Raw genomic sequence first — 143,617 nt, forward strand, 5'->3', positions numbered from 1 at the left:
AATATAGCTCCAAGTAAAGTTACCGATAGAAGTAGACGAAAGAGGGGATGCCTTCCGGGGCATCCCCAATCTTTGGCTTTTAGGTGTCCTTAGATTATCTTGGGGGTACCATGGTTATCCCCAAGCTTAGGCTCTTGCCACTCATTGTTCCATAATCCATCAAATCTCTACCCAAAACTTGAAAACTTCACAACACAAAACTTAAAGTAGAAAATCTCGTGAGCTCCGTTAGCGAAAACAAAAGACCACTTCAAGATACTGTAATGAACTCATTGTTTATTTATATGGGTGTTATACCTACTTTATTCCAACTTCTCTCTGGTTTATAAACTATTTTACTAGCCATAGATTCATCAAAATAAGCAAACAACACACGAAAAACAGAATCTGTCAAAAACAGAACAGTCTGTAGTAATCTGTAGCTAACGCAAGATATGAAACCCCAAAAATTCTAAAATAAATTGCTGGACGTGAGGAATTTATCTATTAATCATCTGCAAAAAGAATTAACTAAATAGCACTTTCAAAATAAAAATTACAGCAGTTCTCGTGAGCGCTAAAGTTTCTGTTTTTTACAGCAAGTTCAACAAGACTTTCCCCAAGTCTTCCCAACGGTTCTACTTGGCACAAACACTAATTAAACACAAAAAACACAACCAAAACAGAGGATAAATAATTTATTTATTACTAAGCAGGAGAAAAAAGCAAGGAATAAAAATAAAATTGGGTTGCCTCCCAACAAGCGCTATCGTTTAACGCCCCTAGCTAGGCATAACAAGCAAGAATAGATCTAGGTATTGCCATCTTTGGTAGGCAATTCTTCAATGAGGCATCTACCATCTTTAGGAGTTTCTTTATTTTTATTAATTATCAAACTTTTAGGCACAAGATCGAAAAATTCATTTGTAACAAATGGTTCTTTAATGATAGCAAAAAGATTGGGATGAACACTTATAGATTTAAGATCCGCATTTTCCTTACTAGATGATTCACCCTTATTTTTAGGAACATACATAAGCTTAGCAACTTTAGTGGAGGAACTTGGAGTATTCTTTATGGAAGAAAAATCGGTTCCCAAATTGGTAATAATATTCTCAAGTTTATCGATCCTAACGGAATCGTGATTTATTTTCTCATTAACTATGGGTTCCTTTTCTTTAATATATTTCAAAGTAACTCCTACTTTAGATCCATATTGAGAGATTCGGCTATGGATCTTTTTATCCAAATTTTCAATTAACTCTATGGTAGCAACCTTATTTTCAATAATTTCAAGCCTTTGCATTAAATGCTCCAAAGTTAGTATAGTTCCATTAACCAAAAGAGGGGAGAGCCAAATAAATCTAACATAGCATTATAAGAATCAAAAGTATGGCTACCCAAAAAATTCCCTCCGGTAATAGTATCAAGAACATAACGGTGCCAAGGAGTAATGCCTACATAAAAATTGCGAAGGAGAATGGTGGTAGATTGCTTCCTAGCAGATTTATTTTGTGCATTGCAAATTCTATACCAAGCATCTTTTAGATTTTCGCCCTCCCTTTGCTTAAAATTTAGAATTTCATTCTCGGGAGACAACGGAGAAGATAAGGGACTAGCCATAACGACAAGCAAGCAAACTAACACACAAGTAAACAAAAAGCAAGCGGACAAAAAAGGGCAAATAGAGAAAGAGAGAGAGCATAGAGAGAGGGAGGGCGAATAAAACTGCAAGGGTGAATTGGGGGGAGAGGAAAACGAGAGGCAAATGGCAAATAATGTAATGCAGGAGATAAGGGTATGTGATTGGTACTTGGTATGTTGACTTTTGCGTAGACCTCCCCGGCAACGGTGCCAGAAATCCTTCTTGCTACCTCTTTTAGCACTGCGTTGGTTTTAACCGAAGAGGAAGGGATGATGCAGCAAAGTAGCGTAAGTATTTCCCTCAGTTTTTGAGAACCAAGGTATCGATCCAGTAGGAGGCTACACGCAAGTCCCTTGTACCTGCACAAAACAAATAAATCCTCGCAACCAACGCAAATAGGGGTTGTCAATCCCTATAGGGCCACTTACGAGAGTGAGATCTAATAGATATGATAAGATAATATTTTTTAGTATTTTTATGATAAAGATGCAAGGTAAAATAAAGGAAAAATAAATAGCAAAGTAAATAACTAAGTAGTAGGAGATTGGTATGATAAAGATATACCCGGGGGGCATAGGTTTCACTAGTGGCTTCTCTCGAGAGCATAAGTATTCTACGGTGGGTGAACAAATTACTGTTGAGCAATTGACAGAATTGAGCATAGTTATGAGAATATCTAGGTATGATCATGTATATAGGCATCACGTCCGAGACAAGTAGACCGACTCCTGCCTGCATCTACTACTATTACTCCACTCATCGACCGCTATCCAGCATGCATCTAGAGTATTAAGTTAAAACAGAGTAATGCCTTAAGCAAGATGACATGATGTAGAGGGATAGACTCATGCAATATGAAGAAAACCCCATCTTGTTATCCTCGATGGCAACAATACAATACGTGCCTTGCTGCCCTTACTGTCACCGGGAAAGGACACCACAAGACTGAACCCAAAGCTAAGCACTTCTCCCATTGCAAGAAAGATCAATCTAGTAGGCCAAACCAAACTGATAATTCGAAGAGACTTGCAAAGATAACCAATCATACATAAAAGAATTCAGAGAAGATTCAAATATTATTCATAGATAGACTTGATCATAAACCCACAATTCATCGGTCTCAACAAACACACCACAAAAAGAAGATTACATCGAATAGATCTCCACAAGAGAGGGGGAGAACATTGTATTGAGATCCAAAAAGAGAGAAGAAGCCATCTAGCTACTAACTATGGACCCATAGGTCTGAAGTAAACTACTCACACTTCATCGGAGAGGCTATGGTGTTGATGTAGAAGCCCTCCGTGATCGATGCCCCCTCCCGCGGAGCTCCGGAACAGGCCCTGAGATGGGATCTCGTGGATACAGAAAGTTACGGTGGTGGAATTAGGGTTTTGGCTCCATATCTGATCGTTTGGGGGTACGTGGGTATATATAGGAGGAAGAAGTACGTCGGTGGAGCAACAGGGGGCCCACGAGGGTGGAGAGCGCGCCTGGGGGGGCAGGCGCGCCCCCCTACCTCATGGCCTCCTATTGATTGGCTTGACGTAGGGTCCAAGTCTCCTGAGTTGTATTCGGTGAGAAAATCACGTTCCCGAAGGTTTCATTCCGTTTGGACTCCGTTTGATATTCCTTTTCCTCGAAACCCTAAAACAGGCAAAAAACAGCAATTCTGGGCTGGGCCTCCGGTTAATAGGTTAGTCCCAAAAATAATATAAAAGTGGATAATAAAGCCCGATAATGTCCAAAACAGTGGATAATATAGCATGGAGCAATCAAAAATTATAGATACGTTGGAGACGTATCAGGAGGCTCAAGTCAGAATGTCGTGAAATAGTCGAATAAACATGTGCAAGTATCTCAAGCAACTTGCTGAGCCATCACCCAAAACCACCATCACAGTTAAGGACGTGTTTGGTTGCCCGCATGAGGCCCAGCCTGGCCCGGGCGGGAAGAATTTGGACCGTTTGGTTTCCTGCATTCACTGTGCGGCCCACATCGCACGAAGCTTAAAGCACGTCCAGGCCTGGCCCAGGGGCAACACACGAATCGGCAGTAGCTGGCGAGCCTGGCCAGGGCGAGGCAGGGGAGGGCGGCGCGTTTCTCCCCTCGTGCGAGCAAGGGAGATGGCGCGAGCTCGCCCGCGTCGCCGAAAAATCAGCGGGAGGATTTCGGCTCACCTCCCGTCGCTCCACCCCCTATTTAGCCCCTCCCTCACTGCCCCAACTCCCGCCACCATTCTTCCTCCATTCGCGCCTTCCTGCCGACGCGCATCAGCACCGACGAGCAGGTAAGCGATGCATCTTCATCGGCCGGTTGTCCACGGTGTCGGAGCTCCTTCACCGGCCGGCGTTCATCTTCCACCACCATCCCCCCTCATCCTCAAGCTGCAGCCATGTCCTCTGTGAGTTCAATCCCCCTTTCTCTCTGTTCCTTCTAGCTAGATATGAGCTGCATCTAGGGTTTGATCTAGATGCATGATTGATTAGTGGTCTGATCTGTGAGCTGATATGGTTGGTTGCTATGCTACGGTTACAATTTGTGGTAGGGCTAGATGTTCAAGCATGTGGTAGGCTAGATTAGTAGTAGAGTTTGAAGTTGAACCTTGTGCTTGTGTTGAATCATGCTCAGATCTGTGATTTGTAGCTATTGGTGGTCATGTGCTTGCTATGATAGTGATGAACCATGTACATGTATGCTTAGTATGATAGTGATGAAGCATGTGCTTGCTATGATAGTGATGAACCATGTACATGTATGCTCCTGCTTTCATGGATTGTCCGGTATGCTGTGTGCTATGCTCAGTGTCAATGTGTGCTACGATTTTAGGACATGACCACGCAGACGCAAGATCTTAGTCAGGCCCTAATCGTGTCCGACAGCCAGTTTGCTCCATCGTTTGTCGAGGACTCGCAGCCTATGTCTGAGATGGCACCTGATTCAGAGGTGTTCGAGTCTGATTCCCTCTATGTGCCAGTAGTGCTCGTTGAGCCAAGTACTGCTGTTGTTGTTGCTGCCGCTGCACTCAAGCTAGCAGCAGCAAAGGCAAAGAAGGATAGTAGGTCAAACAACATGAAGTGGCAGCCGTTCATGTCCACGTTCATGCTGAACAAGATGTGTGAGCTCATCTCTAGTGGAGTTAGGACTGACAAGGGCTTCAAGGAGGTGCACTTGAACACCGTTGCAAAGCAGGTGTTCGAGTTCTGTGGGCAAGAGATATCTGCCACCCAGGTGTACAACCACCTGAGGAAGTGGAGAAGTCGATGGATCCAAGTGTCCAAGCTGAGAGACCTTAGCGGCGCCTCATGGGATGAGAACACTTGCTCCATAGTTCTGGAGGAAGAGCACTACGCCGGCCATGTCGCGGTTAGCTCACAGCCCTCTTCCTTTTCATAGTGTCCACCATTGCCTACTCCTAATCGCAACTAACAACACTTGTGTTTCATTCTTAGGACCACCCAAGGGATGCTGAGTTCCTCAACATACCCATTCAAAACTACAACCAGATGCAGCACATCTTCTCCTTCGGGCTGGCAACTGGGAAGCATGCCATGGGCTCGGGGGAGCCTCTTGGTTCTCCCATGCCTGACTTCCCTCAGACCCCGGACGTCGAGATCCTTGATGGCCCTGACAAGCCCGCTGCGAAGCCCTTCGACAAGCCATTTGACCCCGTTGATAGGAAGAGGAAGAGAGGAGGCCTGATGGAGGAGGAGATCAATGTCTTCTGCAGCATGACTGAGGCGGTGAAGGAGGTGGCAACGGCCATCAAGGAGTGCAAGCCCCTCGACGTCCACCCTGACCTGTATGGCGCTGTCATGACCAAGGGTGGCTTCAGCGACGAGGCTCTCATGGCAGCTCTCAGCCACCTGCTTGACAACAAGGCCCAGGGTGTTGGGCGTTGCCATGGACGACGCTCACAGGGTGCCGGAAATCCTTCTTGCTACCTCTTGAGCACTTGCATTGGTTTTCCCTTGAAGAGGAAAGGGTGATGCAACAAAGTAGCGTAAGTATTTCCCTCAGTTTTTGAGAACCAAGGTATCAATCCAGTAGGAGGCCACGCACGAGTCCCTCGTACCTACACAAACAAATAAATCCTCGCAACCAACGCGATAAGGGGTTGTCAATCCCTACACGGTCACTTACGAGAGTGAGATCTGATAGATATGATAAGATAAGACTTTTGGTATTTTTATGATAAATATGCAAAGTAAAATAAAAGGCAAAGGAAATAACTAAGTATTAGAAGATTAATATGATGGAAGATAGACCCCGGGGCCATAGGTTTCACTAGTGGCTTCTCTCGAGAGCATAAGTATTCACGGCGGGTAAACAAATTACTGTTGAGCAATTGATAGAATTGAGCATAGTTATGATAATATCTAGGTATGATCATGTATATAGGCATCACGTCCGAGACAAGTAGACCGACTCATGCCTGCATCTACTACTATTACTCCACACATCGACCGCTATCCAGCATGCATCTAGAGTATTAAGTTCAAGAGAACAGAGTAATGCTTTAAGCAAGATGACATGATGTAGAGGGATGAACTCATGCAATATGAAATAAACCCCATCTTGTTATCCTCGATGGCAAAAATACAATACGTGCCTTGCTGCCCCTACTGTCACTGGGAAAGGACACCGCAAGATTGAACCCAAAGCTAAGCACTTCTCCCATTGCAAGAAAGATCAGTCTAGTAGGCCAAACCAAACTGGTAATTCGAAGAGACTTGCAAAGATAACCAATCATACATAAAAGAATTCAGAGAAGATTCAAATATTGTTCATAGATAAACTTGATCATAAACCCACAATTCATCGGTCTCAACAAACACACCGCAAAAGAAGATAACATCGAATAGATCTCCACAAGAGAGGGGGAGAACTTTGTATTGAGATCCAAAAAGAGAGAAGAAGCCATCTAGCTAATAACTATGGACCCGTAGGTCTGAGCTAAACTACTCACACTTCATCGGAAGGGTTGTGGTGTTGATGTAGAAGCCCTCCGTGATCGATGCCCCCTCCGGCGGAGCTTCGGAACAGGCCCCAAGATGGGATCTCGTGGATACAGAAAGTTACGGCGGTGGAATTAGGGTTTTGGCTCCGTATCTGGTAGTTTGGGGGTACGTAGGTATATATAGGAGGAAGGAGTACGTCGGTGGAGCAACAGGGGGCCCACGAGGGTGGAGGGCGCGCCTAGGGGGGTAGGCGCGCCCAGGGGGGTAGGCGCGCCCCCCTACCTCGTGGCCTCCTGGTTGATGTCTTGACGTAGGGTCCAAGTCCTCTGGATCATGTTCATTCCGAAAATCACGTTCCCGAAGGTTTCATTCTGTTTGGACTCCGTTTGATATTCTTTTTCTGCGAAACCCTAAAATAGGCAAAAAACAGCAATTCTGGGCTGGGCCTCCGGTTAATAGGTTAGTCCCAAAAATAATATAAAAGTGTATAATAAAGCCCAATAATGTCCAAAACAGAATATAATATAGCATGGAACAATCAAAAATTATAGATACGTTGGAGACGTATGAAGCATCCCCAAGCTTAATTCCTGCTCGTCCTCGAGTAGGTAAATGATAAAAACGGAATTTTTGATGTGGAATGCTACTTGGCATAATTTCAATGTAATTCTCTTTATGGTGGCATGAATCTTCAGATCCGAATGATTCAAGACAAATGTTTAATATTGACATAGAAATAATAATACTTCAAGCATACTAACTAAGCAATTATGTCTCTTCAAAATAACATGGCCAAAGAAAGTTATCCCTACAAAATCATATAGTCTGGCTATGCTCCATCTTCACCACACAAAGTATTCAAATCATGCACAACCCCGATGACAAGCCAAGCAATTGTTTCATACTTTTAATGTTCTCAAACTTTTTCAATTTTCACGCAATACATGAGCGCGAGCCATGGACATAGCACTATAGGTGGAATAGAATGGTGGTTGTGGAGGAGACAAAAAGGCAGAAGATAGTCTCACATCAACTAGGCATATCAACGGGCTATGGAGATGCCCATCAATAGATATCAATATGAGTGAGTAAGGATTGCCATGCAACGGATGCACTAGAGCTATAAATATATGAAAGCTCAACAAAAAGAAACTAAGTGGGTGTGCATCCAACTTGCTTGCTCACGAAGACCTAGGGAATTTTGAGGAAGCCCATCGTTGGAATATACGAGCCAAGTTCTATAATGAAAAATTCCCACTAGTATATGAAAGTGATAACATAGGAGACTCTCTATCATGAAGATCATGGTGCTACTTTGAAGCACAAGTGTGGAAAAAGGATAGTAGTATTGCCCCTTTATATATATTTTTTATTTTTTTTTGGGCCTTCTTTTTTTTCTTTGGCCTTTTTTGGGACAATACTCTATGAATGATGATCATCACACTTTTATTTATTTACAACTCAATGATTACAACTCGATACAAGAACAAAGTATGACACTATATGAATGCCTCCGGCGGTGTACCGGGATAGCAATGATGCATGCGTGACTTATATGAAAGAATTATGAACGGTGGCTTTGCCACTACTAAAATGTCAACTACATGATCATGCAAAGCAATATGACAATGATGGAGCGTGTCATGATAATCGGAACGGTGGAAAGTTGCATGGCAATATATCTCAGAATGGCTATGGAAATGCCATGATAGGTAGGTATGGTGGCTGTTTTGAGGAAGGTGTATGGTGGGTGTATGATACCGGCGAAAGGTACGCGGTATTAGAGAGGCTAGCAATGGTGGAAGGGTGAGAGTGCGTATAATCCATGGACTCAACATTAGTCATAAAGAACTCACATACTTATTGCAAAAATCTATTAGTTATCGAAGAAAAGTACTACGTGCATGCTCCTAGGAGGATAGATTGGTAGGAAAAGACCATCACTCGTCCCCGACCGCCACTCATAAGGAGGACAATCAATAAATACATCATGCTCCGACTTCTTAACATAACGGTTCACCATACATGCATGCTACGGGAATCACAAACTTCAACACAAGCATTTCTCAAATTCACAATTACTCAACTAGCACGACTCTAATATCACCATCTCCATATCTCAAAACAATTATCAAGTTTCAAACTTCTCATAGTATTCAACACACTCATAAGAAATTTTTATTTATTTAATCTTGAATGCCTCAAATAATTAAAGCAAATTACCATGCTGTTTTGTAGGACTCTCAAAATAATCTAAGTGAAGCATGAGAGAACAATGGTTTCTATAAAACAAATTCACCGACGTGCTCTAAAAGATATAAGTGAAGCATTAGAGCAAAAACTATATAACTCAAAAGATATAAGTGAAGCACATAGAATATTCTAATAATTTTCGAATCATGTGTGTCTCTCTTAAAAAGGTGTGTGCAGAAAGTATGATTGTGGAAAACTAACAAATAAAGACTCAAATAATACAAGACGCTCCAAACAAAACACATGTCATGTGGTAAATAAAAATATAGCTCCAAGTAAAGTTACCGATAGAAGTAGACGAAAGAGGAGATGCCTTCCGGGGCATCCCCAAGCTTTGGCTTCTAGGTGTCCTTAGATTATCTTGGGGGTGCCATGGGTATCCCCAAGCTTAGGCTCTTGCCACTCCTTGTTCCATAATCCATCAAATCTTTACCCAAAACTTGAAAACTTCACAACACAAAACTTAAAGTAGAAAGTCTCGTGAGCTCCGTTAGCGAAAGAAAACAAAACACCACTTCAAGGTACTATAATGAACTCATTCTTTATTTATATTGGTGTTAAACCTACTTTATTCCAACTTCTCTATGGTTTATAAACTATTTTACTAGCCATAGATTCATCAAAATAAGCAAACAACACACGAAAAACAGAATCTGTCAAAAACAAAACGGTCTGTAGTAATCTGTAGCTAACGCAAGATCTGTAACCCCAAAAATTCTAAAATAAATTTCTGGACATGAGGAATTTATATATTAATCATCTTCAAAAAGAATTAACTAAATAGCACTTTCCAAATAAAAATGGCAGCAATTCTCGTGAGCGCTAAAGTTTCTGTTTTTTTACAGCAAGATTAACAAGACTTTCCCCAAGTCTTCCCAACGGTTCTACTTGGCACAAACACTAATTAAACACAAAAAACAAAACCAAAAAAGAGGCTAGATAAATTATTTATTACTAAACAGGAGTAAAAAAGCAAGGAATAAAGATAAAATTGGGTTGCCTCCCAACAAGCGCTATCGTTTAACGCCCCTAACTAGGCATAAAAAGCAAGGATAGATCTAGGTGTTGCCATATTTGATAGGCAATCCATAAGTGGCTCTCATAATAGATTCGTAAGTTAATTTAATTTTCTTTCTAGAAAAGTGTTCCATGCCTTTCCTTAACGGAAATTACAATCTAATATTCCCTTCCTTCATATTAATAATTGCACAAATCGTTCTAAGGAAAGGTCTACCAAGAATAATAGGACATGAAGGATTGCAATCTATGTCAAGAACAATAAAATCTATGGGCACATAATTCCTATTTGCAACAATAAGAACATCATTAATTCTTCCCATAGGTTTCTTAATAGTGGAATCCGCAAGGTGCAAGTTTAAAGAGTAATCATCAAAATCACGGAAACCTAACAAATCACACAAAGTCTTTGGAATCGTGGAAACACTAGCACCCAAATCACACAAAGCATAGCATTCATGATCTTTAATTTTAATTTTAATAGTAGGTTCCCACTCATCATAAAGTTTTCTAGGGATAGAAACTTCCAACTCAAGTTTTTCTTCATAAGATTGCATCAAAGCATCAACGATATGTTTAGTAAAAGCTTTATTTTTTTGAATATGGTAAAAGCTTTATTTTGACTATAAGCATGAGGATAATTTAGCACGGATTGCAACAAGGAAATACAATCTATCAAAGAGCAATTGTCATAATTAAATTCCTTGAAATCCAAAATAGTGGGTTCATCAATATTTAAAGTTTTGACTTCTTCAATCCCACTTTTAACAATTTTAGCATCAAGATCCAAAGACTCCGAATTTTTGGAACACCGTCTAGGTAAAGGTGGATCATATTAAATCCCATCATTATCAAGATTCATATTGCAAAATAAAGATTTAATAGGGGACACATCAATAACTTTTAGATCTTCATCTTTATCTTTCAGAAAAAAATTCGGCTTAGCGACCATCTTATTAACTAAGGTGGCTTGCTTATCCGAAACTTCATCTATTAACTTCTCAAGATAAGCAATCTGAGATTTCAAACCATCAGATTCTTTAGACATATCATCGAACTCTTTATACATATAACTCGTAAAACTTTTTTGTTCTTTAAGCTCATTTCTAAACAAACTATTATGCTCAAATTGTAAAACCATAAAACTCCTGACGTTGCTTTCGATCTCTTCAAACCTTTTAAGGTGAGGATCACCAAATCTAGGTAAAACCATCGTGACAAGCAAGCAATCAAACACACAAGCAAACGAGGAACGGGCAAAAAGAGGCCAATAGAGAAAGAGAGGGAGGATAGAGAGAGAGGGCGAATAAAACGGCAAGGGTGAAGTGGGGGAGAGGAAAACGAGAGGCAAATGGCAAATAATGTAATGCTAGAGATAAGGGTTGTGATGGGTACTTGGTATGTTGACTTTTGAGTAGACCTCCCCGGCAACGGCGCCAGAAATCCTTCTTGCTACCTCTTGAGCACTTGCGTTGGTTTTCCCTTGAAGAGGAAAGGGTGATGCAGCAGAGTAGCATAAGTATTTCCCTCAGTTTTTGAGAACCAAGGTATCAATCCAGTAGGAGGCCACGCACGAGTCCCTCGTACCTACACAAACAAATAAATCCTCGCAACCAACGCGATAAGGGGTTGTCAATCCCTACACGGTCACTTATGAGAGTGAGATCTGATAGATATGATAAGATAATATTTTTGGGTATTTTTATGATAAAGATGCAAAGTAAAATAAAAGGCAAAGGAAATAACTAAGTATTGGAAGATTAATATGATGGAAGATAGACCCGGGGGCCATAGGTTTCACTAGTGGCTTCTCTCGAGAGCATAAGTATTCACGACGGGTAAACAAATTATTGTTGTGCAATTGATAGAATTGAGCATAGTTATGATAATATCTAGGTATGATCATGTATATAGGCATCACGTTCGAGACAAGTAGACCGACTCCTGCCTGCATCTACTACTATTACTCCACACATCGACCGCTATCCAGCATGCATCTAGAGTATTAAGTTCAAGAGAACAGAGTAACGCTTTAAGCAAGATGACATGATGTAGAGGGATAAACTCATGCAATATGAAATAAACCCCATCTTGTTATCCTCGATGACAAAAATACAATACGTGCCTTGCTGCCCCTACTGTCATTGGGAAAGGACACCGCAAGATTGAACCCAAAGATAAGCACTTCTCCCATTGCAAGAAAGATCAATCTAGTAGGCCAAACCAAACTGGTAATTCGAAGAGACTTGCAAAGATAACCAATCATACATAAAAGAATTCAGAGAAGATTCAAATATTGTTCATAGATAAACTTGATCATAAACCCACAATTCATCGGTCTCAACAAACACACCGCAAAAGAAGACTACATCGAATAGATCTCCATAAGAGAGGGGGAGAACTTTGTATTGAGATCCAAAAAGAGAGAAGAAGCCATCTAGCTAATAACTATGGACCCGTATGTCTGAGGTAAACTACTCACACTTCATCGGAAGGGCTATGGTGTTGATGTAGAAGCCCTCCGTGATCGATGCCCCCTTCGGCGGAGCTTCGGAACAGGCCCCAAGATGGGATCTCGTGGATACAGAAAGTTACGGCGGTGGAATTAGGGTTTTGGCTCCGTATCTGGTAGTTTGGGGGTACGTAGGTATATATAGGAGGAAGGAGTACGTCGGTGGAGCAACAGGGGGCCCACGAGGGTGGAGGGCGCGCCCAGGGGGGTAGGCGCGCCCCCCTACCTCGTGGCCTCCTGGTTGATGTCTTGACGTAGGGTCCGAAGTCCTCTGGATCATGTTCGTTCCGAAAATTACGTTCCCGAAGGTTTCGTTCTGTTTGGACTCCGTTTGATATTCTTTTTCTGCGAAACCCTAAAATAGGCAAAAAAAACAGCAATTCTGGGTTGGGCCTCCGGTTAATAGGTTAGTCCCAAAAATAATATAAAAGTATATAATAAAGCCCAATAATATCCAAAACAGAATATAATATAGCATGGAACAATCAAAAATTATAGATACGTTGGAGACATATCAGCGTGCATGATCCCGACGGCGATGGTGGTGGTGGCGACGACGACGACGATGACGACGTACATTTTGTGTAGCTAGGGCTCAAAAACTATTTGATGGTCTGTATATTTTGGTGAGGTGGTATATACTAACCCCTCACGGTGACGGTGAACTTGCGGTGGTAGGACGACACCCTCTTTTGGATGTGGTGGTAGGTCAACACCAAGGTAGTGCTAGGAAGAACTTGCTATGTCGTATGATCATGCATGCTTTACTTCTTCTCTTCTGCTCCATTGTTGTTTGTGTGCTACTTTGCTTGCTACTTGTGTGCTCCATTGATTTGTTGCTTCAACTCTTGCTCTTGTGCATTGCTAGGGCAAGTGGTATGCCGTGTTCATTGGTGAGGTTCCAGAGGTTTATAGTTCATGGGAAGAAGCCAATGCACAAGTGGCATCGTATAGCAACAGGAACTATAGAGTGTTCAAGACTAAGCAGGCAGCAGAACAAGCTTACTCTGCCTGGGTGCGAAAGCACGGAGGCAGCAGTATCGACAGTGCCAAGGTTGGAGCTGTCAAAGTGGAAGCTCCTAAGGTGGATCGTCAGTTCGGCCTAAAGCTGAAGAACTTCATCATCTTCGCCCAGTTCGTCACCATTGCTGTGTTGTGGCGTTGGTGTGCTAGGTGTGATCATTGTGGGTAAGCTCACCAACTAGGGTATAAGGTAAGCACAACATGTATGCCGTATGCAACCAAACGCCGTGTTCATGTGCCGCTAGGGCCAATGCAGCCAACCAAACAAAGTGCACTTGCGTATTACCTAATGCAGGGACTAGGGATGCAGGCAACCAATCAAGTTGCATATGGCGTATTAGGCCTGTTTTTACTCAACCAGACTGGGTTGAGAAGTGCATGCGATGCAGGAACTGTTGACAACGGCAACCAAACACGCCCTAACAGTTTGATATGAGAAACTGAAAAGAGAGCACTACAGAGCATGGTGGTATCCAATAATAGAGAAATAAAAAGGGCCTCAATGGATACATATTTCCGAGACCAGGCAGCGCCGTACCAATCCTTCACCGACCGCCTGCCCTTGGCTCAAAAGAACACTCGAGTGCAAATTATGCAAGGAAGCAACTTAGCCTGTACTCCTATCTCCTACTCTCTTTGACCAGCAAACAGAAGATGCTTTGATCCTAGTCTACTACAGCATGATGGAGCATGCACGACGTAGTCTGACTAAGGACAGATTACCTGCAATTATTGAAGGTTCTCCCTCCTGATTGGTCTGTATGGCCACACACTCCTGCAGTTGCACATGGGACATACCCGAAATGCTAGTGGATAATACACTTCGTCAACATCCAATAAATGTCAACACATTATTCTGATTATTGTGAATCAAGGCACACACAGTTAAATGTATGATTGTGAGTAACAACGGTTTCCTAGGAAAATACCTCAAAGAAATAACATGCTATGTATTGATTGAGAATAATCATGATTGCAGAGGACGTGTCGTCCTATGATTAATTTTTAAATCAGAACAAGAATCATAGGATTAAATTGCTCTCCTCATGATACCAAGCTAATGACGCAGTCCACACATATAAGTAGCACCAGTATGAGGCCTATTTTTATCACAGATGTATGCATTTGTTTCTCACACTCATATCATATCATGGGTCGGGTGAAAAGTTTTTTTTTTAGAACGAAGATGCTAGAAGCGTCCGGCTTTAAATTAATAAAGCCACCAGGCAGCATCCACATAAGGTTGAAAAGATTTTACCAGGACTTCATCCATATCAGGCTGCATAGCTTCGGTCGCATCAGTAGATATGTCGTCGATATCGATAGTTTTTATCTATCGGTTCGTCGGTTCATCCCTTCTGGATCCAACTGTCCTACTTCCTTGCCATTGCTATACTTGGTTCAGTCCTCTTGATGCCGCTGAAATCAAGCAGTCCTGAGTTCAGCCCTGCTTTTTAAATGTAATCGTTCGTTGAAATGTAACGTAACAAAAAAGCTACGCTGCTCATACAGTACCATGTAACCTAACCTTCCTGAGTGTTGCTATGAACAACAGCAACTTGATTGAGGACTGGTATACCAAGTACTGTGGGATGCAAGTGCAACCTTCCACAGCTGCACTTATCAGCGCCATCATAGAATAAACTGAAGAATGAGATTTTTCACTCAGCATGATCACCAATCCAACTTCAGAACAATTTCCTGAGAACATGTGCAGTACCTGCAGGATCTGCGTCCAAGAAGAAAAAATTAACAGAAAACTTGGCAGAGGGAGGCTCAAGTCGTAATGTCGTGAAATAGTCGAATAAACATGTGCAACCATCTCAAGCAACTTACTAAACCAACACCCAAAACCACCATCACAGTTTGATACAAGAAACTGAAAGCAGAGCACTACAGAGCGTGGTGATATCCAAAATAGAGAAATAAAAAGGGCCTCAATGGATACATTTTCTGAGACCTGGCAGCGGCGAATTGAAGGCGGACACGCATGTGCACCGTACGAATCACTCACCGGCCGGCTGCCCTGAGCTCAACTGAAAGAACACCCTAGTGCAAATTATGCAAAGCAGCAACTTGGCATGTATCCTTCTACTATATCCTACACTCTTTGACCAAGCAAATGGAAGATGCTTTGATCCTAGTCTGCTACACCATGAAGTTGCTAACATGGGGCATGCACGACGTAGTCTGACTACGGACAGACTACCTGCAATTATTGAAGGTTCTTCCTCCTGATTGGTCTGTATGGCCACACACTCCTGCAGTTGCACATGGGACATACTCGAAATGCTAGTGGATATTACGCTTCGTCAACCTCCAATAAACAAGAATGCATTATTGTGAATGAAGGCACACATAATTAAGTGTATGATTGTGAGTGACAATGTTTATCTTGGAAAAGACCTCAAAGAAATAATATAGTATTGATTGATTGAGAATAAAATGATTGTAGTGGGCTTGCCGACCTATGATTATTATTTAAACCAGAACTAGAATCTTAGGACTAGATTGAGCTGCTCATGGTACCAAGCCAATGATGCAGTGCACACATATAAGTAGCACCAGTATGAGACCTATCTTGTCACAGACATATGCATTTGTTTCTCACACTCGTACATAGCACCATGGGTCGGGTGAAAAGATTTTACCAGGATTTCATCCATATCAAGCTGCATAGCTTCAGCCGTATCAGTAGATATGTCATTGATTCGATAGTTTTCATCTATCGATTCGTCGCATTGCATGTTCATCCATTCTGGATCCAACTGTCCTACTTCCTTGCCATTGCTATACTTGGTTCAGTCCTCTTGATATCGCTGAAACCAAGCAATCCTGAGTTCAGCCCTCCTTATATTGACATGTTGTACTTGTCAACCTCTGCTCTAACAGTTTCTGGCCTCAGCACCGTCAAGATGGAGGACCTCTCGAGCTCTCAGATTGTGGTCCTAACACTGCTCATGCTTGTAGGAGGGGAGATCTTTGTTTCACTCTTAGGCCTCATGCTTAGAGTGAACCATCAAGACATGCAAGATCTTCCGAGCGTGAAGATCAGCTCAGTTCCGGTCGAGCTTGAAGTGCTAGACTTGGCCAACAGCATGGCACTATGTGATGAGTCGCAGCTTGAAGACGCTTCTCATGCAATTCCACCAAAGAAATGTACAGAGTTGAAGAGGAGTAGGTCTGTCAAGTGCTTAGGATATGTGGTCTTTGGGTACTTCGCCGTGATCCATGTCTTGGGTTTTGTGCTGGTTTTTCTGTATATAACTCATGTGCCAACTGCAAGTGCCCCACTGAACAAGAAAGGGATCAACATCGTGCTCTTCTCACTATCAGTCACCGTCGCCTCCTGTGCGAATGCAGGACTCGTGCCCACAAATGAGAACATGGTCATCTTCTCAAAGAATTCAGGCCTCTTGTTGCTGCTCAGTGGCCAGATGCTCGCAGGCAACACATTATTCCCTCTCTTCCTGAGGCTACTGGTATGGTTCCTGGGGAAGCTCACAAAGGTGAAGGAGCTGAGGCTCATGACCAAGAACCCTGAGGAAGTGCATTTTGCTAATTTGCTTCCTAGGTTGCCGACTGTGTTTCTCTCCTCGACGGTCATCGGCATTGTAGCAGCTGGGGTCACGCTGTTTTGCTCTGTTGACTGGAACTCTTCAGTGTTTGATGGGCTCGGCTCTTATCAGAAGACAGTCAATGCATTCTTCATGGTGGTGAATGCGAGGCACTCTGGGGAGAATTCCATTGACTGCTCGCTCATGTCCCCTGCCATTGTAGTATTATTCATCGGCATGTTGTAAGTTCATTACTGCATGGCACTTCATTTAATTTGATGTTTCATTTCGAATCATTTGATAAGTAGGTACAACTTACTGGCTTTGGAATCTCAAATTCATGTGCGGTAATTTACTTCTTGGTCTCAGGTATTTGCCATCATCAGCAACATTTGCACCACCCAGTGGAGACACTAAAACCACCAATGAGAACACGAAAGGGAAAGGCAAGAGAGGGTTGTTGGTGCAGAATTTGGCATTCTCACCGCTCGGGTGTAACATCATCTTTGTGATAGTTGCCTGCATCATTGAAAGGAGAAGGCTCAGAAGCGATCCACTCAACTTCTCCACCTTGAACATGATATTTGAGGTCATCAGGTGTGTTATTCTTTCATGTGATAAAAAAAAACTTACATCACTCTCCCTAACTAAAGATGGAGAAAAGTTAGCAAGGCAATGGTACCGTAGACTAGACATAAATGGCAATTGCAGCATAACATAAGAATGAAGTTAATTCATAAACAGAGCACTTTGTGTCTGCAAGAGCTAAACACGGCACTAAACTAACTTAGATGGCAAAATCTAACTCGTGAATGCATTTCAGTAATAAGGAAATTAATTTTGTATGCTTTGTTTTGCAGTGCATACGGCAACGTTGGGCTATCCACTGGTTACAGTTGTTCTAGGCTGCATCAGCTGCACCCAGAGATCATCTGCCAGGACATGCCATACAGCTTTTCTGGATGGTGGAGTGACGGAGGAAAGTTTCTGCTAGTCTTGGTCATGCTCTATGGAAGGCTTAAGGTGTTCGCAGTGTCCACGGGTAAATCCTGGAAAGTATGATACAGTTGGCCAAGACTAATTGCAAAGGCAAGTGTGCCAAACTGGTATAACTGTCGCGTACTTGCAAGATGAATCAGGTTTCTAGCTGGATCAATGGATGAAAAAAAATATGTTGGTGGATGTTGGGCATGCAATGGAAATTATCTATCAATGTGTGGCATCTTGACGTGTGTTCCGTAGAGTTGCAGCGGAAAGACAATTGAATTCTTATTCTTATTGTTAGGGCAGGGTTAGTATTACACTATTACTTCACACAATTTACAATATAGAAAAAACTTGTGGGCCTTGACACCCTATTTATAAGCACAGCTAATGTTGCTCTATCATTGTAGTACATACTACACAGAAGTTCCGGGAGAAACTAGAAAAAAGTTACTTAATTATCGAAACTCAAAGCCTGAAGTTTGAATTAAAATAATGAGCAATACCTTGGTATATTTTGTTGAGATCTTCAAAAGGTGTTCCACAATTCTAGTCAACAGGCAGAGCAAGCATGAAGATCCAGCTAACACGTCTGAGTTTTGCACTAACGCATAATTTCTTCGGGACGTGAACATGTGATGATCAATTCATGCGAAGAAATAATTGTACACGCAGATCACGGAAGGCCACCAGGGAAGGCAAAGTCATAGCGAACACACAAATCATGCAAAGCGATAGAGCCATTCAGTTGCGGGTTATTGAGTTCACTGAACCTTGTCTGGTGTCTTCTTCCAAAGTAACTACTCGTTAGCATCTTCATATCAATAACAATAACAGGTTTACCTCGATTTTCAGTGAGCAATGACTTTCCATCCGAAAAAATATCATTTGAGTATGTCGGCCCTATTAGAAGTCCCAGTCGTATCCGCAAGAATAGCCTTTGGACTCATCTTACCTCTTCAGCTCAGGATCAATCAAGACGTAACAACGGCATGCCTCATTTATGATGTACCATGGCTAGCAAGCAACAGACTAGAAAGTGACTAACTGAGGGAAGTTTCCTGTCCACTGGTGGCCTATGCATGCCCCTTGAAGCATGGCATTAGAACACTTCCTGGCCATGAGTTCGGTCACAGCTAAACATGCAGCGTGTCATCATCTTATTTTATAGCACCACAATCGCTTTTCTGACCATCACTGCTGGGCATCTTCAAGGGAAGAACCAACTGCAGAGTTCCATAATCATCTTCTGCACATTCTTGTTTGCATTGTGAAATTCTTTTTTTTTCTGCATTGTGAAATTCAGAGATGCTCTTATATCGATTTAAATATTAAATAAAAGTTTGGCATAACTTTTTGGAAACTCCACTACCAGTAGCACTTATTAGATGTTGTGCCATTATTTCTCTACATATATGTAAGTAACACTTTCACTTGTCTACTCTGGTGACCTGGTCGAGGTTGCTCTTGGCGGGATGGCAATTGGCAATTTGTCTTCGTCTGGAAGCAAAGCCTTCACTTGGCTAATCTGGTGACGTGGTCATGGTTACCCGAAAAATGACAATTGGCAAATGGTGAGAGAAAATTTTAGTACACATGCAAACTGTTCTTTCTATGCTGCTTTACCGTGCATTTGAGCATGTTGGTGCATGCTCCTAAGACATAACATTAAATTCTGAAATGTATCTTTTTCTGAAGATTAAAATTTAAGAACTGATGATATACTCCAATACTCCATTGGTAAAATTTCACTTGTAAATGCCAGGCACATACACTATAAAGAGCTCGAACCACTCCATTTAACTCCAATGCCTAGCCAGCTGCATATCATCAGCTCATCTGTGTTTATTTTTCAGTCCATTGCTTTCGATCTTAGCTTGCTTTTGATTTACTTGTCCTAATTTTTTTTCATCGACGTACTTGGTTTTGTTTCCTTGATGGCTTTGAACAAAGGTTAGTTGATTATGGAATCGAACCCTAAAGTCTGCATGGAAATAATGAACAATACCTCGGTATATTTTGTTGAGGCGCTATCCAGTCTGAGTACCGCACAAATGATTCACTTGAAGAAATAATTGTACAAACAGAACACGAAAGGCCATCATATAAGCCAAAGTCACAACAAACGCCAAATCATGCAAAGGGGTAAGCTATTGAGTTCAGTGAACCTTCTCTGGGGTCCTCTTCCAAAGTGAGGTGAATCCATTAGCATCTTCAGTCAGTAACATTTACAGGTTTTACCTCAAGATGCCAATCAAGCAACACTCTCCATTTGAGCACCAATTTGAGTAGAGAAATCCTAGCCGCATGCACTAAAATAACCTCGGGACTCATCTTACCTCCTCAGCTTAGGACCAATCAAGATGTAACTGTATCCTGGATTTGTGATGTACCATGGTCAGCAGGGAACTGACTACAAAGGGACTAACTGAGAAAGGTTCTTGTCCACTTGTGTCTGTACATTTCCCTTGAAGCATGGCATAGAATACTTCCTAGCCATGAGTTCCATTACAGCTAAACATGCTCTATGTCCTTGTAGCATAGCAGCTGCAATCACTTTCTGACTCATTATTGCTGGACATCTTCAAGGAAAGAGCCAAAGGTAAAGTACCAAAATCGCTCTATGCACATTCTTGTTTGCACTTTACAACGCGAAATTCAGAGGTGCTCTTACATCCATCCAAAAAAAGTTTAGCATAGCTTCCAGGAAATTCCACAACCAGAACATACGAGCTGTTACACCACCCGATCAAGGTTGCCTTAGTGGCATGGCAATTGGCAAATTGCCTTCTATGTAAACAACACTTTCACTTGCCTACTCTGGTGAGCTGGTCATGGTTGACGTTAGAAAGATGACAATTGGCAAATGGTGGGACAAAAATTTACCACGCATTCAAACTGTTCTTTTTCTAAGCTCGATCTGCACGCCCGCATGCATAGCATTAAGTTCTGAAAGGTATCTTTTTTTCCAAAGGAAAATATGGAAGGCATCTCAAACCGCATTGTCCATGTCTGCTTGTCCACTAACTTTGACCGGGCTGTATATATACTTCCATTGCTCACTTGTACTTGTAGTTGCCTGCTGAATCAAGGCACATACATCAAAGATATAGAGGCACACTGCCATCTATCTAACTCCAATGCCTGTCCGGCTGCATACTTTTCTTAGTTCGGCAAGGCATATCAGCAATTCATCTGTGTTCATTTTTCAGTTCATTGCTTTCCATCTTAGCCCACTTTTGATTCACTTGTCCTATTTTGTTGTCATTGATGTACTTGGCTTTGCTGCCTTGATGGCCCTGAAGCCAAGCAACCCTAACTACAGTCCTCGCTATGTCGATATATTTTTCCTTTCGACATCTGCAGTCACAGTTACAGGATTAGCTACCATCAAAATGGAGGATCTTTCTACCTCTCAAGTAGTTATCCTAACTCTCTTGATGTTGTTAGGAAGTGAGATGTTTGTTTCCCTGCTTGGCCATATTCATGAGTTGAGCAAGCAAAACAAGCATGACCCTGAAGATAGTAGAGTTACATCGGTTACCGTGCAAGATGAGTCGCAGATAGAAGAGGCAATCCCGGCAACACCATCAATTAATACCACTAGCCTCAAGAAGAGTTGCCGCAAATACATAGGATTTGTGCTGTTGGCATACATGGTCTTGATTCTTCTTGTAGGTTCTCTATTGGTGTTCTTGTACGTAGCACATGTTTCAACTGCAAGAGATGTGCTAACAAGGAAAAGTATCAATACCATGCTCTTCTCGATATCAGTCACCGTCTCTTCTTTCACCAACGGAGGGCTAATTCCGACGAACGAGAGCATGGCGGTTTTTTCCTCAAACCAGGGCCTCCTCCTGCTACTCACTGGCCAGATTCTTGCAGGCAACACCCTGCTTCCTGTGTTTCTGAGGCTGATGATATGGGCACTGAGAGGACTAAGAATAACCAGAGCTAAACCTGAAGAGTTGGAGTTCATGATGAACAACACAAAGGCCTTGGGTTCTAACCACTTGCTGCCTAACAAGCAGACAGTATTCCTTGCAGCATCGGTCGCTGCTCTCATAGCCGTGCCCGTCACGTTTTTCTGCTGCTTGAACTGGGAATCCGCAGTGTTTGCGGGGCTGACCCCCAATCAGAAGATCACCAACGCATTGTTCATGGCGGTGAACACAAGGCAGGCAGGGGAGAATTCCATTGACTGCTCCCTCGTCGCTCCTGCGGTTTTAATACTATTCATCGCCATGATGTAAGTTCCGCGCACTCAAAGTTCTTGTTGGCAGGCAAACAACCACAAGAACAATCAACAAGTATCTGTGCATTTTCAGGTGCATCCCGGCCTCGACATCATTTCTCTCACTGCATGAAGGTGCCGAGAGGGGCATCACAGAACACAAGGATGGGGCAAACAAGAGAAGAATGTCGCTGAATAAAATGCTGTTTTCACCACTAGCCTGCACCGCAGTGCTGATAATGCTGGCCTGCATCACCGAGAGGAGATCGCTCTCCGCCGACCCCCTCAATTTCTCCACATTCAACATGATCTTCGAGGTCATAAGGTAACTAGCCGAACATATGAAAATCTTCTGAAACTTTAGTGCTCTCATAATTCTTCAGGAACTGCTTGTGTTGTGACTGAATCGATTTCCACGCGTGCGTGCAGCGCGTACAGGAACGTAGGACTGTCCACCGGTTACAGCTGCGCGAGGCTGCCGCACGCGGAGAAGCAGAGCGTCTGCCAGGACATGCCCTACAGCTTCTCCGGGTGGTGGAGCGACCAGGGGAAGGTGGTTCTTGTCCTGGTGATGCTCTGCGGGAGGCTCAAATGCTTCCACAGGCAGAGGAGCTAGTCCGTTGCGCCAACGCCATCGGATTGCCCGGCCATTTTTCCTCGTTGTGCTCTTCAATCCTGGTGTAAATTCGCAAGAAATTGGTCCTGAATAATGCTTCTGTATGTGCAATTATGTATGCTTCTGTAGTCTGTACACAAAATACAAAAGCCACAAATACAGGCGCTTACAGTTACAGGGTGGTGGAGGTTACCGAGCGGCGGGCTACCTCCGAGCTCGAGGCCGTGTAACATCGCTGCCGGTGCCCCGCAACACGCCGGAGCTCTCCCTTCGCCTCCCGCAGCGGGCATGCTCCCAGCGAACGGCTCGAGGTGGCTCCCGTCGCCGGCCACGGCTGAGAATGCCACCGGGGCTTGTCGCCGCAGCCCACGTGGTCCTCGGAGTCGGCGCCGTCTTCAGCGGCTGGGGGCGGAGGCTGTTGTGCCGGCCGGATCAGGACCATCGGCGTTGACTCCGGCGGCCATCTCTGCTGCGGCGGCCGTGTGTCCGGTTTGGGCCGCGACGGGCTTTCGAGATTTTAATTTGGGCTTTGAGTTTGGAGAAGCTTAGCCCTTTCGAATTGTTGTTGGACGAAATCGCAGAAAATCGAAGCGCGTTCCCAACAGCGCGTCTCAGGGCCCAACTCGGATTCAATCCCCATCGAGAATCCGGTTTACTACTCCTTTGCCGCCACACCACCGGTTCCAACCCTTTCTTGCCCCTCCCGCTTCCCGACCTCCGATCCGGCGAGCTCGCCTTCTTGCCCCAGGATCACGATCCGCGTCCTCTTGCTCCCTCCCGCTGCGTCTGATCTGTTGCTCTCGCGATTCCACGGCCGTGACCATGGGCGGCACCACGGTGCTCCCGCCGTCTCTGCCCCCGCGCCGTAGCGCCGCCGCCGCCGACCTTCACTCGTGCTCTTCCCGTGTGCGCGTGAACCCTGCCCTGATGGCGAACCCCGCCGCTGCCAAGAGGCCGAAGCGTCCCATGTCCGTGCGCGACAGATCGCAGCCGCAGCCGCCGGCGAAGCGCGTACGCGGAGTCTGCCCCGGCGGCGAGCTCCGCGTCGCGGTCGCCGCCGAGATCAACCTTCCGTGTCCCACCAGCGGCAAGGGTCCGAAAAGTCCCAAGAACCAGGTCGCCGAATCTCCGGCAAGCGCGACGCAACCGAAGCCGCCGATCAGCATGCGCGAACTGATCGAGAATGCTCGCCTCGCCAAGGCTTGGGCTCGCCCTGCCGCCGCCGAAGAAGAGGCCAGCCGCCGGCGTGACATCGAGCGCAGCAGAGCAGAGGCCCGGCGGAAGGTGGAGCGGATGGTGGACACCGTGCAGTTCAACGACCCTTACATCGACCCCTCCGACGTGACCAAGTCCCCGCATGAGCTGCTGGAAGCAAGACAAGAAGCATGGCGTGCTCAAGCTCAGCTCATTGCGATGGCTCGTCGACGGGACATGGAGACGTACAAGTGATGCATGTGTAGCATATCCACGGACGTGTGCTCAAGTGAAGTGGTCCGAGGAGGAAGAGAAGAAGAAAGTTCTTCCGGCGTGCAGTCTTTTTTTTTTTGCAACATAAAAGAGTTTTATTGCTTACTTAAGCAGGCATACAGTCATGATACAACGTGTTCATTAGGAAAACAGGAGTGTAATTAAGCCATAAACATCTTCTCCTAACACTTGTCGCCTGCTTCGCATATAAATGAACCGCTTCATTAGCTTCTCTACGTACGAATTTCAGCCTAAAACTCTCAAATTGATCAGAAAGCTCCCTGATCTCTTGAAGAATGGCAGTTATCTCCGAACGATCGAAGGTATCTGACTCCCACAACTTAACAATAGCTTGAGCATCAGTTTCCACCTCAACTCTGCTGAAACCTCTCTCAATAGCCATTCGAACCCCATCTCAAATTGCTTCTGCTTCCATGGACTGTGAGCTAGCTGCAAAATTATACCAAAGGCTTGTGCACGAAGTAATGCACCCTCCCTATCCCGAATAACCAGCCCAGTCGAACCTTGACAGGAAACATCATCAAAGGATGCATCTACATTAATCTTCATCACGCCTTCATCAGGTGGATTCCATTTTATTTGTTTTGATTGCTTCGGCTTGCTTACTTTTCCAGCACTTGTTGAGTCCATTACCGAGTCTATCACCCATCTTACTGATTGCATGATACAGCGCCCAGACTCTCCATGCTTTCTTGCATTTCGTTCAGTCCAGATCGCCCATGCTCCACTTAAAATTATACAAGCTTCAGATTGGGGTATCTTTGTACCATCCACCACATCGAACATCCAAGAGTGTGGATGTAGGTCAGGAATTTTTATGCCAGTTAGGGACTTCACCTGCTCCCAGAAGATCCTTGCCCAAGTGCAATCAAAGATAGCATGCATTGTAGTTTTCTGTTGACCACAAGTGTCACAGAAATCAATACGTTTCATATGTCGTCGCTTCAAAACGGCACGACAGGGTATAAAGTCATGGATAATACGCCACCAGAAATTCTTCACCTTGGGAGGGACCTCAAGTTTCCACATTTTCTTCCATACCTTCTCCTGATTGATGCTAGACCCGGGCTGGTAAGTTTGACGACTTTTAGAGACAAGAACTCTATATGCCGATTTCACAGTGAAATGACCATTTTTTTCTGGTTGCCAAGCCCAAATATCCTCAGCTGAATTACTAATCGGAATCCTGCATATTACACTAACATCCGGTTCCACAAAATTTGCATTAATCAAATTCATATTCCATTCACCATTGTCTGCGTCAATCAATTCTTCCACCCTACTGATAGCTGCATCAAGAAGCTGAATTAGGGGTTTGAAATCATGGTTAAAAGGAATCCATGGATCCTCCCATGGGTGAATAGAAGAACCATCACCAACCCTCTTTATCAGGCCTAATTTTAGACCCTCTCTGCCATGAAGAATGGCTCTCCAAATATGCGAGGATCCTCTTTTGTTCTTAGCTGACATAAATTCATGATCGTGATAGTACTTACCCTTTAAGACTCTAGCGCATAGATAATCTGGTGATGTAAGCAACCTCCAGCCTTGTTTCGCCAGCATAGCCTGGTTGAATAATTCGAAATCCCTAAAACCCATCCCTCCTTCTCCTTTAGGTATTGCAATATCCTTCCACTTCTTCCAATGCAATTTCCTCTTATTATCATCTCCCCCCCAAAAGAAGCGGACCACAATATTGGTTAATTTCTTGCACAATTTCTTGGAAAGTCTAAAGCAGCTCATAGAATAAGTTGGGATAGCTTGGCATACCGCTTTAATCAAAACTTCCCTTGCCGCACTGCTTAAGAGTTTAGGAACATACCCATTCACCAATTTTCGAATATTTGTTGCTATGTGCTCAAACTGTACATCAGAAGATTTACCAATGGCGGTTGGTAGTCCAAGGTACTTCTCAACTAATGCTTCCGTCTCAATCTCCATATTCACATGGACCATTGCCTTTGTCTCATCAGTACAGTTTGCGCTAAAGAAAATGGCTGATTTACTACGGTTGACTATCTGACCAGAAGCTGTTTTATAGATGTCCAAAATGTTATGCAGCCTAGTGGCAGCCTCAACCGTAGCCTGTGTAAAGACCAAGCAATCATCGGCGAATAGTAGGTGTGAGACCCATGGAGCATGAACGCCAACTCTTACACCTCGAGGAAGATGTACCGGACCTTTAAATTTCAGCAAACAACTCAATCCTTCCGCACAAATAAGAAATAAGTAGGGAGATATTGGATCGCCCTGCCTAATTCCTCGAGTGGGTCTGAAAGTGGAAGAAAATTGCCCATTCACGCGCACAGAAAAAGATACTGACTGCACACATACCATAACTCTATCGATCCATGCTTCTGCAAATCCCAACTTGTTCATCATCGCACGTAGATAAGACCATTCCACCCTATCATATGCCTTGGCCATGTCCAACTTAACTGTCACATCACCAGATTTGCCCTTTTTCTTCTTGAGGTAGTGAATACACTCATAAGCCGTAAGAACATTGTCTGAAATCAATCGTCCTTGGACAAACGCTGTTTGTTCTTCCGCGATGATATGATGCAGTACTGGTCTTAGCCTCAAAGCAAGAACTTTTGAAGCTAGTTTATAGAGCACGTTACACAATGAGATTGGCCTGTACTGTGTAAGGTCTTGCGGATTTTTTATTTTTGGAATAAGGACCAAAACAGTAGAATTAACCACCTCCGGCATATCACCGCCTTCAAGAAAAGTACGCACAGCATTGCAAACAACATCTTTCAAAAGATGCCAATGGTGAATGTAAAAACCTGCTGTAAAACCATCTGGACCTGGGGACTTGTTTGGATGCATCATGAAAAGAGCTCTTTCAATCTCCTCGTTTGTGATAACAGAACACAGCTTTTCATTCATTTCTTGTGAAACTTTACACTGAACCAACTCTGTTGCTAGCTCCGGATGAGTCTCTTGCTGTGCCGTAAACAGATCTATGTAAAAATTCATAGCAATTGCTTCCAACTCGTGTTGCTCGGTCGCAACCGTACCATCTGGCTTCCGCAATGACTTAATTTTATTTGTACGTGATCTTTCTTTCATCTTAGCATGGAAGAACTCAGTGTTCCTATCACCTTCCTGCAGCCACAAAACCCTGGACCGTTGCTTCTTGAGAGCCTCCTCTCTGGCCAGCAACTCCGATATACGTTTGAGAAGGTCTCGTTCAGCTAGAGTTGGCCCAGTTCCTAAAGAGACTGCTCTTAGCCTTTCCAATTTTTCTCTCATCATTTTAAGTTGTTTCTCCACCGAACCAAACTCCTCCCGGCTCCATTTCTGCAGACTACGTCGCACACCATTCAGCGCATCATAAACGCCGGCCAGATCATTAGCTTGCGGATGCCATCCTTCTTCCACCACTTGTTCATACCTCTCGTGGCGAGTCCAGGCATTTTCGAAGCGAAACGGTTTGTTTCGTCCTTTATTTCGTAACCAAGCTGATCTATTAGTCGTTAATACAAGTGCGCAATGATCAGACACAGAGGTCTGAATGTGCCGCCCCGAAGTGTCATCAAATAGATCTAAAAACTTGTCATCAGCTAGTCCTCTATCTAGGCGAACTTTTACATTGTTTTGTCCTTGCTGTCGGTTATCCCATGTATATGGGAGACCAGAGAAGCCCAAATCAGTGAAGCGACAGTAATCAACAGTATCTCTAAATCCTTCCATCTTCCATTCTTCCCTGTCATTGCCTCCAAACTGTTCAGATGCATCAAGAATTTCATTAAAATCCCCCGCACACAGCCATGGGTGATCATATTCTCTTCGCATAAACTGTATTAATTCCCAACTATTCTTCCTCTTGGTTCTTGTTGGCTCCCCATAAAACCCAGTGAAACGCCATTCCTTTTCCCCTGTCTCTTCATTGCACACAAATACATCAATGTGCGAGTCACTGAAAGATTTCAACGAAACACTAGAATCATTATTCTAGTAAAGAACAAGACCAGCACTCAGCCCCCTTGCTTTAACACCGAAAGCATTGCTGAATCCCAAGCGATGCCTCAACTCCTGAGCTCTCTTATCTGAGACCTTAGTCTCCAAGAGAAAAACTAAGGCCGGGCGATGTAACCTAATCAGGTCACAGATTTCACGAACTATCTCCGGTTGCCCAATTCCGCGACAGTTCAGGCAGAGAATATTCATTGGTTCCGGCGGTCATCCTCAAGGGATGCCGCCGATCCTGCTGTACCATCGATCACAACAATACTCTGTATCCCCACACCACTACATCCTTGAGACAAAGAAAACTCTGTCACATTGTTCACTCTAGTTACTTCGATCAGAATTCTTGCCATAATTCTATTATCAGTATCCTGCCCACAACGAACAAAGAAGCATGTATTAATATTATTTGAGCTTTTCCAGAAACCCCATTTTGTATTCCGCTGGATCTTCTTCCATGTACTTGTTAACAAACTCCGAAACTGCACTTTAACTGTATGTTTAACAGACAACCAAAATCCTCCTGGATCTGGCTCCTCTTCCACCGGGACTCCATGAACAAAGCGATAACTGGATATGTTTGTATCCGAAAACATGCACGCACATATCCAATCCAGTTCTTTTGTATTGCAAAACATAAATTGTTGAATTCCCAGGTCAGCATTAGCACACAGTTGAAGAAGGCACTGCCCCTCTGAACCAACGCCAACCGCAGCATCATTCATCCCCAAATCCACTTGCACCTCTGCTGCTTTAGAATCAGACCCAGCCAGAGGCTTATTTCCATGACATCGCCCAGTAATATCAATCTCAGGAGCAGCTAGCTGAGCTCCATTTAGCACAAGTGTCGTCGTGCCAACCTGCAGGGGAAGAGGAATTTCCCGCGACGAGCACATCCCTCGTTCCGAAGACCCACCAGAATCCAGTAATGAACCCACCTTAATTCGCATCAACTCGAGACATCTTGACGGATCCCTCGACTTGCGAATGATCTGCATCGCCCTCGCCTTGAAACATTCCATCTCTGCCAAATCCACACCTAGGCGCCCTCCCGTCTTCCCGGGAAAAGCAGTAAGGCTCTCACCGGATAGCTTCATCGACAACATGCTCCAACCAGAAAAAGAAAGGGATGACCGAGGGGATTGAATAGAAAACCACTAGGAAGAAGAAATCATGATTATTGGGACAGAGTAGATGACTTAGAAGTAGGATTCGAAGACGAGACAGATAACAGAGGAAGGGAGACCAATACATGAGAAAGGGAAAGAGATAGAGGGGAAATCTAGAGGAAAACCAGATCAGAAGAGAAGATAGCTGAGGGGAGAAGGGATCAGGGGGAACCGGGAAGGGAAGCACGACATAGACGCCAGTCGCCGGCAAATCGCCCAAATCGCCACTAGGCACTGTAGCACCACCGCTTAGGAGGGATTCCGGCGTGCAGTCTGGTACTCTAACTTAGCCGAGCAAAGCAGAGGAAGTACTCTGCAGTGGTGGTCTTACTTAGCCGAGCAAAGCAGAAAAGGCAGAGAAACAAATGAATAGATAAGTAGTAACAAGTTGTCAGCTATGTAGTCTGGTTGCAAGTGTCTAGGAGTATTGCACTGACATGTTTTCCAGTAGTGCGAGTGAGATTCTGAATTTTATCACTAATTATTTTTAGAATCATACCATTAATGAGTGTAATTTATGATCACAATTGATCCATTAAGGCAAGGGATTTGTTTTATGCAATAGCATTGGATCTGATTTGTGCAAGCATCTGCCACTCGATCTCTTCCTATGATTTCATCTGATGCATGTGTCCCTCCTGTTAAAAATATTTCCATGAATAAAAGCAGGCACACGATCCCTCCAAGAAGATTGCTTTTGTGCTTGAACTATTCCAAGTTACTATTTTTTGTTTTGTCTGGTGAAGAACATACGTATGCTGCCCAGAGGAAAGTTTACAAAAAAAATTGCAGAAAAACTTTCAATCTATTCATCTTCAATCATGACAGTACAACAAATACCACAAATAGTAAAAATTACATCTAGATCCATATACCACCTAACGACAAAAAAATACAACTTAACAATGCATAATTTATTTGTCGCAACAGGAAGGGAGGAAAAAGAACGTGTCATGAACTCCTGATGCACACATCATGCTATATTGTTTGCCAATAGCTCAAAGTGTACTTGTTGTCTGAATTTTTCAACTGCTGCAAATTTTCTTCAATTCAATTGGTGCCAATATCGGATAAATTTCAAGTCACAATGCAGAGAAAATAAATACTTGACATGAATGACGTTTACTTCAATTAATTCACTTATCAATTTGCATACATTCACTGAATTAAAGGGAATTACAATGCTTGTTACATCAATTAATTCACACTGCAGAGGTCTATTCAAAATCAACTCAATTACAACAAAAAACATTGACAACATTCACATGCGTTGTAGGTTGTCCTCTTTCTCCATACCTTCAACATCATCTACAGCTTCTTGGCTTCCTCTCGAAGAGAAACCAAGAGTGTGCATTTTGACATGCTGGGAAATGGAAAGATTAGCTCTGTTTTGTACTCCCTTCGGTCCTTTTTACTTTGCATATTAAAATTCTCTAAAGTCAAACTTCATAAAGTTTGATCATATTTATATGAAAAAATATCAACATGTGCCATGCTAAAGCTATACAATATGAAATTTTAAGTCATGACACATCTATTGATATTGATTTCAGATTGTGAATGTTGGTACTTTTTTCTATAAAGTTGGTCAAATTTTACAAGGCTTGACTTCAGTCAAATCTTATATGCGAACTAAAAAGGACCGGAGGGAGTACATGTTTTTTCGATCCTGGGGTGATCGATTCTTTGTTTGCAACTTGTGTACTAATAAAGGGGTTGTATGTAAGTGCTTACCCTTCTCTTAGTATAGCTTGAAGAGTCAAGATGATGCAGACATCACACATCGAGACCGATCTTCAAGACGCTCCGCATTTAACGTGCGGCGAAAAAAAAAGAGTACACTATTGTTTTTTTTCAGTTTAATATGCTTCACCGAACCAAATGGAGCACGATTGTGCTCCGTCACGAAGCTTGTGCTTCACTGGAAAATATACTTTGCGCTCACGATGAATCATACCCTTGCCTCACCTGCCGGAGCACACATGTGTTTTGCGAAAAACACACATGTGCTCCACCGCGTAGCACATCTATGCTTCACTTTTTTTTTTCTTTACCCAGTTGCTTCCTTGGAATGACCATGTTTCCGACTGCCATGCCTTCACCGAAGCCCCAAAGTAAACTTTTGTTACCACATTTCCAACTCCCACGGCAGTACTTGTCTAAATATTCCCCTTATTACACTAGAAACATGTATACAAGTATTCTCCTGGAAGAAATATGATCTTCTCAATAAATTAAAATATTAAGAAAGAAAGTATAAGCATTCCCCTGACACTAAGAAAGTATTCCCCCTGCTTTCTTTCCTGTCAAGACATGCCCGTCGCGACTTACCATTACCAAGCGCTCAAAGAGGCCCTCGCCGCTTCCATCTCCACCGCCGGCGACGTGCGCCGCCCCCACGCCCTCGCCGTAGTGTCGGGTCTCGCCGGCAACGGCTACGTCGTCTCCCTCCTCGTATCTCGCTACTTCCGCCTCGGCGCCGCCAATGCCGCGCGCAGGGCGTTCGACGCTGTTCCCCGGCCCCGGGCAGCATCGCTCCCCGTCTCGGCGCCGCCGCCTAAGCCCCTCCTCTACAACGCCATGATCCGCGGGTACCTCGCTCTCGGCCTCCCCCGCCTGGCGGTCGGTGTCTTCCGAGAGATGGCGTGCCCGCCCGACCGCCACACGTACCACCTCGCCGTGATGGCGTGCGCTCGCGCGTCGGAGTTTGAGCTCGGCCGGCGTATCGGGAGCGAAGCGTGCTCCAGAGGGCTTTCGACCGACCTCCTGGTCGGGACGGCGCTGGTCGTAATGCATTCTGAAGCAGGTGACATGGAGGCCGCTCTCAACGTGTTTGATGAAATGCCGCACCGCGATGATGTGGTGTGGAATGCCCTCATTGCTGGCTATGCCCGTGCGAATTGCATGGGAGAGGCTCTCAGGTTATTTGTAAGGATGAGGATGGTGGATGGAATGTCTCCGACTGAGGCGACACTGGTGAGCTTGGTTTCCGGGTTTGCAAGCTATGGTTCTTGGAAGGTCTGCTATATGATGCATGCTGCTGTGATTAGGTCTGGTTTCCACCTTAACGTCTGTGTTTGCAACTCTCTCCTGGAGCTTTATCTTTACTCCGGCTGTTTGAGGGAGGCTGTGATGTTGTTTCGTCAGATGGAGGAGAAAGATTCCATCACTTGGAGTACGATGATTGGTGGGCTTGTTCGGAATGGACGACCCAATTCTGCTCTTAACCTCTTCCACTGGATGCTGTCAAATTCGACTGTGTCGGCCACTAGGTCCATCTTGCTTAATGTCATTGCGGCCTGCGCTGAGCTGGGGCAGTGGGAACAAGGAAGATGGATTGAACAAAGCTATGTGCTGGCTGATTCTAGTGAATTCAATAGAGATCCATCTTTGGTAACTGCACTGATATATATGTATGCAAGGTGTGGACAGTTAGATTCTTCAATTGCTCTTCTACATGGAGTTGCAGCAATGAGAGATGACATAGTTGCATGGAATGCCATGATCAAAGGCTGTGGAGTTATTGGGGAAGTGGGAAAGGCAATAGGATTTGCAGTGGAAATGCAAAGGGTAGGCATTGATCCAGATGCTGTCACATTCTTGGAGATCCTACCTATGATTTCTTCGATTCCATCACTGAAGAAGGGGATGGAAGCACATGGTCAGATCGTTAAAAGAGGTTTCCAGAGTGAAAGGGCAATTGCTAATTCACTCATCACCATGTATGGTCGATGCGGGGATCTTAGACATTCATTTGACACCTTTAGTGGGATTGTGGACAAGGATGTAATCTCTTGGACTTCTATGATTCAGGTATATGCCTGGAATGGACATGCTGCTGAAGTTGTCCAGCTTTTTGAGCTGATGAAGAAAGCAGAAGTGAAACCGAATCGCTACACCTTTCTTGCCGTGCTGTCTGCATGTAGGAACACAGGTCTTGTTGAAGAGGGAATGGACTTGCTCAAGTTCATGGAAGAGCAATATGGTCTTGAGCCGGATGTTGAGCATATTTCATGTGTTGTTGATATGCTCTGTCGTACTGGACGCTTGGCTGATGCATATGACCTGATAAAAAGTACTATTTCTGAACGTGTAGACAATCATATATTATGGGGGATATTGCTAAGTGCTTCCCGTTTATCTGGGAATTTGGTGATTGGAGAAGCAGCTGCCAGACATCTCTTGTCCCTAGATCCAGAAAATCGGGCCAACTATAAAATGCTTGCTGATATTTATGTCTCGCTTGGGAGAAGGGATAGTGCTGATAATATCCTTAGACTATCATTGTCAAGAGGGCTAGACTCGAAACCAGGCTGCAGCTGGACTGAAGGTGGCTAAATGTTGCAAATACATGCTGGATGGTATGACTCAAATATGGTTAAATCGTCCTCTTTTCTCACCTCTGTTTATATTTCATCTATCATGTTCTCAGTTCTAAAGCAGGCTCTGATATTATTGTCTAGATGTATAATATTCTTACCATTCAATGGTAACGTTTCATAGTTCTTTTAGCATAACCAATACTCAAGTCATCCAACTTACAGCTCTTTGCCTTGTTGAGTTTTACTTTCGTGTTCAAACCACCGACCATAAGCACAGTTATTTGTACACGTGGAAAATACTACTGACATGACACCAGTTAGGCCATGCACCTTTGCTTCAACACTCTGGAACTGCTATTTGAGCATGAGATTTTCAATTATATTTTAATTACAATTCACAAATGCATCCACTGATAGAACTATAAGTTGTGAACCCAACAAAACCTTGGAGTGTGACCATAAGATTAACCCTTCCTTTTCAATGAAATGCAACGCAAACGTTTTTGCATTTTCTCGAAAAGCATCAAATGCATGACTAAACCATGTGTTGAGTGTTAATAGTTAGTCCAGGTGTGATATTTTGAAGATACTCAGTGTGAAAAGTGGTTTGAAGGACAAAAACTCAAGGGGGGGATTGGTCGTAATGCTAAAATCTCAAGATATAATATTTTCAATACTAGGTAAATACCTATGCGTTGCTATGGATGAATCAAGTTAGACGACCCAACATATTGCTTTTATTCCAACTTTGGTGGCAAGCATGACCACCATCTCAGACGTTTGCAATAGATTAACGGCTCACAGCAGAAAGGAGCCAGAAGGTGATTAACTGCCACCACTGATTGACGTCTTTATAGGAGTAGTGATTTATGTGATTTATGAGGGGATTATTGTTTATTTGCACTTTGGCATTTCCTGTTCTATTTTTATTTCTCAAGTAACTGGAATGCACGAAGGACAGGCCTGGCGCAGTGGTGAAGTACTCCCCACTTGTGCCAAGAGGTCCTGGTTCCGACACGGCCTCTCTGCATTGCATTGTGCAGGGGTAAGGCTTGCCTCGTATAATCCTTCCCCAGACCCCCCTGGTGTGGGAGCTATTAGCACTGGGTCTGTCCTTTAAAGTAACTGGAATGCACACGTCTCTATGTGAGTTGCTAGATGTTCTATCTTAGTCCCTTCGGTAGGAAATTTTGTGCAGCTACCTCTGTGAATGAAAGATTGGTATTAGCATTCTATTTCACAATCCTTCAGTGCTATTGAAAAGGAATTTAGAAATGGAACTATATGGAGTTCTGGAGCTTATGCCTTTTGGGCTCATGGCATTCTTTTAAGTTGCAGACATATTGTATCATGATATCAAATTCAATTTAGAATCTCTTAGCTGGATACCATGAAAAGATGAACTATTGGGTTTCTGTCCTTTCATGTCTCTTAAATTGCAACTGCTTATTACCTCCATTCCAAATTAGTTGTCTTAGATTTGTCTAGATACGGATGTACCTAACACTAAAATGTGTCTTACTCTAGATACATCTGTATCTAGACAAATCTAAGATTACTAATTCGGGACGGAGGGAGTAGTGACCATATGTCCGTATCTGCATGTCGAGAACAGACTTTGAGATATGATTTTATCCCCTCATTAAACTTAAATCTCAATTTTTTTTGGAGATTTATCTTTTGTGGACTATTTAAATTAGGAAACCGGGGACCTTTTTTAATGCTAACATTTTTTATTTGCATCTCTAGTGACATTCAATATTAATAAATAGAAACATGAGTGTACATCTCTTAATGTTAAATTTCTATGTGCACCATTTGCGGTACTAGTACTACTGTAACCATACAAGTTTATATGCTTCTGAAGGAAAATAAGTGTCAGGGAAAGAGATAATGTTTTTCATTTGGTAGTTATTATAAAAAATACATATTATTGTGTGGCACATTCAGTGAGGGATCAGGAACTGTTCTGAGTAGTGTCAGTTTCAACGCCAATAGAATTATCAAAGCAAGCCACAGAAATAACTCAGCAGCCAAAACATGGTAATAGTGCTTGCCATGTCGGTAGTGCTGAATGATGATTATCCTTGTCTTGACTTTGTTGTGTTGTATGAATTTTTTATGTGAATATATTCTGTAAGTGCACTAGGTCCCAGAAAGTGGCATCTTCAGGCTGGTAGATCCTAACTATTCTTTTCTGTAATAATGTTGAAGCTGTGATACTTTTTACTTTTTTGGTCAAGTCAGTCATGATTTATTTACCAATGTTTCCAGAATCAGGATGTGGAAACCCTTTTTCCTTTTTCTCGGACCAAGAACAACTTCTCTGGAGATATGCCCCACAATCTAGCAAGGTGCTGAACTATTTTCCCTCCTTTCTGAGACACTTATTTCCCTTAATAGATATTAGAGTTTGTAAGTGTGATCCAGTTTTTGGCTGATTGTTTTACAAAATACCAGAAGATACTTAGACGTATGAGATTGATGTATTAATTAAATATACAGTTTTGCTAGAACTCATCTAGATGAGATTTAATTTGGTCTCATTCACCTTTTATAGCCATTGGATGTGGTGCTATAAGATGCGTGTGTGCTGACGTGGGTTGTATCCGTTCTTGTTTTCCAGGTGAATGAGACCAAATTACGTCTCCTCTAGATGAGTTCTAGGTACTCCCTTAGATATATGCCACTGCCAACTTCGTATATTCAGAAAATGTTGTGCACTTTCTGCCAAGTAGACGTAATATCCTGTTCTAGTACTACTTCCGTCTGGGTTTATTAGTCACCATTGTATTTTGGGTCATACTTTGACCGTATATTTGACCAGCAAAATATAAGTGATATGTCATTAAAGTTATATTGTTAGTTCATATTTGAAAGTACTTTCCAATGATACTATTTTTGCATAATACTCCCTCCGTTCCTAAATGTAGGTCTTTTTAGAGATTTTAATATGGACTGCATATGGATGTATATAGACGCTGTTTAGAGTGTAGATTCACTCATTTTGCTCCGTATGTAGTTCATATTAGAATCTCTAAAAAGACTTATATTTAGGAATGGAGGGAGTATAACTTATATTTCACCAAGGGGACTAATAAACCCGGACGGAGGTAGTATGTAATTAACTGGTAAAAGATCTTATGTGATTGCATAATGTACTGTCAGAAGCTCTGGGCTAAAATGTATCACAATAAGTGCAAAGTGATGCCCTCATGTTATTTTTTGCCTCTAGCTACACTCTGTGCAGGTGTGATCTGAGCCTGTGTATGAGTGAGTGAACAGTGTAAAAAACGTAATTAACTCCAGACTACTGACAGAAACAAGAAATTTCTGAATAATAACGGAGTTGTATCAAGTAAGATAGATAACCTTCACATCCCCGAAATAAAGCTTGCTTTCCGCGTTGCCCTTCTTTTTGTGTTGGTGCACATTTGCTATACCTTAGAATGGTGTGTGTGTGTGTGTGTGTGTGCACAAGAGGGTAGTTGGAGAGCTCGTCCTCAATCGATCGTGTGACTAGGCTCTTCCATCGCCGTAACGCAGGGCTCTGAGTCCTGCAAGGTTTGGGCGCACTTCTCTATTTATTTCTTGTTCTTGCTGGACCTAAATGTATGAGGTCCTGTCTTCACATAAAGCCTCTAACAAATTCGATTATGTAAGAGATAAGATATGCTGCTCTTCAAAACAGAGATCAAATAATATATGAAACTAAAAGATAAAGCCAATAACCTATTAACCTTAGCTGAGAATTGTAATAGATTCCTATTAAGATGGCTTGAAATTTTACAAGGTTGTGAACAAGAGACTTTGTGCCAGATAGACGAGATAAGCTAGTAAACTACAAGAAACTAAAGAAACAGCAAAATGGAGTAGTATTATGAAGGCCTTCATGTTGAAACTTGCGCTTTCAGTGATGCACACAACTCCCTCAATCATTTTGCTCTTGCCATCTACCAAATTGTAGCCTTGTCCTGGATTGTCTCGTCTTGGATTGCTTTGCCAGAGCTCAGATGATTACACTCGTTTAACCTTCACAGTCCGAGCAGACTTTGTCTTGTTCTTACAAAGATTGAACCAACGATCTGAACTAATTTCTTCTGTTACTGGTCCGTACTTGATGTGGACGCACATCAATGGTAACCAGGTAAGTGTTTACCGAACAGCTATACGCATCCTATAAGTATACAACATGATCCACCAAGTGATGTTAGTATGTTACATATTTCTTGCTCTGAGTGATATGATGATTTCCGCTGCTCTTCATTTCATCTTAGACCACTCTGGGTAACAATTTGACGTAATAGTTGAATGTATTAAAAATGCCTTCTGCAAGTTTCTCAAGAAAAATACAACTATGGAGCTGTGGGCATTTCACTGATATTTCATGAGTGTTTAATCATTAATGATTTCTATCTGATCAAGTATGCTAGCAACTCACACCATAGTCCTGCTTCGCGATACCTGCATAAAAGTCAAAAAGCATAAGAACTTAAAGAAGAATATTTGTTGAGTATGTTGAATGTCTCATTTGGGGACTTCCATACATTTTGTGCTGAAGCAGGGCTGCTTCAGTGCTGGGTCATCTTCAGGAGGTTGCTGTCCAAAGATCATCTCGCAGCTCATGTCTTCAAAATCTGAATAGCAACAATATGATTGACATAAGTACGTAATATTCTATTTCCTCTTAATTAACTAGTAACGTCCTTAAAGGCTTGTTTGAACTTATTCCAAATAAAAGAAAGTAGATAAAGAAAGAATAGATTATTTGGTTTTGTGGGCATCAGACATGGAGTTGGAAGCGCTCCATTGTAATATACAGGAGTGAAGCCCCAAGGGGTAAGACAATTAGCACTTTTGTAGTGGCAGTAAGCAACATTCACTGGCTGCCCCTGGAGCTATGTACTTTAAAGCACAAAAGGAGAATCATGCCTTGCATATCCCAACTCAAGTTGATCCTAGTTGGGTGGACTGCCGTCGTAAAATATCAACATCGTATGACCTAGAAATAATGATTGTTGCAGCTGAAATATACAGCGAATCACCCTGGAAGAACCAACACTCGCAAGTGCTTCTCATAAGTGAGACTGAACCATATTGCTCTGATATTTGAAACATGATGGCCCTGCACTTTAAAGCGAAGGTGCCTATACTGTGTTTGTCTAGTCCTGGGTTGTGGAACAGTTGGAATAGACAGTACAACTTGTCTGCCAGCCCCCCTTCCTCTAGCCCTATTTCTGTCCAACACTTGCAATTAATGTGTGACCTGCAAACACGTTGGTCCCACTCCAACCCTCTTTGTTCCTCAAATGGTGGCCTGTGGTTCCCATAACCAAAAAAAGGTAAAGAACCTAGGTATAGATGGCAAGGTCTTATAAGTATCGAGTTCTGTATTATTCATATGAGAATCTTGATATCACGGATGCTTTGAGTTAACATTTCCCTTCAAGGGCTAGTCTAAACATTTGGGTGGCTAGGGACCTATTATAGCACTACTTAAAGTGGAAAGATGTCATTCTAAGTTCACTGAAGTCAACATTAGTAGTATACTGTTACACTTGCATTATAATTTGGTCACTGACCAGGGTAGTTCAGATACACTTTCAGGTTTCAATATCTTAAGTGATAATCCATTAATCTCTTGCTCAGAGGGCCGGAATATTAATTTTATCATTTCACTTGTATTCGAACCGATTATATTTCAGTTGTTGCGTACCCACTAATATACTCACTATTCAGGATAGCCTATCGTGGATCAGAGCAAAGGAAGCTTACTGGGTGACATGTACACAGAAACTCCGAGCGAATCTTGCATAAACTTCTGGGATGGGATCTTGCAAAGGTTGGTGCACATACCGACACAGTTGGTGCTTTCCAGAAACCTGTCGCCGAGTAAGATAACAAATTAAGACAGATAAGCACCACTTACGTCAAGATTTGTTGGTATGTCTGCACTCTGCACCTTAGTAAATATTTTCCTTATGTCGGTGTTAATTGGGATAGTGTCTCAAGCATGGGTAGTATTGGTATGTTGCATTGGCCTCTTACTTTTCATTTCTTATTTTCAGAAGATATTTTTCATCTATTCGCATAGGCAGTTTGTGGAGTGTGAGTAGGAACATCAGTCTGCCACAATTGCGACATGGACAGTACAAGTGGCATGTCAGCCTTAGTACTTTCTTGCCTTTTCTTTCAAGTGGATTTACTTATAAGATGGACATACTGCAATAAATTCATTCAATCAATGGGTGAAGAATCATGCACTGTTTATATCAAAATAAGTTAATTGTTTTTGCACCTATGAATGCTTAGAGCAACCGTTTGGACCAATATATTTGGGACACCTTATATTCAACCTAGTTTAACTCATTCCACAATTTGTTTTCTTGCATTTATTTTCCTTAGCATTAGCTGTTCAGCGGAACAGTTCCTCGGTTATGATTGAGTTACCTGCATTTGGGGATGTACACCACATTCTTCTCTCTCGTTCCATCGACCTCAGATTCCCTGACCTTGTTCAATGACATAATAATGATCACTCAGAAAACTTATCCAAAGTGGGGAGTGTATTCCATGTGGGACTGCATTAAAGAAATATTAATATATGTACTATAAATGTCTTGTATATTCCTACCACTTTTGCAATATTTATCAACTTGGCATGTGGCTTTATATCGGTTCATTTTGGGCAGGGCTCACCAGAAGCACTAGCATGGAGTCTTTCTTTGAATGATGATGCCCTCATTGAGGGCAGGCTACTTATATTATGAACTGATATTACATATTTACTACTCCCTCCGTCCCAAAATTCTTGTCATAGATTTGTCTAGATACGGATGTATCAAGTCACGTTTTAGTATTAGATACATCTGTATCTAGACAAATCTAAGACAAGAATTTTGGGACGGAGGGAGTACATGGAGCAAGAACATGTCATCGAGAGAAAATCTGTTGATATAGTACCTCACATGGTCCAACCAGCCAAGGGAAGAATATGGTGGTGAAGGCAGCAAAGTACTCCCTGGAAAATTTTGAAGGTGGCATCATCACCTTTATCTGCCCAAACAGAGTTCTGTCAAACTAAATACAGGTAAAAAGTAGAGGCATTTTTTTTGTAATTTTGTTTTTATTTAGAAAAACACTGGTGGGATGACATAGCCTGCTGAATACGGTTATAAAGTTAATTATGCATGGGGCTGGGGCGTGTACTTGCCATTGTGACGATGTAGCTTGGCATTGCTCGTTCGAGAGCGCCGGCCACAATCTCGCACTGCGTGTCGAGCCTGAAGATTCTGGAGATTGCCACAGCGGCCTCTATTAATCCTTGGTAGCCATGTTTTCCGTTCTTTATCCCTGTCATACATGCATGATATGTTCAGGCCAGACAGCAAGTGTTGACCATCCTTAATTTGCACCACATCTAAATAAACTGTATTACTGTAGAAAACTATAGTGCACAACAGCAGACTAACACCAACGCTTTACTCTAGTCTAGAGGGGGAAAAAATATAAAAATCAAACAGGGGTACGTCATAGATACGGGATGTAATTCGGGTCGAAAAATCTGATCAGTGCCAGAAGGAATTTACAGCTGCCACATAGTAGACACACTAACTAAGTGGCTAACTCCCAGAGGCTACATGATGTTTGACTTCTCCATTACCACTAGGTAGTATCGTGTGAAGAAGAAGAAGAACAAAAAGGACAGGCTCACCACTGAAAGATTCCTAGAGTGTGCGCCTCACATTCTTATTGTTATACGATCGGCAAGTTATGGCCACTCGTAGTTGCCTGGCTATATATGCTGATACGCACTTGCGCTTGTTTTGCAAGTATATATGCTACTGGCTCGATCGCGTAGCTAAGCTCTTCAACATATTATGAAATTGGTTTGATCGTCTAATATTTTTCCTTTTATCCTGTCATCACTAATCTCGAGTGAATTTTCTTCTCTCACATTATATATACATGCATGTGGTGATGTGGGGCCTAAGTCCTACCCAGCCGGGCGACATAAACGGAGATGCATAATACTACCACATATGGCTTCTTGGCCAAAAAACGAAGCTATTCCGTTAATATTTATATATATGATCGTACATATACAGATATACATACCGCAATGGTAGAAAATTTGCCGTGCCACGTACGGACGAAAGCACCAAGCCAAGCATGGCATTACGTGATCAACGTTGATTAATCATTAACTATTGGCTAACTAAGTTAAATTAATCGGCCTATGCTGACAAAAATGGACCATAGTAGCACCCGTCAGGAGGCAAGGCCATCAGCTAACGACGAAAAGAAGCATCTGGGAAATGCCCATTTTATTCTTGTGAAGCATCTAACCTCAAATTACTCATTATTAATTCGACATTTTTTTACGATCATTTTTTTTCCCAACTTAACCACGAACTTTTCTTTTGTCGCCCTAGCGACTTTTATATACTCCCTAGATCCGACCACCTCCCATCTGAAAAAGAAAAAGACCTTCCACAAATACGTGTGGCCGCGTGGGACACAAATGTCTGAGCCACACGGGCGGCCATCTTCCTAGTCGAGGCAAAGATCGTGAGGGCGAGCCAAGAAAGAAGAAACCGTGGCGGCTTTGGTTATCATCAGAATAGGGCTCCGTTACCATTAATGAAAGCTAAAAGTAACACTGGTTTATTCGCTATAATGAAACTATGTCTCTTCACATGCAGCAGAAACTCACATGGGTAGGGTAAAACGACATGAAGGATGGATCATTCCATTCCCAAAGCTGGCAAATATGTGTATACGAGCACGAACCAGAAGCTTCTTGAAGTTTCCGGGAGAGGTAGCCGATGGCCAGGTTGTCGAACCAGGTGTCGTGGTACACCGTCTTCGTCGTCGTCGTGGCCGCGGCCGTCTCTCTCACCGGCCTTGTTGGCGCCGGCGCCGGGACCCGAGCTAGCGTCGCCTCTTGTGGCCTCGCCATGACCCCTCGCACCGTGGAGCTCCGCTTGATCCTCCTCACGTAGCTCCTCTTCATCGCGGAGCTTCCACCCACGCAAGGCGGTGCTCTGGCCGTGAGGCCACTGTGGCTGTGAGGGAGGAGCACAAGTGCGGTGGCCTCCATGTTTATGGCCTGTCTAGCTATGAGTGTGTGTGTGAGAGAGAGAGAGAGAGGGAGGGGGAGGGTTATATTTGTAGAGTGGGAGAAGAGGAAGAGTCGAAGGAGTATTTGTAGGATGTTAATCACTAGGTTTATGATTTGACTTGTATGGGGGGAGACGAGGAGGAAAAGCCCAAACGGCAGGGAGGGGGGCATCTTGGTGTGGAGGGACGATGGAATCAAGGCTAACATCATGTTCCACGAGTCGAGATCCTCACCTCGGAATGGACAAGAGCGAGCTGTGTCAATTTCTAATGGGCTTTGCCTATTGATGCTCCCTCCTTTAGTTGGACCAGGCGAAAAGATCCATGGACATGAGGGGTTTTTTTTTTTTGAGATGCCATAGACAAGAGAATTGATAACACTTTCCCGGGCACTTGCTCGTTTCCACGGCGACATGTGGCTGCACTTCCGTGTATGCTGGTGTTTAAATTGGTGCACCAACTTGGACCCCGGACCGACCAATTCTAACATTTCGTATATGCAGGTTTTCTTCTTCTTTTTTCAAAAGGGCCAAAAAAAAGTACCACAGGTGCTTACACACCCATACAGAAAAATGAAATTACATTCAAATCCTTGAGAGTGTCGAAGTCTTCTTCCGCCTGCATCCGCCGGCGGCGCGCTGTGCGCATAGCTCGATGTTGCCACCAGACCTCGCCCTCAGCAGAGAAAATTTGTTTGAACCCGGGAGCTCGTAGAAGCGGCGGCCGGGAAGACGCCATCGACTGCGATCTACAAAGCAAATAGCCGCCACGGAGAAGAATACACCAATAAGGGCGTGTAGAAACTTTGAAGGCCATAAAAGCCAGCCGAATCCAGATGGATCCACTGAAAATCAAATCATCCAAATCTCGAAAGACCCGCTAGAAACACGACTCCACACGCCCTCCGCCGGCGATGAGCACACCAACGGGGCAGATGGAAAGGGCGGGGAGAACATTATTCCTACACTGTAGCAACGCCATCTTCTCGCTTCCCCAAACGAAACACGACACCCATGCCGCTGCACGCCAGGTCTGAGATTGATGTCGAGCTCGCCGTCCAGGACCATGCACCGAACTCCTCTTCTCCGATGCCTAGCCAGGCCAGACCTTCGCTGAAGATCGCTACGCTGGAACACCAATGCCGTCGTCGAACATTGCCTGCTGGAGACTGCAACTCGGTCACACATCCCCGTTGCCAACCCACAGCAGGCCACCGAACCCTCCATATCAGGCTTCCACGATCAGCAGCCTCCCTGCCACCGCAAGCGGTGCACCCTTGCAGCGGTGAAAGGGGAAGGAAATGGAGTGGCGGCTAGGGTTAATCTGCATCGAAGATAGTCTCTAAAAACTTCACCCCAATATTTGCCAAACATTAGTTCATTTTTTCTTAGATATTTGGAGCGACCAGTTGAGAAGAAAAGTAGTGACTGCAGTCAACGTATAAGTGACAATACAGCCTAAGAGCATCTACAAACAGACTTAGCAAATCTGGCCTCTCAAACGCTCGCGGACGCGCTCGGGCGCGTCCCCGGACACTAATTGGTCACGCCTTAATTTTTCCTTCTCACAATTGGACACCTCAATTTAACATACCTCAAATCAATACAAACTCATGCAACTATGTAAATGATGCAGTACACACATCGTTCGGCTACTACATCAGGACATTACCATCGGACTACCAAAAATTGGCATGTTTAACCTACATGTTAGCTATGAAGAAGATCATTCACAACTGCCCTTGCCCTTCCCAGCGCCCTTGTCGTCCTTCTCGCGGAAGTAGCGGCCGAAGACGTAGTACGGATCGAGCCGGATCTACTCATCGCCGGAGCTGTCTGACGTGTCGTTGTCCTTCTTGGTGGGCAGTCCGGCCATGGCACAGACCGTCCGATTTTGCTCTCGGGCGAGGGTGTGCGTGTTTCTCCATTTCCGCTTCTTTACAATGCGGGCGCAAATGGCTTCCTCCTCTGGGGCCGCCCATGTCGCCGCATCAGCCGCCTCCGCTACCGCCATGCCGGCAGTGAGGCGGGCCTTGACTGCCCTCATCCTCTCCTTTTCACGGCAGGCACACCGGTCCTGGTAGGACTCATACTCCGACGAACCGGTGATGGGGAAAGGGAGATTGAAAGAAGGCTCCCGAGACGACCAGGATGATCCAGCGCCGAAGGATCTGAGCGCCTGATGTGCCATCGCAATGGACTCGCGCCGGACAGATCCCGTCGTTGGTCGGGCATTGTCCTCCCGGGAGCGGCGGTAGTGCAATGCGGACGACCATTGCCTCCTTCAAACCGCACGGGACGACACCATAGTCGATGGATCTGTACTGCTCGTCGTCGGATTCGCTGGCCGCCATGCCGGAGAAGGTCGGAGATCGCCGGATGGGAGCTTGGGTGGTTGAGGGGAGTGGAGTAAAGTGACTAGGGTTTGGTCCGAGCAGCGGATGGGGAGAACTATATGTGGGGTCGGGTGAGCCAACGTGGTCCGGATCCGACGTGGCGGACACGCCCAGGCGCCCCATATCCACCCTAGATTTTGGCTGGATATAAGAGGTGCCGGTCAGCCCAAACGTACGTTTGAGGCTCGTTTGAGACGCCCGTCTAGGTCGCTTTTTTATGACCGGTCACTGACCGGGGCGTCCGCTCGGACGTATGAGGGGTGTTTGGGTTGCCCGACTATAGATGCTCTAAGTGCATGTTTATTACTACACACACAAAAGGGTAAAACTGTGAGACAGGTTTTAAATAACAGCAATGGAATTATCGCCTGACTCCTGTTGAATATCACATTTGAACGACAGTCTTGGACACTTCACATCGTTTTATTCTCCTGCAAGGCTGCAAGTAAAGAATTGAAGTGTTTGATCTGTGGATCAATTTCACTGTCAATGCCGTACAAAGTGGACAATCCCACCTTAGGATTGTAAGTTCGATCAGGTCCAGGTAACATCTCTTTAGTGACGTAATAACTTTACTGGAAGTAATAGATTCAACAATATCACTACTGGGCCCTCTACGGATTCCGCCCTCTACTCCTGAAAATGTCACTCAAATTTTCCTTTCAGGGTGCAACAATGGAATTTTCAAGATAACACTTGGATGAACGTCCATAGGGTGGAAACAAAAGGTCAATGAGTGATGAGCAACACATTCTTGATCTTGAGTTCGCTGAAGCGATAAAAAAATTAATATAAGAGCTTAAGTAAACAAAACAAATCCAGAAGAGTAAAAACAGTGCCGATTCCAACTTACATTGTGAAGAATCTCATCTTTACTCCTGACGAAAATGAATAGAATCTATGGAAAATTTATCAATGTTGTGAAAATGCAGCCTCCGCAAATGAAAAATGGGATGCCGCAAGCTTCATTTTAGAAGGATACTGCAAGCTGAAATGCATCACCACAATATTACCCACAGATCCCGTGATTCTGAATGAGAAACTGGTGCCAACCTTATAATCACCATGACAGGATTGTTTGCCTTGTTTACATGTTTTGGTGTAAGTAAACATGCTGCCAGGGGCATCAGATAGAATAATCTAGCTATAGAAGGAAACCTCAAGACATGCTAAACTTCCGTTGTCTAGGCAATGCTAGATGATTATATCAATGTTATGATGCATTAATGGAGAATAAAAAAATAATTTATTGATCCATCGCCAATAACCAGCACATAAGCAATCCGCCTTATGAAAATGATGAAACTTGTGGTTTCTTCCGGAGACGAGGGACAAGTATTTGTATGCAGAATGGCAATCACCACAAACACGTAGGTTCTTTGTGATGTGGAGAGTTTCTCCAGAAGGAGAAACGAGTCCCCAAAAGCAAAGGCCAGTTTTTGACAGGAGGTGTTTGGTTCATTGATTTCCTCGTGTCATCCGATTACGGTGCGGCCCGAAAACGATATGGTTGTTTCGCTTATATTTGCTCATATTACCACGTAATCGAATATGGCTCTCTGCAATATCGATTATATGCCCAAGATCTCTCGTAACAAAAGTGTACCACACTTTCACCTTCCGCCCAGCCGCACCTTCCCCCTCGGCTTCCCTACCTAACGAGTCATGCCTCCTTCCTAGTCTATCACGTCCTTCATGGAGTAGCTTGGCCTCCTGCAAGGTCTTCCAGCATTGACAATGATCGGTTTGGTTTTGGCATGTGAGAAGGCGTTGATCCGTCCAGTGAGAATGCTAATGCCCCTGCTCCTGTCGGCAAGGAGGTTGTGAGGCCTTCAAACGATGGGCAAGCCGGTGGTAGAGCATCCACCTATCTGCTATGGCTCTTGATAGGGTGTCGGCTGCATGAAGCAAAAATCACGGAGGATGTGGTGCGCCGCCGTCGGAGGGAGTGCCAACCATGCGGCGGGGGGTGGGGGGGGGGGGGGGATGAAGCTGAAGCTGTTGGAGATATGCCCTAAGGGCAATCATGTATGATGATATTTCTTATGTTCTTATGTGTTTATGAATAAAGAATAGTCTTTGGACATTATCGATAATGTGTATCAGCATGTACGTGACTTGTTTGTGGGACTATGCATTGTATAATGACTGTCCTAAAAGGTCCCTAGTCGAAGGGCTGTGTGGACGCGCAGCCAACTAGACTAGCATATGACACGGTCGATGGCTTGGTCTCACTAGCTGTCGGTGTCAAAACCGGCGGATCTCGGGTAGGGGGTCCCGAACTGTGCGTCTAGGCGGATGGTAACAGGAGACAAGGGACACGATGTTTTTACCCAGGTTCGGGCCCTCTCGATGGAGGTAAAACCCTACACCTGCTTGATTAATATTGATGATATGGGTAGTACAAGAGTAGATCTACCACGAGATCAAGGAGGCTAAACCCTAGAAGCTAGCCTATGGTATGATTGTTGTTCGTCCTACAGACTAAAACCCTCCGGTTTATATAGACACCGGAGAGGGCTAGGGTTACACAGAGTCGGTTACAATGGTAGGAGATCTACATATACGTATCGCCAAGCTTGCCTTCCACGCCAAGGAAAGTCCTTTCCGGACACGGGACGAAGTCTTCAATCTTGTATCTTCATAGTCCAGGAGTCCGGTCGAAGGTATAGTCCGGCTATCCGGACACCCCCTAATCCAGGACTCCCTCAGTAGCCCCTGAACCAGGCTTCAATGATGACGAGTCCGACGCGCAGATTGTCTTCGGCATTGCAAGGCGGGTTCCTCCTCCCAGTACTTTATAAAAGATTTTGAACACAAAGGTAGTGTCCGGCTCTGCAAAATAAGTTTCCACATATTGCCATAGAGAGACTAATATTTACACAAATCTAATCTGCCGACGTATTTCGTAGCGTGACATCACACCACGGCCAAGTCTTTATTTGAATCGTTTTACTGTCCCACCTCAGCGCGTTTAGCGAGGCGGTTTCCTTGGCACGTCTTGTCAAAGCAGAGATCGTGTCCCCTTATTCCGGGATTCTCATCAATACGGGCGTGGGTAACCCAACCGCGCCATTGATTACGGTGCTTGGGAGATAAGCGAGTTTTACCAGGCTGGTTGGGACGCATAGTCGCGTCCACCCATATAAGGGGATAAGGATTCACCTTTTCATCCACGCCTTCTTCCTCCTTTGCCTATCCATTTCCGCGCACTCGAGCTCCAGCGCCCAAGTCCGCACACCCCACCTCAACCTTCTCCAGCCATGTCCGGAGCGGGAGGCAAGTGGATGGTCTCCTCTGTCACGGAGGGACACATCAAAAAACTGAGGAAGGCCGGATACTTGTCTAACGACATTGTGCACCGGCTTCCCGAAGAGGGGCAGCTCATCCCCACCCCTAGGCCCCATGAGAGGGTGGTGTTCCTCCCCCATTTCCTCCGCGGACTGGGCTTCCCTCTCCACCCATTTGTCCGGGGGCTCATGTTCTACTATGGCCTGGATTTCCATGATCTGGCCCCGAACTTTGTCCTCAACATCTCGGCGTTTATCGCCGTGTGCGAGGCTTTCCTCTGCATCCGCCCCCATTTCGGCCTATGGCTCAAGACTTTCAATGTCAAGCCGAAGGTGGTGCGTGGCACCCAGGTGGAGTGCGGAGGCGCCATGGTGGGCAAGATGCCCAACGTCCTATGGCTCGAGGGCTCCTTCATGGAGACCCTAAAGGGGTGGCAATCGGGGTGGTTTACATTACCGAGCCGCGCGACCCTGAATGGGTCACAGCCCCCGAGTTCCGATCCGGACCCCCTACGCGGCTCACCTCCTGAAAAGAGACAGGCCTGTCGTGGGGTAAAAAGGAGAGCTGACCGGACTCCAAACATGCATCCAAACCCTGTGGACAAGAAGCTCAAACTTGTCAACGTAGTCCAGGTTATGCTCATCCGCCGGATCCTCCCGTGTCAACAACGGGCTTTCAACCTGTGGGAGTTCGACCCGGCGCAGCACCGAACTCTGAGCAGGCTCTTCGACACGACGTACGAAGATGCCTGGAAGGTGCTTTTCAAGGGCGCCGAGGCCCCCGCATCTGCTATCGAGGATCGCGGATTCAACATGCAGCGTCACGCTAGTGTGGTAAGCTGTTTTTACCTTTTACAGGGTATTAGTTTTTCATAGTTTGACTCCATGCGGGATCTAAGCTCCCTTACCTTTGACAGGATTGGCAGGAGATGTCCGGACAGATCAACTGTCCGGCTCCTTTGCCCGAAGGCCTAGCGGACGCTCGCTTGGCGAAGCTGCTGGTTCCGGCACCCTATGTGGTGCCGGAGAAGAAGGCCGAGAAGAAGGCCACGGGGACTCGAAAGAGTGCCCGGCGCCTGGAGGTGTCGGATTCATCATCCAACGACTCCAAGACGCACTCCTCCCGTGAAGACGAGGAGGAGGAAGAAGAGACCTCTCCCCCTCCAGCGGGGGGAGGGAAGAAAAGGAAGGCCGCCCCAACAGGGGAGGCCGAAGGGTCCAAGAAGGGGAAGACCCCTCCTCCGGACTACTCCACCAACGCCGACAACGGCGAAGAGGAGTGGCCGCTCAGGGCCAAGTCCCTGGCGAAATCGTAAGTATCCGGATACCAGAGTGATTCATAGTATTCCTCCATTGCACAGCTTTTCCTTACGTCGAACATGTTTATGCAGTCCACCCAAAGACCGGATCGACTTGTCGTCGAGCGGTTCCCTGGATTCGTCGGATGTGAATTCGCTTTCGACAGCTACCTCCCCCCACCCTACGGACGACGCCGAGGTGGCGTCCCAACAGGTTCCAAGCCAGGAGGAGGCGGTCCTGGAGGCGCCGCAAGGCGACCTCCCGGACTCCAGGCGTAAAGGGGATAGAACCCCCAAGGGCTCCAAGTCCGGCCTTGAGCCGGACACCGCGCCGGAACCTTCAACGGTTCCGGACTCCGGTAGGCAGCCTCCTTCCAAGAGGAGCAAGCCTACCGAGCTGGTGACCTCCGTCCAACCGGAGGCACCGGACAATTTGCTGGAGGTGCTTAACGGCGCCTCCATCGACGAGGAGCACCACACTATTATGAGTGCGATGATCCAGAAGGTTCAGTCCGCCAAGAGCGGACTGACTGAAGCCTGTGCCAGCCTTCTAGCAGGCTTTGAGGTAAGTAAAGAATATGTAAAAATATTACCACATAGACAGTAGCCCCTGATGCTCTGTTCGACGTTTGGAAAGAAAAGCCGAATAGAGGATCTAATAACATTCGCAGGAGTCTAACATATTCAAGTCAATATGCGTATGCAGGCTTTGCTGCTGGCCTCCGCCGCACTGACTGCGGAGGTGGATACGCTGAAGCAAAACCTCGCGCGGTCCGAGAACGAGCTCGGCCATGCCAAGAGGCAACTCGAGGAGAAGGAAGGTAAGTAATACCTTGCGCAAGTATATAGAGAAGATGTGGTTGCAAAAAATGACAGGATCAACGTGCTATTATAGGGGCCATGACCGAGGTGGCAAACCTTAAGAAAGCGCTGTCCGAGGCCGAAAACAGAGCGGCCGCGGAGCGCAAAGAGAGAGGGAAGCAGGAGGCGCGGGTGGAGGAGGTGCAGAAAGAGCTCCAGGCTCTCGTGAAAAAACACGAGAGTTTGGAGCTTGACTCAAAGACGCAAGCGTCCGAGATTGCGGCAGCCCTCGAAAGCGCGAAGTATGCCAAGGCCGAACCCCAGAAAGCCCTCCAAGAAATTGAAGCGATGAAGAAAATATTGGCGGGTAAGGCATTCATTATGCAAAGCAAGCACGTGAAAGCGAATTACTTGTTACTTACCCGAGTCCGGAGCTCTCCAGGAGCGTTCGCAGATTTGCCCTGCAGTGCGTCTGATGCCGCCGCCTACTACCGAGCCGAGGAGGGGAGCTCGACGGAGAAGGTGTCCTGGTCTCAGTATGCTGAGGCCGGACACCTGGTGCCTTTGAGCGACCAGCTGAAGCAAATGGTCGAGCTCCACAAGGTGGCCGAACAGGCCATAAAGGGCCTCATAGTTCGGCTTTGGCCTGGAGAGGCTCTGCCTGGGAGCTACTTCAGGCTAGTGAGGCGGCTGGTGGATGCCTGTCCACGGCTTGAAGTAATCAAGCGCTCCGTCTGCATCGAAGGTGCCCGTAGGGCGCTTGCCCGTGCTAAAGTGCACTGGGGAAAGATGGATGCAGAGAAGCTGGTGAAGGACGGGCCACCGCCGGGCAAGGAGCATCGCGTCCCGGAAGCGTATTATGAGGGCATCCTGAAGGGTGCCCGCCTTATAGCGGATGAATGCTCCAAAGATGTAATTTTTGAGTAAACTCGCATTTTGTGATCCTATACACTGAAAACTTGTTCATATGCGCTAAGCAACGCTTTTGAATTTAAAATATTACCTTCTGTGCGGCCGTTTATCAAATTTGAGAGATGGCGAGTCGTCGGCTTCTGCCCCCATGCCACGAGTGCTGGGGTGTTCGGGATAAACATGAGCGCTCTTTTTCCCATTCTTGGGTCCTTCGAGGGAGGCGCTCAACACAACGAACAAGGAAATCGGACTATAATGCTTGAACACTCTCACTTAGCCATAGAATTCTATAATTTTAAATTTCGGCGAAGCCCCTAGTGTTCGGAAGACCGAGTTCGGGGCGCTATCCATGCCTAGGCCGGACAAAGCCGACTCCTCGCTCTAAGCGGCATAAGTCTTTAGGGACTCGAAAACCTCTCGAACAGCGACCAGCTCTCGCCTCATCATGACGGTCAGTTTTAGCTTTCTCTACTGAGGTGCTTAGCCCAGCTCAACTGGGGCACAATCGCAGTAGTTCTCCTAGTGCTACCTTAGCCGATATAACGAAACGTAAGGTACCAAAACATAGGAGCCGGGCAAACCCAACTATTGACCCAAGACATGATTCAGAGCTGATGCATATAATGATATAAGTTCGGGGTGCCGCACTTGTGAAAGTGTTTGGACTTCTCACACCATATTGTGGGGTACTTAAGCCCCTGGCGTATTGGCCGTACCAAAGTGTACGGGTGCAACATGTCATTAATGAACATATATTCGTAAAAAAGAGTAATGCAATAATAGACGGAAGCTATGCATTGTTTATTTAAAAAAGCTGCGATCAAATCAGAACGATACAAATAGTGCAATAAGCAAAAGATGGGACTATTTAACATGTCCTTTCCAGGGGCGAGCTGCGGAATGGTATGTGAAACAGGTATACTGCTCATTATAGAGACCACCTTAGAGTTCCATAGTGCGGCGTAGCTTTCTGCTCCCCTGGTTGTTGTATCGTTTGTGCGGCAATTGTACTGCCGGACAGGCCTTCCGAAGAATGGAGTCCTGAAAATAAGAGAAAATTAAGAAATCGGCAGCCCCTAGTGCGGTTTAAGCCGCGTTTCGGGCGTGCCGTGATGGTGCCCCTCCCCCTGTGCCCATGGTATTTCCAGAGCGTAGTTATGTACGCACAACACTGGTTTCGCAAGTTCGCGAGGGCTGGGGTTGGGGCCGCATTGCTACGCTTGCTCGGAACGTGCCAGGCGGTCTTGTTGTAGGTTACTCCGGGCGCGCTTGACGGTGTCCAGACGTTTAATGGCCGGACTGGAGAATTGCCTTGAGAAGCTGCTTTGTACTTCCGCTGCGATAGCCGCCGTATGCTCCTCCGTTCGGAGAGAGCGTTCGGTGTTTCCATTGACCGTGATGACTCCTCGAGGGCCTGGCATCTTGAGCTTGAGGTATGCGTAGTGTGGCACCGCATTGAACTTGGCAAATGCAGTTCGCCCGAGCAGTGCGTGATAGCCACTACGGAACGGGACTATGTCGAAGATTAACTCCTCGCTTCGGAAATTATCCGGAGATCCGAAGACCACTTCAAGTGTAACTGAGCCTGTACAGTTGGCCTCTACACCTGGTATGACGCCTTTAAAGGTCGTTTTAGTGGGTTTAATCCTCGAGGGATCGATGCCCATTTTCCGCATTGTATCCTGGTAAAGCAGGTTCAGGCTGCTGCCGCCATCCATAAGGACTCTAGTGAGGTGAAATCCGTCAATAATTGGGTCTAGAACCAATGCGGCGAATCCGCCATGACGGATGCTAGTGGGGTGGTCCCTTCGATCAAAAGTGATCGGGCAGGAAGACCGTGGGTTGAACTTTGGGGCGACTGGCTCCATCGCGTATACGTCCCTTAGCGCACGCTTCCACTCCCTCTTGGGGATGTGGGTTGCGTATATCATGTTCACCGTCCGCACTTGTGGGGGAAAACCTTTCTGTCCACTGTTGTTCGGCGGTCGGGGCTCTTCCTCGTCATCGCTATGCAGCCCCTTGTCTCTGCTTTTGGCATTTAACTTGCCTGCCTGCTTGAACACCCAACAATCCCTGTTGGTGTGATTGGCTGGTTTTTCGGGGGTGCCATGTATCTGGCATGAGCGGTCGAGTATTCGGTCCAAACTGGACGGGCCCGGAGTATTTCTTTTGAATGGCTTTTTCCGCTGATCGGGTTTAGAGCCTCTGAATCCGGCATTAACTGCCGTATCCTCAGCATTGTCGCTGTTAATGCGGCGCTTTTGCTTGTTGCGACGCGACCTGCCACTGCTGTCCTTGGTGTCCAAATTACCAGGGCTCTTGGTCATGTTATTGCTGTGAGCTAGCCAGCTGTCTTCTCCCACGCAAAAGCGGGTCATAAGTGTCGTGAGGGCTGCCATAGATTTCGGCTTTTCCTGTCCTAGGTGCCGTGCAAGCCACTCGTCGCGGATGTTATGCTTGAAGGCTGCTAGGGCCTCTGCGTCCGGACAGTCGACGATTTGATTTTTCTTGGTTAGGAACCGTGTCCAGAATTGTCTGGCCGATTCCTCTGGCTGCTGAGTTATGTGGCTAAGGTCATCGGCGTCTGGTGGTCGCACATAAGTGCCCTGGAAATTGTCGAGGAATGCAGCTTCCAGGTCCTCCCAACAACCAATTGATTCTGCTGGCAAGCTGTTAAGCCAATGCCGAGCTGTTTCTTTAAGCTTGAGTGGGAGGTATTTGATGGCGTGTAGGTCATCACCGCGGGCCATGTGGATATGAAGGAGATAGTCCTCGATCCATACCGCAGGATCTGTTGTGCCATCGTATGATTCGATGTTCACGGGTTTGAAACCCTCGGGGATTTGATGATCCTTTACTTCATCTGTGAAGCATAGTGGGTGTGCGGCGCCTCTGTATTGGGCTATATCACGACGCAACTCAAACGAGCTTTGTCTACTGTGTTCGGCCCGGCCGGATTTACTGTATCCGGCGTGACGAGTACCGTCTCATGTCGTGGGGCGCCCACGCGATCCGTAGATCGATCTTGTTTGCCTTGCTTTGTCTTCCAATATATCTCGCAGGTCTGGCGCGTTTTCCCGTTCCTTGGTATTTTTTGAGCGGCGCCGGGGTGCGGCTTGAGTGGAGGGCCGAGAGGCCTCTCTGTCGCGGCCACGGGGTGGCCGATCGGCCGCATCATGCGCTGGTGATGTAGGTTTAGGTGCTTCCTCCTCTAATCGGGGTAGCAACCTGCGCTTTGGGTAGCTCTTGGAGGGGCGTTCGAGTTCATACTCTTCGGCCGCGAGGACTTCAGTCCATCTGTCGGCTAGCAAATCTTGATCAGCTCTAAGTTGTTGCTGTTTTTTCTTTAGGCTACTCGCCGTGGCCATAAGCCTGTGTTTGAAACACTCTTGTTCGACGGGATCCTCCGGCACGACAAATTCGTCGTGGTCGAGGCTTGCCTCGTCTTCGGAGGGAGGCATATAATTATCATCCTCGACCTCTTTGTCTGCCGCTCTCTCATGAGGGCTGGCTTCTCCATCCTCCTATGCTGAATCTTGCTGGAGGTGGTTGTCTTCGGCACTGTCCGGGGTGTTATTATCTCCCGTGCCGGAATCACCGTTTTTTGCTTTGGCGGGTTTTAGAGACGACGACGCTGACGCCGGCGCTTAGGCTGCTTCTTGGAGGGGTCATCCTCCGCTGTTCGATCGCCATTGCCTTCTTTTGGGGTGTCCACCATGTATATATCATATGACGAGATGGCTTTCCAGTGCCCTATAGGCGCTGGTTCTTGATCGTCTCCTGCATCGGCGTCCATACCGTCGATGTCTTCAGAGTCGAAGTCGAGCATGTCGGTTAAATCATCGACAGTGGCTACGAAGTGGGTGGTGGGTGGGCTTTGAATTTCTTCATCATCTGCATCCCAACCTTGCTGACCATAGTCCGGCCAGTGCTCTCCTGATAAAGAGAGAGACTTTAGTGAATTCAGAATATCGCCGAAGGGCGAGTGCTGAAAGATGTCCGCGGCGGTGAACTCCATGATCGGCGCCTAATCGGGTTCGATCAGTAGGGGCGCGGAGGGCTCGGAGTCTGGAGAGGAGTTTGGCTCCTTGGAGTCACGGGCTTCACAGAGAATAGGGCTGGTGTTCGGCTCGATCGCCGTAGAGATTGCAGCCCCCGAGGCTGTGTCCAACCACCCATCCTCGATTGGCGCAGTTGGCTCCGAATTAAGGGTCGGAGCTGATGCGGGTGCGGCCTCTAGGGCACTGTTCGGTGGCAGAGCTAGATCATGCCCATCGTGACAATGTGGCGCGCTCGGCTGCGGCTCGAATCCGTCGAAGATCAAGTCTCCGCAGAGGTCGGCCGTGTAGCTCAAACTTCCAAATCTGACCTGATGGCCAGGGGCGTAGCTTTCGATCTGCTCCAGATGGCCAAGCGAATTGGCCCGCAGTGCAAAGCCGCCAAATACGAAGATCTGTCCGGGTAGAAAAGTCTCACCCTGGTCGCATCGTCGTTGATGATCGGAGGAGCCATCGGGCCTAAAAGTGACGACACAGAGGAACTCTCAATGAAAGCACCAATGTCGGTGTCAAAACTGGCGGATCTCGGGTAGGGGGTCCCGAACTGACATCCTCCTTGATTAATATTGATGATATGGGTAGTACAAGAGTAGATCTACCACGAGATCAAGGAGGCTAAACCCTAGAAGCTAGCCTATGGTATGATTGTTGTTCGTCCTACAGACTAAAACCCTCCGGTTTATATAGACACCGGAGAGGGCTAGGGTTACACAGAGTCGGTTACAATGGTAGGAGATCTACATATCCGTATCGCCAAGCTTGCCTTCCACGCCAAGGAAAGTCCCTTCCGGACATGGGACGAAGTCTTCAATCTTGTATCTTCATAGTCCAGGAGTCCGACCGAAGGTATAGTCCGGCTATCCGGACACCCCCTAATCCAAGACTCCCTCACTAGCCATGGAGAATTGGATGCTAACCGGATAATATGGACTTCGAAGGATCTGGTCGGATTCGACGTAGTCGGATCCGAGTTGAGATAAGGCCCAAGTCAGACAGACCCAACTATGAGACGCAGCGATATGTCATCTGTGAGTCTCTAGTGCAACATATGTTCTATGTCCTAAGACCTGAGCTGACGCATGTACTCGGGATGGTGACAGACTTGCTTTGGGCCTACCAAACGCTACTCCGTATCTAGGTAGTTATAAAGGTAGGTTTCGGGTTTGTCCAGAACCATGCTGCGAGACATGGTCGAGCAAGATGGGATTTGCCCCTCCGATCAGGAGAGATATACTCTGGGCCCCTCGTGTGATCCGACCAGGATAAGCATGGCCATGCGACAAGGATTATGAGATAATCCGGTTTGTGGTCGGCATCACTGGAACGAGAAAGAGGTCGCGCTAGCACAAGGATGACAGACTCGCCTTGAGCTCGACAACATATATCGTGTGGCAAAAGGAATGGAAGTGTGATGTGCAAGTTCACTAACCAGCTTCATAGTCTACTTAGTGTTCGGCATGCCTTGCTAGAGGCCGCTACCAACCGTGCAGTTCGGAGGTGATCCGAACTACGACCAAGCTGACTTGAACCTAAGGGGTCATGCACTTAAGGGAAGGAACCTACGAGGTCGGATCCGAGGAAACTGGTCGGATGTGATCCGAACTGTATTCGGATTGTGGCCAAGTAGACTTATGGGTTTTAGGGTCCGTGCGAGGCCCAAGTGTTGAGCCCGCGACAGACGCCTATATGTAGTGGAGGTGCCGCACACTCACGAGGCTGATCGCTTCGGCGCTGTCACTAGGGTTTGCATGTGTTGCGAATAGACACCTCCACTCGCCGCCGGTTGTGTGATCGGACCTAGCAGTCCGCCGCACGACGTTCCTCCTGCACGTGCGGATATGATATCTCACAAGTATAGGGGATGTATCGTAGTCCTTTCGATAAGTAAGAGTGTCGAACCCAACGAGGAGCAAAAGGAAATGATAAGCGGTTTCCAGCAAGGTATTCTCTGCAAGTACTGAAATAAGTGGTAACAGATAGTTTTGTGATAAGATAATTGTAACGAGCAACAAGTAACAAAAGTAAATAAGGTGCAGCAAGGTGGCCCGATCCTTTTTGTAGCAAAGGACAAGTCTGGAAGAACTCTTATATGGTGTAAAGCGCTCCCGAGGACACATGGGAATATCGTCAAGCTAGTTTTCATCACGCTCATATGATTTGCGTTCGGTACTTTGATAATTTGGTATGTGGGTGGACCGGTGCTTGGGTACTTCCCTTACTTGGACAAACATCCCACTTATGATTAACCTCTATTGCAAGCATCCGCAAATACAACACAAGTATTAAGGTAAACCTAACCATAGCATGAAACATATGGATCCAAATTAGCCCCTTACGAAGCAACGCATAAACTAGGGTTTAAGCTTCTGTCACTCTAGCAACCCATCATCTACTTATTACTTCCCAATGCCTTCCTCTAGGGTCAAACAATGGTGAAGTGTCATGTAGTCGACGTTCACATAACACCACTAGAGGAGAGACAACATACATCTCATCAAAATATCGAACGAATACCAAATTCACATGACTACTAATAGCAAGACTTCTCTCATGTCCTCAGGAACAAAAGTAACTACTCACAAAGCATAAACATGTTCATAATCAGAGGGGTATTAATGTGCATATAGGATCTGAACATATGATCTTCCACCAATTAAACCAACTAGCATCAACTACAAGGAGTAATTAACACTACTAGCAACCTACTAGCACCAATCCTGGACTTGGGGACAAGAATTGGATACAAGAGATAAACTAGGGTTTTGAGATGAGATGGTGCTGATGAAGATGTTGATGGAGATTTCCCTCTCCCGATGAGAGGAGCGTTGGTGATGACGATGGCGATGATTTCCCCCTCCGGGAGGGAAGTTTCCCCGGCAGAACAACCCCGCCAGAACCCTAGATTGGCTCCACCAAGGTTCCGCCTCGTGGCGACGGAGTTTCGTCCGAGAAGATGGCTTATGATTTTTTTCCCATCGAAAGAGTCCATATAGCAGAAGATGGTCACCGGAGGGCCACCAGGGAGCCCACGAGGTAGGGGCGCGCCCAGGGGGTAGGGCGGCCCCCACCCTCGTGGGCAGGGTGTGGCCCCCTTGGTGAAGTTCTTGCGCTCAATGTTTTTTATATATTTGGAAAACATCATCCGTGAAGTTTCAGGACTTTTGGAGCTGCGCAGAATAGGTCTCTAATATTTGCTCCTTTTCCAGCCAGAATCCTAGCTGCCGGCATTCTCCCTCTTTATGTAAACCTTGTAAAATAAGAGATAATAGGCATAAGTATTGTGACATAATGTGTAATAACAGCCCATAATGCAATAAATATTGATATAAAAGCATGATGCAAAATATGGACATGAGAGCATCATGATCATTCTTAGAACAGCAACTTATATAATTCTTGTCATATGACATCTTATGCTAGAGTAATAATTCAATCACAATATCAAGTATGAATCGTAAACTTCATTGAAAACTGACAAACTATAATCTCAGTCATTGAGGCAATTGCAATTTATCATAACATAGGAAAGAGTCAATGTATAAGAGCTTTTCAGCAAGTCCACATACTCAACTATCATATAGTCTTTCACAATTGCTGACACTCACGCAATACTTATGGGTATGGAGTTTTAATCGAACACAGAGAAAGATAGGGGCTTATAGTTTTGCCTCCCAACGTTTTACCTCAAGGGTAATGTCAACAGTAATAGTTCATGAAAACCCACGTCCAATTAGCCATATATACCGGGATCTTTCCAACATATTGTGCTTGCCAAAGGATAAAATGTAAAAAGGGAGGGTGAAGATCACCATGACTCTTTTGCAGCTTAGGAGATAAAAGTAAAAGATAGGCCCTTCGCAGAGGGAAGCAGAGGTTGTCATGCGCTTTTATGGTTGGACGCACAAAATCCTAATGTGAAAGAACATCACTTTATATTTCCACTTGTGATATGGACCTTTATTATGCAGTCTCTCGCTTTTATTACTTCCATATCACACGATCGTATAAAGCTTATTTCCTCCACACCAATCAATCATACATATTTAGAGAGCAATATTTTTATTGCTTGCACCGATGACAACTTACTTGATGGATCTTACTCAATCCATAGGTAGGTATGGTGGACTCTCATGGCAAAACTGGTTTAAGGGTATTTGGAAGCACAAGTAGTATCTCTACTTGGTGCAATGAATTTGGCTAGCATGAGGGAGAAAGGCAAGCTCAACATGTTGGAGGATCCAAGACGATATAATTTATCTCAGATGTAAGAAAACATAACCCATTATGTTGTCTTCCTTGTCCAATGTCAACTCTTTAGCATGTCATATTTTAATGAGTGCTCACAATCATAAAAGATGTCCAAGATAGTATATTTATATGTGAAGACCTTTCTTTCTTTATTACTTCCTATTAATTGCAACGATGACCAAAACTATGTTTGTCAACCCTCAATAACTTTTATTCATCATACTCTTTCTATGTGAGCTCATTACTCTCCATAAGACTCACACGACCTCTTTGTTTCTTTTTATTTCTTTCTCTTTTATTTTCTTTTATTTGGGATCATGGCAAAAATAAGCAAGCCCTTGACTCAACACTAATCTTTATTATATAGCTCACGGACTCAATTACATAGAAGGATCATAAAGCAAAACTCACAACTAGATCATACTAAGAACTTTTATTCTACTAGATCAAAATATTACCAAAAAGGATCGAACTAAGAAAAACGGTAAGGATAAAAGTGATGGTGGTACGATACCGGGGCACTCCCCCAAGCTTGGCAGTTGCCAAGTTGTCGTGGAGTTGACATGGCAGATGTCCTAGAGTAAGGACTTAGTCATAGGGCCATCGCACTAGGAAGCTTAAAGGGGTTAATCAAGACAAAGGACACATAAGAGAGTTTTATACTAGTTCGGCCCCTTACGATGAAGGTAAAAGCCTACGTCTAGTTGGGATTGGTATTGCTGAGGTTTCAATCTCCAAGAGGCTCAACTCGCCGGCTTGGCTATCGACTTGGTTGTTTCTTGCCCTAAACCGCCACCGGGTCGTCCCCTTATATACATGGGTTGACGCCTCGTGGTCTACAGAGTTCCGGCCGGCTCATAATCGTGTCCGGCTCGGTGACTTCCTTTACATGCCTTTCTATACAAGTATTTCCTTACATATGGTAGTTTACAGTATCAGGCCTTAAGCCGGCCCCAGGCCTTTGGGCCTTCTATACATTTAGTAAACTATCATCTTGAATGTTTATCGGGCTTCTTTTGTAACCCGCCATCAGAGCTGACCCGGCCCCTCCTGGGCGGGTCATACTGGTAGTAATATCCCCAACATTAGGCCCCAGGTTGACTTTGAACTTTGTTCTTTGTCAATCTTCAATACTTAGGTGAAATCCATCCTCTGTCTGAAAACTTCTGTAACCCGTCGTGATGTCATCTTCTAGAAACATAAAAAACTTTCATGACGTCATCTTTCATGACGTCATCTTTCAACGGATCTTTCATTTTTTAATGCCTTCCGAGAATCGAGGCGTCCGTTTATTTGGATAATCATTTATTTGGGTCTCCTTGATTTTCGCGCCCGCCTGTTCGCGCACCCCCTTATAAATAGGTACTACTTAGGTCTTTTTTCATTCTCCTCCTTCGGTCGTCTTCCTCCTCTCTCTGCTTCGCTGCCGCTCGAGCTCTACCGCCGCCGCCACCGCAGATCTCCTCGTCTCCACCTCAGGCTGCTGCATCGACCTGACTTGTCCAGAGAAACGCGATGGACCACCTCAGTAGCTCTGCATCTGTGAGTCTCTTTCCTTCTCTGCTTCAAATCCGCATTACAGCTTCTCGAGTTCATCGGTGTTCGTCGGTGTTCATCGTTGCGGTAGCTGTTTTGCCTTCTTTTTTATAGCAGTAGATCCTTTTTCCTGTATAAACGCTTTGTTAGCTGATGAACTCGTCTGCACTAGACTTTTTAGGTCTGGAATTTTTTCTTTTTGGGACAACCATTTGATCCAAAATAATAATAACCGTTTAATGAAACTTGTTTATGCAAACACTTAGCAGGATCTGCTTTCTGAGAAAGTATGTAGTCATGGCGGCTTATCACTCCGGCTTTCTTTTCCTTATATGTCATTAGCCCTTAGTTAAGCCACCGTTACTTGTTTTACAATTTCAATGCTTAACTGTTAATTGAACCAGCATTTTATTTTTCCTTTTCCAGTCCCTTGTATATCATGCCGTCAAAGACACCCACCATCTGCAATTGGGTCCCCTCAACCATAACTGAGGAGCGTCTGAAAGAGTTCTTCCTCATTGGATTTCTGCCTTCAAGAAACATCATGTCTTATCGTGCTCCCGACCCAAAGGAAGAACGACCCAATCCAAAAGACGGTGAAGTGATCGTCTTTACTGATCACATGAACCGGGGCTTCTCACCGCCCGGCTCAAAAATTTTCAGAGAAGTTATTCACTTTTTCAAACTCCATCCTCAGGATATTGGGCCCAATTCCATATCCAATATTTGTAACTTCCAAGTGCTCTGTGAGGTATATCTTCGGCAAGAGCCGACTGTGGAACTATTTAGAGAGTAATTCTATCTAAACCGGCAAAATGAGTGCACCAATGGCCTTAGCTTAGAACTTGGAGGCATCTCAATTCTGCGCCAGCAGGGTGCAATTTTCCCTCTCATAGTTTTACCAAGTCACCCAAAGGACTGGAACCAAACCTGGTTTTACTGTCAGGACGTCTCACCCGCCAACGAGAAGCCACTGCCGGGTTACCGCCTCGATCGTCTTGACACCAAGTTCGCCCTGCCAGATAAACTTATCGTTGTTGAACGCAAGAAACTGATTCCATCTATCAGAAGAATCAATGGTTTGTTGGGGAACGGTTTAACCGGAGTCGATCTAACCCGCTGCTGGATCTCATGGCGGATTATTCCATTAAGCCGTCGTTCAAAGTTGATGTATGAATATGGTGGAGACCCGGATGACTCTCTCCATCATACCCCGATTCAACTAACCAAAGAAGATGTTGTCACAATGTCAAATGTTCTAGTGAATGTGAAGTACGAAGATTGCAGTGTTGTTGGGTTAAATCCCTTCTGTAAATTTAACCCGGTACCAGAAGTAAGGGCATTCTGATCTTTTTCCTTTGTATTTTGTCCAGCCGTGTTGTTTATCACTGATCCTTCCTCTTGTCTTTGTAGGCCAACTCTGACTTTTGGAAAGTGAAATATGATCACGAAGCTGCCAAAAAGGTGAAACTTGCTGCCATGAACGCCAAGAAATCGACCCGGAGAACGAAGAAGAAAAAGAAAACCACCGTTGAAGATTTGATGAAACTTGATGACTCGTCTGACTCGGAGGTAGCCCTTGATTCCCTTGGCCAACTTTTTAACAATCTTATTGACACTGATCCTTACCAGGATGACACTAGGGCTAGTCAAGCCGGGGAAGCAGAGGTAACTATCATTTCCTCCGACTCAGAGCCCTTACCAAGACACAAAGTTCGACGATTGATCCGTAAAGTAAGGTTTTCTAACCCCTTAGCTCACTTGGATCCCAACTTTCATTTGAAAAAGCAGCAGCATGAAAGCCGCCGTGAAGTTGAGATTGAAGATGAGCCGGCTGTTGTCCTTCAACTGACCCCTCAGAAACGCCCGAACGAGGTTTACTTATTACTGTCCCTAACTTGTTTTAATGAATCCTGCTCCTTGTATTTCTTTTAACTCCTTTCTTTTACCTTTTCAGGAGGTGTCTCGTTCTTCAGGCGACTCATCACAAACACAATTTCCGGCGTTCAAGACTGCTCCTGGGTAATCAGAAATCCTCTTTTCTTCCGGGCTTGATCAATTGTTATCTTGATGCTGACTATCTTGCAATATTTTTCCTTAGCGGTTAGGCTAAATCCAAGAAGGCAAAGGCAACAAAACCAGCAGAAGACCCGCCAGTACTAGCATCTGAACCGGCTAGGCCGCCTTCTCCATTAACTGTTGCCCCAGAAGACCCGCCTATGTTTAATGAAGCAAATCCTCCGGAGCCGTCCCTTGACAAAGCCACTATAAATCCTTCTATGGCCGGACCGTCAAGCTCAACCGACCCGCCATCTCCACGTGTTCAAGATGTTCAAATTACTGGGAGCCGCTTTGTTGAGCCGGGGAATCCGACAGTGCTAGCTCGGTGCACAGCAAAGCAAGAAGCACTAGAGAGGCAGAAGGTTCGCTTGGATGTTGCCAACTATGACCGCCTCAATGCCAGTGATATCTTATCCGGCTATCTCAGTCATGTACACTCCAGTCGTGAATCTGAGATCGAGATGGTCAAGCAGCTTCAGTTGAAGTATGAGGTATGTTGTTTTCCGGTTTACCAATATTCCTTCAGCCCTCAAGTCTTCAACTTATGAGAGAAACGGAATAACCTGTAGACTTGAAATATAGGCCGAGATTTCTACCTCTGAATCTTTGCCTGATAGCGATTGAACAAAACTTCACTCATAGTCCCCAAGGACCAGTTTATTTTGATCATTAATGAATCGATACTTTAGAATTAAAAACCATCTGCAAAGTACTTAACACTCCGGTTTAACCTTGATAAACTTGTTTAACTGCGTACATTAGCTCCCAAGTGCCAAGTGCCCTTACTTGGTAAAGGACTTGGGACTTCAAATATGTTGGCAGAATCGTAAAAATTTGATTTGGCATACATTAGCCCCCAAGTGTCAAGTGGTTTATTTGTAAAGTACTTGAGACTTGAATCTTGAATTTAAATACTGGAATTTGAAACCAAGTCTTGACTTATATGAACATTTCACAGAATGCATTGTCTGAATTGAATTCTCAATTATCTGACGCAAAGACCCGGCTAGCAACTCAAGAGTTCGAAATCAAATCTTCCACTTCCAAACTGCAAATGAGCTTTTCTGCAACCGAAACTTTGAAGACCAGCTTTGCTACGAAGGAGAAGGCTTGGGAAAATGAGAAAACACTCCTGACCCGATGGGCTGAGACAGCCGAAACGGCTCTGAAAGAAATTTCAACAGAGCTGAACAGTTTGAAGGGCCGGGTGTCTCAGATGGTTGCTGCTATCTTTGGTAAGCTGCCTGAGTTGACCTTTCGTATATGTTTTGCCAAACCGGAATATGATCCGCCAACTTACTCTGTTAAATATATGCAGGTCCGCGAAGTAAAAATCTGAGCCAAGACCCGTTGATTAAACTGAAGGCCGTATACACATTCATTGAACAATTATACATTGGTGCACAATGGGCACTGGACACTATCTCTCCTGCAAATCAAGGACCCAACCGGCTTAGCGATGTCCCGGAGAAGCTGTCCATCCTTCCAGCGAGATTCCAGGAAGTAAAACGCTCCTGCGCGTGAGCCAGAGCTTTGACTGCCCCAAGCCGCTCCAAGGCTTGGGTGCTAGACCTAGACCCGGCAGACGTGGCAAGAGGTTATCCTACTGTGAAGGAGGACGGGTCTCCATTTGATCAGGATGATTTAATAGCGTGTGTACGCGAAGTCCGGCCTCAGGCGACTAGTCTTGGAGAAGACACCAATGTTGACAAGTACCAGCCGGGTTTTGATAATGAAAATAAGAAGATTGCCACTCCTTCATACAAAGTAGTAGACCTGATCCCACCTGTAAGAGAAGATACCTTTGCTCCGGAAATTGACCCGGTCGGCCTGATTGACGACGAAGCCGAATTTGTCACCATGAATGGCTTTGATTGGTCAAAATCCAACTTCCAGCAAACAAAAGGTGGTGAACCGGCGAGGGAGGGACAGTGATCATCTTCATAGGCTTATAAAGCCTTGTAATAACTTTAGTTGCTAAAACACCACATGTTTGCTTATGCCATCGTGCATAAAATACTTCTATGTGAGTCGGCTTCTAGATGTTAATGTATGCATTATTTAATGTTTGTCTCTGCAATGGTTGAACTCTGATCCTGTGAATACAAGGAAAAGACTGGCAAGGCGGTTTAGAACCAACTAGGCTTAAACACCTAATGTACAACCCATAAATTTACCTCAATAAGAAAAACAGAGACAAATGCAAATAAAGGATAAGGTTTAATACTAACTCTTGAGTTAACGCAGCAGGTAAGCGCTTATAAGTAAAAACCATACCTTATCCTTGTTGATCCTTAGATCGCCGGTTTAAATAACCCCGGTGATGAATTGATAATTCAATATGTATGAAAAGTTAATACTCCTTGAATACTCAAAGATCATCATATCTTAGTAGCTTATACCTTTGGATCCTTGAACCACCGGCTTGAATAGCCCGGGCGGCTGTATTGTCCAATAAGTGAGTGGGCGAAGAAAACCAGGCTATCTTATTGGTAATATTGAAAATAACAAAAACTCAAAGGCAAGCAACAAATAATAAACATAATTTTAACTCTGTATTCAAAAGGTTGGGGTTTCCGATTCGAATACGATCAGTAAACCGGACCAAAGGGGTTAAGCTAAGGTTCTAATACGACCATATAGCCCCCAATGGCTTTGGCGTTGCGCCGATCAAGAGGGTACCAACAGCTATGTTCTCTTTGGTTCGAATACGACCTATGTTTGAACAGGAAGCCCCCAAATGACCTTGAGAGGTTTTTAACGACCCTGATTCGAATACGATCCAAGTCAGACTCAAAAGGGGTTAAGCTATGATTCGAATACGATCAAGAAGCCCCCAAGTGAGTTTGGCCTTGAGCCGATCAAGAGGGTTACGACAGCTATGTTCTCTTTGGTTCGAATACGACCTATGTTTGAACAGGAAGCCCCCAAGTGACCTTGAGATTTGCGGCTAGATTTGGATACGATCATAAGCCGAACTAAAAAGATTCAAACTTGATTCAAATATGATCAGTTCCTTAATAGTCATTTGTAAGTAAATAATAAAGATGTATAATCTGTGAAAAGAAAGGAGACTGATGGTCTTACTTTATTGCTTATCATTGTATATTCAACGTGAATGTATGTACATGTTGAGAGCCGGTAGCTCAGGTGTAATATGGCCGAAGTTGAGCAATGTTCCATGGCCGGCGGGTCTCCTCTTCCGACTTACGTGAGTCTGCATGCTCTCGAACGTCAATGAGGTAGTAGGACCCATTGTTTAAATTTTTACTGACCACAAAGGGTCCTTCCCAAGGTGGGGATAACTTGTGTGCATCTGAAAGATCTTGGACGAGTCGGAGTACCAAGTCGCCTTCCTAAAAAGTCTTGGACTTAACCTGGCGGCTGTGATAATGACGCAGGTCCTGTTGATAAATTGCTGACCGCGCTGCTGCTAAGTCTCTTTCTTCATCCAACAAGTCAAGCGCATCCTGTCTCGCTTTTTCATTGTTAGCTTCAACATAAGCCGCCACACGGGGCGAGTCATGACGGATGTCACTGGGCAATACTGCTTCTACTCCATAAACCATGAAGAAGGGTGTGTAACCCATAGACCTGTTGGGTGTAGTATTGATGCTCCATAACACTGAAGGCAACTCCTCTACCCAACAACCCGGCGTTCGCTATAAAGGAACCATAAGCCGGGGGTTTAGCCCTTTCAGAATTTCTTGATTGGCTCTCTCAGCTTGATCATTGGATTGAGGATGAGCCACAGAAGAAACATCAAGCCAGATGTGCTCTCGCTGACAAAATTCTTCCATAGCCCCTTGGGATAGATTAGTGCCATTGTCTGTGATAATGCTGTGTGGAAAACCGAAACAGAAGATTACTTTTTTCATGAACTGAACCGCCGTGGCTGCATCACACTTACTCACAGGCTCCGCCTCAACCCATTTGGTGAATTTATCAATAGCCACCAAGAGATGTGTATTTTTATCCTTAGACCTTTTGAAAGGTCCCACCATGTCAAGCCCCCAGACTGCGAACGGCCAAGTGATTGGAATCATCCGGAGCTCTTGAGCCGGCACATGTGCTCGTCGTGCAAATTTTTGACATCCGTCACATCTACTGACCAGATCTTCTGCATCCACGTGAGCCGTCAACCAGTAAAAACCGCGACAAAACACCTTGGCCACTAAATATTTTGACCCGGCTTCCGGCTTGCCATGAACACCCCATAAACAAGCTTCTGCCAATGTGGATATCGTTGCTTAGATTCAATTAGCACTTCACTAACATAATAAACCGGCCACTGAACCGGATGCTCTTTGCCAGCCTCCTTGCGCTCTACCACCATAGCCACACTAACATCCCGTGAGTTGGCAGCCACGTATAACAATAGCGGCTCTTTTTCAATTGGAGCAGCTAGGACCGGTGGCTCAGCCAGTTGTGCCTTCAGATCCTCAAAAGCGGCGTTCGCAGCATTGCTCCAAACAAAAACATCCATTTTCTTCATCAACTGATACAGAGGCATAGCCTTTTCCCCTAACCGGCTTATGAACCGGCTCAAAGCGGCCACATGACCCGCCAGTCGTTGAACATCATTGACGCGGGTTGGTTTGGCTAGAGATGTAATTGCCTTGATTTTCTCCGGGTTAGCTTCAATACCTCGGTTAGACACCAGAAAACCCAAGAGCTTGCCGGCTGGCACTCCAAAAACACACTTGGCTGGGTTAAGCATCATCTTGTAAACCCAAAGATTATCAAAAGTCTCTTTCAGGTCTGTGACCAAGATTTCCTCTTCCCTGGATTTCACCACTATATCATCCACATAGGCATGAACATTGCGCCCAATCTGATTGTGAAGACAATTCTGCACACACCGCTGGTAAGTCGCCTGGGCACTCTTAAGCCCAAAAGGCATAGACACATAGCAGAAAGCCCCAAAAGGAGTTATGAACGCTGTCTTTTCTTGATCCTTGACTGCCATCTTAATCTGATGATAACCGGAGTAAGCATCTAAGAAACTCAACCATGCGCAACCCGCCGTAGCATCAATGATCTGATCAATATGGGGAAGAGCAAAAGGATCAGCCGGACAAGCTTTGTTCAAATCTGTGTAATCCACACATATACGCCAGGTGCCATTCTTTTTGAGTATAAGCACCGGGTTAGCTAACCATTCTGGGTGAAAGACCTCCACAATGAACCCGGCTGCCAAGAGCCGGGCCACCTCTTCTCCGATGGCCTTGCGCCTTTCTTCATTGGACCGCCGGAGAAACTGTCTAACATGTTTAAACTTTGGATCGATATTAAGAGTGTGCTCAACGAGTTCCCTCGGGACACCCGGCATGTCTGAACATTTCCATGCAAATGTCCCGGTTCTCACGGATGAACTCGATGAGCGCGCTTTCCTATTTTGGATCCAAGTTTGCGCTGATGATGAACTGTTTGGATGAATCGCCAGGCACAAAGTCAACCATCTTAGTGTCATCAGCTGATTTGAATTTTAACTCCGGGTCATGCTCTGTTGTTGGTTTCTTTAATGACGTCATGTCCACCGGGTCAACATGATCCTTGTAGAATTTCAACTCCTCTGTTGCACAGACAGATTCAGCATAGGCAGCATCCCCTTCTTCACATTCCAAAGCTATCTTCCGGCTCCCATGAACTGTAATGGTGCCCTTGTGACCCGGCATCTTGAGCTGCAAATATACGTAACACGGCCGAGCCATGAACTTGGCATAAGCCGGCAGCCCAAACAGAGCATGATATGGGCTTTTAATTTTAACCACTTCAAAGGTTAATTTTTCTGCTCTGGAGTCATACTCATCCCCAAAGGCTACTTCCAGCTCGATCTTACCAACTAGGTATGCCGACTTACCAGGTACCACACCATGAAAAACAGTGTTGGATTGTTTAAGATTTTTGTCTGTCAATCCCATCCGGCGGAACGTCTCATAGTAAAGGATGTTGATGCTGCTGCCTCCATTCATGAGTACCTTAGTAAACTTATACCCACCAACCTGAGGTGCCACTACCAAAGCCAAGTGACCCGGATTATCAACCCGGGGCAGGTGATCATCTCTGCTCCACACAATAGGCTGCTTTGACCAACGTAAATAACATGGAATTGCCGGCTTAACGGCATTGACGGCCCTCTTGTGGAGCTTCTGGTCCCTCTTACATAAACTGGTAGTAAAGACATGATATTGTCCGCTACTCAACTGCTTCGGGTTGCTCTGATAGCCGGATTGTTGTTGCTGCTGATTCCCTTGGCCGTGTTGCTGATTATATCCTCCTTGGTGACCAGGATAACCCTGACCGTGAAAACCTCCTCCGCTTGAACCGACGCCCGGGCCCTGAAAGCCGCCTCCACCTGAGCCGCCACCTGGGCCGTGACCCCCATCAAATGCATTTGAATTTTTAAATGCCTTCATGATCGTGCAATCTTTCCACAAGTGGGTGGCTGGTTTCTCCTGGGTGTCGTGCTTTGGACAAGGTTCGTTCAACAACTGCTCAAGGGTGGGGCCTGACCCGCCCGATCGAGGGGGTTGTCTGCCCTTGCGCCGCTGATTACCACCCTGCGCATTGGTATTGGCAACAAACTCATCAGCCTTACGTTTATTACCTCCTTGATTCGTCGGGTTATGCTAGTGACCCTTGCCGTTGCCTTTCTTCTTTCCCTTTGTTGCCTTTTCTTCGTCAGACATCGGGTCTTTGGTGGTATCAGAGTCAGCATACTTGACAAGAGCCGCCATCAACGTTCCCATGTCATTACAGTCACGTTTAAGCCGCCCCAACTTCTGCTTCAGAGGTTCAAAATGGCAATTTTTCTCCAACATCAAAACTGCTGAGCCGGCATCCATCTTATCAGATGAATGTATTATATCCTTGACCCGGCGCACCCAATGGGTTGTAGATTCTCCATCCTCTTGCTTGCAATTAGTCAGGTCCACAATCGACATTGGCTGCTTACATGTATCCTTAAAGTTCTGGATGAACCGTGCCTTTAACTCTGCCCATGAACCGATAGAATTGGGTGGTAATCCTTTCAACCAGGTCCGAGCCATTCCATCCAACATCATGGTAAAATACTTGGCCATTGCAGCATCACTAACTTCCAACAGCTCCATAGCCATCTCATAACTCTCAATCCAAGCCCCCGGTTGTAAGTCAGCCGTGTAATTGGGCACCTTATGAGGCCCCTTGAAATCCTTGGGCAACCGCTCATTGCGTATGGCTGGGACCAAGCAAGGTACGCCTCTGGTTCTTGTGGCCACTCCTGCCTCAATCGAGGTTGCTGGGTAAGCCGGAAAGGTTTGGTGAGCCGCCTGCTCTGCTGCTATCTGAGCCGCCCGTTCCGCCTCTTGACGAATCCTCTCCTGATCCGCCAAGTTAAGGGCTCCAGCCCGCACCGGCTCATGCCTATATGGCCGGTTGTGGCGTTGAGCATTACTTGACATTTCTGCGGACTCCATGTGCCTGCTATAGCTCGGGCTCTGGCTTGGGCGAGGGGTTGAATGAATCATGTCTCGACTGTAAGAGTATGCATCCTGCTGGGCCAAAACTGTCTGAAGTAGCTCTCTTACCCTCCGGGTTTCAATGGTTGTTGGCGAGTCGCCTTCCATTGGGAGAGCTGCCAAACGAGCCAATGCTGCGATGAGGTTTTCCATGGGGTTGGAGAAGTGACCCGGAGGTGTTGCTACATAACGAGGAGGAGCTATATTTATGCGAGGCGGCTCCATGGTCCGTGGCTGAACCGGTGCACCGGGTGTCGCGACCCGGTTTGCTTCCGGCGGGTTGCTCCCCCCAGCTCTGGGTGTATTGAACAGGTTCCTCGGATCCAGCATTGGAGGCAGACGCGACTGAGTTTTTAGATGCCTCCTCCTCATGACCTCGTTCGATGCATTAAGATTCACCGAGAGCCGGAAAGTTTCTGCTTCAAGCTGTTGGGCACGAGCATCCAGAGCTGCTCGTTCTGTCGCCATCTGGGTTTCCTCCGTGGCTAGATTTTCCTTTGCTTGCATCATCTCCTCCCGCACGCGTGCCACTTCTGCATCATGCTGGGCTTTATCCGCCGGTTCTACCATAGCGGTTAACAGAGTCGTCAGTTTATCCATGAGGTCCATTAGAACCTGAGCCGGGGGCGCGCGGGGTCTCCTGACCCGGCAGCTGCCGACCCGGTGGCTGCTGCTGTCGCTGCGATGGAGTTCTGCCCGGGCTGCGTCCCTGCCATGAAGACTTTGGCCCAATTCGGCGGCTCAAGGGGGTCCGGAATACTGCTGCCATCAGAACAGCCCCCGAGCATGCCGTCTTGCAGTTGGTACAACGAGTCCGTCTCACATGTAGATGATGCCGTATCAGAGCAGATGGCCGTCTCCCCGCCTTTCATCGATCCTTCGGAGTATTCACCGCCATGGACGCAGCCTACTAAGGTATGCTTCACAACAGATTGAACATGAGCGGACCCGGCGCACTGAGCCGTTTCGATGAGGTTGGTGTGGATGTCCGGCTCAGGGCCTGACTCGCCGATCCGGCTAATGAAGACGTGAATTCCGCCGAAGGGGACCTGGTACCCGTACTCGATCGAGCCGGCCTCGGGGCCCCAGCCTTCGTCGTCAATGTAGAGTTTGCCGCGACGACTCTTGGTCATCCGGCCCATAGCGTATCCTTTGAGCCCTTTGTAACACCCCGGATATGACTTACCCAATATGTATTCCAACTCTTGCCGTTTCCGGCGTTAAGTTATTTTATTTTCTCGGGTTCGGGTTTTTGTCTCCGTGTGTTGTTATCGTTGTCATGCATCTCATATCATGTCATCATGTGCATCGCATTTGCATACGTGTTCATCTCTTGCATTCGAGCATTTTCCCCGTTGTCCGTTTTGCATTCCGGCGCTTCGTTCTCCTCCGGTGGTCATTTCTACATTTCTTTCGTGTGTGGGGATTAAAAATTTCCGGATTGGACCGAGACTTGCCAAGCGGCCTTGGTTTACTACCGGTAGACCGCCTGTCAAGTTTCGTATCATTTGGACTTCGTTTGATACTCCAACGGTTAACCGAGGGACCGAAAAGGCCTCGTGTGTGTTGCAGCCCAACACCCCTCCATGTTGGCCCAAAACCCACCAAAACCTTCTCCATCATCTAGAGCGTTCGATCACGATCGCGTGGCCGAAAACCGCACCTCATTTGGACTCTCCTAGCTCCCTCTATGCCTATATATACCCCCCATTCCAAATCTCGGATCTCCTCTCTCTAACCCTAAAAATATCTCCTCCGCCGCGCTGGACATTGTCCGTCCGGCCGGACACGTCCGCTACCGTCCCCTCGTCCTCTCCCGTCGCGCCACGTGGCAGCCGCCGGCCGCCCCCGCGCCGAGGCCCGGGGAGCCCACGGCGGGCCCTCCCGGCCCGTTCCTCCGCCGCCGAGGCGCCTCGCCTCCCGCCGCCTCCTTCCCCGAGGCCGGCGACCCGGTCCACCGCGCCGGCCACCACCTCGCCGCACTGCCGCACCGGCCGGCGCACCGACCCCGCCGCCCGGCGCCCTGCCGCCCCTAGCCGGCAACCACCGCCGCCGCTCCACCCGCCTCGGGCCGCCGCCTTCTACTCCGGCGCCGGCCCACGCCGACCTCCACCTTGCCCGCTTCCTCCGGCCGCGCCCCGTCGCCGGTGAACAGTGCCGGCCATCCTCGTATATCGTGCACCGGATCTCAGATCTAGATCCAAAAATGTGGGTTGACTTTCTCCCGAAACCCTAGTTCATATGCCCATGTTCATCATGTCGTATCTCCTCATCCGTAGCTCCGTTTTGGGCATATAGCATATCGAAATGTTCGTCTCAGAGAGTACATCATTTCATTCCATTGCATCATTTTCATTTGAGTTCATCTTGATGCCCGAAATGTTGTTAGAAGAGTGCTATCTGATCTGAAATTCCAGACAAGTGTTAATTTCACTAAGTCTGAAATCTGTTTGTCATATGCATTTTTGCCATGCTTGTTTGAACCTGTTAATGGATGAATTGGCCGTAGCTCAGTGCTAGACTTTTGTCAAGCATCATGAATGCATCCCTTCCATGTATTTTTTTATCATGTTTGGGTGCTATAGCACGTTCATCTCATTGCATTTAGATGGCTACTTGCTGTAAATCGCAGAACGTGGTCATATTTGAATTGCTTGCCATTTCCAAACCATAACTTCGATTCCGGCGTTCTTTATATAGTTTTCAAGCGATTTCATCTCATCTTTCCAGTGGCACACTTGTATTTCCAAGTTGAGGCCAGGTTCATGCATCCCTTGTCAAATCTTGCATATGCATCCCGCATCGCATCCCGCATAACATACCATCTTTGCATCATATTGTTTGAGCTTTGCACGTGGTTGGTTGTGTTCCGTTTGCTTGTTTGTCTTGTTTGGGTAGAGCCGGGAGACGAGTTCACTAATGAGGAGCCTGTTGAGTTTGCTTTCGAGGATCCAGTCAACTCTGACAACTTTGCAGGCAAGATGATCATACCCTCGAAATCACTACTATCTTTGCTTTGCTAGATGCTCGCTCTTTTGCTATGCCTATGCTACGATGCCTACCACTTGCTTTCAAGCCTCCCAAATTGCCATGTTCAACCTCTAACCCACCATGTCCTAGCAAACCATTGATTGGCTATGTTACCGCTTTGCTCAGCCCCTCTTATAGCGTTGCTAGTTGTAGGTGAAGATTGGAGACCGTTCCTTGTTGGAACATTTATTTACTTGTTGGGATATCATTATATTGCCATGTTATCTTAATGCATATATATACTTGGTAAAGGGTGGAAGGCTCGGCCTCTCGCCTAGTGTTTTGTTCCACTCTTGCCGCCCTAGTTTCCGTCATATTGGTGTTATGTTCCCGGATTTTTGCGTTCCTTACACGGTTGGGTTATAATGGGAACCCCTTGATACTTCGCCTTGATTAAAGCTTTTCCAGCAATTCCCAACCTTGGTTTTACCATTTGCCACTTAGCCTCTTTTTCCCTTGGGTTTCCGGAGCCCGAGGGTCATCTTATTTAAACCCCCCCGAGCCAGTGCTCCTCTGAGTGTTGGTCCGAACCAGGCAGCCTGCGGGGCCACCTCAGGGAAACTCGAGGGTTGGTTTTACTCGTAGCTTGACCTATCTGAGTGTGCCCTAAGAACGAGATATGTGCAGCTCCTATCGGGATTTGTCGGCACATTCGGGTAGTGTTGCTGGATTTGTTTTAACCTGTCGAAGTGTCTTGAAGAACCAAGGTACCGAGTCTGATCGGAACGTCTCGGGAGGAGGTCTATTCCTTCGTTGACCGTGAGAGCTTGTCATGGGCTAAGTTGGGACTCCCCTGCAGGGATTTGAACTTTCGAAAGCCGTGCCCGCGGTTATGGGCAGATGGGAATTTGTTAATGTTCGGTTGTAGATAACTTGAACCTTAACTTAACTAAAATGAATCAACCCTGTGAGTTACCGTGATGGCCTCTTCTCGGCGGAGTCCGGGAAGTCGACACGGTGTTGGAGTAATGTTTGCGCAGGTTGTCCTCTAGTTTCTCGCTCGCGCTTTGCCTCCTCTTCTCGCTCTCTTTTGCGAACAGGATAGCCACCATATTTGCTAGTCGCTTGCTGCAGCTCCACATATTTAGCTTGCCTTACCTATAAGCTTAAATAGTCTTGATCGCGAGGGTGCGAGATTGCTGAGTCCCTGTGGCTCACAGATTACTATTACACCAGATGCAGGGCCTGATGATTCCGCTCCAGGTGACGCGCTCGAGCTCAAGTGGGAGTTCGACGAGGACTCTCAACGATACTATGTTTCCTTTCCTGATGATCAGTAGTGGTGCCCAGTTGGGGGTGATCGGGACCGTGTCGCATGTTGGGTTATCTTTTACTTTGGCGCCGTAGTCGGGCCATGAGTGTTTGGGTGATGTAATGTTATTTATGTACTTGATTGACGTAGCGAGTGTAAGCCAACTATGTTATCTCCCCTTTTATCTTATATATATTACATGGGATGTTGTGATGATTGCCTAACTTGCGACATATGCCTTCAATGCGATTATGTCTCTAAGTCGTGCCTCGACACGTGGGAGCTATAGACGCATCGAGGGTGTTACACCCTTCGAGGTTGCCCTTCAAGAACTCAAATCCACCGTGGGCTGGCCCCACGGTGGGCGCCAACTGTCGTGGAGTTGACACGACAGATGTCCTAGAGCAAGGACTTAGTCGTAGGGCCATTGCACTAGGAAGCTTAAAGGGGTTAATCGGGACAAAGGACACACAAGAGAGTTTTATACTAGTTCAGCCCCTTACGATGAAGGTAAAAGCCTACGTCTAGTTGGGATTGGTATTGCTAAGGTTTCGATCTCCAGGAGGCTCAACTCACCGGCTTGGTTATCGACTTGGTTGTTTCTTGCCCTAAACCGCCACCAGGTCGTCCCCTTATATACACGGGTTGACGCATCGTGGTCTATAGAGTCCTGGCCGGCTCATAATCGTGTCCGGCTCGGTGACTTCCTTTACATGCCTTTCTGTACAAGTATTTCCTTACATACGTCGGTTTACAGTATCAGGCCTTAAGCCGGCCCCAGGCCTTTGGGCCTTCTATACATTTATTAAACTATCATCTTGAATGTTTATCGGGCTTCTTCTGTAACCCGCCATCAAAGCTGACCCGGCCCCTCCTGGGCGGGTCATACTGGTAGTAATATCCCCAACACAAGTGGAGTGCCCATACCAGATACTCAATTCTTCTTTGTTGGAGGGGACGGTGGTGATGTTGTTGATGGCGTAGGCTTCTTCCTTAATTTGCGTTTGAGGACAGAATTTTGGTCCCTTAGGTCCTCGATCTCCTGTTCCAGGCTCAGTATCTTTTTGCATAGTTCTTGCTTGTTTTCCTGCAAGAGTCGAAAAGGGATAAACTTGATCTTAGGTTTCTTTACCCTATCCGGGAGGCTTGACTTTTTGAACTCCACATGCATGTCCCCAGGTTGAGGTAGTGGGACTTCATCTTCATCTGAGCTCGTCTCCTCCTTTTCCTTGGGTTCATAGTCTTCTTCTTCTTCCGTGGTCCAACCATAATGCTCCACATCCCCATAGACCTTAGGGTCTGCAAGGTAATCAGCCACATAGCTTTGTCCTTCCGAATCCTGGGACGACATGTTGCTCTGTCTGCAACAGGACGGCTCAAAACAAAGACAAGAGATTTTTGCCTGATACGGGAGTCAAAACCCCCGGGAAGTTATATAATGAATTTTTACCGACCAAAATACGTGTCCTGCAAGAAAACGGAGTCCGAGGAGCACACGAAGTGCCCACGAGGTAGGGGGCACGCCCAGTAGGGTAGGGCGCGCCCTCCACCCTCGTGGGGCCCTCATGCCCTTTCCGGACTGCTGCTTATTTTTTTTATTTTTCTAAATATTCCAAAACGGAGAAATATTGCCTTAAAAACTGTTTTGGAGTCGGTTTACTTACCGTACCACATACCTATTCCTTTTTAGAGTCTGAAACGTTCCGGAAAGTGTCCTTTATGTACTCCTCCAGGGTTATGGTTTCAATAACATTGGTTTCAACATTTATGGGATTACCTGAGATATAATGTTTGATTCTTTGACCATTTACCACCTTCGGATTTGTGCGTTCGAAGTTGTTGATTTTTATGGCACCGGAACGGTAGACCTCCTCGATAACATAGGGACCTTCCCATTTAGAGAGAAGTTTTCCTGCAAAAAATCTTAAATGAGAGTTGTATAGCAATACATAATCACCTACATTAAACTCACGCTTTTGTATTCTTTTATCATGCCACCTTTTAACCTTTTCTTTAAACAACTTGGCATTTTCATAGGCTTGGGTTCTCCATTCATCAAGTGAGTTAATATCAAATAACCTCTTCTCACCGGCAAGTTTAAAATCATAATTTAGTTCTTTAATAGCCCAATAAGCCTTGTGTTCTAGTTCGAGAGGTAAGTGACATGCTTTTCCATAGATCATTTTATACGGAGACATACCCATAGGATTTTTATATGCAGTTCTATAGGCCCATAATGCATCATTAAGTTTCTTGGACCAATTCTTTCTAGACCTATTAACAATCTTTTGCAAAATTAACTTGAGTTCTCTATTACTCAATTCTACTTGGCACTAGACTGAGGATGATAAGGAGATGCAATTCTATGATTAACATCATATTTAGCAAGCATTTTACGGAAAGCACCATGAATAAAATGTGAACCACCATCAGTCATTAAATATCTAGGGACTCCAAACCTTGGAAAGATAACTTCTTTAAGCATTTTAATAGAAGTGTTATGATCAGCACTACTAGTTGGAATAGCTTCTACCCACTTAGTAACGTAATCAACAGCAACTAAAATATGTGTATAACCATTAGAGGAAGGGAAAGGTCCCATATAGTCAAAGCCCCAAACATCAAATGGTTCAATAACAAGTGAATAATTCATAGGCATTTCTTGACGTCTACTAATATTACCAATTCTTTAACATTCACCACAAGATAAGACAAACTTACGGGCATCCTTGAAGAGAGTAGGCCAATAGAAACCAGATTGTAGTACCTTATGTGCAGTTCTATCTCCAGCATGGTGCCCTCCATAAGCTTCGAGTGACACTTGCGTAGGATCTGTTCCTGTTCATGCTCAGGTACACAACGTCTAATAACACCATCTACTCCTTCTTTATAAAGATGTGGGTCATCCCAAAAGTAATGCCTCAAATCATAGAAGAACTTTTTCTTTTGCTGGTATGTGAAACTAGATGGTATAAACTTAGCAACAATGTAATTAGCATAATCAGCATAACATGGAGCAGTATGAGAAGCATTTATGACATTTAATTGCTCATCAGGAAAGCTATCATCAATAGGTAGTGGGTCATCAAGCACATTTTCTAACCTAGACAAGTTGTCTGCAACGGGGTTCTCAGCTCCTTTTCTATCAACAATATGCAAATCAGATTCTTGAAGCAAGAGAACCCATCTAATAAGTCTAGGTTTAGCATCTTCCTTTTCCATAAGATATTTAATAGCAGCATGATCAGTGTGAATAGTTACTTTAGAATCAACAATATAGGGTCTAAACTTATCACAAGCAAATACAACTGCTAAGAATTCTTTTTCATTAGTAGGATAATTTCTTTGAGCATTGTCTAGAGTTTTACTAGCATATTGAATAACATTTAGTTTCTTATCAACTCTTTGTCCTAGAACAGCACCTACAGCATAATCACTAGCATCACACATAATTTCAAAGGGTAAATTCCAATCAGGTGGCTGAACAATAGGTGCAGAGATCAATGCTTTCTTAAGTATTTCAAATGCTTCTACACAATCATCATCAAAGACAAATGGTATCTCTTTTTGTAATAAATTAGTCAGAGGCCGAGAAATTTTTGAGAAGTCCTTAATGAACCTCCTATAAAAACTGGCATGACCAAGGAAACTTCTTATACCTTTGATATCTTTGGGACATGGCATCTTTTCAATAGCATCAACCTTGGCTTTATCAACTTCAATACCTCTTTCAAAAACTTCATGCCCTAAGACAATACCTTCATTAACCATAAAGTGGCACTTTTCCCAATTTAGGACAAGATTATTTTCTTCACATCTCTGCAAAACTCAATCAAGGTTGCTCAAGAAATCATCAAAAGAAGATCCATAGACGGAAAAGTCATCCATGAAAACCTCACAAATCTTTTCACAAAAGTCAGAGAATATAGCCATCGTGCATCTTTGAAAGGTAGCAGGTGCATTACATAAACCAAAAGGCATACGTCTATAAGCAAAAGTACCAAAAGGGCATGTAAAAGTAGTCTTTGATTGATCTTTGGCTGACACAGGTATTTGAGAGAAACCAGAATAACCTTCTAGAAAGCAAAAATGTGTATGTTTGGATAATCTTTCTAGCATTTGATCGATAAAAGGTAAAGGGTAATGATCTTTTTAGTAGCCTTATTTAATTTATCGAAATCAATTACCATCCTATAACCAGTAATAATTCTTTGAGGAATCAATTCACCTTTATCATTAGGAACAACAGTAATACCTCCCTTCTTAGGGACACAATGGACAGGGCTTACCCACTGACTATTAGCAACGAGGTAAATTATACCTGCCTCAAGGAGCTTTAGTATCTCCTTTCTTACCACTTCTTTCATTTTAGGATTCAGCCGGCGTTGATGATCACGAACTGGTTTAGCATCTTCTTCCAAATTAATTTTATGTTGGCATAGAGTGGGACTAATGCCCTTAAGATCATCAAGAGTATACCAAATAGCAGCACGGTGCTTCTTCAGAATTTTCAATAATCTCTCTTCTTCATGTTCTGAAAGGTTAGCACTAATAATAACAGGGTATATCTTTTTCTCATCAAGATAAGCATATTTAAGAGTATCCGGTAACGGTTTAAGCTCAAACACGGGATCACCCTTGGGTGGAGGAGGATCTCCTAGGATTTCAACAGGTAAATTATGTTTCAGAATAGGTTCCTGTTTAAAGAATACTTCATCTAATTCCCTTCTTTCATTCATAAACATATCATTTTCATGGTCTAGCAAATATTGTTCTAAAGGATCACTAGGAGGTACGGCAATAGAGGCAAGACCAATAATTTCATCTTTACTAGGTAATTCTTCTTCATGATGTTGTCTACTAAATTTAGAAAAATTAAATTCATGAGTCATATCATCTAAACCGACAGTAACAATATCTCTTTTACAATCTATGGTAGCATTAACAGTATTTAAGAAGGGTCTACCAAATATAATGGGACAGAAGCTATCTTGTGGGGAACCAAGAACAAGAAAATCAGTAGGATATTTAGTTTTCCCACACAAGACTTCAACATCTCTAACAATTCCCATTGGTGAAATAGTATCTCTATTAGCAAGTTTAATTGTGACATCAATATCTTCTAACTCAATAGGTGCAATGTCATGCATAATTTCGTTGTATAAGTCAATAGGTATTGCACTAGCACTAGCACCCATATCACATAAGCCATGATAACAATGGTCTCCTATTTAAACAGAAATAACTGGCATACCTACCACAGGTCTAGGTTTATCTGTATCACGGGGTTTAGCAATTTTAGCAGTTTCATCACAGAAATAAATAACATGCCCATCTATATTATCAGACAAGAGATCTTTAACAATAGCAATATTAGGTTCAACTTTAACTTGCTCAGGAGGTGTATATGTTTTAATATTGCTTTTACGAACCACAGTTGAAGCTTTAGCATGATCCTTTATCCTAACAGGGAAAGGTGGTTTCTCAACATAAGAAGTAGGAACAATAGGATCATTATAAGTAATAGTCTTTTCTTCAACTTTAATAGGTGCAACTACTTTTACTTCTATGGGAGGATGATATTTAAACCACTTCTCCTTAGGAGATCAACATAAGCAGCAAAAAATTCACAGAAAGAAGCTACTATCTCAGCGTCAAGTCCATATTTAGTGGTAAATTTACGAAAAATATCGGTATCCATAAAAGATTTAACACAATCAAAACTAGGTGTCATACCTGACTCCTTACCATTGTCGAGGTCCCAATCTTCGGAGTTGCGTTTAATTCTTTCCAATAAATCCCATTTGAATTCAATAGTCTTCATCATAAAAGAGCCAGCACAAGAAGTATCAAGCATGGTGCGATTGTTATGAGAAAGTCGAGCATAAAAATTTTGAATAATCATTTCTCTTGAGAGCTCATGATTGAGGCATGAATATAACATTGATTTAAGCCTCCCCCAAGCTTGAGCGATGCTTTCTCCTTCGCGAGGCCAAAAATTATATATATAATTGCGATCATGATGAACAAGATGCATAGGATAAAACTTTTGATGAAATTCCAATTTCAATCATTTGTAGTTCCAAGACTCCATATCGTCACATAGCCTATACCATGTCGATGCATCTCCCATCAAAGATAAAGGGAAGACCTTCTTCTTAACAACCTCTCCGGGTACACCTGCAAGCTTAAATAATCCACAAACTTCATCCACATATATTAGATGTTCATCAGGATGTTTTGTTTCATCCCCTAAAAAAGGATTAGCTAGCAGTTTTTCTACCATAGCCAAAGGAATTACAAAGCAAGCATTTTCATTTTCAGTAGGTTCAGTAGGTTGAGGAGCAACTCTTTGCTCTACTGGTCGGGGTGAAGATACACCGAACAAGCCCCTCAGATGATTACTTTCCATAGTAACAAGTGACAGTAAATTTCAGCACACTATATAAATTTTTCCTTACCAAATTCCACCTACCAAAGGCGCTTCACTCCCCGGCAATGGCGCCAGAAAAGAGTCTTGATAACCCACAAGTATAGGGGATCTATCGTAGTCCTTTCGATAAGTAAGAGTGTCGAACCCAACGAGGAGCAGAAGGAAATGATAAGCGGTTTCCAGCAAGGTATTCTCTGCAAGTACTGAAATAAGTGGTAACAGATAGTTTTGTGATAAGATAATGGTAACGAGCAACAAGTAACAAAAGTAAATAAGGTGCAGCAAGGTGGCCCAATCCTTTTTGTAGCAAAGGACAAGCCTGGACAAACTCTTATATGGTGTAAAGCGCTCCCGAGGACACATGGGAATATCGTCAAGCTAGTTTTCATCACGCTCATATGATTCGCATTCGGTACTTTGATAATTTGGTATGTGGGTGGACTGGTGCTTGGGTACTGCCCTTACTTGGACAAACATCCCACTTATGATTAACCTCTATTGCAAGCATCCGCAAATACAACAAAAGTATTAAGGTAAACCTAACCATAGCATGAAACATATGGATCCAAATCAGCCCCTTATGAAGCAACGCATAAACTAGGGTTTAAGCTTCTGTCACTCTAGCAACCCATCATCTACTTATTAGTTCCCAATGCCTTCCTCTAGGCCCAAACAATGGTGAAGTGTCATGTAGTCGACGTTCACATAACACCACTAGAGGAGAGACAACATACATCTCATCAAAATATCGAACGAATACCAAATTCACATGACTACTAATAGCAAGACTTCTCCCATGTCCTCGGAAACAAAAATAACTACTCACAAAGTATAAACATGTTCATAATCAGAGGGGTATTGATACGTCTCCAACGTATCTATAATTTTTGATTGCTCCATGCTATATTATCTACTGTTTTGGACTATATTGGGCTTTATTTTCCACTTTTATATTATTTTTGGGACTAACCTATTAACCGGAGGCCCAGCCCAGAATTGCTGTTTTTTGCCTATTTTAGTGTTTCGAAGAAACGGAATATCAAACGGAGTCCAAACGGAATGGAACCTTCGGGAACGTGATTTTCTCACCGAACGTGATCCAGGAGACTTGGATCCTATGCCAAGGCATCAGAGAGGTGGTCACAAGGGTGGGGGCGCCCCCCCTAGGGTGCGCCCCCTGCCTCGTGGGCCCCTCGGAGCTCCACCGACGTACTCCTTCCTCCTATATATACCTACGTACCCCCAAACGATTAGAACAGGAGCCAAAAACCTAATTCCACCGCCGCAACTTTCTATATCCACGAGATCCCATCTTGGGGCCTGTTCCGGAGCTCCGCCGGAGAGGGACGTCATCACGGAGGGCTTCTACATCATCAGAGCCTCTCCGGTGAAGTGTGAGTAGTTTACCTCAGACCTTCGGGTCCATAGTTAGTAGCTAGATGGCTTCTTCTCTCTTTTAGGATCTCAATACAAAGTTCTCCCCCTCTCTTGTGGAGATCTATTCGATGTAATCTTCTTTTTGCGGTGTGTTTGTTGAGACCGATGAATTGTGGGTTTATGATCAAGTCTATCTATGAATAATATTTGAATCTTCTCTGAATTCTTTTATGTATGATTGGTTATCTTTGCAAGTCTCTTCGAATTATCCGTTTGGTTTGGCCAACTAGATTGGTAGTTCTTGCCATGGGAGAAGTGCTTAGCTTTGGGTTCGATCTTGCGGTGTCCTTTCCCAGTGACAAAAGGGGCAGCAAGGCACGTATTGCATCGTTTCCATCGAGGATAACAAGATGGGGTTTATTTCATATTGCATGAATTTATCTCTCTACATCATGTCATCTTGCTTAAAGCGTTACTCTGTTTTTAACTTAATACTCTAGATGCATGCTGGATAGCGGTCGTTGAGTGGAGTAATAGTAGTAGATGCAGAATCGTTTCGGTCTACTTGTCACGGACGTGATGCCTATATACATGATCATGCCTAGATATTCTCATAACTATGCTCAATTCTGTCAATTGCTGAACAGTAATTTGTTCACCCACCGTAGAATACTTATGCTCTTGAGAGAAGCCACTAGTGAAACCTATGGCCCCCGGGTCTATTCTCATCATATTAATCTCCATCACTTTAATCTTGTTTTGCTTTTTTACTTTGCCTTTACTTTTTACTTTGCATCTTTATACCAAAAATACCAAAAATATTATATCTATCAGATCTGACTCTCGTAAGTGACCGTGAAGGGATTGACAACCCCTAATCGCGTTGGTTGCGAGTAGCTATCGTTTTGTGTAGGTACGAGGGACTTGAGCGTGGCCTCCTACTGGATTGATACCTTGGTTCTCAAAAACTGAGGGAAATACTTACGCTACTCTGCTGCATCATCCCTTCCTCTTCAGGGAAAACCAATGCAAGCTCAAGAGGTAGCAAGAAGGATTTCTGGCGCCATTGCCAGGGAGGTTCGCGCAACGGCAAGGGTGAAGTGGGGGAGAGGAAAATGAGAGGAAAATGGCAAATAATGTAATGCAAGAGATAGGGATTGTGATGGGTACTTGGTATGTTGACTTTTTGCGTAGACTCCCCGGCAACGGCGCCAGAAATCCTTCTTGCTACGTCTTGAGCTTGTGTTGGTTTTCCCTGAAGAGGAAGGGATGATGCAGCAGATTAGCGTAAGTATTTCCCTCAGTTTTTGAGAACCAAGTTATCAATCAGTAGGAGGCCACGCTCAAGTCCCTCGTACCTGCACAAAGCGATAACTACTTGCAACCAACGCGATTAGGGGTTGTCAATCCCTTCACGGTCACTTACGAGAGTCAGATCTGATAGATATAATATTTTTGGTATTTTTGGTATAAAGATGCAAAGTAAAAAGTAAAAGCAAAGTAAAAAGCAAAGCAAGATTAAAGTGATGGAGATTGATATGATGAGAATAGACCCGGGGGCCATAGGTTTCACTAGTGGCTTCTCTAAAGAGCATAAGTATTCTACCGTGGGTGAACAAATTACTGTTGAGCAATTGACAGAATTGAGCACAGTTATGAGAATATCTAGGCATGATCATGTATATAGGCATCACATCCGTGACAAGTAGACTGAAATGATTCTGCATCTACTACTATTACTCCACTCATCGACCGCTATCCAGCATGCATCTAGAGTATTAAGTTAAAAACAGAGTGACGCCTTAAGCAAGATGACATGATGTAGAGAGATAAATTCATGCAATATGAAATAAACCCCATCTTGTTATCCTCGATGGCAATGATGCAATACGTGCCTTGCTGCCCCTTCTGTCACTGGGAAAGGACACCGCAAGATCAAACCCAAAGCTAAGCACTTCTCCCATGGCAAGAACTACCAATCTAGTTGGCCAAACCAAATGGATAATTCGAAGAGACTTGCAAAGATAACCAATCATACATAAAAGAATTCAGAGAAGATTCAAATATTATTCATAGATAGACTTGATCATAAACCCACAATTCATCGGTCTCAACAAACACAGCGAAAAAAGAAGATTACATCGAATAGATCTCCACAAGAGAGGGGGAGAACTTTGTATTGAGATCCAAAAAGAGAGAAGAAGCCATCTAGCTACTAACTATGGACCCGAAGGTCTGAGGTAAACTACTCACACTGTTGGAAATATGCCCTAGAGGCAATAATAAAATGGTTATTATTATATTTCTTTGTTCATGATAATTGTCTATTGTTCGTGCTATAATTGTGTTATCCGGAAATCGTAATACATGTGTGAATACGTAGACCACAACACGTCCCTAGTGAGCCTCTAGTTGACTAGCTCATTGATCAAAGGATAGTCATAGTTTCCTGACTATGGACATTAGATGTCATTGATAACGGGATCACATCATTAGGAGAATGATGTGATGGACAAGACCCAATCCTAAGCTTAGCTCAAAGATCGTGTAGTTCGTTTGCTGTAGCTTTTCTGAATGTCAAGTATCATTTCCTTAGACCATGAGATTGTGCAACTCCTGGATACCGTAGGAGTGCCTTGGGTGTGCCAAACGTCACAACGTAACTGGGTGACAATAAAGGTACATTACAGGTATCTCCGAAAGTGTCTGTTGGGTTGGCACGAATCAAGACTGGGATTTGTCACTCTGTATGACGGAGAGGTATCTCTGGGCCCACTCGGTAATGCATATCATAATGAGCTCAATGTGATCAAGTGGTTGATCACGGGATCATGCATTACGGTACGAGTAAAGTGACTTGCTGGTAACGAGACTGAACAAGGTATTGGGATACCGACGATCGAGTCTCGGACAAGTAACGTACCGATTGACAAAGGGAATTGTATACGGATTGATTGAATCCTCGACATCGTGGTTCATCCGATGAGATCATCGTGGAGCATGTGGGAGCCAACATGGGTATCCAGATCCCGCTGTTGGTTATTGACCGGAGAGTCATCTCGGTCATGTCTGCATGTCTCCCGAACCCGTAGGGTCTACACACTTAAGGTTCGGTGACGCTAGGGTTGTTAGGAAGACTTGTATGTGATTACCGAATGTTGTTTGGAGTCCCGGATGAGATCCCGGACGTCACGAGGAGTTCTGCAATGGTCCGGAGGTAAAGATTTATATATGGGAAGTTGTCATATGGTCGCCAGAAAGTTTCGGGGGCATATCGGTATTGTATCGGGGCCACCGGAGGGGTTCCGGGGGTCCACCGGGAGGGTCCACCTCTTCCGGAGGGCCTTATGGGCTGTATGGAGAAGGGAACCAGCCCAAGTGGGCTGGGGTGCCACACCCCCCTAGGACCCATGCGCCTAGGGTTGGGGGAAACCCTAAGGGGGGCACCCCCTTGCTTGGGGGGCAAGCCCCCCTCCCCTTGGCCGCCGCCCCCCCTCTAGATCTCATCTAGAGGGGCCCGGCCCCTTCCCCTTTCGCCTATAAATAGAGGGGTGAGGGGAGGGCTGCACACAACATCCAAGGCGGAGCCCCTCCCCTTCCCAACACCTCTCCTCCTCCATAAGAGCTTGGCGAAGCCCTGCCGGAGTACTGCAGCTTCATCACCACCACGCCGTCGTGCTGCTGTTGGAGCCCTCTTCCTCAACCTCTCCCTCCTCCTTACTGGATCAAGGCGCGGGAGACGTCCTCGCTCCGTACGTGTGTTGAACGCGGAGGTGCCGTCCGTTTGGCACTAGGATCTTCGGTGATTTGGATCACGTCGAGTACTACTCCATCAACCCCGTTCTCTTGAACGCTTCCGCTCGTGATCTACAACGGTATGTAGATGCACTCCTCTCTCCCTTGTTGCTAGATGACTCCATAGATTGATCTTGGTGATGCGTAGAAAATTTTAAAATTCTGCTACGTTCCCCAACAGTGGCATCATGAGCTAGGTCTATGCGTAGTTACTATGCACGAGTAGAACACAAAGTAGTTGTGGGCGTCGATATTGTCAATTTGCTTGCCGTTACTAGTCTTATCTTGATTCGGCGGCATCGTGGGATGAAGCGGCCCAGACCAACCTTACACGTACGCTTACGTGAGACCGGTTCCACCGACTAACATGCACCAGTTGCATAAGGTGGCTGGCGGGTGTCTGTCTCTCCCACTTTAGTCGGATCGGATTCGATGAACAGGGTCCTTATGAAGGGTAAATAGAAATTGGCAATTCACGTTGTGGTTTTGGCGTAGGTAAGAAACATTCTTGCTAGAAACCTATAGCAGCCATGTAAAAACTTGCAACAACAATTAGAGGACGTCTAACTTGTTTTTGCAGCAAGTGTTTTGTGATGTGATATGGCCAAAGGTTGTGATGAATGATGAATGATATATGTGATGTATGAGATTGATCATGTTCTTGTAATAGGAATCACGACTTGCATGTCGATGAGTATGACAACCGGCAGGAGCCATAGGAGTTGTCTTAATTTATTTATGACCTGTGTGTCAACATAAATGTCATGTAATTACTTTACTTTATTGCTAAACCGTTAGCCATAGTAGTAGAAGTAATAGTTGACGTGACAACTTCAAGAAGACACGATGATGGAGATCATGGTGTCATGCCGGTGACAACGATGATTATGGAGCCCCGAAGATGGAGATCAAAGGAGCAAATGATATTGGCCATATCATGTCACTATTTGATTGCATGTGATGTTTATCATGTTTTACATCTTATTTGCTTAGAACGACGGTAGCTTAAATAAGATGATCCCTCGTAATAATTTCAAGAAAGTGTTCCCCCTAACTGTGCACCGTTGCGAAGGTTCGTTGTTTCGAAGCACCACGTGATGATCGGGTGTGATAGATTCTAACGTTCGAATACAACGGGTGTAAGCCAGATTTACACACGCAATACACCTAGGTTGACTTGATGAGCCTAGCATGTACAGACATGGCCTCGGAACACAGAAGACCGAAAGGTCGAGCATGAGTCGTATAGAAGATACGATCAACATGAAGATGTTCACCGATGTTGACTAGTCCGTCTCACGTGATGATCGGACATGGCCTAGTTAACTCGGATCATGTTATACTTAGATGACTGGAGGGATGTCTATCTGAGTGGGAGTTCATTGAATAATTTGATTAGATGAACTTAATTATTATGAACTTAGTCTAAAATCTTTACAATATGTCTTGTAGATCAAATGGCCCACGTTGTCCTCAACTTCAACGCATTCCTAGAGAAAACCAAGCTGAAAGACGATGGCAGCAACTATACGGACTGGGTCCGGAACCTGAGGATCATCCTCATAGCTGCCAAGAAAGATTATGTCCTAGAAGCACCGCTAGGTGACGCACCCGTCCCACAGAACCAAGACGTTATGAACGCTTGGCAGACACGTGCTGATGATTACTCCCTCGTTTAGTGCGGCATGCTTTACAACTTAGAACCGGGGCTCCAAAAGCGTTTTGAGAGACACGGAGCATATGAGATGTTCGAAGAGCTGAAAATGGTTTTTCAAGCTCATGCCCGGGTCAAGAGATATGAAGTCTCCGACAAGTTCTTCAGCTGTAAGATGGAGGAAAATAGTTCTGTCAGTGAGCACATACTCAAAATGTCTGGGTTGCATAACCGCTTGACTCAACTGGGAGTTAATCTCCCGGATGATGCGGTCATTGACAGAATCCTTTAGTCGCTTCCACCGAGCTACAAGAGCTTTGTGATGAACTTCAATATGCAGGGGATGGAAAAGACCATTCCTGAAGTATTTTCAATGCTGAAATCAGCAGAGGTAGAAGTCAAAAAGGAACATCAAGTGTTGATGGTGAATAAAACCACTAAGTTCAAGAAAGGCAAGGGTAAGAAGAACTTCAAGAAGGACGGCAAGGGAGTTGCCGCACCCGGCAAGCAAGCTGTCGGGAAGAATCCAAAGAATGGACCCAAGCCTGAGACTGAGTGTTTTTATTGCAAGGGAAGTGGTCACTGGAAGCGGAACTGCCCCAAATACTTAGCGGACAAGAAGGCCGGCATCACGAAAGGTATATGTGATATACATGTAATTGATGTGTACCTTACCAGTACTCGTAGTAGCTCCTGGGTATTTGATACCGGTGCGGTTGCTCACATTTGTAACTCAAAGCAGGAGCTGCGAAATAAACGGAGACTGGCGAAGGACGAGGTGACGATGCGCGTCAGGAATGGTTCCAAGGTCGATGTGATCGCCGTCGGCACGCTACCTCTACATTTACCTACGGGGTTAGTTTTAAACCTCAATAATTGTTATTTAGTGCCAGCTTTGAGCATGAACATTGTATCAGGATCTCGTTTAATATGAGATGGCTACACATTTAAATCCGAGAATAATGGTTGTTCTATTTATATGAGAGATATGTTTTATGGTCATGCTCCGATGGTGAATGGTTTATTCTTAATGAATCTCGAGCGTAATGCTACACATATTCATAGTGTGAATACCAAAAGATGTAAGGTTGATAATGATAGTCCCACATACTTGTGGCACTACCACCTTGGTCACATAGGTGTCAAACGCATGAAGAAGCTCCATGCAGATGGACTTTTAGAGTCTCTTGATTACGAATCATTTGACACGTGCGAACCATGCCTCATGGGTAAAATGACCAAGACTCCGTTCTCAGGAACAATGGAGCGAGCAACCAACTTATTGGAAATCACACATACTGATGTGTGCGGTCCAATGAGTGTTCAGGCTCGCGGTGGCTATTGTTATGTTCTCACCCTCACTGATGACTTGAGTAGATATGGGTATGTCTACTTAATGAAACACAAGTCTGAGACCTTTGAAAAGTTCAAGGAATTTCAGAGTGAGGTTGAGAATCAACGTGACAGGAAAATCAAGTTCTTGTGATCAGATCATGGGGGAGAATACTTGAGTCACAAATTTGGCACACACTTAAGAAAATGTGGAATAGTTTCACAACTCACGCCTCCTAGAACACCTCAGCGTAATGGTGTGTCCGAACGTCATAATTGCACTCTATTGGATATGGTGCGATCTATGATGTCTCTTACCGATTTACCGCTGTCATTTTGGGGCTATGCTTTAGAGACTGTCGCATTCACTTTAAATAGGGCTCCGTCGAAATCCGTTGAGACGACACCGTATGAATTATGGTTTGGGAAAAAACCTAAGTCGTCGTTTCTAAAAGTTTGGGGATGCGATGCTTATGTCAAGAAACTTCAACCTGAAAAGCTCGAACCCAAGTCGGAAAAATGCGTCTTCATAGGATACCCTAAAGAAACTGTTGGGTATACCTTCTACCTCAGATCCGAGGGCAAGATCTTTGTTGCCAAGAATGGGTCCTTTCTAGAGAAAGAGTTTCTCTCGAAAGAAATAAGTGGGAGGAAGGTAGAACTTGATGAAGTATTACCTCTTGAACCGGTAAGTGGCGCAGCTCAAGAAAATGTTCCTGAGGTGCCTGCACCGACTAGAGAGGAAGTTGATGATGATGATCATGAAACTTCAGATCAAGTTGCTACTGAACTTCGTAGGTCCACAAGGACACGTTCCGCACCAGAGTGGTACGGCAACCCTGTTTTGGAAATCATGTTGTTAGACAACGTTGAACCTTCGAACTATGAAGAAGCGATGGCGGGCTCGGATTCCGACAAATGGCTGGAAGCCATGAAATCCGAGATAGGATCCATGTATGAAAACGAAGTATGGACTTTGACTGACTTGCCCGTTGATCGGTGAGCCATAGAAAATAAATGGATCTTTAATAAGAAGACAGATGCGGATGGTAATGTGACCATCTATAAAGCTCGGCTTGTCGCTAAGGGTTATCGACAAGTTCAAGGGGTTGACTACGATGAGACTTTCTCACCCGTAGCGAAGCTGAAGTCCGTCCGAATCATGTTAGCAATTGCCGCATTCTATGATTATGAGATATGGCAAATGGACGTCAAAACGGCATTCCTTAATGGTTTCCTTAAGGAAGAATTGTATATGATGCAGCCGGAAGGTTTTGTCGATCCTAAGAATGCTGACAAGGTGTGCAAGCTCCAACGCTCGATTTATGGGCTGGTGCAAGCATCTCGGAGTTGGAACATTCGTTTTGATGAGATGGTCAAAGCGTTTGGGTTTATGCAGACTTATGGACAAGCCTGCATTTACAAGAAAGTGAGTGGGAGCTCTGTAGCATTTCTCATATTGTATGTGGATGACATACTGTTGATGGGAAGCATAAAGGCCTACTTGAACAAGTGTTTTTCAATGAAGGACCTTGGAGAAGCTGCTTATATATTAGGCATCAAGATCTATAGAGATAGATCGAGACGCCTCATTGGTCTTTCACAGAGTACGTACCTTGACAAGATATTGAAGAAGTTCAAAATGGATCAGTCAAAGAAGGGGTTCTTGCCTGTATTGCAAGGTACGAGATTGAGCACGGCTCAATGCCCGACCATGGCAGAAGATAGAGAAAAGATGAGTGTCGTCCCCTATGCCTCGGCCATAGGGTCTATCATGTATGCTATGCTGTCTACCAGACCTGATGTAAACCTTGCCGTGAGTTTGTTAGGAAGGTACCAAAGTAATCCCGGCATTGAACACTGGACAGCGGTCAAGAATATCCTGAAGTACCTGAAAAGGACTAAGGAAATGTTTCTCATTTATGGAGGTGACGAAGAGCTCGTCGTAAAGGGTTACGTCGATGCTAGCTTCGACACAGATCTGGATGACTCTAAGTCACAAACTGGATACGTGTATATTTTGAATGGTGGGGCAGTAAGCTGGTGCAGTTGCAAGCAAAGCGTTGTGGCGAGATCTACATGTGAAGCGGAGTACATGGCAGCCTCGGAGGCAGCACAAGAAGCAGTCTGGGTGAAGGAGTTCATTACCGACCTAGGAGTCATACCCAATGCCTCGGGCCCCATGACTCTCTTCTGTGACAACACTGGAGCTATTGTCCTTGCCAAGGAGCCCAGGTTTCACAGGAAGACCAGGCATATCAAGAGTCGCTTAAACTCCATTCGTGAAAGTGTTCAAAATGGAGACATAGAGATTTGTAAAGTACATACGGACCTGAATGTAGCAGATCCATTGACTAAACCTCTCCCTAGAGCAAAACATAATCAACACCAGAACTGCATGGGTGTTCGATTCATCACAATGTAACTAGAATATTGACTCTAGTGCAAGTGGGAGACTGTTGGAAATATGACCTAGAGGCAATAATAAAATGGTTATTATTATATTTCTTTGTTCATGATAATTGTCTATTGTTCATGCTATAATTGTGTTATCCGGAAATCGTAATACATGTGTGAATACATAGACCACAACACGTCCCTAGTGAGCCTCTAGTTGACTAGCTCGTTGATCAAAGGATAGTCATAGTTTCCTGACTATGGACATTAGATGTCATTGATAACGGGATCACATCATTAGGAGAATGGTGTGATGGACAAGACCCAATCCTAAGCTTAGCTCAAAGATCGTGTAGTTCGTTTGCTGTAGCTTTTCTAAATGTCAAGTATCATTTCCTTAGACCATGAGATTGTGCAACTCCCGGATACCGTAGGAGTGCCTTGGGTGTGCCAAACGTCACAACGTAACTGGGTGACTATAAAGGTACATTACAGGTATCTCCGAAAGTGTCTGTTGGATTGGCACGAATCGAGACTGGGATTTGTCACTCCGTATGACGGAGAGATATCTCTGGGCCCACTCGGTAATGCATCATCATAATGAGCTCAATTTGATCAAGTGGTTGATCACGGGATCATGCATTACGGTACGAGTAAAGTGACTTGCCGGTAACAAGACTGAACAAGGTATTGGGATACCGACGATCGAGTCTCGGACAAGTAACGTACCGATTGACAAAGGGAATTGTATACGGATTGATTGAATTCTCGACATCGTGGTTCATCCGATGAGATCATCATGGAGCATGTGGGAGCCAACATGGGTATCCAGATCCCGCTGTTGGTTATTGACCGGAGAGTCGTCTCGGTCATGTCTGCATGTCTCCCGAACCCGTAGGGTCTACACACTTAAGGCTCGGTGACGCTAGGGTTGTTAGGAAGACTTATATGTGATTACCGAATGTTGTTCGGAGTCCCGGATGAGATCCCGGACGTCACGAGGAGTTCCGGAATGGTCTGGAGGTAAAGATTTATATATGGGAAGTTGTCATATGGTCGCCAGAAAGTTTCGGGGGCATATCGGTATTGTATCGGGGCCACCGGAGGGGTTCCGGGGGTCCACCGGGAGGGTCCACCTCTTCCGGAGGGCCTTATGGGCTGTATGGAGAAGGGAACCAGCCCAAGTGGGCTGGGGTGCCACACCCCCCTAGGGCCCATGCGCCTAGGGTTGGGGGAAACCCTAAGGGGGGCACCCCCTTGCTTGGGGGGAAGCCCCCCTCCCCTTGTCCGCCCCCCCTCTAGATCTCATCTAGATGGGGCCGGCCCCCTTCCCCTTTCCCCTATAAATAAGGGGTGAGGGGAGGGCTGCACACAACATCCAAGGCGCAGCCCCTCCCCTCCCCAACACCTCTCCTCCTCCATAAGAGCTTGGCAAAGCCCTGCTGGAGTACTGCAGCTTCATCACCACCACACCGTCGTGCTGCTGTTGGAGCCCTCTTCCTCAACCTCTCCCTCCTCCTTGCTGGATCAAGGTGCGAGAGACGTCCTCGCTCCGTACGTGTGTTGAACGCGGAGGTGCCGTCCGTTCGGCACTAGGATCTTCGGTGATTTGGATCACGTCGAGTATGACTCCATCAACCCCGTTCTCTTGAACGCTTCCGCTCGTGATCTACAAGGGTATGTATATGCACTCCTCTCTCCCTCATTGCTATATGACTCCATAGCTTGATCTTGGTGATGCGTAGAAAATTTTAAAATTCTGCTACGTTCCCCAACACACACTTCATCGGAGAGGCTATGATGATGTAGAAGCCCTCCGTGATGACGGCCCTCTTCCGGCGGAGCTCCGGAACAGGCCCCAAGATGGGATCTCGTGGATACAGAAAGTTGCGGCGGTGGAATTAGGTTTTTGGCTCCTATTCTGATCGTTTGGGGGTACGTAGGTATATATAGGAGGAAGGAGTACGTCGGAGGAGCACCGAGGGGCCCACGAGGCAGGGGGCGCGCCCTAGGGGGGGCGCCCCCCACCCTCGTGACCTCCTCTTTGACTCCTTGGAGTAGGGTCCAAGTCTCCTGGATCACGTTCGGTGAGAAATTTACGTTCCCGAAGATTTTATTCCGTTTGGACTCCGTTTGATATTCTGTTTCTCCGAAACACTGAAATAGGCAAAAAACAGCAATTCTGGGCTGGGCCTCCGGTTAATAGGTTAGTCCCAAAAATAATATAAAAGTGGAAAATAAAGCCCAATATAGTCTAAAACAGTAGATAATATAGCATGGAGCAATCAAAAATTATAGATACGTTGGAGACGTATCAGGCATCCCGAAGCTTAATTCCTGCTCGTCCTCGAGTAGGTAAATGATAAAAAGAGAATTTTTGATGCAGAGTGCTACTTGGCATAATTTCAATGCAAATCTTCTTAATTGTGATATGAATATTCAGATTCTAAAGATTCAAGACAAAAGTTTATATTGACATAAAAATATTAATACTTAAAGCATACTAACAAAGCAATTATGTCTTCTCAAAATAACATGGCCAAAGAAAGTTATCCCTACAAAATCATATAGTCTGGCTATGCTCTATCTTCACCACACGAAATATTTAAATCATGCACAACCCTGATGACAAGCCAAGCAATTGTTTCATGCTCTAACTTTTTCAAAACTTTTTCAATCTTCACGTAATACATGAGCGTGAGCCATGGATATAGCACTATAGGTGGAATAGAATGGTGGTTGTGGAGAAGACAAAAAGGAGGGGAAGATAGTCTCACATCAACTAGGCGTATCAACGGGCTATGGAGATGCCCATCAATAGATATCAATGTGAGTGAGTAGGGATTGCCATGCAACGGATGCACTAGAGCTATAAATGTATGAAAGCTCAACAAAAGAAACTAGTGGGTGTGCATCCAACTTGCTTGCTCACGAAGACCTAGGGCACTTGAGGAGGCCCATCATTGGAATATACAAGCCAAGTTCTATAATGTAAAATTCCCACTAGTATATGAAAGTGATAACATGAGAGACTCTCTACTATGAAGATCATGGTGCTACTTTGAAGCACAAGTGTGGTAAAAGGATAGTAGCATTTCCCCATTTATTTATTTTCTCTTTTTTGGGCCTTATTTTTTTTATTTGGCCTTTCTCTTTTTTTGGTACAATGCTCTATTAAATGATGATCATCACACTTTTATTTATTTACAACTCAATGATTACAACTCGATTCTAAGACAAAGTATGACTCTATATGGATGCCTCCGGCGGTGTACCGGGTTATGCAATGAATCAAGAGTGACAAGTATGAAGAAATTATGAATGGTGGCTTTGCCACAAATACTATGTCAACTACATGATCATGCTAAGCAATATGACAATGATGAATGTGTCATGATGAACTATATGGTGGAAAGTTGCATGGCAATATATCTCGGAATGGCTATGGAAATGCCATAATAGGTAGGTATGGTGGCTGTTTTGAGGAAGGTATATGGTAGGTGTATGATACCGGCGAAAGGTGTGCGGTATTAGAGAGGCTAGCAAAGCTGGAAGGGTGAGAGTGCATATGATCCATGGACTCAACATTAGTCATAAAGAACTCATATACTTATTGCAAAAATCTAGAAGTTATCAAAGCAAAGTATTACGCGCATGCTCCTAGGGGGATAGATTGGTAGGAAAAGACCATCGCTCGTCCCCGACCGCCACTCATAAGGAAGACAATCAATAAATAAATCATGCTCTGACTTCATCACATAACGGTTCACCATACGTGCATGCTACGGGAATCAAAAACTTTAACACAAGTATTCTTTAAATTCACAACTACTCAACTAGCATGAATTTAATATTATCACCTCCATATCTCAAAACAATTATCATGCTTCAATCTTTTCTTAGTATTCAACACACTCAAAAGAAAGTTTCACAAATCTTGAATACCAAGCATATTATTATTAAGCAAATTACCATGCTATTAAGAGACTCTCAAAATAATTTAAGTGAAGCATGAGAGATCAATAGTTTCTTTAAAACAAATCCACCACCGTGCTCTAAAAGATCTAAGTGAAGCACATAGAGCAAAATTATAACGCTCAAAAGATATAAGTGAAGCACATAGAGCAAAACTACATAGCTCAAAAGATATAAGTGAAGCACATAGAGTATTCTATCAAATTTTAATTCATGTATGGCTCTCTCAAAAGGTGTGTACAGCAAGAATGATTGTGGCATACTAAGACACAAAGACACAAATAATACAAGACGCTCCAAGCAAAACACATATCATGTTGGTGAATAAAAATAAAGCTCCAAGTAAATTACCGATGGAAGTGGACGAAAGAGGGGATGCCTTCCGGGGCATCCCCAAGCTTTGACTTTTTGGTGTACTTGGATTATCTTGGCGGTGCCATGGGCATCCCCAATCTTAGGCTCTTTCCACTCCTTGTTCCATGATCCATCAAAAGAATTCACCCAAAACTTGAAAACTTCACAACACAAAACTTAAAGTAGAAAACTCGTGAGCTCCGTTAGCGAAAGAAAACAAAAGACCACTTCAAGGTACTGTAATGAACTCATTATTTATTTATATTGGTGTTAAACCTACTGTATTCAAACTTCTCTATGGATTATAAACTATTTTACTAGCCATAGATTCATCAAAATAAGCAAACAACACACGAAAAACAGAATCTGTCAAAAACAGAGCAGTCTGTAGTAATCTGTAGCTAGCACAAGATCTGGAACCCCAAAAATTCTAAAATAAATTGCTGGACGTGAGGAATTTATCTATTAATCATCTTCAAAAAGAATTAACTAAATAGCACACTTCAAATAAAAATTACAGAAGTTCTCTTGAGCGCTAAAGTTTCTGTTTTTTACAGCAAGTTCAACAAGACTTTCCCCAAGTCTTCCCAACGGTTCTACTTGGCACAAACACCAATTAAACACAAAAACACAACCAAAACAGAGGCTAAATAATTAATTTATTAATAAGCAGTAGCAAAAAGCAAGGAATAAAAATAAAATTGGGTTGCCTCCCAATAAGCGCTATCGTTTAACGCCCCTAGCTAGGCATAAAAGCGAGGATAGATCTAAGTATTGCCATCTTTGGTAGGCAATCCATAAGTGGCTCTCATGATAGTTTCATATGGTAATTTTATTTTCTTTCTTGTAAAGTGTTCCATGCCCTTTTTTAATGGAAATTGAAATCTAATATTCCCTTCCTTCATATCAATAATCGCACCAACCGTTCTAAGGAAAGGTCTACCAAGCATTATAGGGCAAGAAGGATTGCAATCTATATCAAGAACAATGAAATCTACGGGCACATAATTCCTACTTGAAATAATAAGAACATCATTAATCCTTCCCATAGGTTTCTTAATAGTGGAATCCGCAAGATGCAAGTTTAGAGAGCAATCATCAAAATTGCGGAAATCTAGCAAATCACACAAAGTTTTGGGAATAGTGGAGACACTAGCACCCAAATCACACAAAGCATAACACTCAGATCTTTAATTTTAATTTTAATAGTTGGTTCCCACTCATCATAGAGTTTTCTAGGGATAGAAACTTTCAACTCAAGTTTTTCTTCATAAGATTGCATCAAGGCATCAACAATATGTTCGGTGAAGGCTTTATTTTGACTATAAGCATGTGGAGAATTTAGCACGGATTGCAACAAGGAAATACAATCAATTAAGGAGCAACTTTCATAATTAAATTCCTTGAAATCCAATATAGTGGGTTTAGCAACATCTATATTTTTATTTCTTTCAATCCCACTTTCATCAATTTCATCATTAAGATCTAAATACTCCGAATTTTTAGAACGCCTTCTAGGTAAAGGAAGATCATATTCAGTTTCATCAAGATTAATATTGCAAAACAAAGATTTAATAGGGGACACATAAATAACTTTTAGATCTTCATCTTGATTTTCATAGGAATTGGAAGAACACGCTTTAATAAAGGCATCTTTGGAAGCACGCATCCTAGCGGTTCTTTCCTTGCACTCATCAATGGAAATTCTCATGGCTTTGAGAGACTCATTGATATCATGCTTAGGAGGAATAGATCTAAGCTTTAAAGAATCAACCTCAAGAGAAATTCTATCAACGTTCCTAGCCAAATCATCAACTTTAAGCAATTTCTCTTCAAGCAAAGCATTAAAATTCTTTTGTGAATTCATAAACTCTTTAACACTATTCTCAAATTCAGAGGGCATCTTATTATAATTTTCATAAGAGTTGTTGTAGGAATTCCCATAATTATTAGAAGGATTACTAGGATATGGCCTAGGATTAAAATTCCCTCTATAAGCGTTGTTACCAAAATTATTCCTACCAACAAAATTCACATCCATAGATTCATTGTTATTCTCAATCAAAGTACACAAAGGCATATCATTAGGATCAAAAGAAACACTTTTAGTAGCAAATAATTTCATAAGTTCATCCATCTTTCCACTCAAAACATTGATTTCTTCTATCGCATGCACTTTTTTATTAGAAAATCTTTCAGTATGCCATTGAGAATAATTAACCATAATATTGTCTAGGAGTTTAGTAGCATCTCCTAAAGTGATTTCCATAAAAGTGCCTCCAGCAGCCGAATCTAAAAGATTTCTAGAAGCAAAATTCAATCCGGCATAAAATTTTTGTATGATCATCCACAAATTCAAACCATGAGTAGGGCAATTACGTATCATTAATTTCATTCTCTCCCAAGCTTGTGCAACATGTTCATGATCAAGTTGCTTAAAATTCATAATATCGTTTCTAAGAGAGATGATCTTAGCGGGAGGAAAATACTTAGAGATAAAAGCATCTTTGCACTTGTTCCAAGAATCAATACTATTCTTAGGCAAAGACGAAAACCAAGCTTTAGCACGATCTCTAAGCGAAAAAGGAAATAGCTTCAATTTAAAGACATCATTATCGACATCTCTTTTCTTTTGCATATCACATAAATCAACGAAGCTATTCAGATGAGTAGCGGCATCTTCACTAGGAAGGCCGGCGAATTGATCTTTCATAACAAGATTCAACAAAGCGGCATTGATTTCACAAGATTCAGTATCGGCAAGAGGAGCAATCAGAGTACTAAAGAAATCATTATTATTGGTATTGGTGAAGTCACACAATTTGGTAGTATCTTGAGCCATCGCGACAAACAAGCAATCTAACACACGAGCAAACAAAAAGGCAAGCGGGCAAAAGAGGCAAATAGAGAGGGAGGATAGAGAGAGAGGGCGAACAAAACAGCAAGGGTGAAGTGGGGGAGAGGAAAACGAGAGGCAAATGGCAAATAATGTAATGCGAGAGATAGGGATTGTGATGGATACTTGGTATGTTGACTTTTTGCGTAGACTCCCCGGCAACGGCACCAGAAATCCTTCTTGCTACGTCTTGAGCTTGCGTTGGTTTTCCCCGAAGAGGAAGGGATGATGCAGCAGAGTAGCGTAAGTATTTCCCTCAGTTTTTGAGAACCAAGGTATCAATCCAGTAGGAGGCCACGCTCAAGTCCCTCGTACCTGCACAGAGCGATAGCTACTCGCAACCAACGCGATTAGGGGTTGTCAATCCCTTCACAGTCACTTACGAGAGTGAGATCTGATAGATATAATATTTTTGGTATAAAGATGCAAAGTAAAAAGTAAAAGCAAAGTAAAAAAGCAAAGCAAGATTAAAGTGATGGAGATTGATATGATGAGAATAGACCCGGGGGCCATAGGTTTCACTAGTGGCTTCTCTCAAGAGCATAAGTATTCTATGGTGGGTGAACAAATTACTGTTGAGCAATTGACAGAATTGAGCATAGTTATGAGAATATCTAGGCATGATCATGTATATAGGCATCACGTCCGTGACAAGTAGACCAAAATGATTCTGCATCTACTACTATTACTCCACTCATCGACCGCTATCCAGCATGCATCTAGAGTATTAAGTTAAAAATAGAGTAACGCCTTAAGTAAGATGACATGATGTAGAGAGATAAATTCATGCAATATGAAATAAACCCCATCTTGTTATCCTCGATGGCAATGATGCAATACGTGCCTTGCTGCCCCTTCTGTCACTGGGAAAGGACACCGCAAGATCGAACCCAAAGCTAAGCACTTCTCCCATGGCGAGAACTACCAATCTAGTTGGCCAAACCAAACGGATAATTCGAAGAGACTTGCAAAGATAACCAATCATACATAAAAGAATTCAGAGAAGATTCAAATATTATTCATAGATAGACTTGATCATAAACCCACAATTCATCGGTCTCAACAAACACACCGCAAAAAGAAGATTACATCGAATAGATCTCCACAAGAGAGGGGGAGAACTTTGTATTGAGATCCAAAAAGAGAGAAGAAGCCATCTAGCTACTAAGTATGGACCCAAAGGTCTGAGGTAAAATACTCACACTTCATCGGAGAGGCTATGATGATGTAGAAGCCCTCCGTGATGACGGCCCTCTTCCTGCGGACCTCCGGAACAGGCCCCAAGATGGGATCTCGTGGAAAGTTGCGGCGGTGGAATTAGGTTTTTGGCTCCTGTTCTGATCGTTTGGGGGTACGTAGGTATATATAGGAGGAAGGAGTACGTCGGAGGAGCACCGAGGGGCCCATGAGGCAGGGGGCACCCCCACCCTCGTGACCTCCTCTTTGACTCCTTGGAGTAGGGTCCAAGTCTCCTGGATCACGTTGGTGAGAAAATTACATTCCCGAAGATTTTATTCCGTTTGGACTCCGTTTGATATTCTGTTTCTCCGAAACACTGAAATAGGCAAAAAACAGCAATTCTGGGCTGGGCCTCCGGTTAATAGGTTAGTCCCAAAAATAATATAAAAGTGGAAAATAAAGCCCAGTATAGTCCAAAATAGTAGATAATATAGCATGGAGTAATCAAAAATTATAGATACGTTGGAGACGTATCACTGTGCAGAATAGGTCTCTAATATTTGCTCCTTTTCCAGTCAGAATCCCAGCTGCCGGCATTCTCCCTCTTTATGTAAACCTTGTAAAATAAGAGAGAATAGGCATAAGTATTGTGACATAATGTGTAATAACAGTCCATAATGCAATAAATATTGATATAAAAACATGATGCAAAATGGACGTATCAGGATACCGTTAGAGGCGGTGCACTTGCGCCGCTCCGGTGAACCTATACGTGGGAACCGGCCACCGGTTGTACGAGGGAGATCGGACGAGGAGGAGACGATCCACGCGGACGCGCTGCCCCAACTCTTCTTCCGCTGCACGGCACTGCGCGTCTAGTGGTAACGAACTGTGATCCATCTCCCGTAGCATGTTCTTGGTTGTTCTGCGCGTAGGAAATTTTAATTTTCAGTCGACGCACCCTACCATAGATCCCAACAGTGGTATCAGAGCCTCTGCTATAGGATTTGGATTCAAATCATATGCATATTAGATATGTGGAGGCAATAGATGAGATCTGTTGTCATTGATAAGATTGGCTGTGTGCACGGTTGATGAGATCAACTGCACATGGGGATCGATGTGGCTATGTTTTCTGTTGATTGGGGCCGCCGTGTGCGTAGTGCCTTGTATTTCGTACACGATCACTCAAACCGGTAGAATGTGATTCTATGCATAACTTTATTTTGTAGGGTTTGATGTGAATAGTATGGCTCATGTGTATGTGATGCATGTGTGTAAATTATACATGGCCTGCGTGTCATGTTTGGCAGCCGGCAGGAGCCAAAGTGCTGTCATTATATTGTATAACGACCTGCGTGTCGACTTGTGACTCTATGTAAAATTCATTACTAGATGTAGTAGTTGTATAATAGAGATCAGGTTGGTGGCCTGGCGTCTCGGCGTGACAAACAAGATGGAGTTTCTAGATGGTCATCGGAGTTGAAGCCGACCTGGAAGAACATCCATGAAGGAGCCATACTATTTCACAATATGTATTTATTTGTGATTGTTTTGCTTCCTTGTTTTCTATGCATGTTAGAATGGTAGAAAGATCCCTCATGAATATCAAGCGAATTGCCATCCCCGATGTTGCACCTTCGCACGTCAAGTACGTCTAGTAGTGGGCTCATAAAATTGGGGTGCTGCTAGGTGTCCTTGAACTGAAGGGTTCGTGTCGGACACGGACATGCACTGCATTAGGTTGACTTGACAAGGCTATCAAAACGGTTTTGGGCCTTGTGGCAAAAGAGGTCGGGAGCCAGGGTATGAGATACCTACCCGACCGACAGGAGTCGTATAGAGATATGATTAGCAAGGAGTTGCTTGCCGGATAGGCATGTTGTCTAGCAGTGATGCTAAAGCTCACTAGTCACATGTGCTAGTCGGATCCTGAATCACTGAGAGTTTGCGGAGGGATGCTGACTTCAGTGGGAGTATTTCTGTTTAAGGCTAGAATTACTCTACATAAACACATTGCTTAGTGATTGCATATTTTTCTGTTGTAGATCAATGGCACCACCTGCTCAACCCAACTTTGCATTGAAATCAATTCTGGAAAAGGATAAAATGAATGGAACAAACTTTACTACCTGGTATAGAAATTTGAGAATTGTTCTCAAGCATGATAAAAAGGAACACGTTCTAGAGGATCCGCTTCCAGAGGAACCTGCCGATAATGCTAGTACCACAAACAAGAATGCCTACCAGAAACTCGTTGATGAATCAAACAAGATCAGCTGCCTCATGCTGGCTTGTATGGAGCCCGATTTGCAGCAGCATTTCGAAGACGTTGGGGCTTTCGATATGATCGAGAGTCTCAAGAGCATGTTTTAGGTGCAGGCTAGGACCGAAAGGTTCAACGTCTGGCGATCCTTGATGGATTGTAAGCTGAAGGAAGGTGATCCACTGAGCCCGCATGTGATCAAGATGATCGGATATGTGCAAGCTTTGGATCGGTTGGGCTTCCCGCTCTTGGATGAGCTGGCTACTGATGCAGTTCTGGGTTCTCTTCCACCTAGCTATGGGACGTTCATCTAGAACTATCATATGCATGGCATGGATAAGAAGCTCACTAAATTGCATAGGATGCTCAAAGTGGCAGAGCAGGATATCAAGAAAGGCACGCATCAAGTGTTGATGGTGTAGAAATCGGCTAAGTTCAAGAAGAGTTGGTCTAAGAAGAAGGCTAAGGCAAAGGGCACGGAGATAGTAACCTTCACCGCTGCGCTGAAGTCTGGACCGGACTCAAAGACCATTTGCTATCATTGCAAGGAAACTGGTCACTGGAAGAGGAACTGTAGCAAGTGGCTTGCAGAGCATGGCAAGAAGGCCGGGAATGCTGCTTCAGGCAAAGGTACACTTGTTGCATATGTTATAGACATTTACCTTGCTGACATACCTAGTAGCTCTTGGGTATTTAATACCGGATCGGTTGATCATATTTGCAACTCGATGCAGGGGATGGTAAGAACTAGGCGTGTGGCACAAGGGGAGATTGACATCAGGGTCGGCAACAAAGCAAGAGTTGCTGCGTTGGAGGTCGACACGATGCAGCTTCAGCTTCCTTCTGGATTTATTTTGGAATTGAATAATTGTTATTACATTCCTGCACTTAGTCGGAACATTATTTCTACCTCATGCTTGATGAGTCAGGGTTATGAATTCAATTTAAAGGACAATGGTTGTTCGATTTATTTGAATGGTATGTTCCACAGCTATGCACCCATTGTTGATGGGTTATTTATATTGAATCTAGAACAGGAACCGGTCTATAACATAAATGTCAAGAGGCATAAGCCCAATGAGATAAATCCGACATACTTCTGGCATTGCCAGCTTGGACACATTAGTCTGAAACGCATGAAGAAGCTCCATGATGATGGACTCCTAACTTCGACCGAGTTTGGGTCGTTCGAGACATGCGAATCATGCTTGCTCGGCAAGATGACTAAATCTCCTTTCGCAAAGAGTTGCGAGAGGGCAATCGAGCTGTTGAACTGATACACAGTGATGTGTGTGGACCAATGAGCACAACTGCCAGAGGTGGCTATCAGTACTTCGTGACTTTTACCGACGACTTGAGTAGATATGGATATATCTATTTGATGAGGCACAAGTCAGAGACTTTTGAAAAGTTCAAAGAGTTTCAAAACAAGATGGAGAATCAGTTCGGTAAGACTATAAAACTTCTGCGATCTGATCGTGGAGGTGAGTACATGAGCCAGGAGTTTGATGATCATCTGAAAGGCAGAGGTATAGTACCTCAGCTCACACCTCCTGGTACGCCACAGAGAAATGGTGTATCAGAATGGAGGAATCGCACCTTGTTGGACATGGTTCGATCTATGATGAGCAAGTCGGATTTACCCTTGTTGTTCTGGGGATACGCTCTAGAAACTGCAGCTTTCACACTTAACAGGGTACCATCAAAATCCGTAGACAAGACACCACATGAGATGTGGACCGGGAAGAGTCCCAGTTTGTCTTTTCTAAAGATTTGGGGTTGTGAAGCATTTGTCAAGAAACTTATGTCAGACAAGCTTACACCCAAGTCGGATAAATGCATATTCGTGGGATATCCAAGGGAAACCTTGGGATATAACTTCTACAACCGGGAAGAGAACAAAGTGTTTGTTGCTCGGAATAGGGTTTTCCTTGAGAAAGAGTTTCTCAGTCAGGAGGCTAGTGGGAGGATGGTCCGACTCGAAGAAATTCGAGGACCACTCGGGGACAGCTCGGCCGGTGATGAGATCATACCGGAGTCAGAGGGAACCCGTAGTAGAAGCAGCACCGGAACCACAGAGGTCGGAAAGATTGCGCAGAGTGCGCGATGTATTGTTGTTAGAAAGCGACGAGCCGGCCACATATGCGGAAGCGATGGTGAGCCCAGATTCTGAGGCATGGCTGGAGGCCATGAGATCCGAGTTAAAGTCCATGGATGAGAATCAAGTTTGGGACTTGGTTAATCCTCCGCCTGGCGTAATGACCATTGGTTGCAAATGGGTCTTTAAGAAGAAACCCGATGTGGATGGAAATGTTCAGATCCACAAAGCTCGGCTTGTCGCTAAGGGTTATGGACAAGTTCAAGGAATTGACTACGACGAGACTTACTCGCCGGTAGCGATGCTGAATTCGGTGAGGATCGTACTAGCTATAGCTGCATATTTCGATTATGAGATATGGTAGATGGATGTCAAGACGGCTTTCCTTCATGGAAATTTAACCGAGGACGTGTATATGATACAACCTGAGGGTTTTGTCGATCCGACTAGCACTAGTAAGGTATGCAAGCTCAAGAGATCCATTTATGGTTTGAGGCAAGCATCTCGGAGCTGGAAAATTCATTTTGATGAGGTCGTCAGTGGTTTTGGCTACATCAAAAGTGAAGAGGACTCTTGTTTATACAAGAAGTTAAGTGGGAGCTCGATAGTGTTTTTGATCTTGTATGTGGATGACATACTACTGATCGGAAATGATATTTCAATGCTGAACTCGGTCAAGGAGTCATTGAATGGCAAGTTTTCGATGAAGGACCTTGGTGAGGCAATGTACATTTTAGGCATTAAGATCTATAGAGATAGATCAAGGAGGCTGCTCGGCTTAAGCCAGAGCACGTACATAGATAAAGTGTTGAAGCGGTTCAACATGAGTGAGGCAAAGAAAGGGTTCTTGCCACTCTCACATGGTATAAGGCTAAGCGAGACTCAGAGTCCTTCGACATCTGATGAGCGAAGCAGGATGAGTAGGATTCCATATGCCTCGGCAATCGGATCCATCATGTATGCCATGATATGTACGCGGCCCGATGTTGCTTTTGCAATAAGCCTAACAAGTAGATACCAGGCCAACCCAGGCGAGAGTCACTGGGCAGCAGTAAAGACTATTTTGAAGTACCTGAAAAGGACTAAAGATATGTTCCTAGTTTATGGAGGTGAGGAAGAGCTTGTCGTAAGGGGTTACGCCGATGCTAGTTTCCAAACCGACAGAGATGATTGTCGATCACAGTCCGGATTCATGTACGTCATGAACAGAGGAGCAATGAGCTGGATGAGTTCCAAGCAAGATACGGTGGCCGATTCTACTACAGAAGCCGAATACATTGCGGCTTGTGAAGCTGCAAAGGAAGGTGTTTGGATCCGGAACTTTCTGGATGATCTTGGTATTTTCCCAGCCTCGGTAAAACCGTTGGACCTTTATTGTGATAATTCTGGTGCCATCGCACAAGCCAAGGAGCCGAGGAATCACCACAAGGTCAGACACATAGATCGGAAATATCACCTGATACGAACGATCGTAAAGAGTGGTGATGTAGAGTTATGCAAAACTCACACGGATGCAAATGTTGTGGATCCATTGACTAAGCCGCTTCCACAACCCAAGCATGAGGGGCACATTAGAGCTATGGGCATTCGATGTCTATTTGATTGACTCTAGTGCAAGTGGGAGACTGATGGAGATATGCCCTAGAGGCAATCATGTATGATGATATTTCCTATGTGTTTATGAATAAAGATAGTCCTTGGACATTATCAATGATGTGTATCAGTAAGTACGTGACTTGTTTGCGGGACTATGCATTGTATGATGACTGTCCTAAAAGGTCCCTAGTCGAAAGGGTTGTGTGGACGCGCAGCCAACTAGAGTAGCATATGACACGGTCGATTGCTTGGTCTCACTAGCCATGGAGCATTGGATGCTAACCGGATAATATGGACTTGGAAGGATCTGGTCGGATTCGACGTAGTCGGATCCGAGTCGAGATAAGGTCCAAGTCGGGCAGACCCAACTATGAGACGCAGCGATATGTCATATGTGAGTCTCTAGTACAACATATGTTCTGTGTCCTAAGACCTGAGCTGACGCATGTACTCGGGATGGTGACAGACTTGCTTTGGGCCAACCAAACGCTACTCCATAACTGGGTAGTTATAAAGGTAGGTTTCGGGTTTGTCCAGAACCATGCTGCGAGACGTGGTCGAGCAAGATGGAATTTGCCCCTCCGATCAGGAGAGATATACTCTGGGCCCCTCGTGTGATCCGACCAGGATAAGCATGGCCATGCGACAAGGATTATGAGATAATCCGGTTTGTGGTCGGCATCACTGGAACGAGAAAGAGGTCGGGCTAGCACAAGGATGACAGACTCGCCTTGAGCTCGACAACATATATCGTGTGGCAAAAGGAATGGAAGTGTGATGTACAGGTTCGCTAACCAGCTTCATAGTCTGCTTGGTGTTCGGCATGCCTCGCTAGAGGCCGCTACCAACCGTGCAGTTCGGAGGTGATCCGAACTGCGACCAAGCCGACTTGAACCTAAGGGGTCACGCGCTTAAGGGAAGGAACCTACGAGGTCGGATCCGAGGACACTGATCGGATGTGATCCGAACTGTATTCGGATTGTGGCCGAGTAAACTTATGGGCTTTAGGGTCCGTGCGAGGCCCAAGTGTTGAGCCCGCGACGGACGCCTATATGTAGTGGAGGTGCCGCACACTCACGAGGTTGATCGCTTCGGCGCTGTCACTAGGGTTTGCATGTGTTGCGAATAGACACCTCCACTCGCCGCCGGTTGTGTGATCGGACCTAGCAGTCTGCCGCACGACGTTCCTCCTGCACGCGCGGATACCATTAGAGGCGGTGCACTTGCGCCGCTCCGGCGAACCTGTACGTGGGAACCGACCACCGGTTGTACGAGGGAGATCGGACGAGGAGTAGACGATCCACGCGGACGCGCTGCCCCAACTCTTCTTCCGCTGCACGGCACTACGCGTCTAGTGGTAACGAACTGTGATTCATCTCCCGTAGCATGTTCTTGGTTGTTCTGTGCGTAGGAAATTTTAATTTGCAGTCGACGCACCCTACCGTAGATCCCAACAGAAGCTAGTGGTGGTGGTCCTGAGTGACACAATCAGGAGGGAGCTGCTGACCTAGATGCTCGCCAAGGCATTCAACGCTGGTAGACCCTCTTGTCGTCCTCCAGGTCACAATGCCCTACTGAAGCCGCCAGTGGGATGAGGAGTAGAGACACAAATTTGGTTTTGAGGCTCTTTCAGGGGTTTACCATTCCGTTTACATCCAAGAATCAAATAGAATTCCATTTTCAACATTGAGTTTCCATTACCACCGCATTATGATTAAGCTACCATTTATGTTACCTTTTTCTCAACCAAACACCTCCACCGTGATAATGTAGTGATTCTTCTCTTGTCTTATTCTGTGTTGTGGGTGGCAAAACTAGTATCAGGCACATAACATGCAGCCTTAATACTACTTATCAACCTATCCAAGTTCCTATATGTCTCCTCGAGCAATGCTACACGCACGGGCATAAATCACGGGCTATTGCGGGATGCTTAATTGGGATATTTTGATTGGATAGAAATCAGGATGAGGGCCCACACACCCCTGAAAATCGAGGGGGGGAGGGGGAGTGAAGATTAATTATAGAAGGAGAACCTGTAAACCCCTGTAATAGCCCGTGCGTTTAGAATTTTCGATATCTCCTCTAAGATGGAGTGTGAACGGTCATCAACACCAAATCTATGTGTCCTTTGGTCCATCTCGATCCAATTGAATGCACCATCCCATCAATACCTCTCTTGTCCATCAAACTTCTAACCTTTTTTGTTTCTGTCCACCTTCATAGTCTTACTTAGTATATAATTTGTGGGTTCACAGAATTCCATCCCGAATAGCATTTTTTCACAATCTTCATGGTTCATGTCAGTTCCACTATCACGTTTCCTACAAGCACCAAGAACAATCCTCCATAATGGCATTTCAAAGTGGATTTTCAGAAGGCCTGTGAGAAAGTCAAATGACCTTTCTTACAAATAAGCATGGAGAATGAAAGGGTTTGACCAGGGCTTGGAGGAACTAGGTTGAATTTTTTTTCCTGGGAGATAGCATGGAAGTGAAGGTAAATGATGACACTGGTCATTACTTTCGGACTCACAAAGGTCTTGACAGAGGGATCCTTTGTCACCAATACTGTTTAATATTGTCGCAGATATATTAGATGTCCTTTTTTGTGGGAAAAACTTTTGATCTATTCATCAACTGTCAAGATAGACAAAAAACACTAGAAGTAAAATTTACATCCAGGTCCGTAGACCACCTAGCAACACGTATAAGCACTAGAGCGAGCCAAAGGCGCGCCACCGTCATCGCCCTTCATCGTCGGAGATGGGCAAACCTTGTTATAGTAGACAGTTGGGAAGTCGTCGTGCTAAGGCCCAATAGGACCATCGCGCCAGAATAGCAGCCGCCACTAATGAAGAGAAGCGTAGATCGGAAGGATTCAACCTAAAGACAACGAGCACATACGCACGATGGCCGGATCCAATGGATCCACCGAAGACAAACGCCGACCGGATTCCGCGAGATCCATTGAAGATAAATCTCTATACGCCCTCTGATGATGCTAGACGCACCGCCAGAACGGGAGCTAGGCGGATGTCCTTATTGGTAGAGCCAAGGAGGACGGTCATGTAAGTGGGTTAATCCCACATCTAGTGGATGGGGGAGTTTCTGTTTTACAATATATGCCGACGACACAAGCATTTGTTAGAACATGATTTAGAAGGTAGTGAATATGAAATTGATGCTATGTATTTTGACAATTGTCTGGACTTAAAACTATTTTCATAAAAGTGAATTGTTATGCTTTGGACGCGCCAAAGAGGAAAGCAATTAAAAATAATTGTTTGGATGTGAAATCGGTATTTTACCGTTTACGTATCTCTGTATCCCAATTTATCGTAGAAAACTCAACAATAAAGAATGGAAACACAATAAGGATAGATTCGAGAAAACATGAGTTGTTGGAAGGGTAGACTAATTTCTTATGGACGCAGGCTGGTCCTTGTGAACTCGGCACTCACGAGTTGCCTATGTTCATGCTCTCGTTTTTTGAAGTGCCAATAGAGGTACGAGACTAGATTCCTATTGTTTTAGATTTTTTTCGACCGAGTGATGAACATAAGGCCAAATATCGCCTAGCAAGGTGGGATATTTTGTACAAACCTAAAGACCAAGGGGATTTGGGGTTCGAGGATCTTGAGATAAAAAATAAGTGTTTGCTCAGCAAATGGCTTTATAGACTTGCTACAGAGAATACAAAGTGTGGATATAGTTATTGCGTAACAAATATTTAGACTCAAAGATGTTGTCTTAAGTTACTGCACAACCATTTGATTCACCCTTTTGAAATGGTTCGTTGAAAACTAAGGTTGCTTTATTTTAATAGGAAAAAGTTTAATATTGGTGATAGCGGAACAACAAGGTTCTGGGAGTAGACTTGGCTTGGCGATACGCCCATCGCTTTATAGTACCCGCTATACACCTTATACCTTTTTCGTATACACGTTGAACATTTTTATGTATGTTCATATTTCTCAAATACATGATGAACATTTTTCAATACATGTTTGAACATTTTTTTTGAATACATGCTAAACATTTTTCAAATGCACTTTGAACATTTTTTAATATATGTTGAACATTTTTGGAATACAGGTGATTTTTATTTCAGATACACCTTGACTATTTTAAAAACAAATACATGATAAACATTTTCACAAATACTCATTGGGCATTTTTTAGCACATCTTGTACATTTTCTGTATACACGCTACATTTTCCTTATACACCTTATACATTTTTCAAATACATGATTAACATTTTTTTCCTTTATAAAATATATGTCTGACCATTTTTTAATACAGTACATGATAAAGATTTTTCAAACACTTGTTGACCATGTTTGGAAAACACGATAAATATATTTTTAAATTTGCACGAGCATTTTTTTTACACTGCATAAACATTTTTTAAAATATGTGATGGATGGTTTTAAAAATGAAAGTAAATTAATTTTTATATATTCAAAATATAAAAAATGTAAAAAAATGACCGAACAAAAAATTGTAAGAAACGAACAGATGAAGAAACAACAAATGGAACGTTACTCGGTCGCCCTTGACGCGAGGCTACTGCTCAGTCTCGCTTAAAGCGAAAACATGGGGGCGTTGTCTCGCTTATTGGAGAGCGCCTATTTGGCGCCGTGCGCGCTTGGAGGAGGGCGTCCCTATGTCTTGCTTATTGGGTGACCTAGGAACCCAGCCGCTCGGGCGGCCACTGCCTCGTTTTACTTATTTATTATTTATTTTTAAATTTCGTTTATGCTATAAATATTCTAAAAAATATATTACAAAAAATACTTTACATGAAAATTTTCAATAATATTAATGTAGCATTTGAAAAGTGTTAAATATGTATAGAGAAAATGTTTCTCATGTATACTGAACATATACAACGTGAAATGTGTATAGAAAAAATAGTGACCACTTATTTGAAAAATCTTAATCCACTCAGTTGAAACAAATGGTAAACAAGTGTTCGGAAAATGTTAACTTGTATTCAATAAATGTTAAACTTGTATTTGATAAATGTTAAATTTGTATAGAAAAAATGTATTAAAAATGTTAAATGTGTATACAAAAAAATTGACCATGTATTCAAAAATGTTAAACTCGTCTTTCAAAATTATAAAATATGTATAGAAAAATGTTAACCATGTGTTAAAAAATGTTAAACTTGTATCTGAATAATATTAATCAAGCATTTGAAATAAAATGTCAAATATGTGTAGAAAAAAGGTTGACCGTGTATTCAAAACATGTTTATTTGCTATTTGGAACGTGTTAATCAAGCATTTGAAAAAAAATGATAAATGTGTACAGAAAAAATATTGACCATGTTTCAATAAATGTTAACCTTTTATTTAAAAAAGTTAAACATGTATTAGGAATATGTATTAGATACATACCAAAAATGTGTATAGAAAAACAGTGAAAACCTGAGAGAAAACAAAAAAAACCTATGAAAATGAGAAAAGAAGCGAATAAAATGAAGGAAAAAATAAGAAAGGAGAAAGAAAAGAAAACAGCTAGGGAAGACCGAGAAAGAAACAACGAAAACCAAAGAAAATAAAGGAGAAAGAAAGAAAGGAGAAAAGCAATGAAAATCGAAATAAAAACTAGTAAAAGGAGAAAGAAATGACGAAGCTTCGGTGGAGAAAAAAGTAAAAACAAAAACAAAAAAAACTTAGAAAACTGCCTGACTAATAAAACACGAACCTGATAGGTGACGCAGTGGCTAGCGTGTTACGCAGTAACCAATCGATCCTGGGATTGCTCCCCGCTCGCTCAACCTCTTTTTTTACTTTTAAGTATGCTATGGTGGGCCCACCTGTAACTACAGACGCTTCACTATGAGATCCTATTGTCTCACTATAAGCGTGATATAACTGCCGCACCAGGATGAGGGGGCGGCGCTCGGTCGCTAAGTAGCGACCTACATGCCAAATAGGGTTGGCGCTTGCTTATAGCGAGACAAAAGCGTTCGCTTGCCTCAGGCGCCCCCTAAAATGGGTCGGTCCATCGCAGGGAGGAGTGTTGAGTCTCCAGTGCATGTTTTCCTTTTAATAGCAAAGACCATGTGCGTTGCAACGAAAGAAAAAACACCACACACCCAACCCAATAACCGTGACCCAAGACTCCTAATAGGTCCACGTCCTGTATTTCAACATGACGTCCCATTTTGTTGTTGTTTATCCTCCTTTCCTACCCTCACCGACAGTGGCCTAAGTGCTTAGACAGTCGCATTTGAATGTGGTCAATCCTAAGGCATCTCCCTCTCAGCATAAGATGAGAAATCTACTATTTTTTTTCCTGTGAGCTTTTGTCGAGGCGTGCATGCATGATTATTGATGGTTTTTTCGTCTCCAATCTGGGTTTTACTGAGGTGTTCATTTGCAATCTGGATCGGTGTGGGTACAAAGATGGATCGTGCACTATTGATTAAGATTGCACCCTAAATAGCATATTAAAAGTGGTTAACAGGTAAAATAAAATCATATTCAAATCGACACATTTTTCTAATCAAATTCCATATATAGAATGTTAAAATTGGTGTTAGAATTTAAAGATATGGATATTTTTGGAAAGCATTTGTTCTAGAGGGACTACAGGTTGATTAATCCAAATACGAGACGAGGTTTCTTTTTAATTCGTGTCACTTAAAGGTGGATTACGGATTAATTACCAGAAAGGCAGGGGGTTTCCTATAAAAATGCAAATGATAATCATTTTTTTTCACCTAAAGGTGGACTGAGAGTATTACGACAAAAGGCAGGGGTATTCTGTAAAAATGCGCGACGGACAGGCAGAAGCTCTCCTTTCATTATTATTACATATAGGTTTTTGAAGTTTACTAAAAAAACTTATATGTCTGAAGTGGAAAATAATTATTTTTTTCATTGCGTGTTAAAAAAAATGTTAACCTAGTTTTTTAGAAATGTCAGCACAACTTCAAAAAAAATGTTAGTAACATTATTTTTTTTGTGGCAACTTAAAAATGTTTTCACATTTCAAAATAATATACATGACATGTGAAAAAAGTTCATACAATGTACAATATCTTTTCTTAATTAAAGATTATCACGTACCATTCAAAAATGTACTTGACATTTTTATAAATGTCACACATTCCAAAAAAATGTGTTCATTACAGTTTTAAAACATATGTATACAATGTAAAGAAACTATTCACATAGTTATAAAAATGTTTCGTATCATTGAAAAAATGTTCAGTGTGTATTTGAAAAAAAACATATATTCAGAAACAATTCAAAAACATATATTTGAAACGATGAAACGTGTATAAGAAAATATCCCTGATGCATACGAATAATGTAAAATGCGTATGAAAAAGTGGACATAAACTATATATATTTCAAAAAAATGTTAATCAGGTTTTTTTAAACATGTATAAAATTTTGTTACATATAAAGTGTATGAAAAGATAGACATCAAAACTTATATTTGAAAGAAAATGTTAATCATATATTTGAAAAATTAATAATATGCATAAAATTGTTCTTGATGTGTATGAAAAATATACAATGTGTATGTAAAAAGTATATCTATGTTCATAATTTTTTTAATATAAAAAACCATAAAAAGGAAAATCGGTAAGAAACACAAAAAACCAAAAACCAAAAGGAAACCTTTGAAAAACAGACATAAAATTGAATAAAATAGAAAAAAAATAGAAGGAACACAGAAAACTAAAAAAACCAGTGTAAGGTTCTATATTCGGTCAAAACTGGTCTATGGAACCTTTTTAAATAAAACCTTTTTAACGGACCAGTCCAATAGCTGCCGTAGCTCTCCCGAGTCCCCCCAATGGGTGAGTGAGAAATAGCCCGGGGAGGAGCATTTAGATCTCTTCGGCCCTGTGCTGTTTATATGGCCCAATATGACAACAATCTGACCCGGCCCAATAACAGTTGCAATCCTCGCCAGTCACCACTACATAAGCCCACCCCGAGCTAGGGTTCGGGTCTCTCGCATCCCCACCACCAAGCTCCAGACGCCTCCTCCTCCCCCCCCGCCGCCGCACGCTCCAGAGACCGCAGGCATGGGCGTCTTCACCTTCGTGTGCCGCGACTCCGGCGCCGAGTGGTCGGCCAAGCAGCACAAGGGCGAGCTCGAGGCCTCCGCCGCCACCCCCTACGACCTGCAGCGTCAGCTCGTCTCCGCCGCCTGCGCCGAGGACAAGTCCGGCGGCGTCCAGTCCTCCTTCACCATGGTCTCCCCCAAGTCCGCCATCTTCCAGGTCCGGACGCCATCCCGCGCTCACTAAAATTCTGTGGTGTACTCCTGATCTGAGACTATGCTGCGCCTTCGTATATATATTCTTATTTAGTTCCGATCCACGAGCTCTGATGATTCGTTAATAATGACCCCAAGCTTTTGTTACAGATTCTGCGGTATGCATTTAGTAGCGTGTTAGTGATTTACTTAGATCCGACGGTCTGTTCTAATTTAGATCTTTGGCCTTTCTGGATGAGGATCTGTTTTAATTTATGATGCTGCAGAACGTTGGCCCAGAAGCTGTGTTATAGTTCTTGGAGTTGGCAGCTTATCAGTCAGTCGAGGCAACAATTATTTAGTAGTTGTTTGTGTCGTTCTCATTCAATGGGTTATGGCTTAATTAGCGTGTAGAGCAGATCTTTGTAACAGTTTAATTATCACTAGGTTGCAGAAAATGTTGTTTGCATATGATATAATATCTCTTTGTTTTGTATAATTATATCATTTGCTTCTCTCTTTTCTGTTTCTATAGTTAGCTATTGCTAGAGATTGCAAGATTGTCAATTATCTTACATTTGTTGCTGAACAAAGTGACCATTACAAATAGCTTAATTAGTATGATAATTATGCATGTTGTGTCAACCAAATAAGTTTTTATACAGCTGACAGCTGGTCTTGCTTTAACTTGTTTTCTTAATTGTCGCAAAAGAAAGACTTCTATTGATAAATAGAGTTGAAATGCTCATATATGAAACTTAATGCAGGTGGTCATTGGTGGTGCCTCTGCTGGTCCGATCGGTGGTGGTGGTGCTGCTGGTGGTGCCGCAGCATCAGGTGGAGCTGCCGCTGAGGCCCCCAAGGCTGAGGAGAAGAAGGAAGAAGAGAAGGAGGAGAGCGAGGACGACCTTGGCTTCTCCCTCTTTGATTAGATCTTCTTTACCCTGTTGCTCGCCAGAAATGACATGGTCCTATTGCCGCAGTAATTTTGATGCCATGCCCACAGTGGTTGTGAACCTGCCTAGTTTGATTGTTAAGAGATGTATGTGCTACTTTCTGTTCATGTGAGGATTTGGTTATGTTATTCTGCAGCATTGAATATCCTACTATGGCTTTAGTCTTGCCGGTTTATAGTTTTTGCTCAGTCCTGAAATTCTCAGGGTATCATTGCGTAGATTTTGTTTACATCTTAAATCTAGTGTACGTTTTATTCTCACCACTGGGATGAGCTTGGTGTCCATATTCCTGTGCTGCAAAGTCAGAGATTTGGATGTCTGGTATGGAAGATTTGATGTTTGGAATACTTCGTGCTCCAGGAACAACTGAAGGCCTGGCCGTTGTCCCAATTGTGCTGTGCCTGAAGGAATCCAGCTTACAGACTTGAATTTAGCTAAGAAACGGTTGACTCTTTAGAAACAAGTACAACATTTCGTTTCAAAAAAAAAAACAAGTACAACATATTACTCTTTAGAAACAAGTACAACAAATATATGTATCACTCTGATCCATATTACCCGTCGCACTACTAATAAGGATCGAAGGGAGTATTTATTGCTTGTCTTAGCCTCGCGATCTTATTACTTTTTGCTTGACATCTTGAGGCATCATCAACACTACTAATAAGGATCGAAGGGAGTATTTATTGCTTGTCTCGCCTCACGATCTTATTACCTTTTGCATGACATCTTGAGGCATCATCAACAGTGTTTCTTGCAAGAGACAGAATACTCGTTAACATCTCAAAATTGGAATATTTTCGGATGTTACAAACAGCTCGCCTCACGATCTTATTACTTTTTGCCTGACATGCTGAACATCATCAACAATGTTTCTTGCAGAGACAGAATCGATAATCATCAAGTTCATACTCACTCGTTTTACACTCCCCTTCGGTGAAACCCTCGTTGTGGCAGTGCTCGACACATGGTTCGCTCGTGCATTCAGAAACAGTGTATGTTTTGCTATACTCCTTGCAAATTTTGCCTTCAGATCCTGCAATAGAATATGGACAACATTTGGGCAACAACCTCAGAACATAGAACACCAGTAATCTATTATACTCTTTAGATAATTATTTCGGGCAAGGCTTACCAGGAAGCAACAGAGCCGCCATGAGCAACACCAAGCACAAGCCAGGCATCTTCACCTTGTGAACCTCCATGCATCCAAGAATGAACGCCCAAGAAAAGAATGAAGGAATCCAAAGCTTGGTTGTTTCATCGCCCCCTTCTTATAGATATGGATGTTATCTTTTTGTGGATGATGCAATCGTACATATCTAGATGATGCAGTGATGTGTTGTACATTGAAAAAAAAGGCACTTCGAGACATGATAGAGAACAGTAGAGGTTGTTGGAAAGTGTGTGCTTTGTTGCTACGAGACATGATATGATGTTTGCACAAAAGTGTTGTTCTGCACACGAGCACTTTATCTAATTAAAAAATCCAAAAAATCCAACAGCGTGATGTAGGAGACGACAGTACCACCCCACTCCCCCACCACCTGCCACCAAATCCAGTCATTTACTCCATCACTGGCAGAAGGTAACGAAAAGAAACTTTTCTGATCCACGGATTGGGAAGAGGGCCGACGTCCAGATCCACGGCTCGACTAGCTGTCGTCGGCCATCGCATCTCCTCCGTCTTGGTCTTGGCCCACAACTCAGTTGTATTTCCTCGTTTCCTTCTGTTTCTGGCGCTCATGCCTCTGGCTAGCTCATAATTGCATCACATCGGCAGAGGCAACTCAACCGCCTAGATAAAGAGCGCATTTGTGCTTGCAGAAACACCGCGTCCATGTTTGCACTACTACTAAAAATTGTGTCTTGTTGCTTAGAGAAACCTTACAAAACCAAACATAAAATGTTGTATTTATCTGGATGATGCAAGTGTATATAACCAGACAATGCAATGATATGTTTTATATTGAAAAAGACACTCTGAGACGTGAAAGCCGCCCTAGGTTGTTATGTGTGTTATTGGTGAAAGGCACCCTAGGTTGTTGATACATATGTTTTATGTATGTTATTGTTTACATGTTTGACTAATACAAATAGGATATAATAACATTTTGTTTTATGTGTGTTATTGTTTACATGTTTGACTAATACAAATAGGTTATAATAACAGTTTGTTTTGTATAGTCATATCATTTGCTTCTTAGTTTTCTGTTTCTACAATGCCACTATTGCTAGGGATTGCAAATTTGTTTATTCGCTAGGGTGATGTCTGTAAGGGTATATTTATCCCTTAGTTGTTTTGGTGATTGATGACAATGCTTTTGCGGACTAATCGTGTGCTTTGAGTTTGACGGTTTGGTGCCCCTCGAAGATTATTGAAGACGACGTTTCTCTACGTTTCTTTTCGGTGGTTTTGAGTCGTAGGAAAGCCGTACTATTAAGAGGGGGTCCGCTTCAAAAAGATTTGGGTGGAATCATCACGTACACATCTTCTCCTTTGCACCGCCTTCCTTTGGCAGTTTGGAGAATCCTCCGTCTTTTCTCGTCTATGCAAATTGTCGTGTTGGCTGAGCTTGGACATGCGGTAGTACTGCTCCTAGGAGCGGTAGTACCGCAGGCCCTTGCGGTAGTACCGGGCCCTGGCACGGTAGTACCGCAAGCGCCCATGGTAGTACCGCTCCTTTGGAGCTGTAGTACTGTGGCCCAAGGCCAGGCGCTGCTGCGGCTGCAGTAGTAGGAGCGGATGTAATTTTTTACATCCGCGCCCTACGCGGTAGTACCGTGCGTTCTGGTCTGGCTCAGCAGCCTGCGCGGCAGTAGGAGCAGATGTAATTTTTTACATCCGCACCCCGCGGGGTAGTACCGCCCCTGGTTCACGGTACTACCGTGTCAGATTTTTGCATTGACTCCAACTCAGGGAAAGTTGCCACGGATGTATTTTTATATGTCCATACCTTCTCGAAGTCTAGAACATCCCTGCCTTGCGGTAGTACCGCAAGGGGGAGCGGTAGTATCGCGCCAGCAGTCCTATCGCCCTCTGCTTCAGTGCACTTGGGCTGTCCTGGTTTTTACTGCTCGGGCGGTAGTACCGCGGGGCCCTGCGGTAGTACCGCGGCCCTGGCGCGGTAGTACCGTGCTACGCAAGCTGGGTTGGTGGATAACGGTTGGATTTGTTCTTCCACTATATAAGGGGTGTCTTCTTCTTCGAGTTGACTATCTCTTCCGTCCCCAAGCTCCATTGTTGCTCCAAGCTTCATTTTCGCCCGATCTCTCTCCCTAGCCAATCAAACTTGTTGATTTTCTAGGGATTGCTTGAGAATGCCCCGATCTACACTTACACCAAGAGAAATTTGATTCCCCCACTAATCCCTTGCGGATCTTGTTACTCTTGGGTGTTTGAGCACCCTAGACGGTTGAGGTCACCGCGGAGCCATATTCCATTGTGGTGAAGCTTCGTGGTGTCGTTGGGAGCCTCCAATTAAGTTGTGGAGATTGCCCCAACCTTGTTTGTAAAGGTTCGGTCGCCGCCTCCAAGGGCACCAATAGTGGAATCACGGCATCTCGCATTGTGTGAGGGCGTGAGGAGAATACGGTGGCCCTAGTGGCTTCTTGGGGAGCATTGTGCCTCCACACCGCTCCAACGGAGACGTACTTCCCCTCAAAAGGAAGGAACTTCGGTAACACATCCTCGTCTTCTCTGGCTCCACTCTTGGTTATCTCGTGCCTTTACTTGTGCAAGCTTATTTGTGTTATATCCCTTGCTTGCTTGTTGTTATTGTTGTTGTTGCATCATATAGGTTGCTCACCCAGTTGCATATCTAGACAACATACTTTGATGCAAAGTTTAAATTGGTAAAGAAAAGCTAAAGATTGTTAGTTGCCTATTCACCCCCCTCTAGTCAACTATATCGATCTTTTCAATTGATATCAGAGCCTCGTCTCTTTATTAAGGACTTTGCCGTCCGAAGAGTATGGTTGACACCATAGACGGTGCGGAGGAACACTCCGGTGTGAATCCAATCTCGTCTACGGCCGATGGGGGAACCACGGTCTCTCGTGAGGAATTCAATGTGGCTTTGGACACACTGAAAACCTCCATGACGACCGAGGTTGAAAGCATGTTTAATAAATTCTTAGAAGGGCTTAAACTATCTACCACACCGTTGAAAGTGGGTGATCCCACTAACAAGGTGACGGATGCTAACTCCGACAAGGGGGAAGCTACTAGTGAAAAGGCTCCTTCTTCTAGTGGTAAAGTTGGCAACGACATATTTTCCCATGTGGAACCTCCACTTACTTATTGTGGATCGATTCCTTCCACTCATTTGAATCATGCCGGTCCTCCCCCTAAGATTGTGGAAAATGAGGAATTTGATTCTTGGGTTTATCGCTTTAAGCATCATTTGAACCATGTTAATACTAACCTTTTTGGAGAATCATCGAAGAAGGTTTTTATCCGCATGACCGAAGCAACTTCACCCCTAGAGAAGCCGCAGATAATCAATTCAATGAGAATGCTCTCTTCATCATCCAAGATGCTATTCCACCCGAAGATCTTGCTCATATCCGACCCTTCACCATGGCCAAGGATGCATGGCACCATGTTTCCCTCTACAGGGGAAGCGCAAGCATTCAACGCTCCAACTATGAAGTGGTGCAAGATGAAGCCGATGAGTTTGCAATGAAAGAAGATGAAGAACCTCGTGAGCTTTATCGGAGATTAACCAAACTCGCGGTCTCACTCCGAGATCATGGGAGCAAGGATACGGATGAAAATTGGATCAAGCGCAAATTTCTCAAGGCTATGATGCCTTATCACAAGGCAATGTCCTCCATCATTCGTCAAAGGCCGGACTTCCACACCTTGTCCTCAAGTGAAGTGTTGGATGAGTTTGTGCCTATGAGCATCTTGGACAAGACCACCGACAATGCGGTGTTACGTTCTCAAAGAGCAAAGAAGCCCAACCTTGCATTGAAGGCCAAGGTTAGTGTGGAAGAAGAGGACGAAGAGGAAGAAGAGGAGAGCAACCCCGAAGATACAAAGTATGCCTATCATGAACACATGGCTCTTGCTTCAAGGCAATTTTGGAGCAAGAAGAACACAAGGCCCAACTTCAACAAAAACCACTCAAGTGGCGCGAAGGTCAAGCAATGAGTGCGGACGTGCTATAATTGTGGCAATGTGAGCCACTTTGTTGCGGAATGTCCTTATGAGAAGAGGGAAGACAATGGTGGCAAGCTCATCCGAAAGGACAAGGCCAAGTCTTTCCCAAACAAGAGGAACTTCACCAAGAAGACTCCTCCCAACGGGTTGGTGGCACAACAAGAGTACAATGATGATGATGATGATGATGAATACGGTGAGCCGGTTGCCATGGCCTCCATTGCCATTGCGACAACTCCACGGGTGTCTCTCTTCGACTCACCCAATGAGAACATCACCGCCAAGTGCCTCATGGCTAAAGCCACCAACAAGGTAATCCCCAACATCAAAACTACCATCATTAATAATCCTTCTTTGACGGATTGCATTGATGAACATGAGGGGTCTAACATGGAGGAAAATGAGTTTGAGTCTTTTATGAGTAAGCTTAAGGGTAAATCCAAGAAGCACTTCGTTGCTCTCTTGGAACAACTTGGTGAAGCCAATGACGTGATCGAGGCTCACGAGGACACCATCTCTAAGATGGAGGGGCATAGTCATGACTATGCCGATGAGATATCGGATCTCTCTAATGCTCTTGAGGAAGAGCGTGGTCATCGCTTGGCTCTTGAGGAGTCACACAACGATGACCATGCTAAATTAAAGAAAGATCTTGATCATGCTCTTGTTGTTTCTCGTGTGCTAAACCCCGAGAAGGCCAAGCTTGGAGTTGATCTTGTTAGACTCAAAGAGGGGTTTGACTTACTTGACAAGGCTCACAAGGTCTTGAAGGCTGCTCATGCTAGCCTCGAAGAGTCTCATGATCAACTCCAAGTAAAGCTAACCAAGTAAAAAACCACATTTCCTCATATGGTCTTAATTGATAATGCAAATGCTACTAACCCGTATTGTGAGCATGTGCATCTTGTTGAGGAGAATGCTAAGTTGAAGGAGCAACTTGAGAAAGGCCTTGTGTCGTGCATACAAGGCGAGAAGAACCTCAACGACCTTTTGAGCAATCAAAAGGAAGTTGTGGCCAAGGGATTGGGTTTGCACCCAAGTCCAAGAACAATAAGAAGAATGACAAGACCAAACGACCTCCTCCTCTCATGCAAACTTTTGTCAAAGAGGGAGAGGGTGCCTCTAAGAAGAAGAAGAACAATGTGAAGGGTAGTGATGCCAAGAAGGGCAATGCTACTCCTCCCAACAAAGCCGACGAATTTAACCCTTCTTAGGTATTATGCCATGCTAGTGATGGACATGTCTATGCCAAATTTGTTGGTTCTTCTTATGAGTACATTGAATGGTCTATTTGGGTTCCTAAGACCCTTGTTACTAACATCAAAGGACCCATTACAAAATGGGTACCTAAAACCAAGCATTGATCTCTTGTAGGTGTTTGCTTCCGGTGGGGGATCATGGTTGCTCGATAGTGGAGCTACTAATCATATGACCGGAAGCAAGGACTTGGTGGTGGAAGTGCAAAAGATTCCATCCATGCCCACCAACGTCGAGTGGGGTGACGCCTCGTCCTCTAAGGTATTGGGACTCGACAAGGTTGTCATTTCTCACGATCTCACGATCGAGAAGGTCATGCTTGTTGAGTCCCTTGCATACAATTTACTTTTCGTTCATCAACTTGCGCTCATGGGCTTTGCCACTTTCTTTGATGTTGATACTATGGCCCTCTTGTGGAGAAAGACTCTTAAAGTAGCCTTTTTTGGGCATGTCGAAAACGGTCTCTATGTGATTAACTTTTCAGAGCGACTCACTAAGACCGCGACATGCCTAATGGCTAAAGTTGACGTGGGATGGCTTTGGCATCGCCGTTTAGCCCATGTCAATATGAGATCTTTGCAAAGTATTCTCAAGGGGGGCCATGTCCGTGGACTAACAAATGTTAGTTTTGCTAAAGATCATGCTTGCAGTGCTTGTATCGAAGGAAAGCTACATGAAAAGGCTCACCTTCCCACGACTATCATTTACTCGAAGAGGCCTTTGGAGCTCCTTCACATGGATCTCTTTGGGCCTCCATGTTTTGATAGTCTTGGGGGTAGGAAGTATTCCTTGGTGATTATGGATGATTATTCAAGATACACTTGGGTATATTTCTTCAAGAGGAAGAGTGAGACCCAACAAACCGTCATTGACTTTGCAAATGAAGCTCAACGTCAACACAATGCAAAGATCTTGATAATAAGAAGTGAAAACGGCACCGAGTTCAAGAACTACACCTTGGATGAGTTTCTTAGTGATGAGGAGATCAAGCATCAATATTCCACACCTTACACCCCTCAACAAAATGGTGTAGCGGAGAGGAAGAACCGAACGTTGATGGATGCGGTAAGGACCATGATGGCGGAGTTCAAGTCTCCATACAACTTTTGGGCCGAAGCCATCAACATCATGTTGGAAATATGCCCTAGAGGCAATAATAAAATGGTTATTATTGTATTTACTTGTTCATGATAATTGTCTATGGTTCATGCTATAATTGTATCAACTGGAAACCGTAATACATGTGTGAATACATAGACCACAACATGTCCCTACTAAGCCTCTAGTTGACTAGCTTGTTGATCAATAGATGGTTATGGTTTCCTGACCATGGACATTGGATGTCATTGATAACGGGATCACATCATTAGGAGAATGATGTGATGGACAAGACCCAATCCTAAGCATAGCACAAGATCGTGTAGTTCGTCTGCTAGAGCTTTTCTAATGTCAGTATCATTTCCTTAGACCATGAGATTGTGCAACTCTTGGATACCGTAGGAGTGCCTTGGGTGTACCAAACTTCATAACGTAACTGGGTGGCTATAAAGGTGCACTACAAGTATCTCCAAAAGTGTCTGTTGGGTTGGCATGAATCAAGACTGGAATTTGTCACTCCATATGACGGAGAGGTATCTCTGGGCCCACTCGGTAATGCATCATCATAATGAGCTCATTGTGACTAAGTAGTTGGTCACGGGATCATGCATTACGGAACGAGTAAAGTGACTTGCCGGTAACGAGATTGAACGAGGTATTGGGATACCGACGATCGAATCTCGGGCAAGTAACGTACCGATTGACAAAGGGAATTGTATATGGGATTGCTTGAATCCTCGACATCGTGGTTCATCCGATGAGATCATCGTGGAACATGTGGGAGCCAACATGGGTATCCAGATCCCGCTGTTGGTTATTGGCGGAGAGTTGTCTCGGTCATGTCTGCATGGTTCCCGAACCCGTAGGGTCTACACACTTAAGGTTCGATGACGCCAGGGTTATTAGGAAGATTTGTATGTGATTATTGAATGTTGTTCGGAGTCCCGGATGAGATCCCGAACGTCACGAGGAGTTCCGGAATAGTCCGGAGGTGAAGATTTATATATGGGAAGTCATCATACGGTCACCGGAAATATTCAGGGGTATACCAGTATTGTACCGGGACCACCGGAGGGGTTCCGGGGGTCCACCGGGAGGGTCCACCTATCCCGGAGGGCCTTATGGGATGTAGGTGGGAGGGAACCAGCCCCTAGTGGGCTGGGAGCCATTCCCCCTTAGGGCCCATGCGCCTAGGGTTTGGGGGGAACCCTAAAAGGGGGCGCCCCCCTTGCTTGGGGGGCAAGCCCCCTCCCCCTTGGCCGCCGCCCCCCCTCTAGATCTCATCTAGAGGGGCCGGCCCACTTCCCCCTTCTCCCTATAAATAGAGGGGCCAGGGGAGGGCTGCAGCACCACATCCAAGGCGCAGCCCCTCCCCTCCCCAACACCTCTCTTCCTCCGCGTGAGCTTGGCGAAGCCCTGCCGGAGAACTGCCACTCCATCACCACCACGCCGTCATGCTGCTGTTGGAGCCTTCTTCCTCAACCTCTCCCTCCTCCTTGCTAGATCAAGGTGCGGGAGACGTCACCGGGCTGCACATGTGTTAAACGCGGAGGCACCGTTGTTCGGTGCTTAGATCGGATTCAGCCGCGATCTGAATCGCTACGTGTACGACTCCTCCAACAGCGTTCTTGCAACGCTTCCGACTCGCGATCTTCAAGGGTATGAAGATGCACTCCCTCTCTCTCGTTGCTAGCATCTCCTAGATTGATCTTGGTGACACGTAGGAAAATTTTGAATTATTGCTACATTCCCCAATAGTGGCATCATGAGCTAGGTCTATGTGTAGATTCTATGCACGAGTAGAACACAAAGCAGTTGTGGGCGATGATTTGTTCAATTTGCTTACCGTTACTAGTCTTATCTTGATCCGGCGGCATTGTGGGATGAAGCGGCCCGGACCGACCTTAGACGTACTCTTACGTGAGACTGGTTCCACCGACTGACATGCACTTGATGCAGAAGGTGGCTGGCGGGTGTCTGTCTCTCCCACTTTAGTCGGATCGGATTTGATGCAAAAGGTCCTTATGAAGGGTAAATAGCAATTGGCATATCACTGTTGTGGTTTTGTGTAGGTAAGAAACGTTCTTGCTAGAAACCCATATCAGCCATGTAAAACATGCAACAACAATTAGAGGACATCTAACTTGTTTTTTTGCAGGGTTTTCTATGTGATGTGATATGGCCAAAAGGATGTGATGAATGATATATGTGATGTATGAGATTGATCATGTTCTTGTAATAGGAATCACGACTTGCATGTCGATGAGTATGACAATCGACAGGAGCCATAGGAGTTGTCTTAATTTATTTATGACCTGCGTGTCAATGAAAACGCCATGTAATTACTTTACTTTATTGCTAACCGTTAGCCATAGTAGTAGAAGTAATAGTTGGCGAGGCAACTTCATGAAGACACGATGATGGAGATCATGGTGTCATGCCGGTGACGATGGTGTTCATGCCATGCCTCGAAGATGGAGATCAAAGGCGCAAGATGATATTGGCCATATCATGTCACTTTATGATTTGCATGTGATGTTTGTCATGTTTACATCTTATTTGCTTAGAACGACGGTAGCATAAATAAGATGATCCCTCACTAAAATTTCAAGAAAGTGTTCCCCTAACTATGTACCGTTGCGAAGGTTCGTTGTTTCGAAGCACCACGTGATGATCGGGTGTGATAGATTCTAACGTTCGCATACAACGGGTGTAAGCCAGATTTACACATGCGAAACACTTAGGTTGACTTGACGAGCCTAACATGTACAGACATGGCCTCGGAACACAAGTGACCGAAAGGTCGAACATGAGTCGTATAGTAGATATGATCAACATGCAGATGTTCACCGATGATGACTAGTCCGTCTCACGTGATGATCGGACACGGCCTAGTTGACTCGGATCATGTATCACTTAGATGACTAGAGGGATGTCTATCTAAGTGGGAGTTCATTAAATAATCAGATGAACTTAATTATCATGAACATAGTCAAAAGGTCTTTGCAAATTATGTTGTAGCTTACACTTTAGTTCTACTGTTTAAAATATGTTCCTAGAGAAAATTTAGTTGAAAGTTGATAGTAGAAATTATGCGGACTGGGTCCGTAAACTGAGGATTATCCTCATTGCTGCGCAGAAGGCTTATGTCCTTAATGCACCGCTCGGTATGCTGAACCTCGAGCGTCATCTGTAGATGTTGGGAAACATCTGACATACACGTTTTGATGACTACGTGATGGTTCAGTGCATAATGCTAACGGTTTAGAATTGTGGCACCAAAGACGTTTTTGAAACGTCGCAGAACATATGAGATGTTCCAAAGACTGAAATTGGGATTTCTGACTAGTGCCGACGTCAAGAGGTATGAGACCTCTGACAAGTTTCTTAAGCCTGCAAACTAAGGGAGAAAATCTCAATTGTTGAGCATGTGCTCAGATTGTCTGAGTACTACAATCGCTTGAATCGAGTGGGAGTTAATCTTCCAGATGAGATAGTGATGGTTCTCCATAGTCACTACCACCAAGCTATTAGAGCTTCGTGATGAACTATAACATATCAGGGATAGATATGATGATCCTTGAGCTATTCGTGACACCGCGAAAGTAGAAATCAAATAGGAGCATCAATTGTTGATGGTTAGTAAAACCACTAGTTTCAAGAAGGGCAAGGGCAAGAAAGGGATACTTCATGAAACGGCAAATCAGTTGCTGCTCTAGTGAAGAAACCCAAGGTTGAACCCAAACCCGAGACTAAGGGCTTCTGTAATGAGGGGAACGGTCACTGAATCAGAACTACCCTAGATACCCGGTAGATGAGAAGGCTGGCAAGGTCGACAGAAGTATATTGGATATACATTATAATGTGTACTTTACTAGTACTCCTAGTAGCACCAGGGTATTAAAATACCGGTTTAGTTGCTAAGTGTTAGTAACTCGAAATAAAAGGCTACAAAATAAATGGAGACTAGCTGAAGGTGAGATGACGATATGTGTTGGAAGTGTTTCCAAGGTTGATGTGATCAAACATCACATGCTCCCTCTACCATCGAGATTGGTGTTAAACCTAAATAATTGTTATTTGGTGTTTGCATAGACATGATTGGATTATGTTTATCGCAATACGGTTATTCATTTAAGGAGAATAATGGTTACTCTGTTTATTTGAATCATACCATCAATGGTATTGCACCTAAAATGAATGGTTTATTGAATCTCGATCGTAGTGATACACATGTTCATGCCAAAAGATATAAGATAGTAATGATAGTATCACATACTTGTGGCACTGCCATTTGAGTCATGTTGGTATAAAACGCATGAAGAAGCTCCATGTTGATGGATCTTTGGACTCACTGGTTTTTGAAAAGATTGAGACATGCGAACCATGTCTATTGGTAGATATGCATGAAGAAACTCCATACAGATGGATCGTTTGGACTCACTTGATTTGGAATCACTTGAGACATGCAAATCATACCACATGGGCAAGATGACTGAAAGGCCTCGTTTTCAGTAAGATGGAACAAGAAAGCAACTTGTTGGAAGTAATACATTTTGATGTGTGCAGTCCAATGAGTGCTGAGGCACGCAGTGGATATCGTTATGTTCTTACTTCACAGATGATTTGAGTAGATGCTGACTATATTTACTTAATGAAACACAAGTCTGAATTATTGAAAGGTTTAAGTAATTTCAGAGTGAAGTTGAAGATCGTCGTGACAAGATGATAAAATGTCTATGATATGATCATAGAGATGAATATCTGAGTTACGAGTTTGGCACACAATTAAGACATTGTGGAAATTGTTTCACAACTAATACCGCCTGGGACACCATAGTGTGATGGTGTGTCTGAACATCATAATACCATGGTGTCTCTTATCGAATTACCACTATCGTTTATGGGTTAGGTATTAGAGACAACCGCATTCACTTTAAATAGGGCACCATGCAATTCCGTTGAGACGACACCGCATGAACTATGGTTTAGAAAAACCTAAGCTGTCGTTTCTTAAAAGTTTGGGGCTGCGACGCTTATGTGAAAAAGTTTCAGGCTGATAAGCTCGAACCCAAAGTGGATAAATGCATCTTCATAGAATACCCAAAACAGTTGGGTATACCTCCTAATTCAGATCCGGAAGCAAAAGTGATTGTTTCTAGAAACGGGTCCTTTCTCGAGGAAAAGTTTCTCTTGAAAGAATTGAGTGGGAGGATGATGGAGACTTGATGAGGTTATTGAACCATCACTTCAACTAGTGTGTAGTAGGGCACATGAAGTTATTCCTGTGGCACCTACACCAATTGAAGTGGAAGCTTATGATAGTGATCATGAAACTTCGGATCAAGTCACTACCAAACCTCATAGGTCGACAAGGATGTGTACTACTTCAGAGTGGTACGTAATCCTATCTTGGAAGTCATGTTGCTAGACAACAATGAATCTACGAGCTATGGAGAAGCGATGGTGGGCGCGGATTCCGATGAATGGCTCGAGGCCATAAAATCCGAGAGAGGATCCATGTATAAAACAAAGTATAGACTTTGGAAGAACTACTTGATGGTCGTAAGGCTGTTGGGTGCAGATGGATTTTAAAAGGAAAACGGACAATGATGGTAAGTGTCACCATTAAGAAAGCTCGACTTGTCATTAAGATGTTTTCCGACAAGTTCAAGGAGTTGACTACGATGAGACTTTCTCACTCGTAGCGATGCTAAGAGTCTGTAGGAATTATGTTAGCAGTTACTGCGTTATTTATGAAATCTTGCAGATAGGATGTCAAAGCATTGTTTCCTCGACGACTTTCTTGAGGAAAGGTTGTATGTGATACAACCAGAAGGTTTTGTCAATCCTAGAAGATGCTAACAAGTATGAAAAGCTCCAGCAATCCTTCTAAGGACTGGAGTAAGCATCCCGGAGTTGGAATGTACACTTTGATGAGATGATCAAAGATTTTGGGTTTATACAAAGTTTATGAGAAACTTGTATTTCCAAAGAAGTGAGTGGGAGCACTATAGAATTTTTGATGAGTATATGTTGTTAACATATTGTTGATCAGAAATGATGTAGAATTTCTGTAAAGCATACAAGGTTATTTGAAAAGTGTTTTTCAATGGAAAACCTGGATTAAGCTACTTGGACATTGAGCATCGAGATCTATAAGGATAGATCAAAAACGCTTAATAGTACTTTCAAATGAATACATACCATGACAAGATTTTGAAGGAGTTCAAAATAGATCAGCAAAGAAGGAGTTCTTGGCTATGTTACAAGGTGTGAGTATTGAGTAAGACTCAAGACCTGACCACGGCAGAAAAGAGAGAGAAAGGACGAAGGTCGTCCCCTATAATTTATACGTAGGCTCTACAGTATGCTATGCTGTGTACCGCACCTGAAGTGTGCCTTGCCATGAGTCAGTCAAGGGGTACAAGAGTGGTCCAGGAATGGATCACATGACAGTGGTCGAACTTATCCTTAGTAACTAGTGGACTAAGGAATTTTCTTGATTATGGAGGTGGTAAAAGAGTTCGTCGTAAAGGGTTCCGTCAATGCAAAATTTGACACTAATCTGGATGACTTTGAGTGGTAAACCGGATTCGCATAGTAGAGTAGTTGTTTGGAATAGCTCCAAGTAGCGCGTGGTAGCTGCATCTACAAGATGACATAGAGATTTGTAAAGCACACATGGATCTGAAAGGTTCAGATCCATTGACTAATAAACCTCTCTCACAAGCGAGAGATATGAACAAACCCCATGGGTGTTGGATTCATTAGAATCACATAGTGATGTGAACTAGATTATTGACTCTAGTGCAAGTGGGAGACTGTTGGAAATATGCCCTAGAGGCAATAATAAAATGGTTATTATTGTATTTCCTTGTTCATGATAATTGTCTATGGTTCATGCTATAATTGTATTAACTGGAAACCGTAATACATGTGTGAATACATAGACCACAACATGTCCCTAGTAAGCCTCTAGTTGACTAGCTCGTTGATCAATAGATTGTTATGGTTTCCTGACCATGGACATTGGATGTCATTGATAACGGGATCACATCATTAGGAGAATGATGTGTTGGACAAGACCCAATCCTAAGCATAGCACAAGATCATGTAGTTCGTCTGCTAGAGCTTTTCTAATGTCAGTATCATTTCCTTAGACCATGAGATTGTGCAACTCCCGGATACCGTAGGAGTGCTTTGGGTGTACCAAACGTCACAACGTAACTGGGTGGCTATAAAGGTGCAGTACAAGTATCTCTGAAAGTGTCTGTTGGGTTGGCACGAATCGAGACTGGGATTTGTCACTCCATATGACGGAGAGGTATCTCTGGGCCCACTCAGTAATGCATCATCATAATGAGCTCATTGTGACTAAGTAGTTGGTCACGGGATCATGCTTTACAGAACGAGTAAAGTGACTTTCCGGTAACAAGATTGAACGAGGTATTGGGATACCAACGATCGAATCTCGGGCAAGTAACGTACCGATTGACAAAGGGAATTGTATACGGGATTGCTTGAATCCTCGACATCGTGGTTCATCCGATGAGATCATTGTGGAACATGTGGGAGCCAACATGGGTATCCAGATCCCGCTGTTGGTTATTGGCCGGAGAGTTGTCTCGGTCATGTCTGCATGGTTCCCGAACCCGTAGGGTCTACACACTTAAGGTTCGATGACGCTAGGGTTATTAGGAAGATTTGTATGTGATTACCGAATGTTGTTCGGAGTCCTGGATGAGATCCTAGACGTCACGAGGAGTTTCAGAATAGTCCGGAGGTGAAGATTTATATATGGGAAGTCATCATACGGTCACAGGAAATATTCGGGGGTATACCGGTATTGTACCGGGACCACCGGAGGGGTTCCGGGGGTCCACTGGGAGGGTCCACCTACCCCGGAGGGCCTTATGGGCTGTAGGTGGAAGGGAACCAGCCCCTAGTGGGCTGGGCGCCATTCCCCCTTAGGGCCCATGCGCCTAGGGTTTGGGGGGAACCCTAAAAGGGGGCGCCCCCTTGCTTGGGGGGCAAGCCCCCTCCCCCTTGGCCGCCGCCCCCCCTCTAGATCTCATCTAGAGGGGCCGGCCCCCTTCCCCCTTCTCCCTATAAATAGAGGGGCGAGGGGAGGGCTTCAGCACCACATCCAAGGCGTAGCCCCTCCCCTCCCCAACACCTCTCCTCCTCCACGTGAGCTTGACGAAGCCCTGCCGGAGAACTGCCACTCCATCACCACCACGCCGTCGTGCTGCTGTTGGAGCCTTCTTCCTCAACCCCTCCCTCCTCCTTGATGGATCAAGGCGCGGGAGACGTCACCGGGCTGCACGTGTATTGAACGCGGAGGCACCGTTGTTCGGTGCTTAGATCAGATTCGGCCGCGATCTGAATCGCTACGTGTACGACTCCTCCAACAGCGTTCTTGCAACGCTTCCGACTCGCGATCTTCAAGGGTATGAAGATGCACTCCCTCTCTCTCGTTGCTAGCATCTCCTAGATTGATCTTGGTGACACGTAGGAAAATTTTGAATTATTGCTATGTTCCCCAACACACCGCGTGTCATGCATCCAATCGGCTCTACCTCCGCAAAGGCTTGAACAAGACTCCATATGAGATATTCACCGATAACAAGCCCAACCTCAAGTACTTCCGGGTGTTCGGCTGTAAGTGTTTCATTCTCAAGAAAGGTGTTCGTTTGTCTAAATTTGAGGCTAGAGCTCATGAGGGCATATTTGTTGGATATGCTACAAACTCCCATGGTTACCGTGTCCTCAATAAGTCCACGAGACTTATTGAGGAGACATGTAACATGGAGTTTGATGAGAATAACGGCTCCCAAGTGGAGCAAAGTGGCACTTGTGATGTAGGTGATGGAATTCCTCCTCAAGCCATAAGAAGAATGGGTGTTGGTTTTATCCTACCCATTGAGGATGCCCTTGTGGCCGAAGGAGAAGGAAAATGTTCCACTCACGTGGAGCCATCACCAACCCAAGGCCCACACGCTTCCGAAGAACAAAGTGAAGGCCCTCAACCTCATGAACAAGACCGAAGGCAAGATCAACCTCAAGATGGTGTTGAATCACCAAGTGATGCCCAAGGTCAAGTTCTCTCATCCAAGCAAGTTCAAGATCAAGAGCAAGCTCAAGATCAAGAACGAGCTCAAGACGACGCTCAAGATGATCAAGTGACCGCTCCTCAACTCTCTCCAGAGGAGGAATTAGAGCGTCATCCCGCCAAGATCGCATCCAAGCTATCCACCAAAGATCATCTCATGAAAAATGTGCTTGGAAGCTTAAGAAAGGGGGTAAGCATTCGTAGACAATTATAAAACTATTGTGAACATCACGTGTTTGTCTCTTGTGTTGAACCCCAAAAGGTCTATGAGGCGCTCGAGGATCTGGATTGGCTTAATGCCATGCATGAAGAACTCAACAACTTCGAGCACAACAAGGTGTGGAGATTCTTGCCAAGGCCAACGGGGAATGATGACTGAGGGAGTCCTGGATTAGGGGGTCTCCGGATAGCCGGACTATATCCATTGGCCGGACTGTTAGACTATGAAGATACAAGATTGAAGACTTCGTCTCGTGTCCAGATGGGACTCTACTTGGCGTGGAAGGCAAGCTAGGCAATACGGATATGGATATCTCCTCCTTTGTAACCGACCTTGTGTAACCCTAACCCTCTCCGGTGTCTATATAAACCGAAAGGTTTTAGTCCGTAGGACAACAACCATAACATACAATCATACCATAGGCTAGCTTCTAGGGTTTAGCCTCTCTGATCTCGTGGTAGATCTACTCTTGTACTACCCATATCATCAATATCAATCAAGTAGGACGTAGGGTTTTACCTCCATCAATAGGGCCCAAACCTGGGTAAAACATCGTGTCCCCTGCCTCCTGTTACCATCCAGCCTAGACGCACAGTTCGGGACCCCCTACCCGAGATCTGCCGGTTTTGACACCGACATTGGTGCTTTCATTGAGAGTTCCGCTGTGCCGTCGCCATCAGGAAGGATGTCTCGTCCCGTCTTTAAAGACGGCACTGTTGCTGAGGGAGCTTTGGCTATCGGCCAAACTCTCCGGCTAGGTGGTTTTCTTATGACCGCCTGTTCGGCCGCTGCGCTGACGATGACTTCTCGGGTCATTGAAAGCAATCTTCACGTCAACTCGGAACTCGCCGAGCAGTTAGATCCAATGGAGCTCTCTTCCCTGAACGAGCTCTTGGATCGCATCGCCGCCCTGGGAGTCGCTACAGACTACGATCAGATTAGGCCTAAACCCGATCTGAGAGAGATCAACTCTCCCCAGGTCACCCACCACATTGCAGTGGTGGAGGAACAATGCGGCAATCCTTCATCTATCTTAAGGACTAACTATGTCCGGATTCCCGATCCCTCCAAGCCGGATACCCACGAAGGGGAGGACGTCACTCAAGGCCTGAACATAGAATCAGGCAGCAGGCTAGATTTATCTGAAAACATCCAAGAATCCAAACTTCCGAGTTCGGAAACTCCTTGGCCCCTGAGTCTCAGATTGGGTGACGATTCGGATTCAATTCCACCCACCCACCCAAACATACGCGATCTATCCCAAGGCAAGAGCCCGAAGAAACAGTACACCATTACTGGGCCAGATTCCTCCTGGTCATGAACGGGATAAAGGACTGCCGCGAGGAAGATGCAATTTCATTCTTCTACAATAATTGCACGGACAAGGGAATCCTCAACACCATAAGTCGCCACGAAATTACACGTTTTGCCGACTTGGTGTCCATAGTACGAAAGTACTGTGCGATGGAAAGTGCCTGGAAAACCGAAATAAAATTTTGGGATAATCCGGCCCTAAACACAAACCCAGTCCGAAATAAAAGGGTGCATTATCACAATACACGTGGGTTAACTACCAAAAAGCAAAAGCCCTCTACGGGGCAAGGAACCGTACTGGAGGGATGGCTCAACGGACCCTGCAAAATTCATAGTACAGCCGATGCAATACCAACGCACAGCCTTAGAGCATGTTGGATACTCCGGTAGGTGGCCAAAAGTGGTGAGGATCTACTCCTCCCAAATACCACAGAGCACCATCCCGTGGACAACAATACGGTGTTAACGGTCTTTGAGACCTTCACGTCAAATAATAGACGCAAGCGAACACTCCGCAGCATGGCCGAAATCTGCCACATAGCAGAAATAAATCCTTGGAGTGACATGGCTATTACCTTCAATGCCAGTGACGAACCTAAATTCTGAACAGCCTGAGCACCAGCCGCACTGGTCCTCAGTCCAATCGTGGACGGCTTTCGACTCACCAAGGTACTCATGGACGGCGGCAGTGGATTAAACCTCATCTATGAGGAAACTCTTCAAAAGATGGAAATAGACTAGAGCCGCATTGAGCAAAGTAGCACAACCATTAGAGGAATCATCCCCAGTCGGGAGGCACGCTGTGCTGGGAAAATCACACTAGACGTGGTATTCGGCACGCCGGATAATTACAGGTCCGAAGAAATTACATTCCAAATGGCCCCGTTCAGCAGCGGATACCACGCTCTATTAGGGCGGGAGGCGTTTACAATCTTCCAAGCCATACCCCATTGCGGGTACATGAAGCTCAAAATGCCCAGGCCCAACGGAATTATCACTCTTGTTAGTGATCCGGACATAGCACTCCGTGCCGAAAATAAGACAGCTGCACTGGCCCTTGAGGCACTATCCGAAGCCCTAGCGGCCGAGGAACTAACCGCGCCGCGCTCCACGGTAAATAGGGACGACGTGATACTCGATAAAAGATCCAAGTCCACCTCCTTTAAACCGGTGGACGAAATAGTCAAATTCCAAGTCCATCCAACGGACCCTACAAAAACAGCTTCCATCGGGGCACAATTAAACCCTGATGTCGACGCCGCACTGCGAGAGTTCCTACGCGAGAACTAGGACATTTTTGCCTGGCACCCTTCAGACATGCCAGGAATCCCATGCAGGCTGGCTGAGCACAGCCTAAATATCCTAAAAGGATTCAAGCCAGTCAAGCAGGCTCTTTGATGTTTCTCCGAACCTAAGAGACAAGCCATGGGAGAGGAACTAGCCAAGCTATTGGAGGCCGGATTCATCAGAGACATAAAACATCCGGACTGGCTAGCAAACCTGGTGATGGTACCAAAGAAGGACAAATACTGGCGCTTGTGCATCGAATTTAAGGACCTTAATAAGGCCTGCCCAAAGGATCCCTTCCCCCCTCCGCCGCATCGATCAAATCATCGATGCTACCGCAGGACACGATTCATTGTGTTTCCTCGACACATACTCCGGCTACCATCAAATTAAAATGGCAGAGCCAGACCAAGCCGCAACGGCATTCATCACACCATACGGCCCATTCTGCTTCAACACAATGCCCATCGGGCTCAAAAACGCCGGCGCAACATATCAGCGCATGATTCACACATGTCTGGCAAACCAGATCAGCAAAACAGTGGAGGCATACGTGGATGACGTGGTCGTTAAAACCAAGCATGTCGAAACTCTAGTAGACGACTTGAGGCTCACATTCGACAACCTCCGAACATATGACATCAAGCTCAATCCAGAAAAATGTGTTTTTGGCGTACCAGCCGGAAAGCTCCTGGGATTCATTGTCTCCAGTAGAGGTATTGAAGCTAATCCAGCCAAAATCTGAGTGTTGTCACAGTTAGCTACCCCAACAGACCTCAAACAAATACAAAAATTGACTAGATGCGTGGAGGCTCTAAGCCGCTTTATCTCCCGCTTGGGAGAAAATGCATTACCCCTTTATCGCCTCCTCCGGCGCACCGAACACTTCGAGTGGACGGATGCCGCCACGGACGGACTCAACGAAATAAAAGCCATATTGGCAACAAAACCAGTCCTGGCCGCGCCAAACATTGGCGAACCAATGCTATTATACATTGCGGCAACTCATCAAGTAGTAAGCGCAGTGCTCGTCGTCGAGCGAGAAGTGGACGGACACAAATTCCCCCTTAAAAAGCCGGTTTACTATGTTTCCACTTTCCTTACTCCATGCAATTCACGGTACCCGCATTATCAAAAGATAGCATACGCGGTATTTATGGCATCCCGGAAGCTGCGACACTACTTTCAAGAGTGTTCGATAACGGTAGCCTCGGAAGTACCACTTAACGATATTATAAACAACCGCGACGCGACGGGCCGGATTGCCAAATGGGCCATTGAGCTCCTCCCGTTCGACATAACTTACAAGCCACGGTGAGCTATTAAGTCACAAGTTTTGGCTGACTTCGTCGCTGAGTGGACGGAAGCCGAACTCCCTAAAGAGTACGACACATATTCAAACTGGATCATGCACTTCGACGGCTCCAAAATGTTGGCTGGTCTGGGGGCTGGCGTCGTTTTGACGTCCCCAACAAGAGATACCATTCAATACGTATTACAGATAATGTATACAGACTCCAACAATGTAGCCGAATATGAGGCCCTTCTACATGGTCTCTGGATGGCAGTATCCATGGGCATTCAACGCCTAGAGGTGCGCGGGGATTCGAACCTTGCAATATCCCAAATTAATGGAGACTTTGATGCCAAGGATCCGAAAATGGCAGCTTATCGCAATGCCGTCCTAAAAATGTCAGCTCGGTTCGAGGGGCTCGAATTTCACCATGTGGCTCGGGGAAACAATCAGGCAGCGGATATCCTCGCCCGCATCGGTGCAAAACGCGACGCGGTCCCTCCCAACATATTTCTGGAAAGGCTTTTCAAGCCATCCGTACCATGGGAAGGGGACACCAGTAACAACAGTCCGGACCCGGCCAAAATACCCGATACCGAACTCTCTGACATAATCGGGGGCTCCGCCACCGAAATAACACAATCAACCCATGAAATAATGGCCATTATTGCCCCGTGGACAGAACCATTCCTGGCCTACCTAACTAGACAGGAACTTCCGGAGGACCAAAATGAGGCACGCTGCATAGTGCGGCGATCCAAGGCCTACAGGGTCCATGAGGGAGAATTGTACAAAAAAAGCGCTACCAGAGTCCTTCAAAGGTGCATCTCCGAATAGGAAGGCGGAACCTTCTGGCAGAAATTCATGCCGAACTCGGCGGTCATCATGCCGCAGCCCGGGCTCTTGTAAGCAAGGCCTTCCATACAGGATTCTATTGGCCAACGGCCCGGGCAGATGCACAGGACTTGGTCCAACGTTGCGCCGGTTGCCAGCTCTTTGCAAATCAAAGCCACATGCCACCCATCGCCCTCCAAACAATCCCCATTACATGGCCCTTCGTGGTCTTGGGGCTTGTCATGGTTGGACCCCTTAAAGGGGGAACCCACAAGAAAAAAATACTTATTGGTCATGGTGGATAAATTCACCAAATGGATAGAGGCTAAACCAGTTAAAACAGCCGAATCCGGACCGGTGATAGATTTCATATCCGGGGTTGTACACCGTTACGGCGTCCCCCACAACATCATCACTGATAACGACACGAACTTCACGGCCGACGAGGTAAAACTCTGGTGCAGCAAAATGGGCATCAAACTCGATTATGCTTCAGTCTATCACCCACAAACCAACGGTCAAGTCAAACGAGCAAATGGTCTTATAATGAGCGGCATTAAACCCAGATTAGTGCGCTCCTTAACGGAGTTTGACATGCACTGGGTAGAGGAGCTCGACTCCATACTCCGGGGGCTGCGGACCATGCCAAATCGTAGTACTAGATACACACTGTTTTTTATGGTGTACGGCGCAGAGGCAGTCCTGGCCTGTGACATAATTCATGACTCACCTTGAGTGCGCATGTATGAAGAAAGAGAAGCCGAGCTCGATCGGCAGGACAGTCTGGACACCTTGGAGGAAGAGCGCGACGTAGCCAAAGCCCGTTCCGCATTTTACCAGCAACAGGCTCGCAGATACCAAAGCAGAGAAGTATGGGCCAAAACTTATAACGTTGGCGAACTAGTTCTACGGCTGCCGGATAAGAAAAAGAACAAGCTCGAGCCCAAATGGGAAGGTCCCTTCATTATCGACCAAGTTCTGACCGGTGGAGCGTACCGACTGCGGGATGCATCGACTAGTTGACTCGAGCCAAACCCATGGAATGCAGCCAGGCTCCGAAGATTCTACGCCTAGCACCGGACTTTATGTTAGTCCCCTCCCTTTGTCCATTTTCTGCATATGCATCATCTGTCTTGTTTCCCTTTCTTTCTTTTATTTCTCTAGGCCTTCAAGGGTCACCTTGTGCCTCACTCATACATTACAGATGCGCTAGCCGCACTCTTCATACCTGGGGGCTTCTTTCATAGAAGCTTAAATTATTTACCTGGGCCTCACGCCCAACACATGTGTTATACTTCCGCATGTACCTTTTTTCACCATTATATGCATCAATATGACTTAAGTTTTGGCCAAGCTGGGTTGCCTGGCTCTTGTATTTATGCCCTACGCTCCCGTTAATTCGGCTAGGGCATAAGGGGAGCACCTCTGTGATTGTTACCGCCGGGTCAGCCGGACGTGTACCTCAGACTGGGTGAAGCCGAAAGCTAGCGTTCTTAAGGGAATATTCGGTCGGTGAACAAAAGATGACTTTTATTTATTATCCATATCTGCCCCCAGATGCTTTTTCTGCGCTTCTTGTCGCAGTACCCCGGGAAAGGAACCCTTAACGGAACTATTCTCCTTGGAAGATGTTTCTTACTACCCATGTAATATAACATAACTAGTTGGGCACTTTTCTGATAAAGCACTAATGACCCCTACGCCTGGTCTCCACGCATGCCCCGTTTTTTACATAACCGAGAGGGTATTCGGATACACTCCAGACCGTCGGGTCCCGAGGTCGAAGCGAAAAGGTCCGCCACGACAAACGATCTACAATCCGGCTAGAAGGCATTATACATGTCACTTTAAAATTACATAGTCAATTTGACTGGTTGAATTCCTCTTCAATACCATCCAAAAGGCTGTCTAGTCTACAGTGCTGTTGGGAATACTTTGCGGCCAATTCTACTTGGCCGTACACTAAGCTCACAGGGATCTCCTTCCCATCAGGCCCCACAGGTCCGACTTCGGCCATGTGGTTTGGGTCAGCCTTCGTGTACCGTGTCTTCACCATTGCCCAGGCTTCCCTGGCGCCCTGACAGCAGGCCGATATCTTCCATAATCGGAAGCGCTGCCGTGCTCCCTTCAGCTTTTCTGCAAGCTCTCCAAGGCCTTCAGGTATGGAGATGGATGGCCACAAGGCCTGGGCGACGCCTTGCATCACCTGCCGAACTCGTTCGTGCAGCTATGGGAGCTCGGGAAGAAGGTCACCCATTGAACCGGGCATTTCCTCCGCAGGATGACCTGTTAGCATACCTACAGACATAACTCTGTCAGCCAGCTTCCTCGCCGAACTCTTTTTCAAAGTTCGTTCAAGCACTTACTAAATATGCCGCGTCGAAGCCGCTGATTTTCCTTAACAGAGTCCGACAGTTGGGCGTGAACATCTTGTAGTTCCACGCCCAGCTTGGTGTTGGCATCTTGGAGATCATCTTTCTCCCGCCTCACCCTCGTAAGCACGTTCTCACCGGCCTTCAGCTGGCGTTGGAGCTGTTGCTTATCCGAATTTACTCCAGTGTCATCTGCAATTTTATCGTCAGATCTGCATATACGCCGCATTCTATATGATACTTATCATTTGAAGGATATGTTACCAGAGGGGGTCTCTTTGGGCTCCCCTGCTGCGGCCAGTGTGGCCTGAAGTTGGGCTTTGCACTCTTCCAGCTCCTGGGACAGTTGAGTATTCTTTTCTGTAAGAACCTGCATAACAAATGATCCTTAAATCAGTTATCCTAACTGTTTCAAGTCTCAGGGGCTACTTATATATATATAATCACCAAATTTTCTCACCCGTATATCTTTTACATACTGCTCCGTGGCTCTGGCTAGACCATTTTGAGCGGCACGGAGGTGCGCGTCTCCCGAGTTGAAGGCATCCAATGCCTCTTGGGAGAAACAAGCGTCACGAAGAACAGTCCGGCGACGCCTGTGGTTCATGGCACTTTCCACCTCGGAATGGGTGGCGGACAGTTTATCCGCATCCTCTGTCGGAGGAGCACCCGGCGCACGCCTCGTATTCATTCTCGCCTCCGAATCCGGCCTTGGAGCCTGGCTTGTGGAGGCGCGATTGGTAGCCTCTCCAGGTATAGTCCGGCGAGCGCTCTTTTTCCTGAAAAGAAGGCATGGGCGTTAATATGCCTCTGAGAATAATGTCTTGCAATAAATACGGCGTGCCATACCGTTGTGCCGGTGTCTCAATCCGGACTGCGGGTCTTTTCAGCCTGCTTGGCCTCGCGGCCCCTTGTTGGCCAGTCGCCGCACGCTCGGCCTTCTTCCTCGAGGACCTTCCCTGCAAAACACGGCTGTTATACGGCGATCAAAAACACGCAAGGACGGATCCTTTTTTGAAATGCTGGGACGTCGGTCTCAGTCACCTGTGAGGCTAGAACTAGCCCAGGGTAATCGACCGTAATGGCCACCAAAGCATTATCATTGCTCGATTGGTAAAACACCCCATCGATCAGCTCCACAGATATGTCTAGATCCTCTTGGGAGGCCGGGTCGAGGGACCATCCAGGGTCCTCAGGTTGTGGAGGGGGGGGGGGGTTGTTTATCTCCCTTACAGCCTGACGCAGTTCCTGCGTAGAAATCGCTAGACTGAATACTTAACTACGGAAATATGAAATGGATGGGCGAGAAAAAGTCTCCGCTTACCCAGCTCGGAGGATTGTACATAGAAAATCCGCCCTGCGGGTTGACACGAAGGAATTCCTCCTCTTCTCCCTTGTACAAAGTGGATAAGATCTTTATTAGATCAGCAACCGATCCCGGCCCTTTATGGCCGTAGCGGGTGGCGTCATCCTCCCCATTGAAATCCCACATGGGGTGGCCTCTATACTGAAGCGGCTGCACCCCCCGCATGATACATATGGCCATGACCTCGATCATGGTCAATCTGGATCAAGCTAAAAAACTTATCCGGCTCATCAGGTAAAGAACGTCCCTGTCATCTTCCTCCAGGGGGCTCCATGGACGCCAGCTCCGGCGCTTCTTCAAAGGGGCGTTGTCGAACTCAGGAAGGCCGATCCGAATAGGATCCGGGAGGGGACGTCTTCTATATAAAACCATTCTGAAGGCCAGTCTTCGAACGTCTTCTTTGGGGTTCCGGATAGGTATCCGGTCCCGGCAACACGCCACACTTCGGCTCCGCCCACTTGATATATTGACCCCTTCTGAGAACGGGGGACAAGGCAGAACAACTTCTTCCACAGAGCGAAATGAGCCTCACAGCCCAAAAACAACTCGCAAAGGGCTACGAATCCCGTGATATGCAGCATGGAGGCAGGCGTAAGATTGTGCAACTGGAGGCCGTAGAACTCCAGGAGCCCCCGGAGAAACGGATGAATTGGAAATCCGAGCCCTCTTACCAAATAAGGGACAAGGCATACCCGCTCTCCCTTGGAGGGATTGGGAAGGCTCTTCGCTTGCTCTCCGCCATTATAGGTGGCAAGCCCGGCTCGAACCGGGACCATGCACGCTGGCAGAAGAAATCCCTTGGACTGAAGCATCACTAATTTGCTGTGCGGGACGGAACATCTCTCCCAATCTCCAGGCTTAGAGCTAGGGGTGCGAGAGGAGGAGCTGCGTCGACCGGCCATGATGGAATGGATCTCTGTCAGGTGTGCTCCGATGAAGGCTCGCCAAGGGAGGATGGTGTGATTTGGATCTGAATCCTCGTCTTTTTAAATAGGCGGCTCATTCACACAGCTAGGGGGGTAAATGTGAAAACACCCTGGCTCTTCACATTTGCTCGACACGTCGAAAGTGGCCATTATTGGGCGTGGAAGCCAAGGAGTGCAACATTCACAAGAAACCGGACATTATTTCGACAGGTACACAGAATTTGGAGAGGAACCCGCCTTGCAATGCCGAAGACAATACTGCACGCTGGACTCATTGTCATTGAAGCCTGGTTCGGGGGCTACTGAGGGAGTCATGGATTAGGGGGTCTCCGGATAGCCAGACTATATCCATTGGCCGGACTGTTAGACTATGAAGATACAAGATTGAAGACTTCGTCTCGTGTCCGGATGGGACTCAACTTGGCGTGGAAGGCAAGCTATGAAATGCGGGTATGGATATCTCCTCCTTTGTAACCGACCTTGTGTAACCCTAACCCTCTCCAGTGTCTATATAAACCGGAGGGTTTTAGTCCGTAGGACAACAACCATAACATACAATCATACCATAGGCTAGCTTCTAGGGTTTAGCCTCTCTGATCTCGTGGTAGATCTACTCTTGTACTACCCATATCATCAATATCAATCAAGCAGGACGTAGGGTTTTACCTCCATCAAGAGGGCCCGAACCTGGGTAAAACATCGTGTCCCCTGCCTCCTGTTACCATCCGGCCTAGACGCACAGTTCGGGACCCCCTACCCGAGATCCGCCGGTTTTGACACCGACAATGACCGACAAGTATAGGGGATCTATCATAGTCCTTTCGATAAGTAAGAGTGTCGAACCCAACGAGGAGCAGAAGGAAATGATAAGCGGTTTCCGGCAAGGTATTCTCATCAAGTACTGAAATAAGTGGTAACAGATAGTTTTGTGATAGGATAATTTGTAATGAGCAACAAGTAACAAAAGTAAATAAAGTGCAGCAAGATGTCCCAATCCTTTTGTAGCAAAGGACAAGCCTGGACAAACTCTTATATGATGTAAAACGCTCTCGAGGACACATGGGAATATCGTCAAGCTAGTTTTCATCACGCTCATATGATTCGCGTTCGGTACTTTGATAATTTGGTATGTGGGTGGACCGGTGCTTGGGTGCTGCCCTTACTTGGACAAGCATCCCACTTATGATTAACCTCTACTGCAAGCATCCGCAACTACAACAAAAGTATTAAGGTAAACCTAACCATAGCATGAAACATATGGATCCAAATCAGCCCCTTACGAAGCAACGCATAAACTAGGGTTTAAACTTCTGTCACTCTAGCAACCCATCATCTACTTATTACTCCCCAATGCCTTCCTCTAGGCCCAAACAATGGTGAAGTGTCATGTAGTCGACGTTCACATAACACCACTAGAGGAGAGACAACATACACCTCATCAAAATATCGAACGAATACCAAATTCACATGACTACTAATAGCAAGACTTCTCCCATGTCCTCAGGAACAAAAGTAACTACTCACAAAGCATAAACATGTTCATAATCAGAGGGGTATTAATATGCATATAGGATCTGAA

General features: G+C 44.9%; 8 protein-coding genes and 3 long non-coding RNA genes across 15 annotated transcripts; 6 read left to right on the forward strand and 5 right to left on the reverse strand.

Annotated features, from left to right (window-relative positions):
* The first annotated feature begins 4,456 nt into the window (after window positions 1–4,456).
* On the forward strand, window positions 4,457–12,990 carry LOC147960697 (uncharacterized). Its single transcript, XM_087532960.1, has 3 exons — window positions 4,457–4,990; window positions 5,077–5,249; window positions 12,895–12,990. The coding sequence occupies exons 1-3, from the start codon at window positions 4,457–4,459 to the stop codon at window positions 12,953–12,955; spliced, it is 768 nt and encodes a 255-aa protein (XP_087389086.1). The 3' UTR covers window positions 12,956–12,990.
* A 603-nt stretch (window positions 12,991–13,593) lies between these two features.
* LOC147960698 (uncharacterized) lies at window positions 13,594–16,181 on the reverse strand. Its single transcript, XR_015609966.1, has 3 exons — window positions 16,042–16,181; window positions 14,919–15,119; window positions 13,594–14,809 (listed from the first exon to the last, which is right to left on the reverse strand). It is a non-coding gene; the product is annotated as an uncharacterized LOC147960698 (long non-coding RNA).
* On the forward strand, window positions 15,622–18,420 carry LOC125523314 (cation transporter HKT2;1). Its single transcript, XM_048688362.2, has 3 exons — window positions 15,622–17,189; window positions 17,317–17,544; window positions 17,808–18,420. Exons 1-3 carry the CDS (start codon window positions 15,985–15,987, stop codon window positions 18,007–18,009), a joined length of 1,635 nt encoding a protein of 544 aa, XP_048544319.2. The 5' UTR covers window positions 15,622–15,984; the 3' UTR covers window positions 18,010–18,420.
* LOC147960699 (uncharacterized) lies at window positions 17,028–21,600 on the reverse strand. 2 transcript variants are annotated; one of them, XR_015609965.1, is made up of 5 exons: window positions 21,476–21,600; window positions 19,940–21,291; window positions 18,438–19,219; window positions 17,267–17,466; window positions 17,028–17,158 (listed from the first exon to the last, which is right to left on the reverse strand). It is a non-coding gene; the product is annotated as an uncharacterized LOC147960699 (long non-coding RNA). The 2 variants fall into 2 exon arrangements; XR_015609964.1 differs by having other exon boundaries at window positions 18,438–21,291.
* Window positions 21,065–22,899, forward strand: LOC125523315 (cation transporter HKT2;4-like). The gene is made up of 3 exons (XM_048688363.2): window positions 21,065–22,180; window positions 22,260–22,490; window positions 22,595–22,899. Exons 1-3 carry the CDS (start codon window positions 21,072–21,074, stop codon window positions 22,779–22,781), a joined length of 1,527 nt encoding a protein of 508 aa, XP_048544320.1. The 5' UTR covers window positions 21,065–21,071; the 3' UTR covers window positions 22,782–22,899.
* Window positions 22,900–23,039: 140 nt separating this feature from the next.
* LOC125523316 (uncharacterized) lies at window positions 23,040–24,316 on the forward strand. The gene has a single exon (XM_048688364.2). It carries the CDS (start codon window positions 23,604–23,606, stop codon window positions 24,228–24,230), a length of 627 nt encoding a protein of 208 aa, XP_048544321.1. The 5' UTR covers window positions 23,040–23,603; the 3' UTR covers window positions 24,231–24,316.
* A 347-nt stretch (window positions 24,317–24,663) lies between these two features.
* LOC147960700 (uncharacterized) lies at window positions 24,664–29,269 on the reverse strand. Its single transcript, XM_087533499.1, has 6 exons — window positions 28,920–29,269; window positions 26,604–28,197; window positions 26,092–26,354; window positions 25,311–25,455; window positions 25,037–25,163; window positions 24,664–24,698 (listed from the first exon to the last, which is right to left on the reverse strand). Exons 1-6 carry the CDS (start codon window positions 29,267–29,269, stop codon window positions 24,664–24,666), a joined length of 2,514 nt encoding a protein of 837 aa, XP_087389625.1.
* A 2,422-nt stretch (window positions 29,270–31,691) lies between these two features.
* On the forward strand, window positions 31,692–40,929 carry LOC125519880 (pentatricopeptide repeat-containing protein At4g13650). 4 transcript variants are annotated; one of them, XM_048684657.2, is made up of 5 exons: window positions 31,692–33,777; window positions 36,013–36,092; window positions 36,365–36,405; window positions 39,478–39,681; window positions 40,431–40,929. In XM_048684657.2, exon 1 carries the CDS (start codon window positions 31,730–31,732, stop codon window positions 33,752–33,754), a length of 2,025 nt encoding a protein of 674 aa, XP_048540614.2. In that variant the 5' UTR covers window positions 31,692–31,729; the 3' UTR covers window positions 33,755–33,777; window positions 36,013–36,092; window positions 36,365–36,405; window positions 39,478–39,681; window positions 40,431–40,929. The 4 variants fall into 4 exon arrangements, with proteins under 4 accessions (XP_048540614.2, XP_048540613.2, XP_048540615.2 ...); XM_048684656.2 differs by lacking the exon at window positions 36,365–36,405; XM_048684658.2 differs by lacking the exon at window positions 36,365–36,405 and having other exon boundaries at window positions 39,483–39,681.
* D27 (beta-carotene isomerase D27-like protein) lies at window positions 37,474–42,951 on the reverse strand. Its single transcript, XM_048684660.2, has 7 exons — window positions 42,532–42,951; window positions 40,952–41,091; window positions 40,702–40,794; window positions 40,189–40,250; window positions 39,514–39,620; window positions 38,286–38,375; window positions 37,474–38,202 (listed from the first exon to the last, which is right to left on the reverse strand). The coding sequence occupies exons 1-7, from the start codon at window positions 42,839–42,841 to the stop codon at window positions 38,168–38,170; spliced, it is 837 nt and encodes a 278-aa protein (XP_048540617.2). The 5' UTR covers window positions 42,842–42,951; the 3' UTR covers window positions 37,474–38,167.
* A 71,618-nt stretch (window positions 42,952–114,569) lies between these two features.
* LOC125522055 (large ribosomal subunit protein P3) lies at window positions 114,570–115,963 on the forward strand. The gene is made up of 2 exons (XM_048687126.2): window positions 114,570–114,857; window positions 115,600–115,963. The coding sequence occupies exons 1-2, from the start codon at window positions 114,660–114,662 to the stop codon at window positions 115,762–115,764; spliced, it is 363 nt and encodes a 120-aa protein (XP_048543083.1). The 5' UTR covers window positions 114,570–114,659; the 3' UTR covers window positions 115,765–115,963.
* Window positions 115,964–116,217: 254 nt separating this feature from the next.
* LOC147960701 (uncharacterized) lies at window positions 116,218–117,224 on the reverse strand. Its single transcript, XR_015610514.1, has 2 exons — window positions 116,924–117,224; window positions 116,218–116,824 (listed from the first exon to the last, which is right to left on the reverse strand). It is a non-coding gene; the product is annotated as an uncharacterized LOC147960701 (long non-coding RNA).
* Window positions 117,225–143,617: the final 26,393 nt, after the last annotated feature.

Source organism: Triticum urartu, chromosome 7A (genome assembly GCF_056163025.1).
Source record: "Triticum urartu cultivar PI428250 chromosome 7A, HENAU_Tu73, whole genome shotgun sequence".
NCBI lineage: Eukaryota > Viridiplantae > Streptophyta > Magnoliopsida > Poales > Poaceae > Triticum > Triticum urartu.

Excerpts from the sequence above, each read along its gene's own strand:
- D27 (XM_048684660.2), bottom strand. The coding sequence starts at position 42,841 with ATGGAGGCCACCGCACTTGTGCTCCTCCCTCACAGCCACAGTGGCCTC. Across the intron at positions 41,092-42,531 it reads GAAACTTCAAGAAGCTTCTG|GGATAAAGAACGGAAAACAT; the intron begins GTTCGTGCTCGT and ends CATGTATGACAG. Across the intron at positions 38,376-39,513 it reads TTCTGTGTACATGTCACCCA|ATTTTGAAGACATGAGCTGC; the intron begins GTAAGCTTCCTT and ends GTTGCTATTCAG.
- LOC125523316 (XM_048688364.2), top strand. The coding sequence starts at position 23,604 with ATGGGCGGCACCACGGTGCTCCCGCCGTCTCTGCCCCCGCGCCGTAGC.
- LOC147960700 (XM_087533499.1), bottom strand. The coding sequence starts at position 29,269 with ATGGAATGTTTCAAGGCGAGGGCGATGCAGATCATTCGCAAGTCGAGG. Across the intron at positions 28,198-28,919 it reads GGGCAGTGCCTTCTTCAACT|TGACTCGCACATTGATGTAT; the intron begins GTGTGCTAATGC and ends GAAATCTTTCAG. Across the intron at positions 25,164-25,310 it reads CTAGCATCAATCAGGAGAAG|AAAACTACAATGCATGCTAT; the intron begins GTATGGAAGAAA and ends TGTGGTCAACAG.
- LOC125522055 (XM_048687126.2), top strand. The coding sequence starts at position 114,660 with ATGGGCGTCTTCACCTTCGTGTGCCGCGACTCCGGCGCCGAGTGGTCG. Across the intron at positions 114,858-115,599 it reads CCAAGTCCGCCATCTTCCAG|GTGGTCATTGGTGGTGCCTC; the intron begins GTCCGGACGCCA and ends AACTTAATGCAG.
- LOC125523315 (XM_048688363.2), top strand. The coding sequence starts at position 21,072 with ATGCCTGTCCGGCTGCATACTTTTCTTAGTTCGGCAAGGCATATCAGC. Across the intron at positions 22,181-22,259 it reads ATACTATTCATCGCCATGAT|GTGCATCCCGGCCTCGACAT; the intron begins GTAAGTTCCGCG and ends GTGCATTTTCAG. Across the intron at positions 22,491-22,594 it reads ATGATCTTCGAGGTCATAAG|CGCGTACAGGAACGTAGGAC; the intron begins GTAACTAGCCGA and ends GCGTGCGTGCAG.
- LOC147960697 (XM_087532960.1), top strand. The coding sequence starts at position 4,457 with ATGACCACGCAGACGCAAGATCTTAGTCAGGCCCTAATCGTGTCCGAC. Across the intron at positions 4,991-5,076 it reads ACTACGCCGGCCATGTCGCG|GACCACCCAAGGGATGCTGA; the intron begins GTTAGCTCACAG and ends TTTCATTCTTAG. Across the intron at positions 5,250-12,894 it reads GACGTCGAGATCCTTGATGG|TCCCGACGGCGATGGTGGTG; the intron begins CCCTGACAAGCC and ends CAGCGTGCATGA.
- LOC125523314 (XM_048688362.2), top strand. The coding sequence starts at position 15,985 with ATGCATTTGTTTCTCACACTCGTACATAGCACCATGGGTCGGGTGAAA. Across the intron at positions 17,190-17,316 it reads GTATTATTCATCGGCATGTT|GTATTTGCCATCATCAGCAA; the intron begins GTAAGTTCATTA and ends TCTTGGTCTCAG. Across the intron at positions 17,545-17,807 it reads ATGATATTTGAGGTCATCAG|TGCATACGGCAACGTTGGGC; the intron begins GTGTGTTATTCT and ends TTTGTTTTGCAG.
- LOC125519880 (XM_048684657.2), top strand. The coding sequence starts at position 31,730 with ATGCCCGTCGCGACTTACCATTACCAAGCGCTCAAAGAGGCCCTCGCC.